Source organism: Microtus oregoni, unplaced genomic scaffold, assembly GCF_018167655.1.
Source record: "Microtus oregoni isolate MIOR12 unplaced genomic scaffold, Mior012 000045F_ref0000178, whole genome shotgun sequence".
In the NCBI taxonomy this organism is placed as follows: domain Eukaryota; kingdom Metazoa; phylum Chordata; class Mammalia; order Rodentia; family Cricetidae; genus Microtus; species Microtus oregoni.
Window position 1 is genome coordinate 10,848,016 of NW_024543219.1, and position 131,683 is coordinate 10,979,698.

At 42.3% G+C, this 131,683-nt stretch overlaps 4 protein-coding genes across 6 annotated transcripts; 2 read left to right on the top strand and 2 right to left on the bottom strand.

Moving 5' to 3' along the window:
• Positions 1–544: 544 nt before the first annotated feature.
• Positions 545–25,623, top strand: Psmc6 (proteasome 26S subunit, ATPase 6). The gene is made up of 14 exons (XM_041634239.1): positions 545–674; positions 1,473–1,552; positions 1,635–1,674; positions 2,412–2,464; positions 6,200–6,267; positions 6,911–7,025; positions 10,290–10,377; positions 13,238–13,299; positions 13,382–13,505; positions 13,842–13,903; positions 16,854–16,974; positions 17,083–17,163; positions 22,798–22,869; positions 25,136–25,623. Exons 1-14 carry the CDS (start codon positions 548–550, stop codon positions 25,252–25,254), a joined length of 1,212 nt encoding a protein of 403 aa, XP_041490173.1. The 5' UTR covers positions 545–547; the 3' UTR covers positions 25,255–25,623.
• A 1,805-nt stretch (positions 25,624–27,428) lies between these two features.
• On the top strand, positions 27,429–62,221 carry Styx (serine/threonine/tyrosine interacting protein). Its single transcript, XM_041633975.1, has 11 exons — positions 27,429–27,795; positions 38,053–38,085; positions 39,491–39,544; positions 43,201–43,298; positions 48,231–48,291; positions 48,959–48,995; positions 49,738–49,777; positions 49,851–49,901; positions 53,474–53,546; positions 56,393–56,486; positions 58,979–62,221. Exons 1-11 carry the CDS (start codon positions 27,739–27,741, stop codon positions 59,050–59,052), a joined length of 672 nt encoding a protein of 223 aa, XP_041489909.1. The 5' UTR covers positions 27,429–27,738; the 3' UTR covers positions 59,053–62,221.
• Positions 62,222–62,895: 674 nt separating this feature from the next.
• Gnpnat1 (glucosamine-phosphate N-acetyltransferase 1) lies at positions 62,896–76,744 on the bottom strand. Of its 3 annotated transcripts, none has more exons than XM_041633976.1 (6): positions 76,657–76,744; positions 71,093–71,260; positions 69,365–69,427; positions 67,668–67,795; positions 66,931–66,992; positions 62,896–63,924 (listed from the first exon to the last, which is right to left on the bottom strand). In XM_041633976.1, the coding sequence occupies exons 2-6, from the start codon at positions 71,244–71,246 to the stop codon at positions 63,777–63,779; spliced, it is 555 nt and encodes a 184-aa protein (XP_041489910.1). In that variant the 5' UTR covers positions 71,247–71,260; positions 76,657–76,744; the 3' UTR covers positions 62,896–63,776. The 3 variants fall into 3 exon arrangements, with proteins under 3 accessions (XP_041489910.1, XP_041489911.1, XP_041489912.1); XM_041633977.1 differs by having other exon boundaries at positions 76,662–76,735; XM_041633978.1 differs by lacking the exon at positions 69,365–69,427.
• Positions 76,745–129,479: 52,735 nt separating this feature from the next.
• Positions 129,480–130,294, bottom strand: LOC121435100 (high mobility group protein B2-like). The gene has a single exon (XM_041634178.1). The coding sequence runs from the start codon at positions 130,292–130,294 to the stop codon at positions 129,662–129,664; it is 633 nt and encodes a 210-aa protein (XP_041490112.1). The 3' UTR covers positions 129,480–129,661.
• Positions 130,295–131,683: the final 1,389 nt, after the last annotated feature.

Sequence of the window (131,683 nt, forward strand, 5' to 3'; positions counted from 1 at the left end):
ACCGCCCCGTGTACTCCTTGCTCTTTGCAGAATCTGGGTTGGAGTCCTAGTAGCCACAAAGCAGCTCACAACCCTCTGTATCTCCAGTTTCAGGGGATCATGTGGCTTCTTCTGACCTCTTTTGGCATCAGGCACATATGTGGTGCACATACCTACATGCAAGTAAAACATTCATATGCATAAAATAAAATAAATAAGAATTAAAAAAAAATCACAGCTGCTTGAATCACAGTGCCAGAAGATCCGATGCCATCTACTGGCCTCTGTGGGCACTTGCAGTCGTGTGCATAAGCTCACAGAGCCTTTGGCGGTTCCAGGAAAGCAGTGACTTAATACCGAGGTCAGTCGATAGCGGCGCCCGGCTTTTCCCACTCTGGCCTGCAGGGGACGGTGCGGCCGGAGGCCTCCTTCTGCGCTTTCTAGGCTAAAAGGCGACGCGGCCACCGGGAGCGTGAGGAGAGCCAAGCGGAAGGGGCCGTGCCACAGAGATCCCGCCCTCGGACCGCCTCTGCCCCCTCGCCCCGCCCCCTCCCCCGCCCGGGCTGCCATGGCCATTCCCGGCATCCCCTATGAGCGACGGCTTCTCATCATGGCGGACCCTAGAGATAAGGCGCTTCAGGACTACCGCAAGAAGCTGCTAGAGCACAAGGAGATAGACGGCCGTCTTAAGGAGCGTGAGTGAACCTTTCCACACTCTCTCATGCCTGGACCCGCTTCCGTCTCTGATAGAGCGGAGGCTTCGGCCGAGCCCGAAAACAGAGCGCCCGGCTTGGGAAGGCCTGAGTCCAGGGCAAGGCGCTTTGTCATCCCGCCCTGAGCTGGGGTGCAGCAGCACAGCCTCAACCGAGGAAATGGCCCGCTCCCGGTCCAGGTGGCATAGGGAATAGCCACAGTTCTGAGGTGGAAGGGGAGGGGAGGACTAGAGGAATGAGGATCAAGTGGGCTGGGGACTTTATCCCAGGTGCAAGGAAAGTAGAATTGGAGTCTCGGGACCCGGGGACGGGAAGACGCTTGGGTTAAAGAAGCTCCAGCAGGACGTGGGACTCAGTGAGCAGAAAGCCAGTCTTGAAGCCTTAAAGAAAAAGGGTCCAGTGGCCGTAATAACCTTTCTCGTCTCTCCTCAGTTTTTATACGAGCTGCCTAGTTCGCCCATCCTGAGCACTTGGGTTTTGAAAAGCCTGCATAGTTGAGTTATATGAAAAAAGGCCGCAGCTTCTATGATTCGGTGAAGAATTGCGTTGGTTGACTTTAGTATGGGCAAACATAGAGTAAGCCGGGTGGTCCCCGGTAGCAGTGAAAGATCTGATTCCACAGATTATCATTTAGTTTTGTAGCAATCCGGGGGTGGCAGGATGTCATATTTTGTAGTTTGGTACAGTGAGTATGAAACCTACATAAAGTGAACGATACATGAGTAAACATTTTAACGCAGTTCTTGTTTAATTTAAAATGTTGACATTTTATTATTTCAGTAAGGGAACAGTTAAAAGAACTTACCAAGCAGTATGAGAAGTCTGAAAACGATCTGAAGGCACTACAAAGTGTTGGGCAGGTAGGTTATAAAGTTTGAAAGTGAATGAGTAATTCGCCTTTTTTTTTAAAGCTGAAGGTAATGTGACTTTTTTCTTTCGTAGATTGTGGGTGAAGTGCTTAAACAGTTAACAGAAGAAAAATGTAAGTGGGTTAATTTACTAATTAGTTAAAAAGCAAAAACAAAAAGACTCAGTCCCTCCCCAACTTTTTTTTTTTTTTTTTAGTTTTTCGAGACAGGGTTTCTCTGTAGCTTTGGAGCCTGTCCTGGCACTAGCTCTTGTAGACCAGGCTGGTCTCGAACTCACAGAGATCCGCCTGCCTCTGCCTCCCGAGTGCTGGGATTAAAGGCGTGCGCCATCACCGCCCGGCTCCCAACTTTTGAAATGCCTATTTTGTCTTGATTTTTGAGATCAGGTCCTACGTAGCTCTGGATGCAGCTGACTCTGTAGAACAGGCTGGCCTTGAACTCATAAGAGATCTGCCTGCCTTTGCTTTCCCAGTGCCGGGATTAAAATTGTGTATGTCATTGGAAGCTATTTTAATTTTTGTTACATTTCTCCGTTTGTGAAAATGTGTGAGTGTGTGTGTTCATGTACTGCTGCACACATGCGGAGATCAGAGGACAACCTGTGGGAGTTGGTTTTCCTCTCTCACCAATGAGACCCAGGGATTGGACTCAGTCGGGTCAGTGGGCTTTATTTGATGAGCCATCAGGGTAGCCCTGCAGTGTCTCTTCTAGTGACAGCAGTGCAAAGTTGGTGGTTCCTAAGCTCGATTTGGTGTTTCCTGTTCTTGGAGGTCAGAGGTAAAACTGTACCCACCATAGATGTAGATATATTTGTTTTCTAACTTTGTTTTTCAATTTGTTCTTTTTCTAGTCATTGTTAAAGCCACAAATGGACCAAGATACGTTGTAGGTTGTCGTCGTCAGGTAATACTTTGCGTTTGTATAAGGCTCTGTAACAGAAAGGGTACTTACACATAAGTTACTTAATTCTTGAGATGGCAGGTCAGGCATTGTGCCCATAACTCCCAATGGTGGTTTGTTCAGACGCAGCAGATGATTAGCAAAGCCTGGATTCAAGTCAGATTTTGCTCCTGGAATTTCTCCTTCCCTGCTGTTTCACATTCTTAGTCAGTTATGAGTACTTAGAAATCAAAGCATTTTATAATTAGAAAAATGCTTTAATATAATGTCCTTCTTGGAGAGGGTTAAACATGTTAGGCTACCTGTGTTTTACATTTAAATATTCAAAAATGGTACTTATAGACTCTACAGTAGTTAATTTTATAGGCAGGCATTTAAACCAGAATAGGCAAATTGGGTTTGTTTTTTGTTTTTGAGACTGGGTTTCTCTGTAGCTTTGGAGCCTGTCCTGGAACTAACTCTTGTAGACCAGGCTGGCCTCAACTCACAGAGCTCCGCCTGCCTCTGCGCCCCAGGTGCTGGGATTAAAGGCGTGCATCACCACCGCCCGGTCTAGAATAGGCAAATTGAAATACCTTTGAATTTCATTTTGCAGACATTAGACAAGTGACTGAGAGTGATCCAGTATACCTGTAATCTGCACACCATTCTGTTCTTTAGGAAATATTTTAAGCATTGACTTGAAGACTCTGAACATTTCTCATGTTAAATTTATGCTTACATTGTTGGTTTTGTTTTATGGAACTGTATCTTGCTGTGTGGCTCATGTTGATTTTAAACTAACAGTACTGGTGCCTTGGTCTCCTGAGTGCTAGGGTAACATATGCCATTTTTCCAAGTTCAGATTTTCAAACATTGATACAGCATGATTCTGGAACAGTATTTAACGTTGAGACTGAATCTAATGTTAGGATTTCAGTGTATAACTGAATAGTATTCTAATCAAATCCTACAAGTCTGGGGGCTGGAGAAATGGCTCAGCAGTTCAGAGCTGCTCTTCCAAAGATCCCAGGTTTGGTTCCCAACACCCACAAATGGGCTCACAACCATCTGAACTCCATTCCCAAGGGATATGACATCCTTTTCTGGTCTTTGCAGGCACCAGGCATGCACGTGTTAACATAGCGTACTTGCAGACAAAGCATCCATATACATTAAATAAACATTTAAAAATATTACAGGCAGGGGGCTGGAGAGATGGCTCAGCGGTTAAGAGCATTGCCTGCTCTTCCAAAGGTCCTGAGTTCAATTCCCAGCAACCACATGGTGGCTCACAACCATCTGAAATGAGGTCTGGTGCCCTCTTCTGAAGTTCAGGAAGAATATTGTATACATAATAAATAAATAAATATTAAGAAAAAAAAATATTACAGGCATAGAGTCAGGGTTGTAGCTCAGTAGCAGAATGCATGACAAGCATGTGAGAGCCCTGAGGTTCAGCCACTAGTAATGAGAATGTATTTTTTGTTATGTCCTAATCAGGAGGGCTTTTGTAGTCCTTTCAAGGCTCTCGAGATGCCAATATTTGGCATTATTCAGCTATTTCTTGACTGTATTGAAGTAGCTTCCTACTGATTACCTCTCTTCAGGTACTCCTTACAAAGACTTTTTTAAAGCTGGACAGTAGTGGCACAAGCCTTGTAATCCCAGCACTTGGAAGGCAGAGGCAGGCAGATCTCATGAGTTCGAGGCCAGCCTAGTCTAAAAAATGAGTTCCAGGATAGCCAGTACTGTTACACAGAGAAACCCTGTCTCAAAACAACAACAAACAAACAAACAAAAAAAAACTACTCAATCCATTAAATTTAGTGTTTTGCTTATTTTTACTTAGTGTGTGTGTGTGTGTGTGTGTGTGTGTGTGTGTTAAGCGTGTGGTGCATGCATGTGATTGTGATGCACTTATAGAAAGGCCAGGACATCATTCTCTGTGTTACTGCTTTGAAACAGAGTTTTATATAGACCTGGAAGTCTTGGCTAGTCTGGCTGGCCAGTGATCTTGGGATCTGCCTCTCTCTACCTACCAACTCTGGGCCAAATCAGTAGCCGTGCCTGGCTTTTTACAAAAGAGAGGTAGACAGTACTCTTGCAAGCTGAACCATTTCCTTACCCCTTATTTAATTTTGAAATGACTAAGGTCACACCACTCCTGGTGTTATTTTGTCCCTGCCTGGTCATTTCTCAGCCTTCCACCCCTAACAGCTACCTTGACAATGCTTCTGGGATTGTCCACAACCTTGACCATGGTCCAAATATGATTATGTAGTGCCTGGAAGATACTGATGGACCTTACAAAGAAGCAGATGTTACTAGGCAACTCTGAATCCCACACTAATTCCCCTCCCCCCCTCCAGCACTGATGTCATTAAGGTTTTGTCTCTAAAAATGTTATATGCTTGAGCTTGAGCACCAAGAAACTTTCCAGATATGAGAGTCAGTTCTTGGCCTGGCCATTAATAAAGGACTCAATACTTTTAATTGATTTAGTCAGTGACATTATCAGTAACTATTTTGGTTGGGTTATTTTAGTTTTAATGAGCACATTCTCCTAATTTGTAGCTCATTGTAAAGTCTTAGACAGAGTAGGTTATGATTTTGAAAATGTAATGGCAAACAATTTTGAAACTATTGGAAAGTAAATTTTTTATTTCTGACAAGTGATATTTTAAGTATAATATGCATTAGTTGAATATAATGTCAGTAAGTTACCATGCAGAGGTGTGCTGATAAATTATTCGACCTGGTATACTTAGTGTAAGGTCTGTTGTGTACAAAGATAAGGTAGTTGACTTTTTGTTTTGTTTCTGCATTCCTTAGGTTTTAGTTTTGGTTGGGTTTGGGTTGGTTTTGGTTTTCAACACAGGGTTTCTCTGTGTAGTCGCAGCTGTACTGGAACTCCTTTTGGTAGACCAGGCTGGCCTTGAACTCAGAGATCCTCCTGCCTCTGCCCTCCAGGCCTGGAATTAAATGCCAGTGCCACCACCACAGGCTTGCCTTCCTTAGTATGTTGATGGAAATCTCTTGAGAGGAAACAATGGCTTTCCTTATCTTTTATGATTATGCATGTACATGTTTCCTTCTAGAAGATTTTAAAAATATATTTAATGGATATACTATTATCCATTAAATACAAGCTATTTTCCCTTCCTCTCACCCAAATGTTCACTAAGGGTTTTTTTTTCCCCTGTAAATATTCTGGTACCCGTTCCCAAAGTAACTTTTTTTCATAGATTTTGAATCAAAATAATGAACAAAATTATATTAAGTAATGAGCCTTGAGAATAAAATCTGAAAATCTGTCCTTTCTTCAAAATCATGGCTACTTCAATGGATAAAGACACTTGCCACCAAGCCTGGCCACATGAATTCAATATCAAGAACCCATGGTAATGGTAGAAGGAAAGAACCAATTCCTGCAAATTGTCCTCTTTCTATATATGCACACTATTGTTTATACATATGCACATACATATAAATGTAAAAAACTAAAAAGGCAATTGTTACCCCAGGTTTTATGTATTAGTGATCTCTGACTTCACACGCTGAGTTTGCACAAAGGACGTCCTTATAAGGGTCACATAGAAAGAACTTCAGAATTACTGCTTTATTAGCCCTTTTATTGACAGGGCATTTATAATATGATATTTGGGGCTTTTGTGATATATTATATACGACTTCTGAATATTGAGTAGTGTTTTCCTTTTTAAATGTTTGTGTGACCTTTTTGTTTTATAAAACTAGCTTGATAAAAGTAAGCTGAAGCCAGGAACGAGAGTTGCTTTGGATATGACTACACTAACCATAATGAGGTGGGTTTCTTATTCTATATTGTTTACTTTGAGTTTCATTTTCACAGGGAAGATTTTCTTTTTTTAAGATTTATTTATTTATTATGTATACAACACTCTGCCTCGATGTATCCCTGCAGGCCAGAGGAGGGCACCAGATCTCAGTACAGATGGTTGTGAGCCATCCTGTGGTTGCTGGGAATTGAACTCAGGACCTCTGGAAGAGCAGTCGGTGTTCTTAACCACTGAGCCATCTCTTTAGCCCCCAGGGAAGATTTTCTAAAAATACGTGATTTGTGGAGTCATCAAACATTTTACTACTTCTTACTCTTTACTTACTTCTTACTAAGTTGAATGTTTTTTGTTTTTGTTTTGTTTTGTTTTGTTCTGGTTTTTCAAGACAGGTAGCTTTGAAGCCTGTCCTGGAACTAGCTCTTATAGTCCAGGCTAGCCTCAAATTCACAAAGATCTGCCTGCCTCTGTCTCCCATGTGCTGGGATTAAAGGTGTGCGCTACCACAACAACCTGGCAAGTTAGTTGTTTTTAGAAGGTACTTACTTATAGGTGCTTGTATAAATAAATTATTTATATTTACCATGTAAGCAGAGAGAAAATAAGTCTTTTGAAAGAAAAGTACCTGATTTTTTTTTTTTTTTCATTTTAGATATTTGCCAAGAGAGGTGGATCCTTTGGTTTATAACATGTCTCATGAGGACCCTGGAAATGTTTCTTATTCTGAGATTGGAGGTCTGTCAGAGCAGATTCGGGAGTTAAGAGAGGTGGGTGTTGTGTTTCTTTATCTAAGACTACTGCAGTACTGCTTTTAGGGTACCTGAAGGGAGAAACTGGATGTAATATTACACACAGGAAACTCCAGCTGGCAGCAGCACTGACTGTCTGGCTAGAGGTGTAGGGTTAAGCCAGCCCCTTTTAGGGGGCAGGTTTGCCTCGGGCGAATGCATACGAATAAATCGGGCCTGCGGGAGACCGCTTGTCCTTTTCTTTCCTACCTCCTGTGCTACGCGGGAACCTCTGTTCTGTAAGTTTTATTTAATCATTAAATTTGTATATATTCTTTAATATTTGCCTGCGTTTATTCACGCCGATACAATAGGCATAGCTGGTCCATATTATTTTGGAGATGTTTGGTGTTAGGAAAATCTCTTTTATGACAAAAGAGAGAAGAATGTAGGGGAAAGCGGAGAATAACTGGTGCAGTCTAATGCCCTTGCCATTTATAGTTCTCAGTGTCTTAGTGTACTTGGGTCAGAGCTCGTAGGGCAAAGCTCTGTGTGATTTTTCTATAAAGCCAGTAATGTTAACATCTCAGTCCAATAGGATTATTGTTACCTTTGCCGTAGCATTTATGTTTTTTATTTTATTCAAACTTTTTTTGCTCTTTAGGAAAATACTGGGTATAGAGTGACTTAAGTTTTTATATATATTTATTTTTATTTTTTTTTTTAAGTTTTTTGGTTTCTCTGTGTAGCCCTAACTGTCCTGGAAATCCCTTTGTAGACCAGGCTAGCTTTGAACTCACAGAAATCTACCTGCCTCTGCCTCTGCCTCTGCCTCTGCCTCTTGAGTGCTGGAATTAAAGGCAAGAACCACCACCATCAGACTGAATTTTTAAGCTTTTAAGTGATGAATCCTATTGGGATCTCCTTGTCTCCTGACCCAGGAAGTTACATTGTTTTCCTGATGCAAGCCTAAGTAGGAATGACTGAGAAGGGTTGGGAGTAGTTCTTGGGTAGGTAGTTCATAGTCATTCATAATTCTTAGACCTCGGCTCATTACACTTTCTGAAACAGTTATTAAAGTATAGGCTTCTTGAGCTGTTAAGATAGCATCTCCAGTAAAGATGCTTGTCCTACAAGCTTGGTAACCTGAGTCTGATCTCTGGGGTACAGCTAAAAGAGAAGGTATAACTGACTTCATAAAGTCCTCTAGTGTGCTGTGGCATGTGCACCTTTGTGAAATCAAGTTTTTCATTGCAATATTTGAGGAAACACTAGCCTGATTAGAAAATCAAAGCATACTCTGATGTTTGAGCTAGAGGAAGGAAGCTGAAGGAAGAGGAAATGTTTTTATGAAACTTGCCTCCCACCAGTGCCTTGCTGCATTTCCTCTGCACATGCTTTTTATCCTTAGATATTTTAGGATGTTGGTTTTTTTTTTTCCCCACACTTCTGTATAGCACAAATAATAAAAACCCAGAGACAGATACTGGGGTTCAATTTGAACATCAGAAAAGCAAAGCAGCCAGCCACTGATTCTTCTTACATCTACTTCGGACTGAAATGAGCAAGACTGCCTCCACGAATCCTCAGACTGAGACTTAGTCTGAGACCTGTTTTATATTCCTCTCTAGTGCTGGGATTAAAGGCATGTATCACCACCACCTGGCCTCTATGGCTAACTACTGTGGCTGCTGGGATTAAGGTGTATGCCACCCCTGTCTGGCCTGTGTGGCTGACTAGTGTGGCTGCTTTGCTCTCTGATCTCAGGCAAACTTTATTTATTAAAACACAATAATATCCCACTATACTTTTGGCTATCCTAACCTGATGGAGGAGGATCATCTGTCTATGTACTCGCATAGTTCACATAGACTTTCTCTCCTGTGGTTGGTACTGTGAATGAATTGGATAGTCAGTCCTCTACCCCCTCCTCTTCCTCTTCTTCTTCCTTTTCCTCCTTCCTTTCCTCCTCTTCTTTCTCCCCTTCCTCCTCTTCTTCCTTTCCTCTTCCTCTTCTTCCTCCTTCCTTTTCCTTCTTTTCTTCCTCCTCCTTTCCCTCCTGGTTCTCCTATTTTTCCTTTCTCCTCTCCTTCCTGGAGACAGTATCTCATATATCTCATGCTAGCCTTTGGTTCACTGTATCTGAAAGTTACTCTGAACCCCTGGTCTCCCTGCTTTCACCTCCCTAGTGTTGCAGATGAGGTTGTAGGCACTCACTGGCACACTTTGGAGATAAACCCAGGACCTTGGCATAATAAATAAGCACTCTTCCAACTGAGTATATGTCCAGCTCTTCATTTTTCTTTCTGTGAATTAAAGAGTAGGAAATAGAACTGTTTTTTGTTTTACGCTGTGACACAGTGCCAACAAAGGAAATTTTATATATTTTCTTTCAGTGACCATTTATGACATCAAATCTCAAATCATTTTTTATTTTGTGATTATTTGCATTGTATTCTATAAATTATTAAAGTTTTTTTCTTTGCTGATTATTATTATTATTACTGTTTTTTAAAATATTTATTTATTTATTATGGATACAATATTCTGTTTGCATATATGCCTGCTAGAATAGATGGTTGTGAGCCACCATGTGGTTGCTGGGATTCAAACTTGGGTCCTTTGGAAGAGCATGCAATGCTCTTAACCGCTGAGCCATCTCTCCAGCCCCTACTGTTTTGTTTTTTGAGACAGGATTTCTCTGTAAATCTCTGGCTGTCCTGGAACTTGCTTTGTAAACCAGGCTGGCTTCAAACTCAGAGATCTGCTTATCTTTGCCTCCCAAGTGCTGGAATTAAAGGTGTGGGCCACTAATGCCTGGCTATTATTTTTTTTAATACCAGCTATTCACCTTAGTACCGCCCATATGGCAGGCACGCGGTCCACCACTGAGCTGCACGCTAGTTGCTAGTTTTTTCTCACCTTGTCGTCTGAGACAGGGTCTTGGTATAGTACCCACTCTGGACTTGACCTTGAGGTCCTCCTACGTTGTCCTTCTTCAGGCGTGTGCCACCAGGCCCGGCTTCTCTGATTTCTTTACAGTGCAGTTTTTACTGAGGTGAAATGTGAACCTGATAAATGCACAGGTTTTAAGTATGCATTTCTAATAAATTTTTACAAAGTATATACCTGTGTATAATCAAAACTGTTTTTTAAGTTTTTAGTTTTAAGACATCTCTATCTTAAATAAACCCAAAACTATTTAAATCATCTTGTAGGTTAATAAGCATGGTATTAGACTTTAAATATTTTAAAATATATTAAAATTTTTACTGTTTAAGAAATATGCAACTTCTTTTTCAGGTAATAGAATTACCTCTTACAAACCCAGAATTATTCCAGCGTGTAGGAATAATACCTCCAAAAGGCTGTTTGCTATATGGACCACCAGGTTGGTATCATTATCTTCGCCTCTTCAATAAAGGAGTGGGTGAAGGAATGAAAAGGTAGTAAGATAGGAATTTAATGTAGGCAATCCTAGTCAGTCATGTGGAGTCCCTCTGAGCCTTGTCACAGGCCATGTAATTTTATAGACGATAGTCCTTAAACTGCAGTTCATGGGTATGAATTTTCCCAAGACGAGCAGCTTACAGAGACTCTCTGATAGAGCCTTCAGAATCAGAACTACTGTCATCAAACTAATACATTATTTGGCTGTTTCCTGGTGTTACATCTCCTGATGGTCCAAAGGCCTTGTAGGTAAAGTTGCTCAGCCCTGACATGCAGCAGTTGTGGTCGTCCTTGTGCTTGAGTACCACACACTTGCGGTGTCAGCAGAGATGGTGCTCTCACTCCACAGGGTGCTGCTAGAGGGCAGGAGTTATTCTGTTACATTTTCAGGTGGGAAAACAAAGTATGTCTGGAAGTTGCATGCCGAGAAGTACAGTGTGTTTAGAAAAAGCATTCCTTTAATTATTTGAATGCCATCTAAGTGAGAGGCTTTACTTTACCTGAAAGGACAGTTTGCAGGCTGTGGTGACTCAGACTGCTTGGTCCTTAATGGTGATTAGATATTGATTATTTAGCCTACAGTTTTCTGGAATATTGAAATGAGTGGTACAAACTGTTGAGTCATAAAATTTGAGATCTCAAGTCAAATTAGAATTTTTTTTTTTTTTTGATTTTCGAGACAGGGTTTCTCTGTAGCTTTCGGTTCTTGTCCTAGAACTAGCTCTTAAAATATTTTATTTTTATGAATCTGTGTGTCTTAGGTAGGGTTTCTGTTCTGTGATAAACACCATGACCATAAACAACTCAGAGAAGAAAGGGTTTATTTCAACTTATAGCTCTCAGGTCGCACTGGGAAGTCTGTAGGGTTAAGCCAGCCCCTTTAGGGCAGGTTTGCCTCGGGCGATTTTTGACTGATAACTCGAGCATGCAGAGGCTGCCCCTTTTGTTTTCCTGCCTCCTGGGAAAACGGCTCCACGCTGGAACCTCAGTTCTGTAAGTTTGTTTAAATATTAAAACTATATATATATATATATATATTCTTTAATATCTGCCTTTGCATTTATTTACTGCCGATACAGAAGTCAGGGCAGGACTCAGACCTGAAGGAGGGTGCTGCTTACTGGCTCACTCTTAATAGGGCTAATGTAGCCTTCTTTCTTTTCTTCCTTCTGTTTTGGCTTTCTTTTTTTTTTTTTTTGAGATAGGTTTCTCTGTGTAGCCCTGTCTGTCCTAGAACTCACTCTGTAGACCAGCCTGGCTTCAGACTTAGAGATCTGTCTGCCTCTGCCTCTGTGCCACCACCACCCAACATAAATAATTAAAAACAAAAATTGTTAGCCAGGCTGTGGTAGCCCATGCCTTTAATCCCAGCACTTGGAGGCAGAGGCAGAGGCAGGCAGATGTCTTTGAGTTTGAGGCTAGCCTGGTCTGCAAGAGTTAGTTCCAGGACAGGCTCCAAAGCTACAGAAAAACCCTGTCTCAAAAAACCAAAAAAAAAAAAAAAATGTTTAGTATGCCTAGCCCATGTTGTAAGAATATTTTTTTATTTACATTATGCCTAAAATTAGAAAATGAGATGCTGTCACAACTATTAGAATGGCTGTTTTCAAGGAAGGAGTGAATGTGTGAATGAATGCAATGAATAGCAGGTGTTGGCGAAGATATGAAGAAAGAGAAATTCTATATCACTGATAGGAATGAAAATTGATGCAGCTATTTTAGGAAACAGTATGGGGTTTTTCAGAAAATTAAAAATAAAACTGCTCTGTGACCTCGCAGCCAGTGTGCAAGGCGACTGGAGTCAGGACCTTGAGGGGACATTTGCACCCATGTTATGTTATAGTGATATTCACAATAGCCAGAGCAAACCTCAGTGTCCTCAATCAGCTTGTGAAAGGAGAAGACAGTGTGCATGTGTACACAGTAAAGTATGGTTTCGTCTTCAGAAAGAAGTAAATTTTGTCGTTTGTGTCACCACAGATGAATCTTGAAATGATGCTAAGTGGAGTGAGCAGCCCAGAAAGACAAATACCAATGATCTCGCTTGTTGGGAGATTGTTGAGAGTTGGAATTGTAGAGAATGGTTTTATTTTAGAAGGGCTGCGGAAGGCAGTGATTGAGTTTACTGACGATCACAGAAACACGACGATTGTTGTATTGGGTATTTCTAGGCTATAATTGTTCCCATCACAAAGTAAACTTATGAGTTAATAGATAATGTTAATCAGCTTGATTTAATCATTCAACAATGTATACTAGTAGGGTTTTGGGGGTTTGTTTTTGTTTTTTGTTTTGTTTTGCCTGCAGATATATCTATGAAGTTGTCAGACCCCCTGAAACTGGAGTTACAGGCAGTTGTGAATTACCATGTGGGTGCTGGGAATTGAACCTGGGTCACCTGGGAAGAGCTCAGTGCTCTTAGCCACTGAGCCCCTAGTGTTATATTCTTAATGTTTGCAGTCATTTTCAAATTAAAATCAGGAGTGACACCTCAAGTTAAAATTAAAGTTTAAAAGGAAATTCTATTTAGGATTTAGCTTAAGTTTTAGAAATTTACTATCAATAGGATTATGTTGTATGTGTCTGTGTGTCTCTGTGTATGTGAATGCTCTATGTGCGCCCAGGGAAGCCAGTTCTCCTAGAAGTGGAGTTGCAGGTAATTATAAGCTGTCTAACAAGGTACTGGGAACTGGACCGTGGGCTCTTTACCACGGAGACATCTTTCCAGCTCCAAGATGATGATGTTGAAAGACTTTTAAAAATGCTTCTGCTTTTAACCTAACGACATTTGATATTTCTAGGCACTGGAAAAACACTCTTGGCACGAGCTGTTGCTAGCCAGCTGGACTGCAACTTCCTAAAGGTAAGGGGAAATTCTTTTATACTTATTGAAATGAAATTTATTTGAAATGTCTAATTTATATTACTCTTTTTCTTTTAATCAGGTTGTATCTAGTTCTATTGTAGACAAGTACATTGGTGAAAGTGCTCGTTTGATTAGAGAAATGTTTAATTATGCCAGGGACCACCAGCCATGCATCATTTTTATGGATGAAATAGATGCTATTGGTAAGAATGACACCTTTTAAATTTTTTCTTAACTTTTTTTGTAAGTATTAGAAGAAGTTGTTTAAACCTGAAAGAACCTCCTGCCTGAGCAGTAGTTATGACTTGTATGAAGTTGGTGAGTGGGTATTCCCAGAGTACCACCTGCCTGAATAGGACTTCTCAGAGGCTAAAGAGTGTGACCATTTTTAGTAAATTAACCAGAACTATACCAAAGTAATTCCTCACTCAATTTCTACATAGTATTTTTAACTTGAGTACTATTACATTCTGTTTTATTAAATGATGGGCACAAAGCAAAAGAATAATGTGTATATATTTCCAAATATATTACTTTAGGTGGCCGTCGGTTTTCTGAGGGTACATCAGCTGACAGAGAGATTCAGCGAACTTTAATGGAGGTAATATTTGGTATAGAGGGATATATATGTATATATGTATGTGTGTATATAGAAAGTTACTTTTTATGTTTTGTTCTGTTTAAGACAGGCTGGCCTCGAACTCACAGAGATCCACCTGTCTCTGCCTCCTGAGTGCTGGGATTAAAGGAGTGTGCCACCACTGCCCAGCTAAGAAAGTTACTTATTAATGAAAAAGTGAAGGTTGCATATTTGAAGTTGAAGTGTATATAGCAGTTTAGATGAAGAGTTAAACATGAAATTTGTAATGTTGCTAGTAATGAACACTTTCATATGTCATAATCCCTAATAATAATAATTACTGCTCTGTTGTTTGGGGCAGTGGCTCAGTAGGCAAGAGTGAATGCTTTGTGAGTATGGACCTGCATTAAAATCCCCAGCACTCATGTAAAAAAATTTGCTTGGCAATTGTGCACATTTAACGCCAGCATGAGGGGTAGAGACAGGAGAATTGCTAGGATTTGCTTTGTCAGTGTAACTTCAGGTTCAGTGAAAGATTCTGTTTCTAGGGCATAAGGCAGACATCCTTCCACGGATGGCCTCCAGAATGACCCCACCACACACACATATTACATCTACACACATACACATACACCAAAGGAGGAAGTGACTGCTGCTGGAGAACAGGGAAAGAGAGGAAAGGTTGATAGTGGACACCAAGTAGACAAGAGCAAGCATTTTTTTTTTTTCTCTTGTGTACTGGGGTATCTCTAAAAATTAAGTAATGTCTATTTCAGAACAGTAAGAAAAATTAGTGTCTTCACCATGAAGAAATGATGAGTGAGGAAACACATATTTCACCTGATTTCAGTAGTATACATGTATGCATATATTAAGACATGGCGCCATATAGATGTGCAGTTTTATTGTTTAAGAGGGAAAATGAGGGCTGGAGAGATGGCTCACTGGTAGTTCTCCCAGAGGTATCGGGTTCAATTCCCAGCACCCATATGGCAGCTCACAACTGTCTTACTACGGGGGATCTGACACCTTCACACTAGTGCACATGAAATAAATTCAAATTTTTTTTAAAAAAAGGAAAAATGAAGAGAAAAATTGATACTGAAAAGTAATGTTATTGGGCTGGGTGTGGTGGCGCACACCTTTAATCCCAGCACTCAGGAGGCAGAGGCAGGAGAATCTCTAAGTTTGAGATCAGCCTGGTCTACAGAGCAAGTTTGAGGACAGTCAGGGCTCTTACTTAGAGAAGCCCTGTCTTGAAAAATCCAACAAATAAATAAATAAAGTTATCTGAAAATTGTGCTTGGTAAAATTGCACCATTCTATAAATTTTTAATATATCAACTATTCAAATGTACAAATTATATCATTTCTTAAGCATATGACTTTGTGTTAGTTTGGTGATGGTATGAGTAACAGGTATTAAGATTATCAACAGTAAGTATGTTACATTTATGTGTGGCTGCTCTAAACACCACTCTTTGCTCTTTATTGCTAAGACTGGCAACTAAAATAGATTTTTAAAAACTATTTTTCATTCTTTGGTACATACATAAGGTATATCTTTATGTCTACCCTTTCTTCTTCATCCCCACTCCTTCCAGCGCTCCCTCACCATTCCACCTTCATATTCTCTTTCTTCTTAATCCTGCGTAAGTATTGACAACGTACTAGTTAGGGGTGACAGTCTTGAAGAAAAGTAACTCCCATTTCCCAGCTGTCATCAGTTACCAGTAACGCCTCATGAGCCCACCAGTCGTGTAGGAATTGTTGACTGGCTTAATCTTGGGCAGGTAATCGCAATTCTATTTCATATCCAGAAGATCCCATTCTCAGGCTCTTCTGCCCATCTCTCACGATGGTGTCTGAGCCTGGTGGGAAAAGCTGGTTTTAGTAATGGAGAAGATAGGTGATGAAGAAAGAAGCAAGATCCCATTGCTGCCAGTGAAAACTAGGTAGCACAGGTCATTCATTTGATTTTAATTCTTTTTACTGTCGTCTTTGAAAAATCACTTTTTACAAATTATAATCATTTATTCAGATGAGCAGTTTTGCTGTTGCATTTTTAGACAGGCTGTCTTCTATGTAACTTGAGTAGCTTGGAGCTTTTTTGTTGTTGTTTTTCGAGACAGGGTTAGGTTACCCAGTAGCTTTGGAACCAGTCCTGGAACTTGCTCTGTAGACCACGCTGGCCTCGAACTCTCAGAGATCCGCCTGTCTCTGCCTGGGTGCTGGGATTAAAGGAGTGCGCACTACCACCCGGCTAGCATAGAGCTTCTAAGGACCAAGCTGACCGTGTATTTATGACTGTTTATATACAGTATTTTAAATTTAAACTACAGGCTTAGAAGCTTTAAATTGGGTCCTGGGAGTCCAGTGCAGTTGGTAAAGTTCTTGGCTAGTGGGCATGAAACATGCATGTGTGTTTGGTCCCTAACTCCAAATAAACCACTTTAAGTAGCCCATGGCTGTAATCCAGCTCTCCTGAGGTAGATTTAGGAAAACCAGATTTCAAGGTCATCCCTAGCAACATAGTAAATTTAAAGCTAGCCTAGGGTACGTAACACTGTTTCAAAACAAAAACCAAAACCATAAGAAATATTTTAGAACAACACAATTATTAGTGTTATTCATGTAACTGATAATGTTATCAACTAGCAGGCATTGCCTGTTATCTAGTTATTTTTTGTTGTTGTTTGTTTTTGTTTTTTGGAGACAGGGTTTCTCTGTCGCTTTAGAGCCTATCCTAGAGCTCACTCTGCAGACCAGGCTGGCCTTGAACTCACAGAGATCCTCCTGCCTCTGCCACCCGGGTGCTGGGGTTAAAGGCCTACACCATAAGACCTGCATCTTCACGACCCAGCCTAGCTAATTATCTTTAAATTTATTTTACTGTTTCATTAATTTTTGTGTGTAGATCCACATACATGCATGTGTTTGGTAAAGTCTGTCTCTTTGATTTTTTATTTAGTTACTAAATCAAATGGATGGATTCGATACTCTGCATAGAGTTAAAATGATCATGGCTACAAATAGACCAGATACACTGGATCCTGCTTTGCTCCGTCCAGGAAGATTAGACAGAAAAATACGTGAGTCATTGTTTTCTTGGTCTATGTCAATTTTTTCTTCTCACCCACCTTCCTCTCACTTTCTTAAACCAACAACTGGAGTACAAAGTCATTTCTTGTCATTTTCAGATATCGATTTACCAAATGAACAAGCAAGATTAGATATATTGAAAATTCACGCAGGCCCTATTACAAAGCACGGTGAAATAGGTAAGAAAGTTGAGTGTTTTATTGTTTTATTCGTGTATACATCTAGTGAATGAAGCACAGCACTATGGGTTGTTACTTTTGGTTTATTGAACCTAGGTTTATTTGTTTATGGGTGTTTTTTTTTTTTTTTTTTTGGTTTTTCAAGACAGGGTTTCTCTGTAGCTTTGGAACCTTTCCTGGAACTCGCTGTGTAGACCAGGCTGGCCTCAAAGTCACAGAGATCCGCCTGCCTCTGCCTCCCGAGTGCTGGGATTAAAGGGATGTGCCACCACTGCCTAGCTTTATTTATGGTTTTTTGAAGACAGAATTTCTCTGTGTAGCCCTGGCGGTCCTGAAACTCATTCTGTAGACCAGACTGACCTTGGACTCTGAAGTCTGCCTGTCTCTGCCTCCTGAGTGCTAGAATTAAAAGCACATGTCACCACACCCAGCTTGAGCCTAGTTTTACACCAAATAAACATGGTAGTTTTAATTGAGTAAATTTTTGCTGAGCTTATAGTGAATGCTAGGAGGTGGAAGTGCTAAGAATGTCATGGCACTGAATGAAATTCTGGCCTTTAGAAAACCTTGATTATTTCACAAAACAGATGCAGATTAGATGGCGATAGATGGTGTGGAGAAAAGTAAAGCAAGGAGAAGGAGATGGGAAGTGTCGGGAGATTTTGAAGTGGGGAAAGGTTAGTAGGCTGAAGGCTTTACCAAGAAGGCCATTTATTCATTCACTTGGTTCATTGATTTATTTAAGTGTTTGCATGTATGTCTGTGGGTAGACATGTACACCTGAGTACAGGAGCCCACAGAAGACCATAGGTGTCTGGTGTTGGATTCCTTGGAGCTGGAATTACAGGTAGTTGTGAGATCCTGATGTGGGTTATTAGAACCAAACTTGGGTCTTCTGCAAGGGCAGTGTGTGTGCTCTTAACTGTTGAGCCCTCTTTCTGGTCACCACGGAGGTCATGTTTAAGCTATGACTTGAAAAGATGAGTTAACTAGATGTGGATACTCGGGGATGGTCCCTGAGCAGATGGGGACCTGGCACATCCAAGGACCAAGCAAGAAGCTAGGGAGGGGCTCTAGAAGAGTAGGGAGCTGTGAGGAGTAGTAGAAGCCTGTAGACCAGGCTGCAGGGCCTGTGGCAGTCATAAGGTAGGAAGGAACTTTGACTGTTCATGATGCCGACCTCAAATTTAGTTTGTTCTTAAAGGTTGTATAGCTGTAATAGTACTGTGTTAAAAAATGGCTACTCAGTTTCTCTTTCTATGCCATTACTAACAGGTACATGTTTAAGTTAATTTGAAAGCTGGATTTTGTTTTTTGCTTTCAGTATTATTCGTGGTCAGTCTTGTTTCATCCATAATTTCTGCTGCCTGTTGCATGTTTAACAAACAAATGAATTTTAGGCATACCATTTCATGTATGAATACTTCAGTTCACATAAAATTGCTTTGATAGCCTGCTGGGGGCAAATTGGAGAACAACAAACAAAGAAATAAGACATTATTTCAGTAAGTCAGATCAAAAATGGTGGTGATGTGGTAAAGGTTTCCCTCCCAGATTTGCTGAGATATAATTACAGTCTTTGAAATAGTGAGACTTGAAAGTCATACATGATGACACAGGCCTGTGATACCCACACTTGGAAAGTGGAGGCAAGCAGGCAGGTCAAAAATTCAAGATCATTCTCAACTACAGGGTGAGTTTGGTCCAACCACAGCTCCATGAGTCCTTGAATCAGCCAGGCATTTCATCAGTAAACAAAAGAAACTCTGGATTTAGTTTATGGGGATAAGACGTCAGGACGATACAATGTCAGATGCAGACTACAGAAAGAAGCAGGAAAGACTTAGGTTTGGAGGGCTGGTGAGGTGGCTCAGTGGTAAAGGTGCTTGCCGCCAAACCCACAACCTGTTATTGATCAGCACTGTATGGTGGAAGGAGAGAACCAACTCTTGCAAGTTCTCCTTTGACCTCCACATGGAATCCTTGGCATGGACATGTATATTATCAGACACACAATAGATGAATAAGTAACCAGGTGATGGTGGCGCACGCCTTTAATCTCAGTACTCAGGAGGCAGAGGCAGGCGAATCTCTGAGTTCCAAGACAGCCTGTACTATGCAGAGAAATCCTGCTTCAGAAGAAAAAAAACAAATAAGTAAATAAATTCTTTCTGTTTGTCCTTTTGCACAAAATTCTTGTTGACTTCTGAACTAGGGAATCTAATATAATTGGTTGACAGCTTTTAAAACCCTCTAGAATGGGCTGGGGGCAACACAGCAGCAGATTGCTTATCTACAGTGCTCTAGGTTCTAGGTTCAATCACCATTACCACCAAAACAAGAGAACTTCTTAGAGCCAGGCATAGTGTCACAGCTTTAATCCCAGCACTCTGGAAGCAGAAACAGGAGGATCTCTTGAGAATTTCAGGTGTGGTGAGTCTATATAGAAAGTTTCATACTAGCCAGGGCTACAAAGTAAGATCCGAGACCCTGTCTCAAAACAACAAAGGAAAACCCTTATAACTTAATGGTTACAAATAGCTACAAATAATTGAAGGTTACTACTCACTGCTCATTTCATTGTTCCTTTGAGGTTTTTTTGTTTTGTTTTGTTTTTCTGATTTTCGAAACAGGGTTTCTCTATGTAGTTTTGGAGTCTGTCCTGGAACTTGCTCTGTAGTCCAGCCTGGACTTGAACTCAGAGATCCACCTGCCTCTGCATCCCAAGTACTGGGATTAAACGTGTGTGCTACCACTGCCTGGCTCCTTTGAGAATTTTAGTTGGAAAGAGTGATGTAAACAAAGGATGCCAGTTTCTAAGTAGCTTCTACAAATACTTATCTCTCTCGGTGTTAGATACTATGTTTTTTTTTGGGAATCCTCTCAGGAAGCTTATGGTGACATTAATATGATTAAGTGCTAACTAACTAATCACCCAGAGATTGCACATAGAGATGATCTGCTGTGCACTGCCTGGCTGGCAAAGGTGTCCCATCGTTCATTCATACCAAGTAGCCTGTGCGCTGTAGTTTTCCTCACTGATCTATGTCAGGCTCATAACTAGCACAAAGCTGTAGCTCTTCATGTCTATGTTGTGAGGAAGTAGAGACTTCACTGTAACTGTTATTTCAGGTGATACAACTTGGAGTTAGCAAAGAAAATCAGAAAGCTAATAAATGCTTTCTTTAGCATTTAAAGTTCTTATTTTGATAAAATAATGTCTGCCGTTAGTACATTTTACATTTAATCTCCATAACTAAAGTATATTTCATTTATTGTTACTGTTTTATCTACTTATTTTATGTGTATATGTCTGTGCACATGTGTGTATGTGTGTAAAAGACAATTGTTAGTTGCCTTGTGGGTACTGAGAAATAAACATGGGTCCTCTGAAGGGTCAGCAAGTGCTCTTAACTGCTGAGCCTTCTCACCAGCTACCAAAGTATTATGTTTTTATTGCTTGATTTTTTTTTTAATTTTATTTATTTTTTTGGTGGACAGTGACTGAGCTCAGGACTTTATGCTTAGGCATGCAGCCAGGCTGTGGTGGCGCACGCCTTTACTCCCAGTACTTGGGAGGCAGAGGCAGGCAGACTCTATGAGTTTGAGGCCAGCATGGTCTATAGAGCGAGTTCCAGGACAGGCTCCAAAGCTACACAGAGAAAGCCTGTCTTGGGGGAGGGAGGAAATTCTCTGTTAGCCAAGTGGTGATGGTGCATGCTTTTAATCCTGAGAGATGAGGCAGGCAGATCTACGAGAGTTTAAGGCCACTTGGTCTACAAACTGAGTTCCAGGCCAGGCTCCAAAGCTACACAGAGAAATCCCGTCTTGAAAAACCTAAAAGAGGGGCTGGAGAGATGGCTCAGCAGTTAAGAGCATTGCTTCCAAAGGTCCTGACTTCAATTCCCAGCAACCACATGGTGGCTCACAACCATCTGTAATGGTGTCTGGTGCCCTCTTCTGGCCTGCAGGCATACACACAGACAGAACATTGTATACATAATAAATAAATAAATATAAAAAAAAAAAAGAAAGAAAGAAAAACCTAAAAGAAAGAAAGAAATGCTGGGCATGTACTCTACCATTGAGCCATACCGTACCCCTCAGGATTTTGTTAGAGTTACCATTTTCGTGTGTGTGTGTGTGTGTGTGTGTGTGTGCGCGCGCTTTGTGTTTTGATCATATTCAACCTATTTCTCCTCTTGTACTTTTCCCACCTCAACTGATTCCACCTCTCGATTTTATTTATTTATTTATTTATTTATTTTTATTTTTTGGATTTTTCAAGACAGGGTTTCTCCGTAGCTTTTGGTTCCTGTCCTGGAACTAGCTCTTGTAGACCAGGCGGGCCTCAAACTCACAGAGATTTGCCTGCCTCTGCCTCCCAAGTGCTGGGATTTTAAAGGCGTGCGCCACCACCGCCCGGCTTGATTTTATTTATTTATTTGTTTGTTTATTTTTTTGAGGCAAGGTTTTTCTATATAGCCCTGGCTGTCCTGGAACTCATTCCACATATCAGGCTGCTGGGAATAAAGGCATGTGTTATCATGCCCAGATGTTTTTATTATTTTATATGTGTGGTTATTTTATTTGCATGGGTGTTTTGCCTGCATATATGTCTGTGTACCATGTGCATCACAGAAACTAGAAGGAGGAGTTGGAGCCCTTGGAACTAGAATTACAGTTGTTAGTCACTATGTGGGTACTCAGAATCAAATCAGGTCCTCTAGAACCATCTCTCCAGTCCCTGACCCAGTGTTTAATTATGACTGCCTACAAGAGTATGGATGCTTTTCCAGTGGTTAGCCACTGAATAAAATGTCTCTCCCTCCTCCTTAACCATTAACTACTTATATATTCTCAGCAAGGGGTATTCTTGTGTGTGTCTCGGTTTGTTTGAGCTCAGGTCTGTTGTTGCCCACCTGACTTAGAATTTGTCTTCCTGCTACATTTCCTAAGTCTTGGGGTTGATTACAGGTGTGCAACAGGTTTAATGAGTCATGGCTTTGTATTTACTTCAATTTTTACTACTTAAAGCAGGTACCTTCAAATCTCTCTCTCTTTTTTTTTTTTTTTTTTTTTGGTGGTTGTTTGTAGGTTTTTTTTTTTTTCTTTGAGACAGGGTTTCTCTGTAGCTTTGGTGCCTGTCCTGGAACTAGCTCTTGTAGACCAGGCTGGCCTCCCAGAGATCTGCCTGCCTCTGCCTCTGCCTCCCGAGTGCTGGGATTAAAGGCGTGCGCCACCACTGCCTGGCTGTTTGTAGTTTTTTGTTTTTTTTGTTTTTGAAGCAGGGTTTCTGTGCGTAAGAGACCTCATTGTCCTGGAACTCTCTCTGGAGATCACGCTTGCCTCTGCCCTCCCAAGTGCTGAAATTAAAGGGATGTGCCACCAGTGTTCGATTTTACTTCAAATCTTGACTTTTTTTTACTAAAAATTCAGATGTATGTCTCCTTGATTCTGGTTTATTTTGCAGCATTTTTGTTTAGCTTTAGTTGCTAATGTTGTAAAATAGTAGCAAGGGTAATGCTAATCAAATTCAAATCAACTAGTCCATTTAAAGTTTCTCTGTGGGCAAAAATAAAGACTGAGTCTTCATTATTATCTTGTTAATTTCTTTTTTTTTTTCCTAAACAGATTATGAAGCAATTGTAAAGCTTTCCGATGGCTTTAATGGAGCAGACCTGAGAAATGTCTGTACTGAAGCAGGTGAGAGGACATGGCAGAGTTTTACCATCTGTCAAGAGCAGAGCTGCACCTTTTCAGGATTTCAGTGTTTCCTATTTTGTTTTGCTTTTGAGACTTGATTTCAAGAAGCAGAACAGAACAGCCCAAAGGAGAGAGTACCACTGGAGTAGTTGATCTTGATTTCTTGTAGGGGCCTTCGGGAAACCCACAGGATTCCTCTGAGGATTGTGTGGCTAAACATGGAGCCTGGAACATTTATTTGCTAGCATTCCTCTCCCATTGGACGGAATCTGCCCTCAGGGTTATTATCTCCGAGCACTCTGATTCCCACAAGCAGACTGGGGAAGACTGAGTTGCAGGACTGTTTGGCAGTTCTACGTGTGGTTGAAAGAATTATTTTAAAGTCTGTGGTCCTGCAATTTGTTTAAAATGAAGTTTTAAGATACAATTTCGAATTTTTTTTTTATTCTAGTTTTATTTTTGGTAACAAGATACTTTGAAGCCCTACCTAGCTAGCTAGAATCATTTGGTTTTTACTTTCCATGCAGAATTTCCACACCCAAGACCTGTGTGCCATCATTTTTGTAGTTACTGTCTCAGTGATAATAAGTCAGCTAACATATGACCTGAACTATCTAGGGTAATTTATCACATTCCAGAATCTGTGTCTGATTGCATTATTACCAAGGATGGCTTTTAGTGAACCTGAAGTCAAAAGCAGCACTGTGATTTTTTAAAGGCTGATGCTATGAAAGTTTGATAGGTGCTTTTTCTCCTCTCACATTGAAAAATGTTTTTGTGTTTTCTATTTTTTACTGATTGATGGAAATTGCACATTAATAGGAATCATATTTTTATACACGTATATATTGCATAACACTTATATCAGATTAAACGTACATGTCTCCTCAAACATGTAACCTTTCCTTCATGGTGAAAACACCTCGAATCCTTTGTTCTAACTTTTTGAAATACATAGTAAACCGTGATTATCCTGCCTCTCCCTCTCAAGTGCTGGAATTATAGACTTAGAGCATACAGTGCTGATGGTTGAACCAGCCTTTTTACAGTCTAGGTAGTACTTCACTGACTCCTATATCCCCAACCTCAAGCCTTGCTGAGTGTCAGATAGTCATTACCAAATTTATTGGGAGTTGGTTTAGTTTTTGCATTGCTGGAGATCAAACCCAAGGCTTTGGGTATGTTAAGCAAACACCTGACCTGTTCCACATCCCTAGCCCAGGGGTTTTGTTCTTCTGGAGAATCGTTGCATATGTTATTAAGAGACTTCAGCCTAGATAGTGTTGTGTGTTTGGAGAGGGGCTGGAGAGATGACTCAGAGATTAAGAGCACTGAATGTTCTTCTGCAGGTCTCGAGTTCAAATTCCTAGCAACCACATGGTACCTCACCACCATTTGTAATGAGATCTGGTGCCCTCTTCTGACATGCAGGCATAGATGCAGACAGAACACTGCATATATAATAACCCTTACGGAAAAAAAAAAAAAAACAGAATTACCTTGGAGACTGAAGAGGTGACTCAGAGGTTAAGAACACTGGCTGCTCTTTGGGGAAAAAAAAAGAAATTACCATTGGACATGTGCAATCTAGATTTTTGTTTTCTTTTGCTTTGTTTTTGTTTTTATGAGACTGGGCTTTGCTGTATTTTTGGAGACCGTCCTGGAACTAGCCCCCCCCCCTTTTTTTTTTGGTTTTCCAGACAGGGTTTTTCTGTGGCTTTGGAGCCTGTCCTGGAACTAGCTCTGTAGACCAGGCTGGTCTTGAACTCACAGAGATCCGCCTGCCTCCAAGTGCCGGGATTAAAGGCATGCGCCACCATCGCCCAGCTTGGAACTAGCTCTTGTAGACCAGGCTGGCCTTGAATTCACAGAGGTCCAAGTTCTGAGATTAAAGGTGTGCACTACCACTGCCCAGCTGCAATCCACATTTAAATATTCAGATAATTGCATTATCTGCTTCATTTAAAAATTATGCTACGCTGCTTGCAAAAATGATTTGAATGGAGATAGCGTATTTTAGTAAGGTAGCACTGCTGGTCAGAGGTAGTAGATCTATACAGCTTCACATTTACTCCACAGAGTTTTCTTCCTCCTTTCTTTTGAGAGCAGGTCTTGATAGTTGTCTGGGCTGGTTTCAAACTTGGAATCCTCCTGTTTCAGTCCCCTAGTTGCTGAGATTATAGGCATGTACCACTGTGGCAGCTTGATTTTCTTATGGATCTGTAATTCACATATGGTAAGCAGCAAATTTGTTTTGTTTCCATAGGTATGTTTGCCATTCGTGCTGATCATGATTTTGTAGTTCAGGAAGACTTCATGAAAGCAGTCAGGAAAGTGGCTGACTCTAAGAAGCTGGAGTCCAAACTAGACTACAAACCTGTGTGATTTGCTGTCCGGTTTTTGATGGCTGCATGACAGACATTGGCTTAATGTAAAAATAAAGTTAAGGAAAATAATGTATGTATTGGCAGTGGCCTCATTAAAAGTGAATAAACATGTATGAGCAACATAATAGTATGTAATTTAGTAATTCTTTTAAAATTGATACAGAAGAAAGTTGTATGTTAATGTTGCAGTTACTGCAGCACAATTTACAAACACATGTTGAAGATTTTCATAATTGCTTTGTGAGCATTTTGTACAACATTTAAATGATTTGAGATAGTACAGGAGAGCATTTCTTATGACTTATTTTATATTTTGTTTTCCCCATCCTGAAAAAATGGAATAAAATCTGTTTTAAGTTGTCCTTTATATATTCTTGTCTTTTCTAAGAGCACATTTATTCTAGTCTTTCTGGTTCAGTAAGTGAATGATTTGAGAGCCTGGATGAAATTGAAAATTGAAATGGGTCTTTGCATTTTTTTAAAACAGTACTCATGAAGTTGACAAAATTGTCTTATACACCTTATGTGTGCGTGTGGGAACATACATGCATTTACATCTTCCAGGAAATACTTACTCTTTACCTACTGCCATTAGCCTACTTGATAGTTAACTTTAACTTTTTTTATGATTAGAAGTACTGCTTATAGTTCATTTGGTAATGTGAAAAAATAGTTTCCTTTTGAGGCTGTTATGGTCTGGATCCAGGAAAAATCTGTATTACAGAGATACATAATTTTGCATATACATGGTTTCCAGAGATGCATTATTTCCTAGGCTCACCATGGATTATGTACATATCTGTGGGGGGACCAGGCTGAGCGTGTCTAGAAATGTTTAGAAGTTCTGTTACTTGCACACAAGTCTTTCTAATTTCATGTGGCAATCAAAGTTATATAAGGAAATCTTCATTGCCTAAAGATTGAGATTATTTATAGTTAAGGATTGTTTAGACAAAGTTATCAAACTTCAGTTTCGTATACCAAAGGACCAATCATAAATCACCTGTCTAGCTACATAATTCTTTATGTTTCCCCTTTCTTTTTGAGACAGGGTCTTACTAGGTAACCCTAGGTAGCTCACCTGGAAACACTACATGAAATAGGCTGGCCTCAACTCAGACATTCCCCAGCCTCTGTCTCCCGAGTGTTGTGATTAAAGACATTCATCACCATACCTGCCATCTGATTACTTTTTAATTAAAAATTACTCGCACAGTATTCTTGCCTTTTACAGTTTTTCAGGCTGGATAATAGTTATGTAGTACTAGAGAACACGGAACCCTCTGGCCAATAAAGTAGGCTGGCCATCTACTTTATTGAACAATTCTACTTCTGGATCCATTCCATACACAAGATGAAGAAAATGAGAGGACGTCTAAGTTAAATACCCGTATGGCCCTTCCACTTTTTCTAAAGGATGAGTTTTAATAATAGTAAGTTCCAAGGTCTTTAGAAAGTACTCTTAAAAATATAATATAAAACAGCAAGACTGTTACACACCTTGCAGGCAGTGAGACCAAGGGTTCTCCAGAAGTTATAGCTGGGCCTGATGGTGTCCTTTAATTCCAGGACTAAAGAGGAGACTAGATTGATTTATTGTGGGTTTAAAGACGAGCTTGGCTGACAGAGTGAGATCCTAAGAAAGTATATTCCTAACCTTTAAAACCTTAACTCTAACGTACGCTCCGCTCATGGCACACACACACACACACACACACACACCCAAGCATGTTATATGTAGAAATTTAACTCAAAAGGAGCTATTATTTCTGGTGACTTATTATTTATCATTTCCAGGATTCTCTTGAGTTGTTACACTCGGGAGTTTCCTAAGAGGCCACTTTAAATTGTTTTAAGGAGATGGGTATCTCGTTTTCTGCATAGTCTAACATGGATTTAAACTGAACTCTTCCGGTCTGGGTTATAACTTCCCTCACAAATTGGGTGGGCAGCCTTCTTTCCAAGTGCCCATCTGGGAAGGTCGGCCTAGCCGGCCTGACAGCGGACGGCCTTCTCCTGGGACCTCCCCTCCCTTCCTCCGGCCACGGCCCCGCCCCGCAGGAGGCCCCGCCCCCCGCGTCTGCGCGCTCGCGGACGGGCGGGGCGGAGGCACGCTGACACCTGGCGGCGGCGGGGGCGGGCCGTCGGCGAGCGTGGGCTGGGATTGGCTGTGGCGCGTGGGTGGGGGCGGGAGGAGACAGTTATGGGCTCGTGCGTGGGCCGGATCCCGGCTGTCTGAGGGGCGCGAAGACCTGCGGGGGGAGACGGCCGCAGCATGGCGGCCGGCAGAGCGTCACCTTGCCCTCTGCCTTCCTGTTGCAGCCGCCTGGACACCGTGGTCCGCGAGTGCTCGCTGTGAGCCCGCCGCGCGTCTGCCCGCCGTCCGCCCGCCCTCCTTCCCGCGTCGCCTCCGCCAGCCCGGGGGACGGCCGGGCGCACCGCTGTCCCTCGCGCCGCGCCCACCCGCCGGGTCCCTGGGACCATGGAGGACGTGAAGCTGGAGTTCCCCTCGCTCCCACAGTGCAAAGACGACACCGAGGTGAGCGCCCGCCCCGCCGCAGGCCGACCCGGGACTCCGGCCGAGCCGCGACTCTAGCCCAACCGTCGTAGACGCTTCCCTTTCCCTTTGGGGGGCACCCGTGAGGTCCTAGTAGAGTACCCAACGTGAAGAATACCCCTGGCTTCTCGCCTCGGCGTTGGGAATTTACTTGAAGATAGACTCATTTTTGATTGCCAAAGCAACACGCTGTGGAGTTGTTTTTAATCTGAGCTTGATGTTAAATTCACACGCGGGACACATAGCCCCACGTGTGGAATAGACCGGAGGCGTCAACTCTGGAATTGCACCCTCGTAATAGTTCCCCAAGTTTTTTTTTTTTTTAAAGTCACAGACCTAGCTTTGAATTTTAAAACTTTTAATCATAAGTCTTGCCCTAGGAGGCAATTTACTGTTGAGAGCAAATTACCTTTACCTTCTCCCGATTCCTTAATTCATTGTTCTTTTTCACTCCACCTTGATTTTTCTCTACCTACCACTTGCAGAGATTTCCCCCCTTTGTTGTAAGTATTTTATGGTATCAGAAACAATTAACTTGGAGTTCAGTAGAGGCTGTTAGTAACAAGACAAGGATCTCTTAGCTGTGACACTGAATAGGATCAAGAAAGGATTCTAGAGTTTTGTTTGTGTGTTTTGAGACAGGGTCTGTCAACATAGCCCCGACTGTCCTGAAACTCAATATGTAGACTAGGCTGTCCTCAGACTCAACAAAGATCCACCTGCCTCCCAGTCCCAAGGAATGGGATTTTAACCGCGTGCACCCTTTCATCCCTCCAAGTGCTTAAAAAGTATTTGGAGGGCGGTATAGCTGCCACATTCGTGTATTTCCACAACTTGGGAGGTGGAAGCAGAAAGATCAGGAGTTCAGGGCAGGCTTGGTTTGTATAGCAGGTTTGAGGCCAGTTTGAGTTACATGAGACCCTGTCTCAAAAAAGTAATTGCTTTATTTTGGATTGAGTTTATGCCACATACTCAATTCTATTGAATATCTTCATTTGATGTTTACTTTTTTGGTGTTTGTTTTGTTGTGGTGGGTTTTTTGAGACATAGTTTCTATGTAGCCCTGGCTGTCCTGGAACACTCTGTGCAGCAGTCTGTCTTTTTTTTTTTTTTTTCCTGAGACTGGGTTTCTCTGTAGCTTTGAAGCCTGTCCTGGAACTAGCTCTTGTAGACCAGATTGGCCTCAAACTCACAGAGGTCCACCTTTCTCAGTCTCCTGAGTCCTGGTATTAAAAGTGTGTGCCACCAAACCTAACTACTTCTTTTAAATGATTTTTAATTTTAAGACAAGATCTTACATAACCAGGCTGGCCTGAAAATTGCTGTAGCCAAGGATGACCTTTAACTTCTGATCCCCCAAGTAGATAACAGGCATTTGGAGAATTCTCTCTCTTATTTGTAGTAGTGATGGTTGATACGTGAATATATTTAAGTTGAGTCATAAAAAAGAAATTTGTACTTTTTTCTTTAACATACAGTGATGTGAGTGAGGTATACTTTTTGTCTTCAAAGAAAAGTAATTTCAGTTCAGCAATCAGTTTCCCTTGTGATGGAACATGATGGAAGAACATGTAGCCTTATGACCTCCACTCAGGCATTGTTTGGAACCACACACACAGATTGAGGTTTACTTAGAATAAGGGTTATATCCAGGCATACCACAGTACACAATGACTTTGCAGTCTTGACTCCTGGTTCTTTTTTTTTTTTTTTTAAAGATTTATTTATTTATTATGTATACAACATTCTGCCTCCATGTATGCCTGCAGGCCAGAAGAGGGCACCAGATGTCATTACAGATGGCTGTGAACCACCATATGGTTGCTGGGAATTGAACTCAGGACCTCTGGAAGAGCAGCCAGTGCTCTTAACTTCTGAGCTGTCTCTCCAGCCTGACTCAGCCTGGTTTTTTAGGCTTTTTAAATACACCTTAATTCTTCCCTCCCCTATTAGAAATTCTCGTTTAAATTTTTTTTCATATTTTATTCTGTTTATAGTATATTTATTCCCTGGAAAAACTGTAACTTCTTACTGGGAATAATAACTTTTATCTGATATCAATTTACTATTTCTCAGTGATGTATGTAAGGCATCAGGAACAGTCAGCATTTTCTTCCACATAGAAAACCAAAATTTCAAACCAAATCCTGCTTTGGTAAAAGTGAAATTCAAGAAGAGAGATTTGAAGTTGAACGTGGTAGTGTGCACTTTTAATCCCAGTATACTCTGCTCTTGAAGCAGAGGGCAGGCAGATTTCTGCCAGGTTGAGACTACCCTTGTCTACATAACAAGTTCCGGGACAGCCAGGGCTACACAGAGAAATGGTGGGGATGGGGATGTTTAACTTGGGTTAAGTTTAGGCAATAGTTAAGGTTTTTTTTTTTTTTTGTTTTGTTTTGTTTGATTTTTTGAGACAGGGTTTCTCTGTAGCTTTTTGGTTCCTGTCCTGGAACTAGCTCTTGTAGTCCAGGCTGGCCTCTAACTCACAGAGATCTGCCTGCCTCTGCCTCCCGAGTGCTGGGATTAAAGGCTTGCGCCACCACCGCCTGGCTGTTTTGGTTTTTTTGAGACAAGATTTCTTTGTATAGTCCTAGAAGACCTGTAAACCAGGCTAGCCTAGAGATCCGGCTGCCTCTTGTCTCCTAGGTTCTGGGCTTAAAAGCATAGTCCACTACCACCTGACTTAGGCAGTACTTCTTCAGAGAAACTTTCCCTGTCTTTTACCAGCTCCTCTCACTGTTCTCTTTACCCCAGACCCGTTTAATATTCCATACTACTGTAACCCTTGTTTTTATTTTATATACCTACGTCATAAAAATTATTGCACTTATTACATTTTTGTTGTCTTTTCATGATAGGCTGAACCTTCCATAAGAGGATATGGTTGCATGGTGTCTAGAGTTTGAGTCCCCAGAGCTCACTAAAATCTAGGGAGATGTGCTGTGATTTCAGAACATTGGAGCTGGAGAGATGGGATCCAGGAGCAAACTGGCTAGCAAGAGGAGTCAGAGTTCCAAGTTCAGCAAGAGACCCTACCTTAATAAGTAATGCAAAATAGCAGATGGACACACACTTTTTTTAAAAAATATTTATATATTTATTTATTTATTCATTATGTATATAATAATCTGTCTGCATGTATGTCTGCAGGCCAGAAGAGGGCACCAGACCTCATTACAGATGGTTGTGAGCCACCATGTGGTTGCCGGGAATTGAACTCAGGACCTTTGGAAGAGCAGGCAATGCTCTTAACCACTGAGCCATCTCTCCAGCCCGGACACACACTTTTAATCCTAACACCCAGGAGTCTGAGGCAGGCTGATCTCTGAGTTCCGGCCCAGCCTGATCTACATAATAAGTCCCAGATTAGCCAGGGGTACTCAGTGAGACCCTGTCTCAAAAATAAAACGAGCAAATAGATAAATAATTAGAAAATAAAGAGCAACTGAGGAACACAGTAGGTCTCAACTTCCCACTCTGTACATGTACACTACACACAAGCTCACTTCCCACTCTATACATGTACACTACACACAAGCACACTTCCCACTCTATACATGTACACTACACACAAGCTCACTTCCCACTCTATACATGTACACTACACACAAGCACACTTCCCACTCTATACATGTACACTACACACAAGCACACTTCCCACTCTATACATGTACACTACACACAAGCTCACTTCCCACTCTATACATGTACACTACACACGAGCACACTTCCCACTCTATACATGTCACCTACACACAAGCACACTTCCCACTCTATACATGCACACTACACACAAGCACACTTGCACACACGTGCACCTACATATACCACAATCTCCCCCCCCCCCAAAAAAAAGCGACAAACAGTTAATAATGGAAAGTCAGGCATGATTGTTCATACCTCTAATCCCAGCATTTGGGCAGTGTCAAAAGGATTGCCACAAGTACCAAACAGGGCTTGTCTGGGCTACATAGTAAGTCCTTACCTTAGCCATAATGCAGGATACCACCACCACCCACAAAGAGAGAGAGAAGAGAAAAAGAAATGGGCTAGAGAGATCTAGCTCAATGCAGGTTTTTTGTTTTCTTAAAGGCTTATTTGGGCCTCTTGTCGTTAAGTACAAGATCAAGGGCCATCATCAATTGATGGCCTTGTTGGTAGAGTCCCCAGGTAATATATGGTATCATATTACAAGAGACAAAGAATGGTGTGTGTGTGTGTCTATTCATATGTCTCTGTCTTTTATGTCAGTCATCTGATTTTCCTCCTCAGCAGGATATAGTCATTAGGATTACGCTAATAACATTATTTAAACCTAATCACTTTTCAGAGGCCCATCCAGCACACTATAGTTGTATTGATTTTTCCACCTTTTAATTCTCATAATAGAAAGATATTTCAACACCTTTTCCTTATTTTCCTTAGGAAATACACTCAAACCATATTTGAAATATATAACTGTAGGTTTAGGATAAGACAGCTCTTGAAAATTAGGATCTGATCATGGCAACGGGAATAGTTTGAAATGAAATTTTCCCTAAACATTTCTAGGTTTCAAAGATCCATACTTATTACTTGTTGTTTAATAGGCTTGAAGTTCTCCAAAAAAGGTTATGTATATATGTGACCTGTGAATAGAAATAGCTTTCTATTCTCTTTCTGCTATATAATTTGCTTTTCACCTTAAGATTTATTCTTATCCTTCTTCTTCTTCTTCTTCTTCTTCTTCTTATTATTATTATTATTATTAATAGCAGCATTGTCTTCCTTTGTATCCCTGGCTGTCCTGGAACTCATTATGAACTCACCAAGCTGGCCACAAACTCAGAGATCCACTTGCCTCTGCCTCCTAGATGCTGGGATTAAAGATAAATGCCACCATACCCTCCATAATAACATTTTAAAATATAAATATGGAGACAGTATCTCATGGTCTATTGTCTACAAACTTACAGAGTTTGAAACAACTTTGAAATTTTGATTTTGTTTAAAAACTGACATGCCTTTAATCCCAGCACTCAGGAAGCAGAGGCAGTCAGATCTCTGAGTTCGAGGCTAGCCTGGTCTACAAGAGCTAGTTCCAGGACAGGCTCCAAAGCTACAGAGAAACCCTGTCTTGAAAAAACAACAGCAAAAAAAAATGAGGTAAGGAGTTGAGTGGTGTAACCCAGACCCAGAAAGTCAAATATAATATGTACTCACTCATAAGTGGCTTTTAGACATAAAGCAGAGAAAAGTCAGCCTACAGTCCATAGTCCCAGAGAACTTAAACAACAAAGAAGACCCTAAGAGAGACAAGACATACATGGATCAGTCTCCATGGAAAGTAGAAAAAGACCAGATCTCCAGAGTAAATTGGGAACGTGCAGATCATGAGAGGGCAGAAGGGGAATGGAGAAAAATATATAGCTCAATTAAAACAATAAAAAATAATAAATTTTTAAAAAAAGAGCTGAGCAGTGGTTTTATCCTTTGCGTTTGAGGATCTCTCTGAGTTACAGGATAGCCAAAACTACTCAGAAAAACCTTGTCTTGAAAAACCAAAGAGAGAGAGAGAGCTTAAAATTCCATTTTATTTATGCTCTATTTTTTTAAAAAAAAAAAAAACCAATAGCTTAATAGTATTGAAAGTTATCCCCCTACACCCAATGAAATCTTTTGGGGAGGGGAAGTACTTTAAAGACGCACTTGACCTTTGAGTTCTTTCTTCTACTTCTTGCTAAATTGAAGGAATTCAGAAAAGTTCACCCCAAAATAATAGTGTTTGACATACTGATAACTTCGATATATAAAAACAGCAGATGTAGAAGAGGCTTTCTGATGCCCCTTAGTTGCCTATAGATAACAAAAGGAATTTAGTTCCTTCTCAGGAGGTTTCGTAAACGACAGAAAATAACTTACATAAGAAGTGGATACCATACTGAGACTTACCACAAGCCATCACCTGATCTTCTAAGAGTCCATGCATATCTGTTTGTGTCTTTTTCTTAAGGATACACACACATACACGGTCTCAGAACTCTTCCTATCCTACTGCAGATGCACAAGTGCTATGCCTGCAGACATGTGCCACCGTAGGCTCCTAAATATCACCTGTGTGTGTAGTAAATTTATCCCTTTTCTCTTATTAGTCTATTTACTATCAGTTTATTGCATATTCTCAGTTTTTATCATAGCCTAGAGCAGTGGTTCTCAATCCTTTGGGGGGGTCACATAGCAGATATTTGCAATTCGTAAGAGCAGCAAAATTACATTTATAAAGTAACAACGAAATAATTTTATGTTAGGTGTCACTGCAACACAAGGAACTGTATTAAAGGGTTGCAGCATTAAGGCTGAGGACCAGTGTTCTAGAAGATAGTCTTTCCTCTTCATACAAGTACCCCTTAGAAGATCTGGACACTTCTCCTATATGTGCTTCTGTTTTGTTTCTTATTTATTTTTCCCTTTTTGGTGTCTCGAGACAGCATTTTTCTGTGTAGCCCTGACTGTCCTGGAACTAACTCTGTAGATCAAGCTGGCCTTGAACTCAGTACCACCTGTTTCTGCTTCCCAAGTGCTGGGCTTAAAGGTGGGTACCACCACCTGGCTTTGAAGAGAACTCTCAAGCATTGTGACAAGGATGCTGAAGTTAGCTCTCCACAGTGGACAGCTTCTGGCATGAGAGTGACTAGGGAAAGACTCAGTTTTCTTTTTTCTTTTTTTGGTTGAGACAGGGTTTCTCTGTGTAGCTTTGGAGCCTGTCCTGGAACTTGCTCTCGTAGACCAGGCTGGCCTCGAACTCACAGAGATCCACCTGCCTCTGCCTCCCAAGTGCTGGGGTTAAAGGTGTGCGCGCCCAAAGGGCTAACTACTGGGAGTTTGAGCATGTTCCAGTGAGTATATATATATAGACAACACAAATTTGACTTGTGTTTTGTTTTCTTCTTTTGTGGGATTGGTCATAAGGTAGGGAGTGGACCTTGGAGGACTGGGAAGTGAGTGTGATCAGGGTATATAATGAGAAATTTACTAATAAAATCAATAAAAAATAATACATGGGGGAGTTGAGTTTTGTTTTGTTTTGTTTTGTTTGAGACAAAATCTCACAGCCGGGCGGTGGTGGCCCAAGCCTTTAATCCCAGCACTCGGGAGGCAGAGGCAGGCGGATCTCTGTGAGTTTGAGGCCAGCCTGGTCTACAAGAGTTAGTTCCGGGACAGGCACCAAAGCTACAGAGAAACCCTGTCTTGAAAAACCAAAAAAAAAAAAAAAAAAAAATTCTCACTATGCAGTCCTGGTTGGCCTGAACACTGTATAGACCAGGCTTGCTTTGAACTCATTGAGATTCACCTGCCTCTGTCTCCTGAGTGCTGGGATTTGCCATGCCCAGCTTGGAAAAAATCTTTTAAGTGTGTAAAATCCTATGTGTGTGCTGTTGTAGGAAGAGCGGGGCCCCTTTTTTGTCCCGGCCGCCCGAAGTAATTACACAGAAATTGTATTAATTAAATTACTGCCTGGGCTATTATTTCTAGCCTCTTATTGGCTAACTCTCCCATGTTAGTTTAACCCATTTCTAATAATCTGTCTATCACCACGAGGTCGTGGCTTACCGGGAAAGATTCTAACCAGCGTCTGTCTCAGGCAGGAGGATCATGGCATCTGCCTGTCTCTGCTTTTCTTCCTCCCAGATTTCTGTTCTGTCTTCCCCGTCTACCTGAGTTCCGCCATATCAACTAGGCCAAGGCAGTTTTCTTTAATAACCAATGAAAGCAACACAAATATAGAAGGGCCTCCAACACCAGTGTGTATAAGTGGATACGCTTGTGTATTCACACACAGTCCTTTATCACTCTGCCTGTTCTGAGCAGGGTCACTGCCGTGAGTCTGGTGCTCATTTTTTTCTTGGCAAAGCTGAAAGCCAGGAGACCCAAACAATCCTCCTGTGTCTGCCTACCTCAGAGCTGGAGTTACATGAATTGGTGGGTTTCCTGGCCTGTGACATGAGTACTGGGATCAGAGCTCTGGTCCTGATGGCTGAGCCACCTTTCCAAGGATACTTTTATGTGGCATTGCCTTCTGTTTATTCTTGTTCCTGAAAAATTGGTTTTCTCAGCTTTTACACTGGTGGTTAAAGTACTGTGTTGCTAATTTTTTTAGCCACATGGCATAAGCTATGTCATCTGAGTAAGCACCCTGAGCAATTATGAGGAACAAGCCAGTAATTAACAGTCCTCCATAGCCTCTGCATCAGCTTCTGCCTCCAGGTTCCCATCTAGTTTGAGTTACTACCTCAGCATTCCTCAGTGGACTATGACTCGGGATATGTAAGCCAAATAAATTGCTTCCTTCCCCCAAGTTGCTTTTGGTCTGGTGTTTGATCATAGCAATGAAAACCCTAATACAGGCTTACTTTTAAATTTTTCCTATCATGGCTTAGCCTAATTCTTTTTGTTATATAGTATGTCATTTTGGCTAAGTGCTCTGTTGTTGTTGAGTTGGTTTTCTTGAGAGGTTTCTGTGTGTAGCTCGACTGGCTGCTCTGGATTCATCCTGTAGTCCAGGCAGGCCTCAAGAGATTCCCCTGCCTCTGCCTCTCATGTGATGGGATTAAAGGCGTGCGCCGCATGTGCCACCGTGCTCAGTTTAGGTGCTCTGTTTAGAGTGCAGTGTACAGGTATTAAATGTGTAACTCAAGGAGTTTTGGTAGATACGCTGTACTCATTACGACTGACTACTCTTGTTTCAAGATTGAAGAATATATAAGTATAGAAAGGTATCATTGAGACTGGAGAAATGGCTCAGTGGTTGCTGCTTTTCTAGCACACTTGGGTTTGATTGCCAGCACCAACATGGCAACTCACAAACATCTGTAACACTTTTCAGAGAGTCTAACACCCGCTTTGGCCTCTGAGGGAACCAGGCACACAGTGGTACACAGAGCGCAGGCAAGCACTAAGACAATGTAATAAGCAAAAGAAAATAAAACTAAAAGAAGAAAAGTGTCCTATATCTGTTCAGACATAATACCAGGCAAATTGTACCCTGATTTCTGTCACCAAAGATATCTGCTGTAGGGGTAGGGTGTGTGTGTGTGTGTGTGTGTGTGTACACAAAGCAGCCCTGGTTTGTTCATTGTGTAGACCAGACTGTCTTAGACTTTCCTGGCAGTCCTTTTACTTCTGCCCCCTAAATTCTGGGATTGTAGACATATGCCACCATACCAGGCTATTTTGTTTATTTGCAGTTTTAGAGTTCAAACTTGTGTCCTCATGCATGTCAGCCAAGATTTCTACCACTGAACTCTTATCCAGTGTTGTAAAATGTTTTCAAGTTTAATGTAGTTTGTTTTTAGGGGGTGCAACTCCGTGGTAGACAACTTGCCAAGCATGCATAAAGCCATGGGTTTGCTTTCCCAGTACCACACACACAACAGTATAATGTTTTTAAAATCTGTATTAAAAAATTACTCATGCTTAATGTGGAATTGGTTCTCTGATTTCATCTGTCTATGGGTGCTACTGTGGAATTCAGGTTGTCAAGTGTTGTCGGGGTTTCTGTCCTGCCCGGTTCTCAGAATTGTTAAGTCCCAAAGACATCACACAGAGGTCTGTATTAGTTATAAACTGATTAGCCCATTAGCTCAGGCTTCTTATTAACTCTTACAGCTTATATTAGCCCATTATTATCTGTGCTAGCCACGTGGCTCGGTACCTTATTCGGCGGGGCAGTCACATCTTGCTTCTTCTGTGGCTGGAATAGGACTGCAGACCAAGTTTTTCTCTTCCCAGAATTCTCCTGTTCTCCTTGTCCCGCTTCTACGTCCTGCCTGGTTGTTCTGCCTATACTTCCTGCCTGGCTACTGACCAATCAGCATTTATTTAAAATATAATTGACAGAATATAGACCATTGTCCCAAACCAGTCAGACTTGAGTGTGGCAAGCATCCTTTACAGGCTAGCCATCTTGCTGGTCATGAATCTAATTTTTTGGTCACATCTGTGTGGCACTTAAAAAATAATAACGTTTTGTTGTTGTTTATATTGTGTGTGTGTGTGTGTGTGTGTGTGTACACATGTATGTGCTTGAGTTGTGTTCTCACATGCTCATTTGGAGGTCAGAGGATAATTTTCAGGATTCCGGTCTTTTATCACCTGGGTTCCAAGGATCAAACTTAGATTATCAGACTTGAGTTATCTTATTTATTAGCCTGTGATATTTTTCATGCTATTTATTTTTATTTTTTTGTTTGCCTTTTCAAGGAGTGGACTTATCCTATGAGACGAGAGATGCAGGTATGACACCTTTTACTTTATTCAAGACAGCCCCCCACTGTTAAATAACTCTTACTTTACAAAGGAGACCTGCTGCCACATAATCTGTAGGTTTGTCATATTTACCTAGTTATGAATATTATATAATGTATATATGCATTACATGCCATTTGTGTCAATAAATTTTTTTTTTTTTTTTTTTTTTTTGGTTTTTCGAGACAGGGTTTCTCTGTAGCTTTGGAGCCTGTCCTGGAATTAGCTCTGTAGACCAGGCTGGTCTCTAAGTCACAGAGATCCGCCTTCCTCTGCCTCCCGAGTGCTGGGATTAAAGGCGTGCGCCACCACCGCCCGGCATGTCAATAAAATTTTAGTATGTGAAATGAATTCCTTATCTCTCTTGGATTAGATTCAGGGTCAGAACAATATATGGATGTGCCTAAGGAGCCACTGCTTCTCTCATTTCAAAAATGAAATGTTTAGGGCTGGAGAGATGGCTCTGTGTGCTTAAGAGCACTTGCTGCTCAAGTGTCAGCTTTCCTACTGAATCTCCCTCTCAAAACCCTTATACATGGAGGGAGAAAAAAGCTCCCTTTTAAACTTTTAACCATATGTGAGTGTATATAAGAGCTAACTTGATGCTATGAGGAATGTAAACATAAGTAAAATGTGATTTATACTTGTAAAATGCTGTTGGGGCCATTCTTATAATCTCTGCACTCAAGATATGTGAGCAGGAGGACTGCCTGAATTTCAGGGTGAGCCTTAGAAGTCAGTGGGCTCAGTGCTGTCCACAGTGATTAATTATGGTTGGTTTTACTTTTGTTTACTGGGATGACATTTGGTTCCTGTTTCATCTTGTGCTACTTGTTTTTGAGGGGAGGACTGGGTCTGAGTGTGAGTTCCTGCTGGCCTGGAACTTAATTTGTAACCCGCCCTGCTCAAACTCAAGATCCTCCTGTCTCAGCCTCCTATGTGCTGGGATTATAGGTATGTTCCACTGTACTTGGCTCTTGTATTGCTTTTGTTTTGACCAAATAAAAGTTAGTGTACGTGTAATTCTAAAGGGAGGATTTTCTTTGTCTTTTTTTTTTTAAGACTATTGCAGAGGGTAAAGCTAGAGAGGTCTTATTAATGCGAACATCAACAATAAAATGTGCTGATTCTATCCAACCTTCTTATAAAAAGTACTATAGGATCTCAAATCTCTGGCTTTTTAGAATGAAATTTAAATTTGGAGCATCTCACTTGGATTTATAAAGGCACACCTGTGTTTCTCATACCAGTTTGCTAAATCTGCCTGGGAAATGCTCCCTGAATAAAGTTTTAACCAGAATATTGCAAAGCCCCTGCATACACAGACAAATCCAGGATATATGTTATGCATTTACTATAGGTTTAAGTTTGACATAAGTATTTTTTCTTCTAGGAAGTTTTGCCTGGATTGTTCTTAGGCCCATACTCTTCTGCTATGAAAAGCAAGGTATGAACTTTAGCTTAGGTTCTCCAAGAGGCTTTAGTAAACCAACTTTTTATCAGGTAAGTTTTTAACAGTAAGAGTTTTAGTCTAGGGAACATTTATATACAACTGTGTTCATACTACTTGTACCCACTTCCAAATTTACTGGACCATTAATAGTTTTGAAGTGAGCCAGATGGTAGTGGCACATACTTTTCATCCCAGCACTTGGGAGGCAGAAACAGACAGATCTCTGAGTTAGAGGCCAGCTGGGCCTACAGAGCAAGTTCAGTACAATCAAGACTACACAAAGAAACTGTCTCAAAAAAAAAAAAAAAAATTGGAGTGTTTCCCCACAAATTACAAGTGAGTTTTTATAATTTATTTTTCTCATGGAATCTTTTTTGTTTGGGGTTTTTTTTTTTTGTTTGTTTGTTTGGTTTTTGTTGTTGGGTTTTTTTTGTTTTGTTTTGTTTTTTTGAGACAATTTCACTGTCCGGAAACTTGCTTTATAGACCAGACCAGGCTGGCCTTGAATTCACAGAGATCTTCCTGCCTCTGCCTCCTGAGTGCTGGGATGACAGGCATGCACCGCCACTAGATTTGCCAATCCTACAATCTTTAGTAATTTATTTCCTATCTTAAAAATGTCACATTTTGGGGAGGTTGCTAGGGCAGAGGGCGGATGTGAGGGGACAGGGAGATGAGTGGAATCAGAATACATGATGTGAAAGACACAAAGAATCAGTGAAAGTTAAGTAAATAAATAAATGTTATATCTGTTCTTGCCAGACATCTTGCAAAAATATCAGATACATGCAAAGTATCAAGTAGGAAACAGAGCATTTTTTAACTTTTATCAAAATAAGAGTGCATGTTTTATAAGTTAGTCTTCTTTCAGAAGACTGGAGTTCTAAGGATCATTTAGTTAGGAAAGCATTGTCCTGTAGACCCTATAGATTAGAAATTGACCTTTTCAGTTGCTCAGTTTAAATCAAGAAAGGTGTCTTTATTTTAGTATATAATGTTGTTCCTGCCACTCCCTAAGGGATTCATTATATGGATTATGGGGATGATAGTAATTCTTTTTGAGTGTTGCACAGTGTGGAACATTGTGTAGCAAATATTTTCCCAAGGATTTGTTGATTCCAAAGTCAGTACAGTTCAGTCTGATACTTCCATGAAATAGTTTCCAGAGTCATCTTGAAATGGGGAGATTCTTGACAATTGAGGTGGCTAACAAGGAAGCTTGGCAAGGGAAGGTTGTATAAAAGTGAGTCAGCAATAGAAATTTGACTTTCTAGAAGACAGTGTCAGCAAAGCTTTTGCCCCAGTAATATAATGTTGATCAAGTGCTGGTTGTACCCTTATTAAAATGTATAATTATGCCTAATAATCGGTTTCACTGACATTTGTGTTACATGTATATAAACTATTTTGATCATATTCAAACACCTATCTGTTATCCTCTCCTTTCCCCCACAGACTTTTGTGTATGTTTATATATCTCAGAGTTACCTCATACCACCTCCAAAAAAGTACCTTTTAACAATAAAAAGTAACAGCAAGGATAAAGAAACCTAGAGGGATAAATTCCTTTTTCAAGAAGGCATTTCTCTTACTACATTCAAACATCATTTAAATAAAAGAGATAAATTCAAGTGCTTGGTAACCAGTGATCTATTTCTTTTTATGATTTTTGTCTATTTGTATATAAAAGATAAGGTTATAATTTTTGTAATATTAATGCATCTGTTAAAAGGTATAAATACTCTTTTTGCTCTTACATTAAAATTTCATTCTGATAAGATTTGCTTTATTTTCTCTAATGTGCCTTCAAAGTTTTAAAAGGAGATTTCTTGCTTTGCTTTGCTTTTTGTTTGTTGTTTGAGACAATGTCTCATTATGTAACTCTAGCTGACCTGGAACTTGCCATGTACATCAGGCTGACCTCGCTCAGCTCCACCGCTGTGTCATAGTTAGGGTTTCTTTTGCTGAGACAAAATACCAAAACCAAAAGGCAAGTTGGAGAGGAAAGGGTTTACACATCATCGTTGGCGTTCATCACTGAAGGAAGTCAGAACGGGAACTCAAACAGGACAGGATCCCAGAGGCAGGAGCTGATGCAGAGGCTATGGAGGGGTGCTGCTTACTGACTTGCTTCCCATGACTTGCTCAGCCCACCTTATAGAATCCAGGACCAGCAACCCAGGGATGCATCACCTGCAGTGTGAGCTGGGCCCTCCCCCATTGATCACTAAATGAGAAAATGCCTTACAGCTGGATCTCAAGGAGGTATTTCCTCAGCTGGGGCTCCTTCCTTGTGTCAAATTGACATACACAACCTCCCAGTACAGCCTGCTTTTGCCTCCTAGGTGCTGAGATTAAAGGCTTCTGCCCCCATGTCCAGTTACAGCAGATTTCTTTATGTCCTCTTGCAGTTTTTCATATTAGTAAAATTAGATACAGAAACCCCATCTTGATCATTAAGTATAAATTAAGAAATGAATGTTGAGTTAAATTTGGAGGTTGCATACATGTGAATATAGAAGGTTGGATTATTATTAATCCTATCAAACACTTCTAAGTAATCCATTAAACACTCCTGCTTATATCCCAGGATATACTTAGAAAATACAAAGATAACTGAACTCTGATCTATACTGACAAAGTTTGCTGTCAAAATTAACATTTAAGACTTTGAAAACTGCCGGGCAGTGGTGGTGCACACCTTTAATCCCAGTTCTCGGGAGGCAGAGGCAAGCAGATCTCTGAGTTCGAGGCCATCCTGATCTGCAAAACAAGTTCCAGGACAGCCAGGACTGTTACACAAAGAAACCCTGTCTCACAAAAAAAAAAAAAAAAAAAGACTTTAAAAACCCTATTGTCTTAGTCAGTTTGGACACCTGTGATAAAATAGCAAGGCATGAATGACTTGCTGCCTACATTAGTGCCCGCATCACACAATATGCTCCTGGGAGCCTGTTTCGGGCCTTTGAACAGTATTTCCTTGCTTTGTAGCACAGAGTGAGCAGGTTCTTTTCTTTGTCATATAAAGGCCATATTCTGACATGGGATTTCCATCTCATGGTTCTGTTTAAACTAAGTCTTTATAGTACACTTTTTTCTTTCTGTGTATAGCTGTAGCTACTCAGGTAAAGGTAGTGTTTTTCCCCATTCTCACATAACAGAACTGAGCCACAGGTCATGTGGCAGAGCTGGGATTTCTAGCTTAGGTTCTCACAATTCTTTTTTATTTATTACAGATGGTTGTGAGCCACCATGTGGTTGCTGGGAATTGAACTCAGGACCTTTGGAAGAGCAGGCAATGCTCTTAACCACTGAGCCATCTCTCCAGCCCAAGTTCTCACGATTCTAAACTCAATGGTTTTAGCCATGATTGTTAATAGTACTGGCTTCTTGACAAGTTATCTTTAAGTTCTCCTCAAGCTCTAGAGTTAAACATAAATAATGCCCATGTTAAATTCTAGAGAACAGTTTAATGTGTTAATCTTAAATCATTGAATTGCTTATGGATCTTGTCAGGTCAATTACCATAAAATTAGTTTTCATCTTCTGTAGTTAAGGAGTAGATATGAGTCTTGTCTGTTGTCAAACTTCTGTGTTAGGGTGAGGTGATGCTTTGTGTTTTAAACTATTATTTCTTCCCTTTTTCATAGCTTCCTATATTACAGAGACATGGGATAACTCATATAATTTGCATACGGCAAAATATTGAAGCAAACTTTATTAAACCAAACTTTCAACAATTATTTAGGTAAGAATTATTGCTGTGATTTATAGGAAAATGTTACGGTCAAAACATGTACTGTTTTATTATTGTTACTGATGTTTGAAGTATTAAAGATTGAACGCAGAGCTTCAAGCATGCTAGGCAAGTATTCTGTAATGACCTTGTTTCAAGTTTGTTACATAATATAACTTTCCTTTATACCCACCTATTTTGTAAATATCAGCTATATGGAATATATTTTAATAGAATTTAAAATATTTAAATCATGTTCCTAAGTCTAGAGGTTTAAAAGGATGTATAATAAAACGTATGTTTCTGTACTCTTATCTCCTTGATAGTTTGTCCCCTTCCCCAAAGGCATCTACTGTTATTTCTTCATTGTGTGTCCATTCAGAAGCATACAAGCTAATTCCTATAGATAAGGTCGTTTTACTAGTTTTTTGAGTCTGCTTCTCACCCCACTTCCCACTCCTATTCACACATGGCAGCAGTCAAAGAACAACTAAGTTGAGAAGTGGTCTTTTGTTCACAGAAGCGTGTGCCAGGTTAGTTGGCCCTCAGGCTTTGGGGCATTCTCTGTCATAGGAGAACTGGGCTTACAGATGTGAGTGTTCAAGCCTAGCTTTACTTTTCAAGATACTGGATATTTTTGGTTTGGTTTTTGATTTTTCGAGACAGGGTTTCTCTTTGTAACAGCCTTAGCTGTCCCGAACTCACTCTCTAGACCAGGCTGGTCTCCAACTCAGAGGGATACATCTGCATCTTCTTCCCAAGTGCTGGGATTAAAGGTGTGTGCCACCAATGATCTGGCTCAAGACACTGTTTTTAATTCTGTGTGTTTTTCTGTGGATATGTACACTGAGTGCAGATACCCCTGGAACTGGACTTACAAGTGTTGGTCACCTGCCAGATTTGGATGTTGGAAGCAAATTGAAGTAATCTTTGAGAGCAGTCTATTCTCTTAGCCCCGAACCATCACTCTAGCTCTCATACCTAGCTTTTTAAAAAAACTTTATTTGCACTTCAGGGCAGGCCTCATGCCCAGGAATAGTTAGTTGGCCAGTACAAAATAAACACCCTGTTTTAGGTGTGCTTTTTGTTTTACTTTGTTTTACCATGTTTTGTCTTGTTGGGTTTTGTTTATTTGTTTTGATTCTCATTTTTCGCATATGTGTGTACGCATGTGTGCGTGCATGTGTCTGTTTTTAAAGAAAAACCTTTTATGTGTATGGTGTTTTGCCTACGTGTATGTCTGTGTATCAGTTGTGTGCTTGGTGCCCATGGAGGTTTGAAGAGGATATCAGATTCCCTGGAACTGAAATTACAGTTGTGAGCTGCTATATAGATGCTGGGAATCAAACCTCAGTCCTGAAAGAGAAACCAGTTCACTTAATAATAATTAATAGTAATTAATACTTAATTATTAACACTTAATAGTAATTAAGTAAACTGTTTCTCTAGCCCCCACACCCAGATTTTTATATGGTGGTGGGTCTTGGAATTTTAACTCAGGCCCTCACAGTTGCATGGCTAGTGCACTACCCACAGAGCTATCTCCCCAGTCTCCCCCAAACCCACTCTTTATTTATCCTTTTAAATTTTTTTGAGAACAGGGTCTTATGTAGCCAAGGCTAATCTTAAATGAATGATCCTCTTGCCTCAGCTTCCTAAGGCTGGGATTTTATGAACACTATGCCCAGCTTTAATCAATGTCTTGTTGTGCATTTCTGTGTTTGCGGATTTTTTGTATATTCATATGTCTATGACATGTAATAATTTTCATTTAATTTAAATGTAAATATACTGATAGGGTAAATTTGTAGAATTGTATCTAAGAATATGAGCACATTATATTTTAATAGGTTGCAGATTACCCTCCAGTGTAATGTATCAGTTAATATTTCACTATCAAGAATGAGTGACTGCTCTCTTAATACTTCTCCGAGACAGTTATAAAATAGGAAAATTTGTTTCCAGTCTGCTGGAGTTAAATACTTTTTCATACAATTTTAGCTTTCTCATTTTTATTTATTTATTTTAATTTTTCGGGACAGTGTTTATATAACAGCCCTGCTGTCCTAGAATTTGTGCTGTAGACTAGGCTAACCTTGAACAGAGATCCACCTTTCTCAGCCTCCTGAGTATTGTGATTAAAGGTATGTGCTACCACCACCCAGCTTCTCTCGTTTATCGTACTGGTAAGTGCAGAATAATATTTGTTATTTTAGATTCATTTTAAAAATAAAGTTGGGCTTAGTGATTCATGCCTAAGGAGACTTAGGCAGGAGGATTATAATTTAGTGCCAGCCTGGACTCCATACTGAAACTGATTTATAAGACAAATGCTATAACAGTAATAAAGACTATATTACACATGCTAAAGATAAAAGCTAAAGATAAAATGAGCCCCCTGATAATTGGGAGATAAGTGACCAATGTTTTCTTTAATATTTTTTATAGAAATACCCTGTGTCTATATAAAAGTATTTGTTGAAAGTATCATCTTTAACTTGGGATATGTAAGCCAAATGTTAAAAATATCTTAATGCTTGTTTTACTGGTTGTAAATATGAGTATAACTTATATACATAGGGCACTCAAATGTATGTGCAGGTACCTGATGTAAGTGCTGGGAATTGAATTCAGCTTCTCTAAAAGAGCAGCACATGTTCTTCACTGCTAAGTCATCTCTCCATCCCCTTGTTTTGTTTTTTGAAACTAGTAGCTCAGGCTGGCCTGGATCTCGACAGTCTCGTTGCCTTGCCCCTCCCCCCCACCAAATGTTGGAGCTGCAGACTGAGCCACCATACCATTTTGTTGTTGTTTAGCTCCCTCTCCCTCAGTCAAACATTAAGCTGCCTTTGAAATGTCCTCAAAGCCTCAGAGGCAAGGAACACTTTCAGAACTGTAGAGAACCCTCTTCTGCTCTGAGGAGTGAATGTACTTTTTGTACTAATTTTCTAGATCCTCTCAGAAGCTCTCTTTACTGCTTATGGTTTTTGCTTTAACTAGATAAACATTTTATACTGAAATCTTAGATATTGTGTTGTATCCTCGGACAACATAAATCTATGGCACGGTCCTTTGATATATCATACTTTGAAAATTATTTTACACTTTTTTATCAGGAGCTAGAGAGAGGCTCAGTGGTCAAGACCACTGACTGCTCTTGCAGAGGACCTGGGTTTGGTTCCCAGAACCCACATGGTGGCTTACAACCATAGTAACTTGAATTCAAAGGGAATAGGCTTTCTTGAGTACCAGGCATACATGTGCGAACATACATACACATACAGGCAAAACACTCATACACATAATAAAGTCTTTTTAAAAAGTAATTATCAAACCAGGCAAAAGGCATAAAGTTTAGGAGGAAGATGTGGAGTCTCTATTTAGGAGGAATGTGGAGATGAATAATCTCTAAATACACTGTATGCATGTATGAAATTCTCAAAGAACTAATAAGAATATGAAAAATAATTATAAATCTTCACACATTAAAAATATTAGCCAAACCGGGCGACGGTGGCGCACGCCTTTAATCCCAGCACTCGGGAGGCAGAGGCAGGTGGATCTCTGTGAGTTCGAGACCAGCCTGGTCTACAGAGCTAGTTCCAGGACAGGCTCCAAAGCCACAGAGAAACCCTGTTTCGAAAAACCAAAAAAAATAAATAAATAAAAATACTAGCCAGACAGTGATGGTGCACACCTTTAATCCCAGCACTTGGGAGGCAGAGGCAAGCAGATCTCTGAGTTTGAGGCCAGCCTAGTCTACAAAAGCTAGTTCCAGGACAGGCTCCAAAGCTACAGAGAAACCCTGTCTCAACAAACAAACAAAACCATATATAGATGTGGAGCTCACAGATTAAGTATAGCTTTAAAAGTCATATTGGGGGCTGGAGAGATGACTCAGCAGTTAAGAGCATTGACTGCTCTTCCAGAGGACCCAGGTTCAATTCCTAGCACCCACATGGCAGCTCACAACTGTTTTGCTTTCCTGTCGCTTTAAGGGACAGGCCACACCCACTCCCATTACCTCTGACCTGCCTGCTGCCTTCTTGGGCCCTTCCTTTTCTGCTTCCTTGATGTGCGCTTTTTATTATAAGGAAGACCTGGGAATGTTATGGTTTTGGTCCCTTTAAGAGACAAGCCACACCCACACCCACTTCCCTCCCCATCCGCTGAGGCAAGCTGATCTTGAGCTTCCGCCCTGAGCTCGTTCTCTTTTCCATCTTCCTCTCGGAGAGGCAGCTTTGCTTCTGCCTCTCTCCCCACTTCTCTGCTTCCCCCCTTCTCTGTCTCTCCTCCTCCCCCCCTTCTCTCTCTTCCTTTTTCTCTGTCCCCCCCCCTTCACCCTTCCTCCTCCATAACCCCCTGAATAAACATTCAACCTCACCCTGCATGTCGTGTCTATCCATGTTTCTGTCTTCTGCCCGCCCACCATGTGTCTCCCTGCCTGGAACCAGCCATTGCTCAGGGACCAGCAGCCATCTCTGCCTGGGGCCCACTACCTGCTGCCACATGGCCCGCCACCACTGCTCTGGGACCGGCAGCCATTTCTGCCTGGGACTGGCTGCTCCCAGGGCCTGCTGCCTGCCACCACATGGCCCGCTGCCACCATTTGGGACCTACAGCATTTCTGCTGCCTACCACCGCGGGGATCTTGCAGCATTTTTTAAAAAAGAATAACAACTGTCTGTAACTCTAGTTGCAGGGACCTAACATCTATGGCAAAACACTAATGCACATAAAAAACTTTGTTTTTAAAGTCAAGCTGTTAATATGCAGACATTACATACATGAGTTGCTTGCATTGAAGATTAATAGAAATGTTATTGAGGATTATAATTTATATTTTTTAATAAAGAGGATGTTATTTATTTGGGATTTAAAGCATCAAGTTTTTGTATGGAGATTTATCTGAGAGTATACTTATCATAAATATTTTTTTTCCAGATATTTAGTTTTGGATATTGCAGATAATCCAGTTGAAAACATAATACGTTTTTTCCCTATGGTAGGTATAAGTATTTTAATATCACTTAAGGTTTATGATTTAGACCTATTAATTTAGATTCTGAAACTACTTTTACTTCATTACTGCTGAAAAAAATGTAGGTTTCTTTTAAAAAGAAAGTGAATTACTTAAATCTTAAAAGCATCACTGAGGATTTTTTATTTTTATATTTATTATTGTGTGTTGCCTGAATATATGTGTGTGTACCACATGCATGCAAAAGCCCTCAGATGTATTGAATCTCATAGAACTGGAGTTATGGATGGCTATGAGCCAGTTTGGGGCTGGGAATCAGCCCCTGGTCTTCTGCATGGGCAGTGAGTGGCAAGTGTTCTTAACTGCTTAACCATTTCCCAGCTCCCTCACTGAAGTGTTTTGTTGTTATTTTAATTGTATTACATTTTATGTATGTATGCTTATGCATGAACACAATTGTGTATGCCATGTGTGCGTATGAAGATCATAGGACAGCTTTTGGAAGTCTGTTTTCCCCGCCATGTTTCCTAAGATGGAACTCTGGTCAGGCTTGGTGGTAGGTGGCTTTAGCTGCTGAGTCATCTTACTGGCCTACCGAGTGCTGGTATTTAAGGTGTGCGCCACCACTGCCCGGCTATATGTTTATCTTATTCTATATGTTTTACTGTAACCTGTTGTCTCTTGCCCACAGACTAAAGAATTTATTGACGGAAGCTTACAAAATGGAGGTAAATATACTTTCTGTTATTAAAAGATTTATTTAGGTTAGGATATTTTGTCTACATGTATGTATTTGCACTACATGCATGCCTGGTGCCTGCAGAGGCCAGAAGAAATCACTTGATCCACTGGAACTGGAGTACAGGCAGTTGGAAGCTGCCATGTGGGTGCTAAGAATCGAACCTGGTCTTCTACAAGAGCCACAATGCTCCTAACTACAGAGCCATCTCTCTAGACTATAGTGTTTGTTTTATTTTTAGGAGATTATTTTGTTGCAGTTATCTTTTGGTTGATAATTTTTTGAAATGTAGGATAGGGGAATTCTATTTTTATATGGTAGACAGTTTTCTATATTTTCCCGCTACTTCATCTTGTTAAACCTTTTAAAAATTTTCCACCCAGCCGGGCGGTGGTGGCGCACGCCTTTAATCCCAGCACTCGGGAGGCAGAGGCAGGCGGATCTCTGTGAGTTCGAGACCAGCCTGGTCTACAAGAGCTAGTTCCAGGACAGGCTCCAAAACCACAGAGAAACCCTGTCTCGAAAAACCAAAAAAAAAAAAAAAAAAAAAAATTTCCACCCAACTACTTTCAGTTTCTCTCAATCTTTTGTGTTCTGTGCATAATTAAAATAAAGACTTGAAAACTAATAGTTAGGTGGCATGTACAAGATATAAAATATTTAAGGAAGACTCACTGCAGCCTGATGTAGCTTTGGTATATGTCTGAACTCTGCTTTTTAAACTTTTTCAGGAAAAGTTCTTGTCCATGGGAATGCAGGAATCTCCAGAAGGTATGAAGGTAGATAATCTTGGGTCTCTTGTGTTTAGTTATGAGTTGTTTTCTAATTGTTTCTCTGTCTTCAGTGCTGCCTTCGTTATTGCATACATCATGGAGACATTCGGGATGAAGTACAGGTAAGTGAGCATACTCAAACCTAGTAGTACTTCACCTCACCTAAATGGACTTAATAGAAATAGTTGGGAATATACAGCTAAATATTCCTTTTTGAAAAAATATACAGTCATAATTGATTAGACAAAACTGGAAAACTTGTTGAGAATTGGTTTGTCTCAGTTTAAAAACTCTTGGTACAAATTTTGGTGTTTATTTCAATTGATGTAATACTAGGTGGGATAGAATATGCTAGTAATCAAAATACTCAGCAGACTAAAGTAAAAGGATTACTGCAGATTCAAGCCAAAGCCTGGACTGCACAACCAAGGCTACAGATCAAGACTGTGTCTAAGGCCCAGCGGTGGTGGCGCACGCCTTTAATCCCAGCACTCGGGAGGCAGAGGCAGGCGGATCTCTGTGAGTTCGAGACCACCCTGGTCTACAAGAGCTAGTTCCAGGACAGGCTCCAAAACCACAGAGAAACCCTGTCTCGAAAAACCAAAAAAAAAAAAAAAAAAAAAAAAAAAAGACTGTGTCTAAGAAAAGAAACTTAAGTCACACTCTTTTATTAAGCAATGAATGAAAAATTAATTAGAAATTGTCTGTACCACCCCTTTATAAACCAAGCTGGTTTGGAGTATTACCTTTCTTATGAAAAAAAAGCTGGAAATCTTGTCCTGTCCTTGTTACTAAGTCTATATCACTTCCAAACGGAAAAGTATTTCCTTATTTAGACCAGAGAAATGGCTAAAGACCTGGTTCAGTACCCAGGTGGCATTTAGCTGTCTGTTAACAATTTCAGGGGATTGAACAATTTTTTCTGCCTCCTGCAGGCTCCACACACATATAGATGATGCAAACAAAGCTCTCATACACATTTTTTTTTAAGTAGTTGCCTCTGATAGATTTAAGGAGCATGGAAAACGGTGCTTTTAGTTATATACCCATCGATGACCCTACCAGGCTCTGATATATAGTTCCAACTCAGAATCACACACTAAATTGGTCTGTTGTATGACAAGACTTTTCCTGTGCAGATGCAATATACACATCTACTTACCTCAGGTATGGAGCCCATGACAAGTCAAAGTATGGATATTACCACAACCCAGCTTGGTGAACCACTGAATTTTATTGGGGTTACTTAACAGAAAAATGGGTGAGGAGATATTTAAAGAAGAAAAATAAATCAGATAGCTGCGTCGCCAAGCCTACCCTTCTGTGAACTAATGTTCTTGTACACTGTAAAGATTTGTCACTCATATTGATTTAATAAAACACTGATTGGCCAGTAGACAGGTAGAAGTATAGGTGAGACTTACAGACTAGGAGAATTCTAGGAAGAGGAAAGGCAGAGACGCAGTTGTCAGCCAAAGACAGAGGAAACAAGATGAGAATGCCTTACTGAGAAAAGGTACCAAGCCATGTGGCTTGGTATGGATATGGCAACTAGAAATAATGGAATAGGACCGTGGTTCTATACACAGGACTCTTTTGAGGCCCTGTAATTAGAATGAGTTCACGTTAAGTCCTTTAACAAGGATTTATTGGAAGGCAAATCTGCTGCCAGCAACCGCAGTAATTCCAGCACCAGTAGCGTATATTAAAAGTTGCTGCAGTTAAAAAGCTCATACTTGGATCTTGGGAGCTAGTGGCAGTCCGCGGCATCCCTTTGATGCTCTTAGCTCTTAGCTGAGTGTCCCTTGGTTCCCAAAGTGTTTACCTTGAAAAAATTAAGAGTGTTCAGAGATTAAGGGGCATTTCAGCCAATAGCCTTTTGAATACTAACCCATTAGGGTGTGATCTGAGGTACTATAAGCACAGACAGGAAGCAATATTGCTCTCTTGGGTGATCGTTGGAGATCTGATTGTAGCTCCTAGCACAAACACAGCAGAGGACTGCAATGGCTCTCTACCTTGTTGTTAGTGTTACTCACTCTTTTAGCTGGCGGCCTTTTATGGACTTGCTTACACATGACAATATACCCCAGCCTGGGTGACAGCTCACAAAAGCTGGAAAACTGGAGCACACTGTACAGGTTGGAGAATATACTTTACATGTGACTTAGTTCTTGTGTGTAAACCTTTCAGGCAATTTAGTGGTTTTCAGCTTCTTCAAGGCAGCTTAGCTTGTCTGAGAGTATCTCTGAGTGTTCTTTACTCTTTGGAGCTAGGGGCTTGTCAATCTGGTCAGTTTCAGGGACTTCCTGAAGCTATTGAATTGTTTGCTTTAGCAGTTTCCTTGGAGGAAACTGTTACACAACAGGGTCACAACACCAAAAGTGATTAATCCCTGAAAGGATTAGGGACTGAAGAGGCAGGGTCCAAAGCCCCAGAGGGGAATGGGGGTGGGTTGATAGGGATGGGCAGGTGATAAGAGGGTTGGGGGGCTTGTATACACGTGTGTCAAAAGTAATTGATTGATACAGTTTTTAAATATTTGAATACAAGTGTAGATGGGAGGCTGTTGATTTATTCTTGGTTGCTCAGACCCAAAATAATCACACAGAAACTGTATTATTTGCAATTCTGTTTGACCAATAGCTTAAGCGTATTTCTAGCTAGCTCTTATATTGTAAACTAACCCATCTTCATTAATCTGTGCATCACCACAAGGCGGTGGCCTACTGGCAAAGTTTCAGCTGGCTCCAGGGAAGCTTCTCCCTGACTCTGTCTTCTTTCTCCCAGCATTCAGTTTAGTTTTCCTGCCTACATCTATTCTGCCCTATCACAGGTTAAAGCTGCTTCTTTATTCATTAACCAATAAAAGCAACACATATAGGACTTCCCACATCATACAAGTACTTGAAAAAATATTTAACATACATCAATAGACTACATTTGATATTCTTTTTATTTGGAATCTTGTCAGTAATATTCATCATCTTTTTTTTATATATTTTATTTATTTATTATGTATACAATATTCTGTCTGTGCGTATCCCTGCAGGCCAGAAGAGGGCACCAGACCCCATTACAGATGGCTGTGAGCCACCATGTGGTTGCCGGGAATTGAACTCAGGACCTTTGGAAGAGCAGGCAATGCTCTTAACCACTGAGCCATCTCTCCAGCCCCTATTCATCATCTCTTGATTCCATTGTGCTACTACTAGATGTCACATGAAGTTTTATTACAAGACAGTTAATGACTCATTTAATATTTGAACATGTGACAGGTATGCTACATGCACAAAGTGCTCTACACTTCTCTCACCTTCATTGTAGTCCCCCAAAATTAGCATTATATTATCTATTTTACCAGCGAGAAAAGTGGTGCAAGTTCCCTGTGATAGGTGGTAAGCCTGGGAACCGTGAATTTAGTTGACCCATCTTCTATCCACTACAACTTACTATTTCTCTATATTATTAAACTGTATGAATATGATTTCCTACTTTGGCAAAAATTTTAGGTGGTTTTTAATGTTGTAGTTTTTTTCTGCTGTACTGGGGACTGAACCCCAGGGCCTTGCATAGCTAAGATCCTACAAGGCTCTATCCTCAGCCTTAGGAGAAATTTCAAATAAATTCTTAATGATTAAAATTTTTCTTTCATGAAATACTTCCCTTATATTAATTTTATTTCTGTTTTCAGAGATGCATTTGCTTATGTCCAAGAAAGGAGATTTTGTATTAATCCTAATGCTGGATTTGTCCACCAACTCCAGGTAATAACTCTCTTTAAGGATTAAAATGACCTGTATCTTGGGTATGGAATTCATTTTGTAAATGCTTGATATTACTATAATTTGACTAAATTGATGATTCCAGTTTGCATCTTTATTGAAATGTTCTTTTGGTTTGGGTTTTCTGAAATATTTTCTATTACGTAGCCCTGGCTGACCTGGAACCCTCTATGTAAGGTAGACTAGCCTCAAACTTACAGAGATCTGCTTGCCTCTGCCTTCTGAGTATTAGGATTAAAAACATATACCTCTTCAACCAGCCCTTTTTTTCTTAAACTGGTCTTGGTGACTCGTATCTGTAATCAAGACACTTGATGCAAGAAGATTGTCATGAATTCAGGCAGACTTGGACTGCAGTTGTAGTTACCAAGAAAATGGGTTAAAAGTACATGGTTAAATACAAGGTAGAGGCCAGGTGGTGGTGGCCCACACCTTTAACCCCAGCTCTCGGGAGGCAGAGGCAGGCAGATCTCTGTGAGTTTGAACCCAGCCTGGTCTACAGGGCAAATTCCAGAATAGCCAGGACTACACAGAGAAGGACTGGGAAGATGACTTACTAGGTTGAGGTACTTTATAGCAAAGAACCAAATTGTCCTGACCTTCACACACATCAAATGTGTTTCTTTCCCCAGTAAGTCAATTTAAATGAATGACTGAATGCAAATAAAAAATATATACAAGGTAGAAAATGTGGTGATTTCCCCTCCCCCCAGTTTTACAGCCCTGAAAACTTCAAAATTAAAGGAAGTCACTACATACTAAGTATATGAGCTCATTTTTCTGTTTTTTTTTTTTTCTGGCGCCTTGTACAAAAACATTCATTTTACAGTATACTTTTATACTTGAAAAAGTAGGGTATAATATGATAAATAAAATGAAAATTTAGCATTGTGTAAGAATCGGATGTAAAGTTAAGTCCTTTTTATAATATATCTTAAGGGGGGCTGGAGAGATGGCTCAGAGGTTAAGAGCATTGTCTGCTCTTCCAAAGGTCCTGAGTTCAATTCCCAGCAACCACATGGTGGCTCACAACCATCTATAATGGTGTCTGGTGCCCTCTTCTGGCCTGCAGGCATACACCCAGACAGAATATTGTACATGATAAATAAATAAATATTTTAAAAAAATACATCTTGATGAAACCAAGTGTAGTATCATATGCTATAATCTCATTTAGGAAGTAGAGACAGGTATATAGAAATTAAATATATTTGAATAAATATGTTTAAAATAATAACATCGAGCTTATTTCTGTAATGCAGTCATTGGTCACAGAATGTTTCCATGCATAATGGGCCACATATACAATGGTGGTCTCATACGACTACAGTAGAGCTGAAGGTATCTTATTACTTAATGGCCTTGGAGTCATGATACCATTTCAGTGCAGTGTTTTACTTTTTTTTTGTGTGTGTGTGTATGGATATTTTGTCTGCATGGGTGTCTGTAGCTGGTATGTGCCTGTTGTCCTTGGATGCCTTGGGACTGAGTTAGAGATGGTTGTGAGCCACCATATTGGTGTTAAGAACTGAACCCCCAGTCCTCAGAAGGAACAGGCAGAACTCCTAATCACTAAGCATCTCTCCAACCCCCACAGCTTGCTATTATTGGGTTTGTTGTGATGCTGGTAGAAACCTTCCTGCCATAGTTGACACTCTAGTGGAGGAATGCTCTCTTATGAGAAGGTCATTCTGGCTAATATCCCCAGTGAAGACTCTGGAGAAAATTGAAAGCAACTGCCAAAAGGAAGTAGACCAGTTTAAAGGATGTATTAAAAGAAGTCAAGAGAGAATAATACTGGGAGCTAGTGAGATGGTTTAGTGAGTAAAGGCACTTGCCACCTGACAGTAAAGCCAAAGACCTAATTCTGATCCCGGGAATTCCTGTAAAGGGAACCAGCTCCACACATTTTACTCTATCCTCCACGTGTGTACTGTAGCAAGCATGTCCCCACATGCACATACATACAAACAAGAATAATAATAAAGATTGTGTAACATGAATGGGGCCTGCTTGTTGGGGTTTCTGTCCCGCCCACAGCCGGCAAGCCCCAAAGAAAATCACACAGAGATCTCTATAAGTTATAAAGCTGATTGGCCCATTAGCTCAGGCTACTTATTAGTTCTTGTAGCTTATAGTAACCCATTATTCTGATCTATTTTTGCCATATGGCTTGGTACCTTTTTCAGCTAGCAGGTCACATCCTGCTTCCTCGGTGGTCTGCGCAGAACTGGGAGGAATCAACATCCTCCTTCCCAGAATTCTCCTGTTCTCATTGCATCATTTCTACTTCCTTTCTGGTTTTCCCCGCCTATACTTTCTGCCAATCAGGAAACATGATTGACAGAATACAGACAATTCTCCCACACCAAGATTGGCTTAAACAAAAGTGGTAGTGGAGGAAAATAGATCAAGGTTTATTTGAAAGTGTTGATAGCTTGGTAGGACCTGTTACTTGATGGATATAGGTTCTGAGAGGGGTGGGGGGATAAAGATGAATCTCTGTTACCTGATGGATCTAAGTTCGGGGGTGTTGTTTTGAGGCCCCTCTACCATTTGTACTAAGTTTAACATAGAATTAGATCATTATAGCTAATGCTCCAGTGACAGAAGATGTATCGTCTGGCAATGAGCTATTGGTACTACTTAATTTCTAGTTACCAGTAACTGACAGTTACCAGATAGGGATTGTGAACCTTCGTTCTTTTGTGAGAATATGGTACCAGTCTTTTGGCTGTAACCTAAGAATACAAATATCCACCTAATCATTGTTTGGGGTATTTAAGAATATAAATGTATATCTGAACTAATTAAAATCTTATTATTAGGAGTATGAAGCCATCTACCTAGCAAAATTAACAATACAGATGATGTCACCACTCCAGATAGAAAGATCCTTATCTGTTCATTCTGGTACCACAGGTAAGGGTGTTTTCTTTTTTGGAAAATTGAAGGGTAATGGTGGGGGAAGTAGTACTACTGGGCAATCTAAGTTGTTTAGAAACTTTTAATAAGATTTCAGAAGGATCAGCTTTCTAGTAATAAACAGTGTGTACCTCTGTTCATAAACTATAATTCATAGCCAATTACAGTAACCATTTGAAGATCACTTGGTTTAACTTTCTGTTAAGTTGTATATAAAACTATATTTCAAATTCAGTAGTGTAGCTAATGAGAGCTACCTCAATTTCCCACTACTACTATTTTGAGTTTTTGTTGTTTTTAAGCTTTATTTTATGTGTATGAGTGTTTTGCATGTACATCACCATGTACATGCCTGGTTTCTGAAGAGATAAGAAGGTGGCAGCAGATCTCTGAAACTTGAGTATAGGTGAATGTAAGCCACCCAAGTAAATACTAGGAACCAAACCTAGGTCGTCTGCAAGAGTAGCCAGTGTTCTTAACTGCTGAGCCACATCCCTTCCCCGCAATGGTTGTTTTGAGACTGGGTCTATGTAGCACTGACTGTCCCAGAACTGGCTATGTAGACAGGCTGACCTGAAACTTAGCTGGTGAAATGGCCCAGTAGGTTAAAGTGCTTGCTTCTGGGGGCAGGAGAGATGGCTCAGAGGTTTAGAGCACTGGATGCTCTTCCAGAGGTCCTGAGTTTGATTTCCAGCAACTGCATGATGACTCACAACCATCTATAGTTGTGATTAGAAGAGGAATCTAATACCCTCTTCTGGAATAAAGGCATACAAGGTGTGCATGCAGGTAGAGCATTCATATACATAAAATAAATAAAATCTTTAAAGAAAAAAAAAAGCTTGCTACTGAAGTTGACAACCTGTCTGGTCTCCTGAACCTATATGCTATAGGTGAGAACTGCCCTTACCTTCCAAGTGATTGAATTAAAGTTGAAAGCCACTGTACCCAACTACTACTTTGATCTCTCCTCTAGTTTTAGAATAATTCAAATCCACTTATTTCTTACTTAACAGTCTAAGCAAACTCTCAAATTTTAATCTTTTCCAAGTTCTAGCTACTCATTTGTAACTAACTGTTCTTGTTGAGCTGGCATTTAAGCACAAGTCCAGAACACACCTTTCAGGCCAGATGTTCTTTCTTGGGCTCAGCTTCCTTGACTCTTTAATCTTGACCCTGTCTCTAATCACTGTTTAAACACTAATATTTTTCAGAATCTTTAAAGCACACTTCCTTCTAAATAGTACTTTAAAGGCTAATTAGGGCAACACAAGCCTTTTGCTAGATTATCCTGGTATACCCTGGTATATTTATTTTCTTATTTGTAATGATGTTTTTGTTTTGGCAAAGACTTCATTGACTATTCTTATAGAAGTGTAGATGGGGAAATCCAAAATGAGCATGCCAGTTTAAGAGAACCCTAATGGTTCTCATGCAGAGCCACAGACAGCCAAGGTAGTAAATGTGTAGTAAAAACCCTTCTGACTTCTCAGTTTGTCTCATTGCTCCTCTTTGTGTCTACACTCCAAAAAACTAAATGGATGTTCTTCTGCGGTGTTTTTCTTACTACAATGCATAAGATTCCTCTTCCCTGGTCTCACACATAGCTTAGACACCATCTCCTCAGATGAGGCAGGGTAAGTGCACTCTTCTCCAACCCCCAGGCGTAGAGTTCTGGAGAAATGCATTACTTTGCCTATTTTAGCCTTAGGCGTTGCTTTCCACTTTGACTGTGTTGATACTATATTCGCATCTTTATTGATCTTCTAGAGAAGAATAACTTGTTTAGAACTTGCATTCTAAATTATGATTTAGCACAATTCTAAATCTAAAGCCATGCTGTTGTTAGTCACAGAACACAGCTAGCTGCTGGCTTAACTGTTCCTTCAGGTTCCCCTTCATAAGACTCTTTTCTGAATGTAACTATAGGCATGTAGAGAATTCTGATTCTTTTTGGGATGTTTTTGTAAAATTGACTCTGGTGTAGGGAATAAATCAGAACTTTCAATCTGCCATATACTGTCCTTGCTCTTAACCCATAGGTCTGGATGATAAAAAGCCACAGCTTTAACAGAAAGTATTTTCAACTGTTCTCCTTCACACAGCAGCTCTATGAACAGAAAAACTATATCTAAAAATCATAGAAACACAAACTCACCTACTAGATATGGTATCCTATGACATGTTAATGTTGCCTAAAAAGCATAAAGTTGGTGGTAACCAGATTTAATGTACCACTGACTCTTGAAATGTTTTACTTTTCATGCTATTTTAAAACTAATGTTTATTATGTGCAATACCTAAGATACTGTTACTAAAGTAACTTTACTTCATGATACAACAAAAAGAATTTACTAAAGTTTGCTATAAATTCAAGCATGAGATTTTTGTAATACTTATGTATAATATCACTTAGTGGAAGAATATATTTTGGCTCCCTGTAGTATCTGAACATGAGTTTATATAAGTTTTCACTTTATATCACTCAGGTAGTCTGAAGAGAACACATGAAGAGGAGGAGGATTTTGGAAACATGCAAGTGGCAGCTGCACAGAACGGCTGACTCTGAGCACTGTCACACAAATGTGAATGTGTCACACGGGTGTGAATTTCTGTTTAGAAAGGAGAAGATCCTAGTGATGATAATGTAAAGTGGTAAAAACACAAATAGTTTCTTTTCAATTATATGTTGCTTCCAGACATGTTTCTCTGCAACTTGTTGAGCAACACTTTAAGATGTTGAACTTCTTCAGTAGATGGCGCTGGTGGGTGATGGGTTTGCTTTAAAATAACAAAACAAAAAACACTTTATGGTTTTATTGTAAACCAAGAATTTTGGACTTGCAAAAAGGTATTATTGCAATAATGCACTTTTCATACTTGAAGTTTATTTGTATGATATAAAGTTATTACTTTAAACAAAATGCAAGTTAGGGGGATTTGTTTATAATTTTTGGATAATTTATAACAAACAAATTTCCTAATGTTTCCTAAAAGCTCATTTTGTGTTATATATATTACATTTAAAGTAATTTTACAGTTAAATTTTCTGATGGAGCCTCTTACAGAAACAGTAACAAAATGTAGAACTCTTTCACATTTTTTAATATAATTCAGCAACTGAATTACCATTTTTTTAACTTCTTTGTCCCTTATTTTTAAATCATGATTTTAGCCAACTATCCTACTTTACTAATTTAATTAATACTTCCTTTCCAATTGCCTTCCTTATTGTAAACAAGAAAAAAAAAGTTGTAATGATGAAAGAGGTCTTATTTATTCAAAAATAAGGATAGTGTTATATTTCCACCTGCTGTTTTTATTGTTTGTTTAAGCCAAATGTTGACTTGGTCTTTACAGAGTTGCTTAGCCCTTTTAACTTTTGTCCAAGATGGTTCAAAGTAGACTTTTAAGAAACCAAACCAATGTAGCACTGCTTCTTCAATATGAAACCCCCAAAAGAAAAGTGCCTTGCATTAACCAATTAAATCCTCATGACCTCTAAATTAGATAGTAGTATAAAGCTATTAACATTTTTTGTAATTTTTTTTGTTTTTAAACCATAAATTAAACTAAATCTGTGAAGCTTGAAGAAAGTAAATTATTTGGAATAATATGAGACATTTACTTCCTTTCATGTTGTCTTGCTTCTGTGAGGTTCTTGACTGCTTTGAAAATTCATTGGATAAAGCAGTTTGTGGGTGGCTTCAGGGTTTTGTAAATTACTGTTTTAATTTGTTCTTAAATTAATTCAAATTTACCCCATAATTTGCAAAGTCACTTTATGGCTCTTTAGTTTTCCATGATTTTATCTATTTGTATAAAAGTTGTTCTACAAAAACCATTTTGCTATTTTAAGTGTGATGTGCAGAAGAGAGAAGTGTTTTAGCCTTTTGTGTTTGGTGACTTTAGGGTAGCACAGACACAGCTCCTTGTAGCTCTGTCCTCTCTCAAGGTGCTTTACTGCTGGGAATGATGTCTACATTTCCAGGGTACTGTGAGGCACGGTGTGAGATAGCGTGTTATTTTCTTTCTTTGCTCTCCATTCTTATGGTGTTACAGTACAGAGAAGGCTCCGTCCTACAACAGTGGGAGCCGAATGTAAACCAGAAGTACTATTAACTAGACTTAATTTCTCTTTGGATTTCGCATTCCACCCTAAAACCAGCATTGTGATCACTGTTCTCTTGTGTCACTGGTATGGCAGGCTAGGAGTCAAGATTATATTGGGTGTTCAAAATTCCTGTGTACACATCATCACTGGAAAGGTCAACAGAGATCTCTCACAGTCCTATGATTCATTGAACAGAAATTGTACTTAAAGTAATCTCCATAAAAATGATTTTTCAAAATGAGACATTTGAAATTATTTTTTTAAGTTTCATAAAAATACATATTCTATCTCTTTAAGAGTTTGGCCAGAATTACAGAATAGGTTGTTGATAGTCATTTATACCTGGTAATTTGTCATTTTCCTAACCAGTCATTTTTATGTTTTCACATAAAGTGCCTATCCAGCACAATATACTGGAGACAGCCTCAGATATTAGAGACTGCTATCACCTTGAGCACAGTTGATGTGAACAAATGAGGTTTGTTCTTTCATAAGAAGCCTGTATTTACTAAGTAGCTGTCTTAGGTTCCATTTCCAGTGATGTTTTGTACCAGTCAGCTATGATAAACTTAACCAATCATGTCTTATTCTCTAGACAAACTGAATGATACATGAATGTTCACCCAGTTTCAACATTAATATGTAATCTGGGTTCAGAATTAAGATTTTTATCAAAATATAGGGAAACCTCATTTCCCTTTTTGAAAGTTTTGAGACAGATACTGAACTTTTGGAGTGGGGTATCTTCTCTTATTTTAACTGGTTCATGTTAATTTCTTGTCTATTATTGTACCAACTCTGTAGTAGGAATGTTCAAGTGTGATAGCTTTGCTACCAACTTTGAATCACTTGTAGAGCAGAATATTCATTTGCAAGGGTATGGGGTTGTGCTTAATCTCAGTCTAGAAGTAATGTCAGAAATGCTAAGCATGTCCTTTGTAAGAAAACTAAGGTTCCTAATTGTTTAATTACTATAATTCAAATTAATTAGAAGTATTTAAGTGCAATCTTGAATTATGAAGTTGAGATGTATATATTAGGATCTCAACTTGATGTAAAGTAAATGAGCAGTTACCTGACGGATTTTTTTTTTATTAAATAACTGGTTTAACCCATAATCCTAAAGCATAGCTTCACTTCAGTATTTACATTATTTTTGTCCATTCAACAACACTCCAATAAGGAAATGATAGGAAATAGCTGAGACTTACTCAAGGATTTTATTTATTTTTTTTAATTAGGAAGATAAGTTTCTAGAGTCTTGAGTGCTGGATATTCTTTGTCTTTCCCATTCATGGCAGCTAAAACAAAACAAAAAAAATCACTCAAAATATTCAGGTTTACATGTTAAGCTCTCTCACAGGGAGCAGCCATACCTCACAGTTTAAAGTGTTTTCTCAATCAGTCACATGATACTGACATGTAATTGCAATTTACTATGCAGCAAAAAATGATTCAAGAATAACATACAGTGTCTAGTTACCTCTGTACAGGCAATTGCTTACGTCACTCTGCTTTTAACGTTTGTACTCAGATAAAATGCTTCTGTATGTATAGGAATGTCACAGATGCAAGATGCTGCTAGCCTGGGCACAAAGTATTAAAATTATTTTGTGAAGACTGGTGGTTGTATTAAAACTGCTGTGCTATTGTACATCAACAAATGATTGAGAAGCTCCCTCATACTCCTTTAGGCCTCAAAACGTCTTAGCCTTCTGGGTAAAAGTTGCCCAGCTTTACTCCCACAAATTAAGTGTGATGAATATTTAATATTGAAACTGTTTTCAGTTGGTGACACAATGCAACTGTTTCTGTAAAGGAGGATTTAAGAGAAGACCTCAAAACCCCATGGTATTATTGAAACACTAACATAAATGGTTTTACCTCAGAGTCTAATGGTAAGATACAGAATACGATATTCAGTTTTCCCTTGGGGGCAGGCTTATTTAACATGGGTAAAACTTCATGAAAACTATTTTCACTAGTGATAGGTCACTTAGTTCACTGAACCAACTGTCAGAGGTAAAATCTGTCCCTCTACAGTAAAAGTATTTCTATTCTGGAAAGTCAACTAATGACTAGAGGGAAATCCAAATCCAATGGAAATAACCCCAAAATACATAAAACTGCGCTGTTATGCGCCATTTCTTAACCTCAAAGACTCCAGCCTATTGTGGTGATGCATGCCTGTAATACAAGCTCTTGGTTCTTGTACTACATAGTAAGTTCCTGCTAGCCTGGGTTACAGGTTGCCCTGTCTCAAGAAACAAGAAAAACACAAGATTCTAATGAGACTATTCATATAAACAAGTTTAATGTAAATAACATGGAATACAAAAATGATTAGAACCATTGTTAAAAAGTGTCTAATTCTACCTTTAAAAATCATTAAAATAAATAAAGCAGGACAATGATCAGAATAATACCATTATAATCATATAAATAGAAAAGCTACTTTTTTTAAGGATGGAACAAAGACGGTACCACACTTTTTTTTTTTTTTTTTTGGCAGCTCAAAAGCTTCAGATGCCCATGATATGGAAACCAGGGTGCTCACCCACTGATGAAAGAACCGTGGGTCTCTAGACCTGCCCTTGGGAATTCTGACATCACTTGACAGATGAGACAGGTGGTGTGGTGTCTGCACAGAACTGTACCAACACTTAGTAAAATAGTTATTTCAGCTGTTGTACCTTGTCCAAGTATGTGGAGTATTAGGATCAGCAATGTTTAGATGATCTAGTTATAACAATAGATGTGTCCAACTCCCTATAATGTGAGAAATGATGCACCCTTAAGTCTATTTAGGTAAATGAGGCAAAGATAATTTCATGTGATAAAAGCCTTATTCAGTATATATACATACATTTAAAAATGAGCAGCACAGAGCAGATACAACTCTTTACCACCCTTACTCTTGACTACTTCAGAAATGAAGACAAACTTTAGAAAAATACAATGCAAGAAAAGATTCAAGTTGAAAATATATTCCTTTGGTTAAAAATCACCCCTTTATGATCATGTGTATTCTTGTGACGCAGAGCAGTCGCAGCAGCACAGGCATGCTCTTGTGTCACTGCTACGGTTGCTTCCAGTCTAGAAGGAATGGAGCTCACTTGGCTGCAGCAACAGATGAACAGGAAAGCCCCGGAGCATTATCTTGACTGTGTTCTTTACTTTAGGTACCTCCGACACATGTAATTTTCTTCAGACACTGTATAGCCAAACTTTTGGTAGAAGCCAACGTTTTGTGGTAGACATTCAAGGGTGATCTTGTAACAGTTCAGCTTCTTGCTTAGCAAAGTCAGAGTTGATAATAACCTGAAATTTTGAAAAGGGAAGTGTGGGAGACAGTATAACCAAAATGGGCCTTGATGGTGACACAGATTAGTGTTATACAAATAAAAGTAGCATTTATTAGTATTCCCTTACATATACAAATTAAGTTGATAAGCATTTAAATTCCAGAAGCATTTTTATTTTGTTTCAAACAGCGGTTCCCAGCCTATTAATAACTAACTCAGCCTATACCTCTTTTTTATTATGGGAGGAGGGGTACAAGTCCAGCATGAATGGAGGTCAGAAAAGGACAATTTAGTGTAGTTTTCTCCTGTAGATGGGCTCTGCAAATCCAACTCAGGCTTATCCTGCAAGTGCAGTCACCCTCCCCCCCATCTTGCCAGCCTCTAAACCTTTTTATTATTAATAAATTGTAACAATTTATGATGTGCTGAAGAGATGATTTTCTAGAGGACTAGTGTTCAGTTCCCAGTACCCATATAGCTGCTAACTGGATCTCCACTTGCAGGTGATCTGTTACCCTCTTGTTATCCTCTTCTGGCTTCCTGACCTCTACAGGCATCAGACATGCAAGTGATTCACAGATATATCCAGGCAAAATAACCTATATGCATAAAATTTTTACAAAAATTCACACAAAGGCTACAAAGCTGGCTTAGCATTAAGTTAAGAACATTGGCTGCTCTTGGACCTGACTCCTGATTTGATTCCCAGCACCCACATGGTAGCTCACAATCATTTGTTACTCTTGTCTCAGGGCATCTGAGGGCACCAGGAACACATGTGGTGTAGAGATATATATGCAGGTCAAATACCCACTCAAGTAAAATAATTTTTTAAAAAAGAATTTACGTATGAGCCTAGGTATAGTGAGTGGCACACACTTGTAATCTCATTGAGAGTCAGGGCCTGCATTATTTTTATGAAAGGCCTCAAGCTGGCTGTGGTGGCACACCCAAAGGTGAAATAAAGCAGGAAGGTGCGAGATTGAAGGTCATCGTTTTCTACAGCAACATGAGACCATAAATCAAAAGACAAACCCCAAAATACCTTGTTTCAGGGGCTGGGGATGTAGCTCAGTGATGACGGTTGCTTAGCATGCAGAACGCCCTGAGTTCCCATCTAACACTGTAAGAGGTTGCACATTAAGGTACCTTTGTTCTAAGTCTACTTCAACTATACACTTGCTATGTTCACATAAAATGAGTAATAGCTATAGTTTTGAGTTATATAGCCTTGGCTGGACATGGGCATGCCACCATGCCAAGCTTCTTTTTAATGACAATGTAAATCAGATAAACTCAAGATTAGTCTGAATAATATTGTAGACATACTATTCAGAAACCGTCTTTCAAAGCCCAAGGAATCAAAATCCTGCATTAAATATATGATCTAAGCTGGGCTGTGGGGCGCACACCTTTAATCTTAGCACACAGTAGGCAGAGGCAGGTGGATCACTGAGTTCAGGCCAGCCTGGTCTACAACCAGGGCTACACAGAGAAACCCTGGTCCCAAAAACTGAAAAGAAAGCAAGTGATCTAGCTGCTCTAAGAGATTAAAAACTCCAAAGGTGCTAACTAAAGGGTTTTCTCCTGTATATTTAGACAGATCCTGTCATACAGCCCACGCTAGCCTTGAACTTGATGTGATCTTCCTGACTCAGTTTCCTGTGTGCCAATTTTATAGCTAGATACCACCAGCACATCTGCCTTTTATGTTTTAATAAACAATTATCATTTTTGAAAAACAAAACTTTCTAAGATTTTAGTTAAATGGATTGGAGGAATAGTAAATGCTGATATGTAGCACAAATTCTAATTGATCTTAGTAAAACTTAGATATTAGGGGGTGAAAACTGAGAGATCAGAAAAGCAGAGTAGACAGCCACTCTACCAATGCTCATACTGAAGAGGCAATCCTGTCTCTATGAATCCTCAGACTGAATCCTCAAGATTGCATCTGAGCTCCTGTCTCGTCCCACATTGTATTCCTCTCAGTCCAGCCACATCCTTTCCCGTCTCCACCTCCTTAGTGCTGGGACTGAAGGCATGTGACTCCCATACTTGGATTAAAGGTGTGAGCCAATATTGCCTGGCTGTTGCTCTTTGATACTGGGTCAGTCACTATAGCCCAGGGAGGCCTTGAACTCATAGAGATCCTTCTGCCTCTGCCTCCCAAGTGCTGGGATTAAAGGTGTGTGCCACCACTGCCTGGCTTCTATGGCTTGGCTCTGCACTGCGATCTTTAGCCAAGCTTTATTTATTAGATTACAAACAAAATATCACTATACTGATAGTTCATACAGTCAAGTGTTACAAATACCTAGAATACTATCTGATACATACTTGAGAAGACTCCGATTATATTTAAAGGGAGATTCTGCTTATAACTTGGCTATAAACCTATACAAATATTAAACATTCCCTTTGATTTTAATCTGACATAGGCACTGGGTACTCACTGTAACTTGTAACTGCTCAAGTCTGAAAATGCTAGTATTAAAAGTTAAAGAGGTTACTTTTTATAAGCACTGTTTTCCACTACTCCAGAGGCTGAGACGGGAGGGTCACAAGTTCATAGCGTCAACTTAATGAGACACTTGTCTCAAAAAGAAAAAGCTAGGCAAGGTACACACCTTTAATATCAGCACTAAGGAGGCAGAGGCAGGCAGATCTCTGAGTTAGAGACTAACCTGGTCTACAGAGCGAATTCCAGGACAACAAAGGCTATACAGAGAAACCCTATCTTGAAAAAACAAAACAGTGTAGAGGGGGTGCTACTAGAAACAATGCAATTCAGTTACTTGTTACTCTTGATAAACAGAATATGTTTTCAGTTCTCAAATTCTGGGGTGAAACTAGTAACACTTTTTAATTTTTCATTAAACTCAGTCTAAGATACAGAGTGAGAATGAGTTCAGAATAAATGAAGATCAGAAATAATCAGGAAAATCTTATGAAATAAGTTTCTTGGCAAGAGACCAAACTGGGACAGGCCATCCAGTCTGCCGGGGTTATGTATACTTACAGTTTGCCGAGCTGCTTCCCTCTGCATGCATCACTAACAACGACGTCTTCTACTCTCCCTCTCTGCAAGCAAGCACAGTTGGACAAGATGAACCTTCAGCCTGTTTTCCACTAAGCTAGCAAGTAAGAGTTACAATTCCAGTCTTTATTATAGCTCCAATCCCAATCACCATAATGTAATCTTGTCATAAAGATGGTATATCCAGCTTGTTGCTTAATAACAATTTACCAATTTCAAGTGCAGAAACCAAAACCAATAATCCTACAGAGTGCTTTATTTAGTTTTTGTTTTGGGGGACAGGGTTTCTCTGCAGCTCTGGCTGTCCTGGAACTCACCAGGCTGGCCTGCCTTTGTCTCCTAGTGCTGGGACTACAGGTGAGCACCCTCACATTTCTGTATGAGTAAGTGTGCGAGAGTGTGTGTGTGTGTGTGTGTGTGTGTGTGTGTGTGTAGGTCAGACTACAACTTAGAACTGTTGCCTCCTTCCACTGTGTGGGTCTCAGGGATGGAACCTTGGGTGATTAGGATCAGTGGCAAGTACCTTCACCCCTTGAGCCATCTCACTGGCTCATCTGATTGCATTATAACTCACAGAAACATCAGAAAAGTGTCTTCTACTAAAGAATTCCAGCAATGAAAAATTATGGAAAAACTGATTTTGCTAATGAAGCTTCCAAGTTGGTTTCATTAGAAATCATCTGTGCATTTTGCTCATAGACATTAATGTGAGCACATACCTTAGCACACGAATGGATAAATTTATGTTCTATTATCAGAGTTGCCGTAGCAACAATTTGTCCTAGGGTCACATCTTCCACAACTGTAACATAGTAATCCCCAGACTTCTTCATATGCTCAAAAGATTCTGTGGAAATGTCAAAAAAAAAATGTGTTAGATAGTGGACATTCTATTTTATTAAATTCAAGAAAAATACCAGGCTTGCCTGACTTCATCTTTAAATATTAAGGCTGTTTTCCCACAGGGCTTTAGTTTCCACTTTTTTTTTTTAAAGACAAAGCAAGTGAAGTAGACTGAACATGAGATATTTATTTATTTGTTTGTATGTTTATGGAGACAGGGTGTCACCATGTTGCTCTGGCAATTCTAAAACTCACTGTGTAGACCAGACTGGTTTCAAAGAAGAGACCCATCTGCCTGCTTCTGCCTCCAAGCTCTGGAAATAAAAGGGAACACCACTACACCTGGCTAGTTTAAACTTATAAAAGTACTTTATTTATTTAAAATGCCAAGGAGCAGAAATATCAGCAATCAGCACTGAGTGGTCCATACATTTAAAGTCAGCTGTTATTAGAGCATGGAGAGAGAGCTTGCCCTCTGTGCCGGAAACACATATAATCTGCTAGCAAAGTTAAAACTCGGGAATATTTTAGATGAACAACACTGTATGACAGATAAATTGTACATGTTGCTGTCTCTGTGACTAATTAAAATGTCAATATCTGCCAATTTAATTTATATTTATTTAAAACTAACACTCGCCAGGCGGTGGTGGCGCACGCCTTTAATCCCAGCACTCGGGAGGCAGAGGCAGGCGGATCTGTGGGAGTTCGAGGCCAGCCTGGTCTACAAGAACTAGTTCCGGGATAGGCACCAAAGCTACAGAGAAACCCTGTCTCGAAAAAAACAAAAAAAAATAAAATAAAATAAAAAAAAATAAAACTAACACTCAAAAATATTCAAGGAACAAAACTGCAGGGTTTTACAAGAGCCTTTTATATCCACAATCCATACATAGTCTTGGCTTCAAAATATTTTTGACTAAACAGTTTTCCATTTGTTTTTCCAGTGTTTCATGATTACATATTTGTTCTTTTAGAAACAGGATCTTTGTTTGCTTTGAAAGCATCTTACAAAGATGACACAGATACGTCCCCACTTAAGCAGTTTTTCCCAAGTTGTACAACAAGTAGAAGCAAAGCTACATTCACAAATAATGTTTAACACTTTAAACTGCTGGAAAACGACAGTTCTCATCTAACCTGATATGTATGCAAACCCAAAGTTTGTTTATTTTTTGGATTTGGTTATGTTTTTCAAGACAGGGTTTCTCTGTAGCTTTGGAAGCTGTCCTGGAACTAGCTCTTGTAGACCAGGCTGGCCTTGAACTCACAGAGATCTGCCTGCCTCTGCTTCTTGAGTGCTGAGATTAAAGGCGTGTGCCACCACTGCCCAGCTAAACCCAGAAGTTTAAAAGTTTAATTTGATAATGAAATTACTGTGCTTAACATAATCACATGGAAGGAGATAACTACAGTAAAAGGAAAATGAAGTGGTTCCCTAGTAATCACCAAGTCATTGCAAACATTTGCATTCTATGAATGTGGATGGCTAGTTCATAACCCTCAGCTCTTTGAATGACTGGGCACTGGACAGCATGCTAACCATTCAGACAAGGTACTCTGTGGTACTTACTCATGAACTGCTCGGGGCTGACGACGCCAGTCTCTGTCAACTGACCCAGTACCTTAAAAAAACCTAGTTTTAAAACATTTCAAGTCAAGAGAAAAGTAAAAGAAAGATTAAAATATGAAAAGAAGCAAAATGTTCACTGGGTTAAAGGAAATTACTTTTTCAAAATGCCATAATCATGTTTCCATTATAATCTTTTTTTTTTTTTTGGGGGGGGGGGTTTCGAGACAGGGTTTCTCTGTGGCTTTGGAGCCTGTCCTGGAACTAGCTCTTGTAGACCAGGCTGGTCTTGAACTCACAGAGATCCGCCTGCCTCTGCCTCCCGAGTGCTGGGATTAAAGGCGTGTGCCACCACCGCCCGGCTTCCATTATAATCTTAATCAAATTTCCCGCAGACCCTGTTGCGTCACGTACATAGATAACACTGTAAGACATGTTTGTACTTGCACCTATTTTTTTACAATCAGAATAGCAAATAACAGCTTTCAACAATATCTGCCCGCATAAAACTAGAATTGTGCAGACCTTAATATCAGTAATTACAGAACCTGCATATACACTTGTTCATTGCTATTTAAGTTTTTTTAAAAAGGGATACTGCATTTTCCTCAATACTTAAAGTGCAAGATTCTCACCTCCACCACATATCATTTGTAAGCTAACGTGCAACTCACAGAACACTGTTGAGACAACTTTATAAATTTCTAATTGTACTAATGCTAATGTAGCTGGGGCATGGTGGTGCACACCTTTAATCCCAGCACTCAGGAGGCAGAGGCAGGCGAATCTCTGTGAGTTCAAGGCCGGCCTGGTCTACAAAGTGAGTTCTAGAACAGCCAGGACTAACAAAACAAAACAAAACAGAAACACTAATGATAATGCTAAAAGTACATTTAAAACTTTGAGTCTTCATTTTTCTACATGCAGTAATTCTGACCGAAGTTACTTTCTTCAAATACCCATGAAGAAGAAAATAGTGAGGTAAAATGTTGATTATTTTTTTATTACCAAAGTTCCAGAAAATTATTTTGGTTAATTTAGATATTAAAGAATTAGGGACTGGAGAGATAGCTCAGGAGTTGAGAGCACTGGCTGTTCTTCCAAAGGACCTATGTTCAATTCCCAGTGCCTACGTAGCAGCTCAAAACTGTAACTCCAGTCCCAGGGGACCTTGACATTCTCACAGACATAAATGCAGGCAAAATACTAATGCACATGTAAATAAATAAATCTTTAAAAAATTATATTGTCCTTCAATTTGTCCAAGGAATGTTATTTCTGACTGTCTAGCTTCTTGAAGAAAAACTCTTACATGTGTTTATACATTATAACTTCATTTTTGTTTTTGAGACATCTTTTTGTATTTAGTTATTTTAAATACATTATAATATCTGGCCTCCATGATACATACCCATTACAAGTGAGTGCTCCAGTCATTTTAAGTACAAAATCAAGTACTGTTCTTTTATTTTTTTTTAAGATTTTATTTATTAAGTATACAGTGTTCTGCCTGCATGTATGCCTGCTGGCCAGAAGAGTGCACCAGATCCCATTATAGATGGTTGAGAACCACCAAGTGGATGCTGAGAATTGATCTCCAAACCTCTGGAAGTGCTCTTAACCTCTGAGCCATCTCTCCAGCCCCTCAAGTACTGTACTAAGTTAGCATCATGCTTATGAAAAATGCATCAGTTTCTAGTCAGATTTTGCAAACTAAAGTTGGAGCAATACCTTTATTCAAGTCTGCAGTACAAAGAGGCCTCAAAACCAAGCCTTCTCCAGGATTCTTTGGAGAGATGGCTGGAGAAAATGTGGCTGTATTCTGACTCCAGTCCACTTCTTCAAGCAGACTTGGGTCAAACATAGGCGTTTCATCGGGTTTCATCTTTCCAGTAAAATCTAAAATAAAATTTCAAATGTTAAGAGGCTTTATTAGTCTAAAAAAAAGTATGCTTGATAAGAAAGTTAATTTCATCACATTAAATGAATTTTATAACACTATATGAGTTATTTTACTTTAGCTACCTAGAATCTACAATAATTTTACTGTCAGATGCAAAATGGATTGCCATTAGGGGTGAAAATAATGGATGAAATCAAAAACAAAACTTTAAAACTCCATTTCCCAGAAGGTCCCTGAAGACATTTTATCCTTGTGGGCTGGTGCTACTAGTGTAGTGGTTCTCAACCTGTGGGGTAGGGGTGGGGGCTGTCAAATGACTGATTATTGGGACCACATACCAGATATCCTGCATACCAAAGATTTCCATTATGGTAACAGCGAAATTACAGCTATGAAGTAGCAACAAAGATAATTCTATAGGTGAGTGTCCCCACAACACAAGGAACTGAATTAAATATCCCTGCATCAGGGAGTGTGAGAACCACTGCTCTCTAGTAGAACACCGACGTCTTGTGGACCCTCGTGTTTGTACAACTGCAATCTTGCATCTTAGTGCTAGGCTCCCCATTATTCGGCATCCCCATCAATAATGACTCACTTGAGCATGTGACCTGTTTGTTTTATATGAACGACGAAAACCGTAACTGGGGAATTATTCAAATTACTTCATTATTCTCTGCATTCTTAGCCATGACAGATACTGAGTGTCTGCATTTTGTTTTCATGACGGCTTATGACGGCTTTCTTTTGAAAAGCCTGTGTTAGCTGCTTCTAAACAGTTTAAGACTAACCTGTGGGTTTTTGTTTGTTTTTTTCATCCTTTGCAACAGACATAGTGGTGTATGCTTGTAATACCAGAACTTCAGGCACTGAAAGAAGGGTTTTAGACTAGTCTGGGTACACTGTGGGTACTGCCTCAAAACACACATGACTAATGTGATATTGAAACTCTGTCTCAGGAAAAAAAAATTATGAAGTCATAATAAATTTAACCAGTTACTAGTTTCAGTTTCCTGTACATTTAACTAGATGGTCCTAATCTGTGAATAATCACAGATATGTAATATTAATTTGGAAGTACTTTATAATTCTTAAATAAGCAATAAAAGATGTATCCTTATTTATCCCCAGGATAAATAAACAAACCAGGAAGTAGACAGGAACTTACTCCTGGGCGAACAGAAATAATAAGGCAGAGACGGCGGCACAGGCCACCAGTGAGCCCTGCAGCATCTACACCACTAATTCTGCTCCACAGTAGGACGTCTGTCACCTTGTCAACTACTAGACCAGCAGAGCTGAATCCCCGCTCTGTTGTCAACTACTAGACCAGCAGAGCTGAATCCCCACTCTGTTGTCAACTACTAGACCAGCAGAGCTGAATCCCCGCTCTGTTGTCAACTAGACCGGCTGAGCTGAATCCCCGCTCTTTGTCAACTACTAGACCAGCAGAGCTGAATCCCCGCACTCTGTTGTACCAGAGTCAGAACATCACTTGCAATCTCTAGTTTGGAAATGAGAATTTCAGACTAATCAAATGTATAAAAGCATTCTTGATAGAAATAACCCATTGTCCAGGCACCAAGAAATGACTATCGTGTTCTTTCAATATGCTGTTTACAGGGGCTAGAGAGATGGCTCAGAGGTTGGGAGCACTGGCTGCTCTTCCAGAGGTCCTGAGTTCAATTCCCAGCAACCACATGGGGGCTCACAACCATCTGTACTGAGATCTGGCGCCCTCCTCTGGCCTGCGGGCATACATTGAGGCAGAATGTTGTATACATAATAAATAAATAAATAAATAAATCTTTAAAAAAAAAAACAAAAAAAATATGCTGTTTACAAAACAAGCAGCGACATTTGGGTTCACTTGAACTCTCTTCAACTAGTAAAATCCTGTGGTAGCCAGAGAAGGGGAAGATGTTGGGAAGGGAAAGCAAGATGTGATTGACACCAGATTCCCTGAAGAATTTTAAAGAACTAAATGGGTTATTAATAATTGATTCCCAGAAGGGCAGTGGTGGCGCACTCTTTTAATACCAGTACTTAGGGACGAGGTCAGCCTGATCTACAGAGTGAGTTCCAGGGCAGCTGGAGATACACAGAGAAACCCTGACTTGAAAAATCAAATATAAATAAATAAATGATTGATTTCTAAAAGAAATGCCTTAAAGGCTCCCAGATAAAAGCTATATGCGCACTGAACTGCACAGCTGAAGTTCAGTCTCATCACAAAGTAAAACCTGCAGCTCCCAGGTACCTGAACACATGGCGACTCTTAGGCTAGGGAAGACATGCAAGCTGTACCCCCTCACCCCTGTGGGGGGGGTGGCCTCACTCTGTAGTTCTGCTCCTTCCTCCCTTATTCCTTGCTAAACTGGTTGTCACGCATGCTGAAAAAGCCAAAGGTCAGAGCTCAAGGTAACTTGTGATTGGCACAGTAATTTCTAGCCACATTCTGCTGATCAGCCACCCGTGTCCAAAGGCACATTATCTACACGGAAGCCACATAAATGATGAAGGAGGAGAACTAAACAGCACAACACCATCAGCACTTTCTAGGAAGAGGGATTCACGGTGTAGCTTAGGTTGCCCTCCCACTCTTTGTTGTATGTGTTGTATGTGGGTGGGGTACATGTGCACATGTATGCCTTTGAGTGTGGAGGCCCCATGTTGACATCAGGTGTCCTCAATCACTTCCACTGTATATACTGAAACCAGTTCTCTCCCAAACCCTGAACCCACTTTTTAGGTTGGTGTGAACAGCCAGTTTACTCCCAGGATCTGTCTCCTATGCAGCAAGCACAAGCCCTCCCTACTTCCTTACATGGGTTCTAGCAATCAGTCAGAACTCTGGTCCTCAATCTTGCATTGCAAATGATTTACGCTCCCAGCCACCTCCCTAGTCGACCTCCCACTCTTGATTCTGCTTCCACGATCCCCATGCTGAGATCACAGCAGTGTCCCACCATGCCGGACTCCTTACCAACTTTAAATCCATTTCTATCACCCATTACTAAACAGATGAGGACAGTCATTGGTCCAGTTAAACAGAAAAGATCTAAGTAATAGTCAAACTCCTTTTAAAACATGATTTAAAAAACCTCAAACAGGAAAAAGCCTATCTTCCTAGTCATAAAGATATGATTCATGCCTCATTACAAGCTAACAAAAATTCAGATGAGGTGGCAAACACCTGTGATCAGGTGCTAGGAAGGCTGGGTCATGAACAATGGAATTCAAGGCCAGCAGGGCTATCACAGTGACACCTGTCTCAAAAAAAAAAACAAAAAAAAAAACAAAAAAAACCATATAAAAACTAATTAAAGGATTGGAGTAAACATGAAAAATTATTTTTAAAGTTGGTTTTTAAAAAGCCATACACCGGGCTGGAGAGGTGGCTCAGATGTTTAAGAGCACTGACTGCTCTTCCGGAGGTCCTGAGTTCAATTCCCAGCAACCACATGGTGGCTTACAACCATCTGTAATGAGGTCTGGTGCCCTCTTATGGCCTGCAGGCATACATGGAGGCTGAACACTGTGTACATAATAAATAAATATATCTTTAAAAAAAATAATAATAGCTCTTTTCCATCTTCCTCTCCGAGAGGCAGTTTCGCTTCTGCCTCTCTCCCCACTTCTCTGTCTCCCCCCCTCCTTCTCTGTCTCTTTCTCCTCTTCTCTCTCTCTCTCCCTCTCTCTCTGTCCCCCCTTCACCCTTCCTCCTCCATAACCCCCTGAATAAACATTCAACCTCAAAAAAAAAAAAAAAAAAAAAAAAAAAAAAAATAATAATAATAAAAAATAAAAAGCCATACACGGCCGGGTGGTGGTGGCGCACACCTTTAATCCCAGCACTCAGGGAGGCAGAGGCAGGCGGATCTCTGTGAGTTCAAGGCCAGCCTGGTCTACAAGAGCTAGTTCCAGGACAGGCTCCAAAGCCACAGAGAAACACTGTCTCGAAAAAACCAACCCCCCCCCCCAAAAAAAAACACGAAAAATCAAAAAAAAAAAAGCCATACACCAAACTTCATTTATAATAGTACTGAGGTTTTTTGTTTTGTTTTCTCCCCAATTGAGTATGTTTTTTTAGAGACAATTTCAAGTTTAGCTTCCCAGCCTCTGAATGAGATTGGATACATACATACATATATACACATCCATACACACACACACACCCGTGCACTGGGTAGGGCAAACTTAAGGTTAGCCCCGGCTACATAAAACCTTCATTCTTTAAAGGTCCATCGCCAGCTAACTAAAGTTTGGTTCTATGAATAGAAATATGCAAACTGTAAATAACTCACGGCACTGGCCCACCAACCTGCTGGTTTACCTGCTAAGTTAGCACTCGAGGACAAGGCGTGAGCGTGAGTATTGCCTTGGCCCTTGTGAAGCAAACCTCTAGGCAACTAAGAACGAAGACACTTCAGAAAGTCACAAAGAAAAAAGACTGCCACACTGTCCCAAGTGACATCACAAAAGCCATACACCAAGTTTCATTTATAATAGTACCGAGGTTTTTGTTTTGTTCTTTTTCACCCAACTGAACTTGACAATTTCAAGTTTGGCTTCCCAGCCTCTGAATGAGATTGGATACAAATGGGGAGCAGTTGCTCTTAGGAAAACAAAAAGGAGCAACAAGTAGTGAACACTGAAGACCGAGATCTACAGATTTCTAAATATGATCTACAGCCATATCAAAATTCCTTGATAGGTGACAGGCAGGTAGAGCTCTTCAATCCAGTTGGATAGTTGGAGCATGGCTTTCCCAAGACTAGCCTAAAGGTGCCTGTGATGAGGGACTTCCCGTTGTCCCTTTGAGCTCTACCACAGAAAACGGACGACAATCTTTGCATCACGGTATCTGCTTCTACGTGGTCGACCTTATCTACGAATTCTGCCTTAAAATTCTTGGATTAATTAAGGGGTGATTATCCCAACAAAACGAATCCCCATTTATTTTTACATTAACAAATTTTGTGTTTGCCTTTCACAAACATTAGTTCCTACACATAACAGAAATCACACGGCGTTTGTAGGGGTACAAACCCCCGATCCCCCACCCCAGGCTTCAGACAGTCTGAGCAGGTGGGGTTCTTCAGAGCCGGAGCGTGTCTTCAGCAGCTCTGACCGCTGGAAGAGTAAAACGGACCCCAATGTTAAGCTCCCTTTCAGAGCAAAGGCGGCAGACAGGGCGAGGACTGGCCCCAAGTCCCATGCCACGAACAGTCCGGTTCCTAGGCCATCCAGGACCCTGCCCGGCCGGAGCGCGGGCCACCATGCTTAGGCGCCGGGCTCCTGGGCAGGGGCGTCCCGGCCTCCGCGGTCTGCAGCCTCAAAGCGGTCCCCAGCCCTCCCTTCCTCCCGTCTGAGCCCCGGGTCGCCTCACCACACCGAAGCGATCCACGCTCCCCTCCAGGCGCGTCAGTCTCCCGGCCGGTCACAGCGCCGCATCCGGATCCGGCTGCAGCGCCAGCCCCACCCCCTCCCGTGCCCCCCCCGCGCCGCAGCCGTAACGGCCGGGCCAAACGTGGCAGGACCGGCGCCTCCGCCCTGCCCCGCCCCGCCCTCACGCACGAGCTGCGCGCGCGGAGGCCGAGCCACGCACACCATTCCCAGGCTCCGGGGGCGCGGGGAGAGGCGGGGCTGCGGGAGGGGCGGGGCTCCGGGGGCGCGGGGAGAGGCGGGGCTGCGGGAGGGGCGGGGCTCCGGGGGCGCGGGGAGAGGCGGGGCTGCGGGACAGCCGGGGCTGCGGGAGAGGCGGGGCTACGGGGGCGGGGCTACGGGGCTCCTTGACCACTCTGAGGTGCGTCACCAGTTTACTTACCTTTCAGGCGCGCCCCTGGCTAGGTGCAAGCTTGTGCCGCTCACGCCTTACCTGGAATAAATTCAAAGGAGTTTAAGCAGCGTCTTGCGATGCCCCCTGTGGGTTCCTTTGATTCTCAGAGCCCTAAGGCTCCTGCCTCATTAGTCCCCTCTGTCCTCTGTCCTCTCCCTTCACGTGCAGTCCGTTAATCAGGACTTCAGTTGCTTACTGGGGATCACGGCCTCTGATTCCCAAATGTCTGACACAGGGCTCTTCTAGAAACTTGAGTTGGGGTCACTCATCCATCCCCGTCTGGACTGTTCTTTTATTTCTGCATATCTTTATTTATTTATTTATTTTTATTGAGTCCCTCCACATTTCGATGACTGTCCAGAGGAGGCTGGGTCTCCTCTGCCTCCCAAATGCTGAGATTAAACGTGTGTGCCACCATGCCTGGTGAGCATGGTGGGCCCTCGCAAGTGCGGCACTTCATGATCTCAGGAGCATTTCAGCTCGCTCTGGGGAAGAAGTGGCGCTGGGTACTCCAGACAGTAATGGGCAGATGCGGAGGCCAGGCCTCTGAAGAAAGCATTTTACAGTGCGCCATACCCAGAGCTCTTGGCCTGTAATGTCAGTAGTGGGGAAACTGAGAAATACGGCTTATGAGAGGAAAGACTGCCCTTCTGTGGGCTCCCACCTCTGAAGTGTTTTTCCTAAGTAAAACAGAGATTGGAGCCCCTGCTTTTTTAGAAAGTCACACAAGTGATAACTCTTGTTAAAATTAGAAGGTATTTATTCTCAAGGCATAGGTTCAAAAGGCACAACGTCTTATTTCTTTTCTTTTTTTTTTTTTTGATTTTTCGAGACAGGGTTTCTCTGTAGCTTTTGGTTCCTGTCCTGGAACTAGCTCTTGTAGACCAGGCTGGCCTCGAACTCACAGAGATCCGCCTGCCTCTGCACCCGAGTGCTGGGATTAAAGGCGTGCGCCACCACCACCCAGCCACAACGTCTTATCAACAAGAGTTGTATTTTGCCGGGCGGTGGTGGCGCACGCCTTTAATCCCAGCACTCGGGTGCAGAGGCAGGCGGATCTCTGTGAGTTCGAGGCCAGCCTGGTCTACAAGAGCTAGTTCCAGGACAGGAACCAAAAAAAAAGCTACGGAGAAACCCTGTCTCAAAAATCAAAAAAAAAAAAAAAAAGAGTTGTATTTTCTCTCATTTTGAGATTTAAATTTAAAGGTTTTGTTGTGGTTGTTGTTGTTGCCAAGATTAGTCTTGGCTACTTGTGCCCTGTCTAAAGGCAAACAAGTACCTGGTATCGTGGCTCAGACTTTTAATTCCAGCACTAGAAAAGCAGAGGCAGACAGATCTCTGTGAGTTCGAGGCTAACCTGGTCTACACACAATGAGTGGACAGCGTAGTAACCATTGCGTTTTGACATTGCAGGCCACACTTCTCCAACACATTTTAACTTTCATTTTTAATGGTTCTCACTATTAATGCCTTTCCCTTTGGAAAATGTTGTGGGGACTTTAATAAAGGATGAAAATGTGTAAAATGGTAGCCTCTCCTAAACAAAATAATTCTTTGGGGAAAAATCCCCACCACCTTGGAACCAGAAACACGACGGCGTCCTCCTAATTACACCAAGAGCAGGAAAGTTGGAGATTTATCAGGCACGCCTAATGGATGAAATGCCTACAGTTCAGAGCCTGAGGCCATTAAGTGAAGGAGCAAAACAAATGCCATTTTGAAAAAGAACCCGGTTTAGACAGGACCTAACCAGAGGGGGTGAATGCAGTCCAGCAAAGTCATAAACATTCCCAAGAAACTGTGCTGTCCTGGTCAAAGTGACCCCCACAGGGTACCCAAACAACATCTGTTTACATCTGCTTGTTTCAAACATCCTTGTAGGCACCTGATTAACCACTGTTTTGCCCCTGCGTTTGGCACAGGGTCAGCAGATGTCTGGAGAATGTAACCAGGGAGGCTGTTGCTATCCCCTAGATACCAATAGCCTAACCTAAGCTAACGGCCTTCAGCTGTGACCTTGCCTTTAGCCAATTGTGGTACAGGCTAAATAATTTTGTGACTGTAACCTTGTGACTGCTTTGTGTAGACCAGGTCCTTCTCCCTCCATCTGCTGTGTCAGACTGTGAGGCAGAGGACCCTTGCTAGCCCGTACTTAATAAACGAAACCTTGCTTTTGCATTCAGAAGTGTGGCTCTGTGGTGGTCTTCTTGGGGGTCCTTAGACTCAGGCACAACATAAGGACAAGACTTTCATTCAGAAATACAGAAAAATCAAGATGGTAAGGTAAAATGGGGAGAGAGGAAGAATCAATGTTTTTTCTTAAATGCCAAACCTCTCCACTGACACAAATAATCCCAATCAGACCAAATTAAAAGGTGCCCAGGTTTAATAGAAGAGAATTCTCCCCGGGTGGATCCGGGAAAACATGGAGAGGGGAAGAGAGAGAAAGGGAGACCATGTGAAACCGGGACACCACGGGTAACCCAGAGACCATGTGTTCATTCTCTGGGGGCAGTTTAAATAGTCTGTAGGAGTGCTCTTGACCTTCCCTGGGGAGGGGACACCATGTGGCCAGCTTTCTCATAGGTGGAGTTTGGACTGAGGCAACTCCCAGAGGAGGGAGCTTATGTCAGGAGTTGGGGTGAAGCCCCCAACCAAATACTCCAGACCTTTTATATAAAGGGGTACCAGGGAGCTGAGGTGATGCTTCCAACCAAACATTCCAGACTTTTTGTATAAAGGGGTGCCAGCAAGCTGAGGTGAAGCCCCTCAACCAAACATGTCAGGCTACTTCTTGTGGACATGAGGTGACATGGGAGTGGGGAGAGCTGGGAGTTGGTGGGCTCATGCTCAGTTTACTGTCATCCTGGAGACCTCAGGCAGCTGTTTCTTGAGGGAGATGAAAAGGCAGGTGGCAATGGTGAAGTCCCTGCAGCTGGTGCAGGTATTGGCATTGTTGGGAGAGTACTTTTTAAGTTGGTCTTGGCTCAGACAGCAGAAGTGACTTGTAAAATATGCTTAAAATGGGTGGGATTAAAACAGGCTCTGGAGGCTGTTAGTTTTTACCAGGCCTGATTTTTTTAATAAATCAGCAGAACTTTTTTGGGAACTTCAGGTATCTGTAAGAGAACTGGAACAGGAACATTTTAGAAGACAGTTAAAGGGAATTGGAAAGTCTAAACCTCTGAAAATACACCTAAAACCTGTTAGTCCTGGACTATGAAGCCTGTTAAAGAGGCACACCTGTCTGTATTTTAGCAGGAAACTTAACAAATGAAGTAATGAGCTACCAGTACCTTAAGTCATCAAATGCCATTAGATAGAGCTAAGGGAGATAAATGAGCAGAAATAAGACAGCTTTTTTTAGTACCGCAGGCAATCCCAAGTCTCTCTGTAGTCTTTGAAGAACACCAGCCTTAGAAGCAGTGCTTGCTGTTAGCTGCTGAGTCCAAGGGGCCCAAAGATTTTCCTGTGGGGGGAAGATTTAGTCTGTCTTTGGTATGATGAGAAGATTGATTCCCCAGGTGTAGTATCCAGGAAGCTGAAGAGGTAGAAGGCCGCTTTTTGCTGTGTAGGTGGCTTTGCCAAAACCAAAGACAAGCTTCCAGGAAGAAGGTCTTTTGCAACCATATATCTTCTCAGAGGAGCTATAGGTTGCTGCAGGAGCTGGCACGTCTCTATGTTAGAAGCTCTTTTGTTAAATGCCATACTCAGCCGGGCGATGGTGGCGCATGCCTTTAATCCCAACACTCGGGAGGCAGAGGCAGGCGGATCTCTGAGAGTTCGAGACCAGCCTGGTCTACAGAGCTAGTTCCAGGACAGGCTCCAAAGCCACAGGGAAACCCTGTCTCGAAAAACCAAAATAAATAAATAAATAAATAAATAAATAATAAATAAATGTCATACTCTCCGATATGTAAAGGCACGTGAGAATTGGGTACTTGTTATATTTAAACTAGACATAGAAGTTAAATTTAGACATCTATTTTACCCAATTAGTTACAGCTTACCAATGCTAGTAAATGTAAGAAGATTAAAAGGAATATTTCAATAAGTCAAAGAATACTAGCACATGTGGGTACTCTTACCCAAGATGGTGGTACAGTCAAAATAGAGGTTGCCCACGTGTTTGTATTTTTCCAGAGCTGTTGTAATCAGGAGCTACAGATTAAGCCTTACAGATCTTAAAACATGCACACGTACACATGGAGAAATGAGACGAGCATACTGTGAAATCAAACACACACACTCACAGAGACATAAAACAAGCGTACTGTGGAAACACACCCCCATACTCACACAGACATAAAACAAGCACACTGTGGCCACATTATTTTAACAGACGGACAAATAAAACTCTTTTAGGAGCCTGTGTCAGCTGACCAACCTAAAAATCCAGGTGTAGGCAGGTGGCAGAAGCCAGGGAAGCACAGAGGTGGTCCCGTTAAGATCTGTATTAGCAGACGCTGCAAGAGGGAACAAAAACAAAGAATGGAAGAACTATACGGTTTTAGAGAGGAAGGACAGGGGAAACAGATCCGATCCAATGTAGAGAAAAAACAGCGAGAGACAAACAGCCGGAGAAGCGGGGAGGGGAGTGGGGAATAGGAGTGGGGGTGGGAGCATGCATCCAGAAAACGTGGGCTTTTGGAGCCTTGCTTTTTTTACATTAGGTGTTAGACCCAATTTAAAAGGATTTTTGTAAAAGGCAGCCCAACTGCATTAGAGGATCCAGCTTTGAATCGCAAGAGCCCATTTAAAAGCCGGGCGATGGTGGCGCACGCCTTTAATCCCAGCACTCGGGAGGCAGAGGCAGGCGGATCTCTGTGAGTTCGAGACCAGCCTGGTCTACAGAGCGAGTTCCAGGACAGGCTCCAAAGCCACAGAGAAACCCTGTCTCAAAAAAAAAAAAAAAAAAACCAAAAGTCTATGTCAAATCTTGGTACTCAAGTCTGTCACAGTGCGCTACCTGGATAGGACTCTTGAGTCAAAAACAGGAGGGGTGGTGAGAAATGAGTGGCAGATGTTTCTATCCACTCAGTCCCACCTCAACCAGACCTGGCTTGCCGCTTGCTTCGGGCACCTGGCACAGGCCATGACTCACAGGAAAGCCTGAAAATCAGCAAATCTAAACAAATGTGAACCGGCCCGAGCCCTAGCAGCATGTATTCAAAAAGAAGAGCTCACCGATACAAAGCCAGTCTTAGCCTGGCAGAGAGCAGAGAAGGTTCCAACACGTGGCCCTGGGCCCATGGGGAAATACAGCCTCCCCCACAGCACCTCCAAATGTTAAGTATTTCCTGAAACGCCAAATCTCTCTTAGTGTTTGTTCTCTACAATGGATCCAGATCTGTTTTCCCCTGTCCTTCCTCTCTAAAACCATATAGTTCTTCCTTTTGTTTTTCTTTCCCCTTGCAACGTCTGCTAATCCAGTTCTTTTTTTTTTTTTTTTTTTTTGGTTTTTCGAGACAGGGTTTCTCTGTAGCTTTGGTGCCTGTCCTGGAACTAGCTCTTGTAGACCAGGCTGGCCTCGAACTCCCAGAGATCCGCCTGCCTCTGCCTCCCGAGTGCTGGGATTAAAGGCGTGCGCCACCACCGCCCGGCCTAATCCAGTTCTTAAACCACCTCTGTGCTTTCCTGGCTTCTGCTGCCTGCCTATACCAGGATTTTTTTTTTTTTTTTTGGTTGCACTGCTGCCTGCTGCACTTTATTTTTTTTTTTGTTTTTTTTAACTCTACATTTTTCTCTGCTCCCCTCCCTGCCTCTCCCCTCCTGTTCAACCCTTTCCCAAGGTCCCCATGCTCCCAATTTACTCAGAAGATCTTTTCCTACTTCCCATGTAGATTAGATCTATGTATGTCTCTCTTGGGATCATCATTGTTGTCTAGGTTCTCTGGGATTGTATTTGTGGGCTGGCTGTCTTTGCTTTATGTTTTAAAACCACTTATGAGTGAGTACATGTGATAATTGTCTTTCTGGGTTTGGTTTGCCTCACTCAATATGATGTTTTCTAGCTCCATCCATTTTCCTGCAAAATCCAAGATATCATTTTTTTCTGCTGTGTAGTATTCCATTGTGTAAATTACCACATTTTCCTTATCCATTCTTCGGTCAAGGGGCATTTAGATTGTTTCCAGGTTCTGGCTATGACAAACAAAGCTGCTATGAATATGGTTGAGCACATGTCCTTGCGGCACAATTGATCATCCTATGGATATATACTCAAAAGCAGTATTACTGGGTCTTGAGGAAGGTCGTTTCCTAATTTTCTGAAAAATCGCCACAATGACATCCAAAGGGGCTGTACCAGCTTGCATTCCCACCAGCAATGCAGAAGTGTTCCCTTTACCTCCACATCCTCTCCAGCATAAGCTGTCATCAGTGTTTTTGATCTTGGCCATTCTTACAGGTGTAAAATGAAATCTCAGAGTTGTTTTGATTTGCATTTCTCTGATGACTAAGGATGTTGAACATTTCCTTAAGTGCCTTTCAGCCTTTTTAGATTCCTCTGTTGAGAGTTTTCTGTTTAGGTCTGTACTCCATTTTTTAAATTGGATTATTTGTTCTTTTGTTGACCAATTTCTTGAGTTCTTTGTATATTTTGGAGATCAGACCTCTGTCTGATGTGGAGTCAGTGAGGATCTTTTCCCATTCTGTAGGCTGTCATTTTGTCTTGTTGACCATGTCCTGTAGAGAGCCACACCTGATGGCAATGTAGAGAGCTGCGTGGAGCTACCTGATGGTACTGGCTCCCGCCCTCCGCGATCCCGAAAGCGAGGGCTCTCTGTGATAACGCAATGATTGTCAGCTGCTTGCATATGCGTGGACCTATGGGCAGTGCCCACCTGGCAATCCGGGGTTGGTATGCCTTTTTAAGGGCTGGGAGAGGTTTTGCCGGGGGTGGGGTGGGGGGGGAGAGAGAGAGAGAGAGAGAGAGAGAGAGAAAGATTGCTGTGAATAAAGTCCTGAATAAACTGCTGTAAGAAGAGCTCCGGGTGTTGCGTCTTCCTTGCTGGTCGAGGGTGAACGCGACAATGTCCTTTGCTTTACAGAAGCTTTTCAGTTTTAGGAGGTCCCATTTATTAATTGTTTCTCCCAGCTACAGCAGGATTTTTAAGTTGGTCAGCTGACACAGGTTCCTAGAAGAGTTTTATGTGTCTGTCTGTTAAAATAATGTGATCACAGTGTGCTTGTTTTATGTCTGTGTGAATTCCCTTTAACTGTCTTCTAAAAATGTTCCTGTTCCAGTTCTCTTACAGATACCTGAAGTTCCCAAAAAAGTTCTGCTGATTTATAAAAAAATCAGGCCTGGTAAAAACAGTCTCCAAAGCCTGTTTTAACCCCACCCATTTTAAGCATATTTTACAAGTCACTCCTGCTGTCTGGGCCAAGACCAATTTACAAAGTACTCTCCCAACAATGCCAACACCTGCACCAGCTTAGCTGCAGGGACTTCACCATTGCCACCTGCCTTCTCATCTCCCTCAAGAAACAGCTGCCTGAGGTCTTCAGGATGACAGTAAACTGGATGCCTCTCCAGCCACTCCTCTCGCTGAGCTTGAGCTCACCAACTCCCAGCTCTCTCCTCTCCCATGTCACCCCATGTCCATAGGAAGTAGCCTGACTTGAGCCAGCGCCCCTTTATTCAAGGAGTCTAACATGTTTGGTTGAGGGGCTTCACCTCAGCTTGCTGGCACCCCTTTATACAAAAAGTCAGGAGTATTTGGTTGGGGGTTTCACCCCAGCTCCTGGCATAAGCTCCCTCCCCTGGGAGTTGCCTCAGTCCAAACTCCACCTATGAGAAAGCTGGCCACATGGTGTCCCCTCCCCAGGGAGAGTCAAGACGGCCCACAAACAGTAACCCCTCCCCAGGGAAGGTCAAGGGCACTCCTACAGCCCATTTAAACTGCCCCCAGAGAATGAACACGTGGTCTCTGGATTACCCATGGTGTCCCCTTCTCTCTTTTTCCCTCTCCATGTTTTTCTGGGGTCACCCGGGAGTATTCTCATCTATTAAGCCTGGGCATCTTTTAATTGGGTCTGATTTCATCTGATGGGATTATTTGCATCGGCCGAGAGGTTTGGTTTTAAGAAAATACTTAACAATCAGGACCTTCTCTTTCAGGAGACTGTGAGGGGAATGGCCCAGACAGTAACACTAAGACAGAAAGGGACACACTTCTGGAATAGTTCAATGCTTATCCCCCCTACTTGAGGAATGAAAATTGCTCTTAAATTGTAGTGTATTGTCTGATCCCCAGGTCAGGCCTTTGGATAAGGACCTCTACCCGTTCAGGGGCTTGAGGAAAGTTCCCGCTTGCTAAAGCACTCATGCTCCTCATATCTGACATAAAGCACTTGTGGCCCTTCTGTTAGCACTTGGCTGGTACCTGTTAACTCGTCAAGGTCAATGCTTCCTCAAACCCTATCTCTAGGAACACTCCAGCCCCCCCATTCAATTCTATTTGCAACTATAGAGTATAAAAGGTGCATTCTTTTTAAATAAATGCTGCTGGCAGCCCAATTGACCCTCAGTTTGTGTCCATACACCCCCACCCCAGCGAACTACACACATCCTCCTCGGGACCTGCACTCCCCTTCAGCTCAGGGCAACCAGGGCTGCGTAGAGAGACTCTGGCTCAAAACAAACACACAAGAAGAAAATGTATAGTTCTATTTATTTATTCATTCTTACTATGTATTCCAGGTTGGCCTTGAGCTTTGGCCTCTCCCCAAACCTCATTTGCAGTTTAAAGTGGAATGGTTGTTGAAGGCTTCTCTGGGGTGTGATTTGAGTATAAGTCTGAAAGGAAGTAAGCCTTGTAAATATCGTCAGAGAAGGAACATTCCAAGGAAATAAAATTATTAGAGTTTGCACTTTGATTTTGGAGTGGAGCTTTTGCTTGCCTAACGTGTGCAAGACCTGGGTTCAATGTCAGAACCAAACAATAAAATATAAATTAAAAATAAAACAACAACAACAACAAAATAACTACAGCTGCTTAAAGCTACATTTTGCTTGTTTTATCTAAAAATTCTCATGGAAAATTTAAGTTCAAAAAATAACTAAAAAAAATTATTTTTTATTTATTTTATTTTATTTTTTTTTTTTTTTTTGGTTTTTCGAGACAGGGTTTCTCTGTGGTTTTGGAGCCTGTCCTGGAACTAGCTCTTGTAGACCAGGCTGGTCTCGAACTCACAGAGATCCGCCTGCCTCTGCCTCCCGAGTGCTGGGATTAAAGGCGTGCGCCACCACCGCCCGGCTAAAAGAAAATTTTTTTTTTTTGTTTTTTTTCCAGACAGAGTTTCTCTTTGTATCTCTGGTTGTCCTGGAACTCACTCTGTAGACCAGACTGGCCTCAAACTCATAGAGACCCGCCTGCATCTGCCTCCTGAGTGCAGGATTAAAGGTGTGTGCCACCACTGCCTGAATCTGCAAATTTTTTTTAATTTTTTTTTTTTTTTGATTTTTCGAGACAGGGTTTCTCCGTAGCTTTTGGTTCCTGTCCTGGAACTAGCTCTTGTAGACCAGGCTGGCCTCGAACTCACAGAGATCCGCCTGCCTCTGCCTCCCGAGTGCTGGGATTAAAGGCGTGCGCCACCACCGCCCGGCTTTTTTTAATTTTTTAATTTATTTATTTATTAAAGATTTCTGTCTCTTCCCTGCCACTGCCTCCCATTTCCCTCCCCTTCCCCCAGTCAAGTCCCCCTCCCTCGTCAGCCCAAAGAGCAATCAGGGTTCCCTGCCCTGTGGGAAGTCCAAGGACCACCCACCTCTATCCAGGTCTAGTAAGGTGAGCATCCAAACTGCCTAGGCTCTCACAAAGCCAGTACGTGCAGTAGGATCAGAGACCCATTGCCATTGTTCTTGACTTCTCAGTAGTCCTCATTGTCTGCTATGTTCAGCGAGTCCGGTTTTGTCCCAGGCTTTTTCAGATCCAAGCCAGCTGGCCTTGGTGAGTTCCCGATAGAACATCCCTATTTTCTCAGTGTGTGGGTGCACCCCTCATGGTCCTGAGTTCCTTGCTCATGCTCTCTCTCCTTCTGCTCCTGATTTGGACCTTGAGATTTCTGTCCGGTGCTCCAATGTGGGTCTCTGTCTTTGTCTCCTTTCATCGCCTGATGAAGGTTAATATTCAGGAGGATGCCTATATGTTTTTCTTTGGGTTCTCCTTATTTAGCTTCTCTAGGATCACTAATTATAGGCTCAATGTCCTTTGTTTATGGCTAGAAACCAAATATGAGTACATCCCATGTTCCTCTTTTTGGGTCTGGCTTATCTCACTCAGGATAGTGTTTTCCATTTCCATCCATTTGCATGCAAAATTCAAGAAGTCCTTGTTTTTTACTGCTGAGTAGTACTCTATTATGTATATATTTCATACTTTCTTCATCCATTCTTCCATTGAAGGGCATCTAGGTTGTTTACAGGTTCTGGCTATTACAAACAATGCTACTATGAACATAGTAGAGCATATACTTTTGTTGTATGATAAGGCCTCTCTTGGGTATATTCCCAAGAATGGTATTGCTGGGTCCAGGGGTAGATTGATCCCAAATTTCCTGAGAAACCGTCACACTGCTTTCCAAAGTGGTTGCACAAGTTTGCATTCCCACCAGCAATGGATGAGTGTACCCCTTTCTCCACAACCTCTCCAGCAAAGGCTTATCATTGGTGTTTTTGATTTTAGCCATTCTGACAGGTGTAAGATGGTATCTTAAAGTTGTCTTGATTTGCATTTCCCTGATCACTAAGGAAGTTGAGCATGACCTTAAGTGTCTTTTGGCCATTTGAACTTCTTCTGTTGAGAGTTCTCTGTTCAGCTCAGTGCCCCATTTTATAATTGGGTTGATTAGCCTTTTACGGTCTAGTTTCTTGAGTTCTTTATATATTTTGGAGATCAGACCTTTGTCAGTTGCAGGGTTGGTGAAGATCTTCTGCCAGTCAGTAGGTTGCCTATGTGTCTCAGTGACAGTGTCCTTTGCTTTATAGAAGCTTCTCAGTCTCAGGAGATCCCATTTATTCAAGGAGACCCTTAATGTCTGTGCTGCTGGGGTTATACGTAGGAAGTGGTCTCCTGTGCCCATGTGTTGTAAAGTACTTCCCACTTTCTCTTCTATCAGGTTCAGTGTGTTCGGACTGATATTGAGGTCTTTAATCCATTTGGACTTGAGTTTTGTGCATGGTGATAGATACGGATCTATTTTCATTCTTCTACAGGTTGACATCCAGTTTTGACAGCACAATTTGTTGAAGATTGCAAAATTTTAATAAAGCTTTTGTGTGCATTTTAGGAAATGGCCAGAAAGTTTATAAAAATTAATAATACTTTACCTCCCTCCATTTTTTTGTTTTGCTTCAAGGCAGGGTTTCACTATGTAGGCCTGGCTGTCCTGAAACTCAGTCTGTGGACCGGGCTGGCCTTGAACTTGCAGAGATCCTCCTACCTCTAAGTAAGTGCTGGAATTAAAGCCACTGCCCATCTCAAAGACTTTTCTTAGTCATATGTTTATGACTCTTCTACTTTTAAAATGTTCTTACATGATTTGATTTCTGTTGTCATAGAAATCAGCTACACCACATAAACATTTGGTAACTTCCATCATATTTGGCTAACACGACTTAGAGGCTCAGAGCTAGAAGGGGATGACTGCGGCAGAAGATGGGATCCGCCCGGGCTGAGCCCCAAGTGTTGGCTCAGCTCACTGGACTGACTATCCTGTGGAATAACTCCCAGATGTACAGGGAGTGTCCTGGAAAGACCACTCCTGAACTACTCAGTGCTTACGGGAAATGGTGGCAGGATGGTCACAAAGAAAGAATTCTTGTCACAGACATGTTTTCACCATTAGTAAGACAACTAAGGAAGGCATGGTGTCTGAAGAAAACACCACTTGTTGAGGCATTGTATTGAAACAGCTGTGGCAGGCAGGGTGCATGTAGCTTAGTACAAAAATGTTTGTTAGCGCTGTGAGGGCCTGGTCTCCATCCCCAGTATGAAGGGAGGGGAGGACGTGGGAGAGAATCAGGCAGGGTGAGTTCATGACACCAGCAACACTAAAATCCATTTGGTTTGCATTATGCAGTTTACCCTAATTAGAATCCGTTTTGTATGAGGCAAAATCTCTATTTGGAGGATGTTGTCACCTTCAGAAGGAACAGTTATTACAGTAAGCTGCCATCTGGTTGTGGGCAGTTTTAGGGTTTAGGATGAATGGTTTTCATTGGCAGGACAGACTTTGATGTCAAACAGAGAAAACACATGGCTTCATGGTGACTCAAAGTCATTCAAACTCCCTTGAGAAGAGAAGCAGTAGTCTTAGTCTCTGAACCTTAATACTATTTTCCCATTTGAAAAAAGAGAGAGAGATAGTCTTTATTATTCAGGTTCTCTAGATTCACAGAATTTATGGCATGAGCATATATATGATTTATATTTATATTATCTTTATTGGTAATATATTACTAATATTATAAATTATTTGTATTTTATATATTATATTTATTAACACACACACATATATTTTTGTAATGGCTTACAAACTTTTCCAGCTAATCCAACAATGGCTGGCTGTGAAAGAAAGAGTCTAGTATTTGCTCAGTCCCACAGGTTGGATGTCTCAGCTGATCTTCAGTATGTGCTAGAATCCCAAAGAAGTAGGTTCTAATGCCAGTGAAGGAATGGAGGTACTGTAAGGTGAGGGCAAGCAGGGAAAGAGCAAAAGCTTCCTTCTTCTATGCCCTTATACAGACTTCCACTTCCGGAATAAGGTTTGGTCCAGATTGAAGGTATGTCTTCCCACCTCAAGATTTGAATTAAAGGCTTGTGTCTTCCAGCCTTAAGATCCGGATCAAAGGCATATGCTTTCCTGCCCCAACATATGGGTCAAAGGTGAGTGTCTTTCTTACTCAAAGGTCTGAGCTAGAAGTGGATTCATCCACTCCAAACCAAGCAGAAAATTTCCCACAGGTGTGCCCTCCATTGCTGGATGTAGTTCATTCCAGATATAGTCAAGTCGACGACCGAGAGTAGCCATCACAGTTTTTCTTCCTTCTATTTTACTGCCAAATTCACAACAAGAACACAAGCCTCGTCTTTCTAAAGGGAAACACAAGCAAAAGGAGAAATAAAGGCAAAGGGTCAAGTGGTGGTGGCGCACACCTTTAATCCCAGCACCCAGGAGGGAGAGGGAGGCGGATCTCTGTGAGTTCAAGGGCCAGCCTGGTCTACAAGAGCTAGTTCCAGGACAGGCTCCAAAGCTACAGAGAAACCCTGTCTCAAAAAACCAAAATCAATCAATCAATCAATCAATCAATCAATCCAAGGCTCTGCAAACTGTGTTGCTGAAAACTGCTGTGTATATTATTTAGTCTTTGTCCTCAACCCACTGGAAACTCCTACCCGCCTCCTAATTTTCTGAGAGACAGACAATGGGAGCACACTTTGTTACAATTTGGTTCTTGTACAAACTTTCTAAAATCTTGACTCTTCAGGGGGATGTCATCCACCAGCTCCCTTGAGCTCACACTGAATGTATTCTAGTGAGATGACAAATGACATGACATGAGACTGGTATGAGACAAGACATGAGACATGGAGCAGGTTTCCTGGATGCCCCAGGACTTACAGGATGACGGGTTTGGAGGTTTCAGCTCATTCAACCACAGGAAGTGGGGGTAGGACCTGGACCTCACGCTCTGTTACACCTTTTAGATAGGAGATCGCTGAGCTTCCGGGCTTGAAGGGCTATGCAGCCCAAGCCCAGCAGGACAAGAGTCTGACTGCTCAGAAAGCTTCCACACATTGCTCCATGTCACTGCTCGACTATAAGCCAGCCTCCACAGCCTGGGTGTGAGCTGCAAAGGGCAGGCCCATCTGAATGTGTCTGAAAAGACTCAGGACATGGTTTGAAGGCTGAGGCTTATCCATGGCTATTTCTCTGTGCTTCTTGTCTGCCGGGATGGGGGAGCAGCCCTAACACACACTCCTGCTGCTATTGCATTCTCAGGCTTGGAGGTGTCTTTGCTGAGTCATCCCAAGGGTTCAGGGAAACACTTTACCGCTTCTCTTTGGCCTCCAAATTGCCAGCATAGGGGCTGGAGAGATGGCTCAGCGGTTAAGAGCACTGGCTGTTCTTCCAGAGGTGCTGAGTTCAATTCCCAGCAACCACATACATGGTGGTTTACAACCATCTATAATGAGACCTGGTGCCCTCTTCTGGTGGGCAGCCATACATGCAGGCAGAACCCTGCATACATAATAAATAAATAAATAAATCTTAAAAAAAAATAAAGAAAACCAAATTGCCAGCATGACAACCGCTGGTGTCATTGTTACGTAAAATAAAATCTACTTGAACACAACCACCGTGACTCCATGGCTGTGGGGCTGACCAGGAAGAAGGGTCTCGCTGATTCACTTCCAGGGCAGACTTGGGTGGCATTGGCTTCGGAGACTATATCACGCACGTAATATACTAATAGTATATTACAGTATCAATCAGGGTATAATTTAAAACTTATAGAGTGTTCGTTTATGTTTAGAATTTTCTATTTAATATTTTTTGACCATGACTAACTAGAAATAGCAGAAACCTCAGGAAGACATCAGCATTCATCAAGAAAATGAGAAAACTCTTGGAGGGGGAGGAGTACACTTGTGATTCCATCATGCTGAGCACAGAGGCAGAAGATTGCAAGTCTGGCACAAGCCAGAGGTACCTTGTAAAACACCATCTCAATAAACATTTAACTAACTAAACAATAAACACACAAAAACAAAGCAAACAAGCTGAATTATATGGCACATACCTGTAATCTTATTGTTTTAGGGGTGGGAATGGGAGGATTAGGAGCTCAAGGTTACCCTTGACTACAGTAGAGAGTTTCAGGTCAGCCAGGACTAAATGACACCAACACCATGTCAAACCAAAGAAGCCAGGCATCATGGTATCGGTATATCTCTCATCCTACCCATGAGAGCCAGAAGCAGGGTTGCTGCCATTTTGAGGCCAGCCTGATCTACATAGAAAGTTCTAGAGCTGAGTCCTGAGATCTTGTCTCAATATCTATACCCTGTGTGTAAAATTTGAAAGAAAGAAAATGAAAAGACAACAAGCTGCCCAGAAGAACATAACGGCTGAGGTGACAAAGCCCTCCAGCAGAGGGTAGATGCTGTGTAGACAGGGGATAGGCCCAAAGCACACGGGCAGAGGGCAGATGCTGTGTAGACAGGAGATGGACAGGAGATAGATAGACCCAAAGCACATGGCAGAGGGTAGATGTTGTGTAGACAGGGGATAGGTCCAAAGCACATGGCAGAGGGTAGATGCTGTGTAGACAGGAGATAGGCCCAAAGCACATGGCAGAGGGTAGATGCTGTGTAGACAGGAGATAGGCCCAAAGCACATGGCAGAGGGTAGATGCTGTGTAGACAGGAGATAGGTCCAAAGCACATGGCAGAGGGTAGATGTTGTGTAGACAGGGGATAGGTCCAAAGCACATGGCAGAGGGTAGATGCTGTGTAGACAGGAGATAGGCCCAAAGCACACGGGCAGAGGGTAGATGCTGTGTGGACAGGAGATAGGCCCAAAGCACACGGGCAGAGGGTAGATGCTGTATAGACAGGGGATAGGCCCAAAGCACATGGCAGAGGGTAGATGCTGTGTGGACTGGAGATAGGCTCAAAGCACACAGGCAGAGGGTAGATGCTGTGTAGACAGGAGATAGGCCCAAAGCACATGGCAGAGGGTAGATGCTGTGTGGACTGGAGATAGGCTCAAAGCACACGGGCAGAGGGTAGATGCTGTGTGGACAGGGGATAGGTCCAAAGCACATGGCAGAGGGTAGATGCTGTGTAGACAGGAGATAGGCCCAAAGCACATGGCAGAGGGTAGATGCTGTGTAGACAGGAGATAGGCCCAAAGCACATGGCAGAGGGTAGATGCTGTGTAGACAGGAGATAGGCCCAAAGCACACAGGCAGAGGGTAGATGCTGTATAGACAGGGGATAGGCCCAAAGCACATGGCAGAGGGCCTGGGCAGCAGCTGCAGAGAGTTTTCAGTGAGATCAGGCAGCTGCCAGTAAAAGTCTTCTGTCCTCTAGTAAGGGGATCTCTGGCAAGGATCAGGGCTAAGAAAGGAGAGTCAGACCTAAGATGGCAGAACCACATGAAGTGGGGTGATAGCACTCATGTCAGCAATTATTTGGTCTGTCGGGATAGAATAGGAACCTTTGAACTTTTGTACCTGAACACTCCAAACTCACCTCCTGGAGAATGTTTAAAGGTGATTAGTTTTCGCTCGTAGGTATTATCGTTAGCTGGTCTGTATCAGGCTCCCTTTATCAACAGCTAGCTGATCATTGGCAGTCATGGGTAGCAGAGTTCACAGTGATCCGTAGACCAACAGCTACCATCCAGTGAGCACAGGGCAGTTTTAGACGGCGCTTGGGCCACAAAAGTCGCCTTGTTATATCGATGACTTTAATGCTCGCCAAATTAAGAAACTTGGCGAAGACCACAAAAGTAATAATAACTGACTGGGTTTCAAAATCAGGTCTGGAAAAAAAAAAAAAAACCCAAAACACAAAAGCCAACCTCCAAAACCAAGGCTCTTTGGCAATGATGCCTCTTAGAAGAAAGGATTAAGATTCTTAAATCTCTTCTCAGCCATTTATTTATTTTTTTAAGTAGGTCATATACACACTTGGCACATAATTCAACAAATACAAACGGGTAGAAGCTGAGTGTGGTGGCGCCCAGCTGCCATCCGAGCACGGGTGGGGGGGTGGGGGAGGAGGCTGATGGACTGCACAGGGAGACCCTGTCTCAACCAAAACCACGCAGGAAGTGTTGTGCCCAGATTGCGACCCCCCAGGGAGACCACCCAAAACAATTAATAAGGTTTTATTGCCAGCGTAATATACGAAGTAGTTCAGAACTCCAACACCCAGTTGCAGTGAGGTCGAGAGGAGTTAAAAGGTTCCTTTGAGGGGGTTGAGGGTTGGGGGGGGGGGTTAGTTTTTAAAGGCGAAACTACAAGCAAGCCCGTCAGAGCTGCTTTGGCACGGGTGCAAGGTCTTCTGCTCTTTCCCTTCCTGCTGCCTTAGCTTTGTTTTTAGAGCAAGGCCACTCTGCCACCTTTATCACCAGGAATTTCCCGGGTGGGAGGAGGCAAGGAAAGCACTATCTTTCTGGGAACGTGAAGCTAGTCTGTGTTTCTAATTTTAAAACATTCTGCTAGGAAATTCCTTCTTATCCCTTTGAGAATAGGGGTGAGGGTCCCTCAGAAAGTAGATGCGAAGGAGATGGCTCAGGCAGCAAGAGCCCTTGCGGGTGCGAAGAGCCTGAGGACCTGCTTTAAGCTCTCCAGAACTCACGTAAAGGCTGTGGTCCTGAAGCCCCAGGGCTGGGGGCAGGCTGATGGTAGGGCAAGGCAGACACTGGAGGCTGGCTGAGGCTGGCTGATCTCTGGCTCCAGCTTCAGTGAGACTCTGTCTCCAGAGAGTAAGCAGGCAAGTGATAGAGCGGGATACGCCACACGCCAGATAGCAAGAGACAAACAGCAGCGATTTAAACAGGCACAAACCTTACATACATGCCCTCCCTCCCACAGAACCCCTCAACACAAATGAACATTCACTCAAAACTGCTTTCCCTCTCCCTCTTTCCCTCTCCCCATCCCAGTGCTTCCCCGTGTCCTCAGCTCCGCTTCTCCTGTCCCTTCTCTGTCACTAAAACTTAAACCCAGGCCCTGATGCACGCTGCGTGAGTGCACTACATTCTCAGAGCGAAATCCTTATTACGTGCCCACAGTCACCAAATTCCTCTTTTCGGGGTGTACTAATAATACCCAGCTGTATCTACCTAAAAATGTTTCTTTTAGATGTAAATATTGTTGCCTTCTTAACAGAAATGTATGTATACACTAGATCCCCTTGGTTCCGTTCCCTCCACCAACCTAGTTTGGAATTCACAGCTACAGCCTCGCATCCAGGGTAGCCAGTGTTTGAGTCCTTCATTACTACCCATCCTGCCGAATGCTTAGCGTTCAGATGCGTTTACTGTTTCCCGGGCCATGCTCCTTTGCTTCTGACAGAAAAAATGAGAAAGAAAACGGCGGAGAATAAAGTGGCAGGAGGTGACAGAGCTCTTCATCAAAGACCTCCCTTTGTGTTCTTGCCTTGCCTCTCTCTCAGCCACAGTTTCCTGGTGTGTGTCACACAGCCATCGCCTCTGCTTTCTCCTTCCGGGTTCTTCGTAAATGCTTGCACTAGCAATGTGAGCGCTTACCCGGTCCTGGCCCTTTTAGCAGTGTGGATCTTCTGGCTCCTAGCTCCAGGCTGAGAGACGCTCCTATAAACATGACTGGCCCGGCTAGACCCTAAGCTCCAAACCTCACCATTCCAAGGTCTCTGTCCCATTATACAGTCCTTGATTGCATTCAGTCTAATGGATTTCACTGACTGCTACTGTTGTTCCTTTTTAAAAATGCTGCAAGATCCCCGCGGCAGTAGGCAGCAGAAATGTTGTAGGTCTCAAATGGTGGTGGCAGGCCATGTGGCGGCAGACAGCGGGCCCTGGGAGCAGCCAGTCCCAAGCAGAGGCGGCTGCTGGTCTCAGAGCAGTAGGCAGAAATGGCTGCCAGTCCCAGAGCAGCGGCCCAAGTGGTGGTGGTGGCGGGCCATGTGGCAGCTGACAGGGGGGGCCCTGGGAGCAGCCAGTCCCAGGCAGAGACGGCTGCTGGTCTCAGAGCAGTGGTGGCGGGCCATGTGGCAGCAGGCAGTGGGCCTCAGGCAGAGTAGGCTGCTGGTCCCAGGCAGGGAGACACATGGCGGGCGGGCAGAAGACAGAAACATGGATAGACACGACATGCAGGGTGAGGTTGAATGTTTATTCAGGGGGTTATGGAGGAGGAAGGGTGAAGGGGGGGACAGAGAGAGAGGGAGAGAGAGAGAGAGAAGAGGAGAAAGAGACAGAGAAGGGGGAAGAGAGAAGTGGGGAGAGAGGCAGAAGCAAAGCTGCCTCTCCAAGAGGAAGATGGAAAAGAGAACGAGCTCAGGCCAGAAGCTGAAGATCAGCCTGCCTCAGCGGATGGGGAGGGGAATGGGTGTGGCTTGTCTCTTAAAGGGACCAAAACCATAACAGCTACTTTCATGCCATAAGTTGTAAACGGCCTTGGCGGGTCACTCAGTCTAGGGTTGTGACCCGCCTGGCAGGTCAGTAATTCCAGGGTCCCGGAGAGGCGCTATCTGAAACACATGGGCTGGAGAGAGGAAGGAGGCCATGCTAGGTTTGTCAGAACCTCCGTTTATTAGAGTCATGGTTACAGCTTATAAAGAATGAGGAATTTTGGGGGCAGGGGCATGGGAAGGAAGGAATCTTACAGCGGTGGTTCCAGCCGGTCACGAGGTCCTTGATCGGTGAGGTCATGATTCCTCGGTCAGGAAGTCGCAAGTTGACACTCCTAGTTCTCTAGATAATTGGAGTGTGGGGCGGGTTCCGCTAACAGATAGCTCTCTATTAACAGATAATTGGGTGTGGGATAGGCTCTGCCAATTTTGGGGGGAAATGGCTCCCGACAATAAGTTACAGTATAAAATCTTGAGGGCTGGGCTGCAGAGATGGCTCAGCTGTTAAGAGCACTGGCTGCTCTTATAGAGGAAAAAGGTTCAATTCCCAGAACCCACATCGTGGCTCAAACCATGCATAACTCTAGTTCCAGAGGATCTGTCGCCCTCTTCTGACCTCTGTAGGTCAGAAGCATGGATTTGGTGCAAAGACATACATGTGAACACAATATCCATACACATTAAATAAAAATAAATGTTTCTTAAAAAAATCTTGAGGGCAGAGGCCCCATTTCCCCTCACTATGCTGAAGCCAGGCAGGTATGTATTAACAGATGCCAAAGAACAGAGGAAAAATTTATGAGCCTAATGCTTCCTTGTGCCTTGACAGAGGCTGCTTCTATTCTAAAGTCCAACACACTCCTACATCCACGTCTCGGTTAAAGCAAGGGAGATGCCCACCTTGCAGGGTCCTTTATTCCTCCACCCTCATTCTCCTGGTTCAAAATCAGAGCCAGAAGAAGGGAGAGGCTGCATGGCGAGTGGGGCAGCAAATATCCATTCTGGATGGTTTGCTACATTTTTATCAGTTTATTGTGTGCACGTGCAAGCATATGCCAGGTCACACATGTGGAGGGCAGAGGGCAGTCCGTGGCTCCCTGACTTGAACTCCTAAGTTCAGGTTGACCACCTGCTGAGTCATCTCACTTGCTCCAGATGCAGGTTATTGAACTCTTTTTCCTTTTAAAGAGAAAGATTGGTCCTGGTGGCCCAAATTTTCATCCCAGCATTCAGGAAGCAGAGGTAGGCAGGTTTCTACGAATTCAAGGCTAGCCTGACCTAGCCTGGCCTAGCCTGGCCTACATAACAAGTTCCAGGCCAGCCAAGGCTACATAATGAGGCCCTATCTAAACAAACAAACAAACAAAAAACCCAATAAATGAAGAAATTAAATTAAATGAAAAATGAAAGAAGACAACTCTTCCATTGCTCTTTCTATATCTTTTAATCTTTCTTGCTGTGATAGTAACACATAGAAGGGACATAGAAGGGTGACCCTACTGCTAGGCTGCAGGGATTGACCTTGTGCTCCTAGATGCTAAGCAAGGCCTCACCACTGAGCTACATCCTCAGCCCCCTTTTACTTTGAAAGAGTTATTTGTGTGTGTCTGAGAGAGAGAGAGAGAGAGAGAGAGAGAGAGAGAGAGAGAGAGAGAGAGAATGACAGGTGATTTATACACCCCACATGTGTCTGTGAGCCCACGGAAATAAGGTGAGGGGGTCAGACCCCCTGGAACTGGAGACTATTGTGAATGTAGAGGATCCTACTCAAGAGCCTTCTCTGTAGACCCCAAACCCTCTTTATGCCTTTTAGTTTAGGATAGAGTCTCACTCTGTAGCCCACCAAGGCCTTGCATTCCTCAGTCTCCTATTTCAGCTTTCTGAGTAGCTGGGATCACAGGCCTACTCCAGCTACCACGTTTGCAAGGGCAAAGTCTAAGAGAGAGAGAGAGAGAGTGGACATGAGCCTCGGTGACTCAGAGGCGGAGTCTGCTTTTGCCTGTCCCAAAGGTTTTATTTGGCTGAAATTATCCCCCCCCACTTTTTTTGTTTTTTATTTTTTGAGACAGGGTCTCATGAATTCTAGGCTTGCTTCAAACTCATTCTATAGGCAAGAGTAACCTTGAACTTCTGATCTCTTTGCTCCATTTCCAGAGTGCTGGGATTACAGATATGCCACCATGCCTCTGTGATGCTGAGGTCTGAGCCCATGCCTTGTCCATCCTATCAAGTGCTCTGCTACCAAACTGAACTACATCTCCAATCCACTGCCTCGGCCCTCCTCCTCCTCTGCCTCTTCCTCTTCTTTTTTGATCTTCCTGCAAAATTTTCTGAGAAAGATTCTAGTCTTATTATGTTAATATCACCTAATAAACACACCAATGTTTCCTAATATTTTTGGTTGGTTTTTGTTTTGTTGTTGTTTCAAGACAGGGGTTCTCTGTGTAACAGCCCTCCCTATCTTGGAACTCACTCTGTAGACCAGGCTGGCCTCAAACTCCTGAGTGCTGGGATTAAAGGCGTGCACCACCACAGCCCTTCCTCATTTAGATTTCCTGAAAGTATTTTTATTTACATGCTTGCCTATGTGTCTGTGTAGGTGCTTGCCATGTATGTGTGGAGGCCTGCAGACACCAGAAGAGGACAAGTCCCTTGGTGCTGGAGTTATAGGCAGCTGTGAGCGGCCAGATGTTGGGGTGCTAGGAACTGAACTGGAGTCTTCTGGAAGGGCAGCTCTGAGTCACCTTACAGCTCATCATCTAAAACCTAAAACAAGGAAGATCACAATACATCCCGATGTCCCTCTCCCAATCCAGGCATAAAATATACTTTGAGTTCATCTACTTTTCTACAACATTAATGCCTCATACAGTCTTGAACAAGGATTATTTCTTATTTGATGGCATTAGTACTAAAGGTGAGCCTAAGTGAAAAAGGAATATAATTATGTAGTTGAGCACTTTTATCTTACATACTATTAAATATAAAGAATAAATGACTTTGAGCCAGGCATGGCAGCTCATGGTTATAATCCTAATGTTTGAAAGGCAGAGAGAGGAGACTTAGGAATTTAAGGTCATCCTCCGACACAGAGCAAGTTTGAGGACAGCCTGTGCTACATGAGACCCTATCTCAGATAAGGAGAAAGTGTATGCATATGTATAATACACACATAAATGTGTGTGTATATATACACGTTTGCATGTATGTAATTTTAAGGTCCTTTTATGGTTCTAGTGCTGGATATCAGACTTTATAAGTGTTATGCTGTTGTTGAATATTTTTATTTTGTTTTCCCAGAGAGTTTTGAAAGGCTTTTTTTTTTTGACATACAGATTAATAGTTAGGTTAGTTGCGGGCCATCTAGATCATGTTGAAGATTGTTTTTTTTTCTTTTTGTTACTGATTTTTAATTGAGCAGGATCTTTCTGTGTAGCCCAGCTGCCCTTCAACTTGTGATTTCCTCACTTGAGCCTCTGAGTGTTGTGGTTACAGGCATGTGCTACGATGTTTTGGCCACAGAGTTGATGTTTAAGCTTTGTTGCCAACAGCTGGAATTTTATTTGCTGCTCCAGAGCTAGATCAACGTTGATAAAGTGTCTGGGGTGAGCGAGAATCTGGAAGCCTCATGGCCTTCCAACATGTCTGCTATTCTGCGCTCAACCTCATAGGATTTTACTTTAGGACAGCAAAGATTGTTAGTTAGCGAGACTCCTGTATAGATCTGGGAGCTCTTTCTCTGCATAGCTTCATCCTCTCCAGTTCTCCGTTTCAGCAGAAGGGAAGACAAAAAGCTCTAGGTGTAGCTGTGTGACAGCCGCATTTAACCGTTGAACCGTCCGTGGTAGTTCATTGCAAGAGCAACTGTGCTCTTAACCGTTTCTCCAGCGCTCTTCCTTAGTTTTTGGAGTCTGTCCCCTGTGTCCCAGGTTGGCTTCAAACTGGCCTTTCTTCAAACCTAGGTTGCTTTGGATCCACCTACTTTTAACACCTGGAACCATAGGCACACGGTGCTCAGACCCTAGCGCTGTAATTCTTGGGGTGTGTAAGGCTAGCTCAACAAGCTCCTGGCACAGGGTGCCAAGCCTCAAACACTACATTCTTTGCCTGTTTATGATTTCTACCAGATTAGAGAAAGAGAACCGTAGTCACCTGCTTGTGACACCTCCACTTGGTAAGTTTGGCCTTTTTCTTACCTCAGTTCTTTTTTTCTTTTTCTTTTTCTTTCTTTTTTTCTTTTCTTTTTTTTTTTTTAGCTTTTTTGTTGTTGTTGTTGTTGTTTTTGTTTTTCAAGACAGAGTTTCTTTGTAGCTTTAGAACCTGTCCTGGAACTAGCTCTTATAGATCAGGCTGGCCTCGAACTCACAGAGATCCGCCTGCCTCTGCCTCCTGAGTGCTGGGATTAAAGGCATGTGCCACCCCCAGCTCTTTTTTTTTTAATATTTATTTATTTATTATGTATACAATATTCTGTCTGTGTGTATACCTGCAGGCCAGAAGAGGGCACCAGATCTCATTACAGATGGTTGTGAGCCACAATGTGGTTGATGTGGTTGCTGGGAATTGAACTCAGGACCTTTGGAAGAGCAGGCAATGTTCTTAACCACTGAGCCATCTCTCCAGCCCAACACCGCCCAGCTCTTACCTCAGTTCTTGATTACAGAGATGTCCCCATAGTACCATAGCTGAAGGTAGAATAGGGGAACAGTAGTGTGGCAAAGTATATAAGGTGAGCACATAAAGTGCCTGCTTTTCTCTTTCTTCCTCTCTGTCTCCTTCACTTCCTCCTTTCCCCCCTCTCTTAAAGCATATTTATGTCTTCAAGTACTGCGGGGTTCAGATTCTGAATCTTTTTTTTTTTTAAAAAAAAAACCCTTTGACAAAATCTTTTTTTAAAAAAAATTATTTATTATGTATACAATATTCTGTCTGTGTGTATGCCTGCAGGCCAGAAGAGGGCACCAGATCTCATTACAGATGGTTGTGAGCCACCATGTGTTTGCTGGGAATTGAACCCAGGACCTTTGGAAGAGCAGGCAATGCTCTTAACCTCTGAGACATCTCTCCAGCCCCAGATTCTGAGTCTTTATCTGATTGGCAGCACTATCTTAGATCATAACTTGTGTGGATCAGAAAGTACTTGTTGTGAGGCACGGTGAGCTCTGTTGGTGACCCCTTATCTCCCCAGAGATGAATGGCTGTCTGAAGAGATAAAACATTCAGTAAACACATGTCAAATGCTGCTACACAGTAGCATTGCAACTGCAGTCAAGCTAGACAAAGGGCCCATGGTGGCGCCATTTATAGTCTAGTCTAGAAGTGTTGGGAACATTTTGAATACAGGTGCATTAGTCAGTCTTCAAGAGTTTCATAAAACACACTAGGCAGGGTACTGATGAAGAAAAAGTTTATTTAACTCACAGCTTGGGATGCTCAAAGTTTAGACAGCAGAGGTATCCTGTTTGCTGTGTCACCTACTGATGACAATGGCACATGGCAGCGGTGGGGACACGTAGACAGAAGAAATAACGTGGTTAAATACAAGCCAGAGAAAGCTGGGTGAGCTTGGCTCTCATTCCTTTCCTAATTCTCAGGAAAGACTAGCAAAGGGTCCCCTGAGAACTCTAGGCTCCTCCATTCTATAGACACAGGGACCTTGGGCTAGGAGGTCTTCCCTCACTCCTCATCATTTTCTTCTGAAGCTTGAGGACAATTTTGTTAGTGTTTAAAAGAAACAAAACAGAATAAAACTAAGCAAAAACCAAAAAAAAAAAATAGGGCAGGCAAACTCTAAGTCTCCACAGCTGCTAGGGAAAGAAGAATGGAGAAGGAAGAAAAGCCACGTCAAGGAGGGGACACATGGCCGATGAGCAGTCATATACTGGGGAGTTTTAGAGAGTGAATCTCAAAATGTCTGAGCCCAGAGTCTAGTTAGGAAAAGCACTCCAGAGCACAGATAGAGATGTGAGGTGGGCACTCTTAGGCCAGCTGCACTTGGTGAAGCTAAACTGGAGATGGGAACTCAAGGAAGTACAGTATCTTATTAAAGGAATAATTATTCTACTCATCTCTTTAGCATGACTTCAGGTGAGCCTGCCTTCCTGAGAGTGGTCCTTTGCCCAGGTGGTTGACCTGCTCAAATGAGAATCTTAGGTCTCTACCCAGGCCAGGAACTATATTATCTTGACTAGGAGTTTTCTTCTTTCTTTCTTGATTTTTGAGACAGGGTTTCTTTGCATAGCCTTGACTGTCCCAGAACTAGCTCGTAGACCAGGCTGGCCTCAAACTCGAGATCCACCTGCCTCCACCTCAGGAGTACTGGAATTAAAGGCATATGCCACCACTGCCAGCTTTTTAAAAAATGATTTATTATTCTTATTTTCTGTATACTGGTATGTATGTCTGCGTGAGGGTGTCAAATCCTCTGGAACTGGAGTTACAGACAGTTGTGAGCTGCCATGTGGGTGCTGTGAATTGAACTTGAGTCCTCTAGAGGAGCAGCCAGTGCTCTTAACTACTGACCCATCTCTCTGGCCCCCAAGAATTTTCCTTTTTTTCTTAAAGGGCCTTTATTGCTGCTCTACCATTTATAAAGTAGTCTAATTGTTCTAAAATCATTTAGGAACCAGATCAGAGATCATACCCCTTCAACAGTACTGAAATCTCTCTGGCTTGTGGAGAGGATGAGGCTGCCAAGTGGCCCAAGGACATTTCAGGTGTTAATCCCACTGGGCTCGGACCAAAGCCACAAGTTTGACTCAAATTTGAAGCAAGCTTTAATTAAATACTGGCCAAGACTTCCCGGGGTTCCTAGGAAATGGCCATGAGTTATGTTTTTGAAGGGACTCAAAAGGGTAATGCCACAGGGCTACCATATTTCCATACAGGTCTAGTTAGGGGCAAGCTGGATCCTTCCTGCCCATTTAACTCACACCCACATCCAATCAGGGGCAAGCATACATCCTGATGCTTTTCCTGCCCACATACCTCCCATCCACATGTGAACCAGGATATCTGTGCCAGGTGGGTCAGACAAATATGGGGCAAACAGGAACTTATTCCTAACTGTCTCGATTGCAATCCCTCGACCTGCATGATGTATTTTTCCTGTTTCTCTCTCACATTACTTTTTAGTCATGAAGAAAACTGATTGCTTCTCTTTGGGGTCTTCCACCCTAAACTGCCTAACCAATTTCTACTTCCTGTTTTCATCATTCCACTCTCTGAGGAGGCCCAGCTTCTTCGAGCTTGTTTCCACCTTCCAACACTATCAAAGCCTTCTGCATATGGACCTGTGGAAGGACATGCTTGACCATCTGAGCCATGGGAACATGTTAATCTGAAAACAAGCTTTGTTATTTGGGTCAAAACCCAGCAAAAGTGAAATATTTTATTGTTTGGTTTTGTTTTAGTGGACTAAACCCAGGGCCTTACATTTGCTGGGTAACTTCTGTGTTATGTTCCTAGACCAAGTTAATGTTTTAGTTAGTGATTGCATCATTGTCCAGAGGCAAAGCACCTGGTAATGGAGAGATCCTGAGAGGCCCCCACCAAAGCCTCATCCAACCAGCAACCTTTCTGGTCTCCCTCACCCAAGAGAACTGATCTCTTTTCCTTTTTTGGTTCTTCAAGACAGGGTTTCTCTGTGTATCCCTGGCTGTCCTGGAACTCACTCTGTAGACCAGGCTGGCGTTGAACTCAGAGATCTGCCTGCCTCCTGAGTGCTGGGTTTAAGGTGTGCACTGCCATGCCCAGCTGGCCTCTTTACTTCCTGAGTGTATGATTAAATAAAGAAAAGGAGAAAGGGTCCGTGCTGTCAAGTTTGGGGTTTGTTTGCTTGTTTGTCACAGGCAGGTAACACCAAGCTTTGTATCTGTTATCATTTGCTTGTTTTTAAAAATGCTGGCTATTTTGTACAATCGGTAAGACACAAAAGGACTGATGATTGCTCTTGGAGGGGGGGAGGGAGAGGTGAACTACCTTAGGGGAAGGTGCTGGAAGGAGCTTCTTTGAACTAAAAAATAGCACAATGCCTTATAAAAAACTGTGAATTTGGTGAATGCCTTCACTATTCACCTTTAATACGACTGTAGGATGAATGCCTTCACTGCTCACCCACTGTAGGGTGAATGCCTTCACTGCTCACCTTTAATACGACTGTAGGGTGAATGCCTTCGCTGCTCACCCACTGTAGGGTGAATGCCTTCACTGCTCACCCACTGTAGGGTGAATGCCTTCACTGCTCACCCACTGTAGGGTGAATGCCTTCACTGCTCACCTTTAATACTGTCTGTGGTGGTTGGAATGAAAATGGCCCCCACAGGCTCTTGTTTGAATCCTCAGTCTCCAGTTGGTGGATTGGTTTGAAAAGGAATAGAGGGGGTAGCCTTGTTAGAGGAGATGTGTTACCTCAAGTGAGCTTGAGGTTTCCAAAGCCTATGCCATTCCCAGTTAGCGCTCACACACATACTCTCTCTCTCCCTCTCACTGTCTCCCTCTTCTCTCTCTCTCTCTTTCTCTATCTCCCCTTCTCTCTGCCTTACTGTTGTCTCAGAATGTCAACTCTGAGCTACTGACCCAGGGCCACGCTTGCCTGCCTGCTGCCCAGCTGCCCACCGTGATGGTCATGGGCTCACTTCCTGGAATCAAGAGCCTCCAAATTAAATGCTTTCTTTTATAAATTGCCTTGGCCATGGTGTTTTGTCAGTAGAAAAGTAACTAAGGCACTGGCAGATGACTGCAAAATGGGGTGAATATTTAAGCATTTTAGCTAAGAGTTGGACGGCAGCCCTTTGAACTTCTGTGCAAGACTGCAGCAATCAGTGTTGAGCATGGAAACTCTGAGATTCTCCTCTAATGTGCCATGGAGATCATATTTGATGATTTAAAAATCATTTTCCTCAACCGTCTGGATGTCTCTTCTAAAATACAAATGTCTTTCTTTCTTTCTTTCTTAATTTCTTTTTCTTTTTTGAATTTTTGAGACAGTGTTTTTCCATAGTTTTTGGTTCCTGTCCTGGAACTAGCTCTTTTATTTATTTATTTATTTATTTATTTATTTATTATGTATACAATATTCTGTCTGTATGCCTGAAGGCCAGAAGAGGGCACCAGACCTCTTTACAGATGGTTGTGAGCCACCATGTGGTTGCTGGGAATTGAACTCAGGACCTTTGGAAGAGCAGGCAATGCTCTTAACCACTGAGCCATCTCTCCAGCCCCTGGAACTAGCTCTTGTAGCCCAGGCTGGCCTCGAACTCACAGAGATCCACCTGCCTCTGCCTTCCGAGTACTGGGATTAAAGGCGTGCGCCACCACCGCCCGGCACAAATGTGTTTCTTAAAATCCACAGAAAACTGACAAAAAAATTATCAGAAACACTTCAGGTCAGTAAATGACATGAAGGCTCCACTCGCACTGGAGAGTGCTCACCAACCTGTACATGAAACTTTGGAGCAGCTGTGGCCTTGTGTCACCCCACTGTGACATCTTGTCAGGAACGGTAAGGTTCAGATATGACTGCTGTTTATATCTATATATCTTTATGTGACTCCAGGTTCTTAAAATTCCATGACCCAAGAAAAGACAAGAGAAATTGTCTGGATATTAAACCCAGTGTTTGGTTTGGGGCTAGTTTGGTGTCCAAATTTAATACAACTTATAGCCAAACAAGACAGCTAGGAAACTCTTTCCCCCTCGACGTTAAGAGCCATGTAAAATGTTAGAACGAAATGTTGGACTGGAGTGAGAACTAGGGCAGTAAAGTTCTTGCCTTGCACACATGAGGACCTGACTTCCCATCTGTAACAACCTCATAAAGCTGGTTGTATCAGGGTAAGCCTGCAATCCCAGTACTGGGGAGGCACGAAGGTGAGTCCCAGGGCTTGTTAGCTGTCCAATGTATCTCTAAAACCAACGGGAGACTCTTTCTCAAAAACACAACAAATAAATAAGAAGGAGTGATGGAGGAAGATACCTGACCCGATGTCAGTCCACGGTCGGGGCACGCTCACTGCACACACATGAGCACACACGGGCATACATGTCAGTCCACGGTCGGGGCACGCTCACTGCACACACGTGAGCACACATGGGCATACATGTCAGTCCATGGTCGGGGCACACTGACTGCACACACATGAGCACACACGGGCATACATGTCAGTCCACGGTCGGGGCACACTTGCTGCACACACACAGGCATACATACATGCACTCACATACACACGTGTACAATGACCACAGTGGGGTGAACAACAGTTCACAGTTTAGGTCTGATCAACATAAACTGTATCTGTTATCCTGCACCCTTAGCTTTGGGAAGCTAATGCAAGGCTTTTCAAATCTACCCCCTCGATTGTCTGGAGAGGTCGGTGAGGCTGTCTTGGCACACTGTCACAAGAACTCGGGGGACATCCCACCATACTTCCATACAGCTTCTCCCCCAGACCGGGAAAGCATGCGATCTCATTGGTCCCACAGTTCTTAGTCCCTAGAACTAGTCAAGGTTTTGTGACTGCAATGGCAGATCATTAAGAGACAGCGAAGAGATCAACACTTCACCAGCATTTTACAAGACCCATCTCTAACCTTCTTGTGGCAAACAGGCTAGCCATGCATCTTGGGACACCGAAAGTGCCCAGTACCTGAAACTTCAATGCCAGCATAATCATCTGTAGCGTAGAAATATAAATATCGAATAGATCATGATTTTTAAAATATCTCTAATGCACACCCTTGGGACATTTGCGTTTGAGCTGGAAATTGGGGCCATTGTTTGTTTTCTCAGGTGTAACAATGGGGCTTTGAAGGAGAATGCACTTGTTCTTAAGTGAGGATGCAGGAAGTATTTAGAGGCAAGTCATTATGACAATCTACAAGTTATTTTCAGTGGTTCAGAAATACGGTTAGATGTCAGGCATGGTGGCACATGTCTTTAATCCCAACACTCAGGAGGCAGAGGCGGGCAGGTCTCTGTGAGCTTGAAACCAGTCTGGTCTACAGAGTGAGTTCCAGGACAGCCAGGGCTCTGTAAAGAGACCCTGTCTCAAATGAACCAACAAATAAAAAAGAAACATGGTTAGATGAAGAAGAGTGTTAATAATAGCTAATAAGAGTTCTAATAGTAATAGTTAAATGCGGGTGACTGGTACTATTCATTGTGGTATGTTAACAGTGGATGATAATGGCCGTAAAGAACAGCAGGAGTTAAATGCACAGGTTTACAGGACTTGGGACTGAATCTGGGATCTCAGGCATGCTTGGCAAACCTGTGCCTGGACCTACACCCCAGCTTGCTCTCCTCCTTTTAAGCTTTTCTGGCTGCCTAACTGTTTTCAGAAGAAAAACTTTGGGAAAGATTTTCATTAATTTTGTTTTTCTCTGTCAAAAACAAGATTATGTAATTCCCCCAAAGGGAATCCCTTCCCAAAATATGAATTAGAAATTGGAGACCATACAAATTTGAAGAATTTTCAAGCAGATTTTGTATATGTGTGTGTGTGTGTGTGTGTTTTAAAAATCATTGCTCAAGGGTAAACACAGATCTGAAGCAACAGTTTCCTGACCTTTGTCGCAATGATCATCAAATACTACTTACCCAGACTCCACTGGACTTTGTACAATAGAGTTTACCAGAGATAGTGGGTCTCCGCGGTCATAAACAAACTTCATCCTACAGTTCACACATATGTTTATTATAATATGACACTCCTGGGGGGGTCTGTGAGAGCATACACAAGATGCTCGTTTCCTTGAAGAGTTCCCAGTTCCAATAGAAAGCAAATCATGGTGAAATTGAGAGACACAGAAAAGCTTAGACGTATAAACTAAAACAAGGGCCGGCCGGTGGTGGCACATGCCTTTAATCCCAGCACTCAGGAGGCAGAGGCAGGCAGAACTCTGGGAGTTCGAGGCCAGCCTGGTCGACAAGAGCTAGTTCCGGGACAGGCACCAAAGCTACAGAGAAACCCTGTCTCAAAGAAATAAAAAAATAAAAAAATAAAAAAATAAAACAAAGCAGTTCCAAAAGGGATCATGGGGAAAAAAACATCACCCACACATGTGAGACAAAGCCCTCCTAATAAGCTGTGTGTTCATGGCAATTAGACATCCACAGATCTCATGTGTGTACACGATTCCTTTTCTTTTCTTTTTTTCAGGTCTAAGTAGATTCAGAGCATCACAACTACAATTTTCTTTTTCTTTTTTTTCTTTTTTCTTTTTTATTTTTTTGATTTTCGAGATAGGGTTTTTTTGTAGCTTTTTGGTTCCTGTCCTGGAACTAGTTCTTGTAGACCAGGCTGGCCTTGAACTCACAGAGATCCACCTGCCTCTGCCTCTGCCTCCCAAGTGCTGGGATTAAAGGCGTGGGCCACCACCGCCCAGCACAAATGCAATTTTCGGTTGCTCTTCTCCACATTCCTAATTCAAGCATTCTTTCTCTGCCGTGAAGGTTGGAACAACGTTGGATATTTGTGGCTGATGAGACTGGAGAGAGGTTCAGGGTTAAAAGCGCTGCTTGTTTTGACAGAGGACTTGAGCTTCCTTCTTAGCTCCCAAGTCTGGCTGCTCACAGCTGCCTGTAGCTCCAGAACCAGGGATCTGATGCCCTCTTCTGTCCTCCGTGGGTACCTGTACGGATGGGATGTGAGTGTGTGTGAACACACACACACAAATTCCGTCGGTACCTGTATGTATGTGATGTCAGTGTGCGTGAACACAGACACACAAATTTCATCATCCCACCCACAGACCTCTGGATAAAGAATGTGTCCCCGGACTGGGTAAGGGTGACACCTATGGCACTTGGCGCCTTAGTTCCTGGTGCTCTTAAAGGAGGCTGAAGAAAATAGCATTTATTCTAGAGTTTAATAAGGAAAAAGAAAACCCACTGAGAGTCACATGCGAGTCAAGAGTTCTTGTAGCTGCTATGATCGATTCATTTTAAAAACTTTGTCCATAGCCAGGAGGTGACGGAGCACACCTTTCATCCCAGCACTCAGAAGGCAGAGGCAGGTGAGCATCTCTGAGTTAGAGGCCAGTGGTCTACAGAGGGAACTCCAGTTCAGCCAGAGCTACATAGTGAGACCCTGTCTCAAGGGGTGGGGGCCGGGAGTTTTATCCTTGGCTCTCACTGTGTGTAGTATCAGTACTTGAGGAAAAGAGACAACACGAATTCCAGCCTAGCTTGTTTTCCTAACAAGTTTCAGGCTAGCCACAGCTACATAGTAAGACTTTGTATCAAAAACAAAACAAAAGATACAGTCCTCAAAGCTGGGGACACAGCCTGGTGGTAGAGCGCTTGCCCGGCATGCAGAAAGCCCTAAATTCAATCCCAGTACCACACATATTGGCACCAAGTTTATCTCACATGACAGCTGTATGAAAACCCTGACATTTTTACCCAGGTAGTTTTTTTGTGAATCTTAAGTATATTGACTTGACAATTTGGTTTTAAAACTAAAAACATTATTTTTTATATTTATTTATTGTGTGTGTGTCACCCAGTTATAAGTGGTTGTGAGACACCTGATCAAGAACTGAGCTTGGGTTGTCTGGAAGAGCAGTATATGCTCTTAACCCCCAAGCCATCTCTTCACCCCTGAAATATCTTCTATTATTAATGTTTTTTTTGACAGAGCCTCATGTATCCCAGGCTATCATCACATTTGTATGTAACTGAAGATAGTTTTGACGTTCTGATTCTTCAGTCTCTGCCTCTCAGGTGCTGGGAGTACAGGTGTGTGCCAGGATGCTTGGTTCACGTGATGCTGGGCCTTGAACCCAGGGTTTCATGCATACTAGGCAAGCACTCTAACAACTGAGCTACATGATTAGTTATAAAAATTTTAATAAGTAAAAAATATAGAGAAGTGTTTTTGTTACCTCTAGATGGCGCTATGTTTCTTTTTGTTTGTATGTGGTTTTTTTTTTTTTCAAAAGCAGAAGCCACCACAGCTTTTGACAAATTTTGAAGTAAAAACTTGGGGTTAGGAGCCGGGCATGACAGGGTATGCCTGTCATAGCACTGCTCAGCAGGCAAAGGCAGTAAGTAGGAGAGAGAACTGAATCTATATTTATTTAGTCTCTGTCTCAAAAAGCCAACAGAGGAAAAATTATGGCTTAGAGACAAAATATTAATATCAACATATTATTTATTTGACAAAATTTAGTCATTCTATATTTATTTAAACAGCAATTTTATCATTTTTAGTTATGTGTGTGTGTACATGTGTGTGCGTGTGTGCACGCGCGTGCACCTAAGAGCAGGTTCTTTCACATAGTATTGAAATTCTCTAGCTGCTGGAGTCGCAGGTGTGAACTGCCAGATGAAATCCTCTAGCAGCTGGAGTCACAGGTGTGAACTGCCTGATGATGAAATTCTCTAGCTGCTGGAGTCGCAGGTGTGAACTGCCTGGTGAAATCCTCTAGTTGCTGGAGTCACAGGTGTGAACTGTCTGGTGGAATCCTCTAGCTGCTGGAGTCGCAGGTGTGAACTGCCAGATGAAATCCTCTAGCTGCTGGAGTCACAGGTGTGAACTGCCAGATGAAATCCTCTAGCTGCTGGAATCACAGGTGTGAACTGCCTGATGATGAAATTCTCTAGCTGCTGGAGTCGCAGGTGTGAACTGCCTGATGATGAAATCCTCTAGCTGCTGGAGTCGCAGGTGCGAACTGCCTGGTGAAATCCTCTAGCTGCTGGAGTCGCAGGTGTGAACTGCCTGATGTGGGTGCTGGGAAACGAGCTCAGGTTCCTATAGGAACAGGGCCTGAGCGTAACTGTAACCACTGAACCGTCTCTCAGCCCCATGCAGCATTGTTCTATTGTGATAGGTTTAAGAATTCAGTTTATTGATTTATAAAATTTTCCTCAGAAAACTCTAAAGGAAAACATTTCTTTTGACTGAAGACATTATCTCCTGGATACCTAAATTACTTTATTAGAAACTCCGAATGCATGAAGAACACAAAGATGATTTACTAAAGGGGAAATACAATGTAGATAATTGTATGAAAATACATGCAAGCTCACTAGCAATCAAACCAACACTAAAGTGAGGGGTGTCCGTTTTAGGAATAGGTCTTGTAAAGCAGTCCCCTCCAGGGAAGCTAAAGCAGGGGGAGAACTTGACTCTGTAGTAAGATCCTATCTCAAGACAGAAAGAGAGATCTTAAAATGGCCAGACTTTAACCTAACACTGCAACTTCTAATATCCTCTCTGAAGGAAATAATCAGAAGTATGGACATACCTATACAGAAAGAAATGAATTATAGTGTTAGATATGATTATTACATAAATTAGTGTATGGTTTTGCTATTTGACAGCCAAAGGGAAAATTCACCAAGAGGATATTGCATTTCTAAACATTTCTGCACCAAACAATTTGTAAAAAAAACACCACTATACAGAAATCACACATTGACCCTCATACAGTGATAGTGGGAGATTCAGTGCCTCGCTCTCACCAACAGACTGGTCAGTGAGACAACAGAGGAATGCTGGGGCTGGCTGACATCATAAACCAGATAGACCTAACAGACATCTACAGAACATTCCATCCAAACACAAAAGAGTACACCTTCTTCTCAGCACTTCATGGAATTTTCTTCAAAATTGACCACATACTTGGACGCAAAGCAAATCTCAACAGATAAAAGAAAGTTGAAATAATGCCCTGCATCCTTTCTGATCATCATGGATTAAAGCTGGATATCAACAACAGAAACAGCAGGAACTTTACAAATTTGTGGAAACTGGACTACTAATCACTGAATGAAGCTGGGTCAAGACAGAAATTAAGAAGGAAGTTCAAGACAGTAGGTGGTGGTGCACACCTTTAATCCCAGCACTCAGGAGGCAGAGACAGGTGGATCTCTGTGAGTTTGAGGCCAGTCTAGTCTACAGATCAAGTTCCAGGACAACCAGAGTTAAACAGCTAAACCTGTCACAAAAAAAGAAGGAAGTTTAAAACTTCTTAGACTGAAAATGAAAGCACAACACCCAAACTTCTGGAACACAATGATGATGGCAAATCATAACAGCAAGTGCCTACACCAAAATCCTGGAGAGAGCTCATGCCTAGTCTTAGGGATGGTCAGAAGGACAGTTAGGAATTAACAGCCCTCAGAGGCTAGTCTCGAACTCACAAAGTTCCGCCTGTCTCTGCCTCCCAAGTGATGGGATTAAAGGTATCCACCACCATGTCTTGAACTCACAGAGATCTACCTCCCTCTGCCAACATGGACAACTGCACCCACAGTTTAAGAGGCTCTGCCACAAAACACTTAAATGGTGTTTATAAATAGCCTACAGCATGCTTCTTGGTGGCTGCACAGACCTTGAAACGCCATAGAATTTTGGCAATCAATATATCTCTGGCCAGTACCTCTACCATGAAACTAGATTCTCAGAAAGCTAAGGAATGGGATGGATCTAGCCATCAAAGACACAGCTTTAATCCTAGTCATATTGTTTAGCAAATTAAAGACTCATGTGGTCAGAAAAAGAGAGATATACAGTAAAGATAGATTCAGATGAAGGAAACCTCTAAATGGTTTACAGTGTGTTTAAAAATATATGCAGGCTTGGGAGAGAAAAGGAAAAAGGATAAAGTCCTTCTAAAAAAGAAAGAAAGAGAGTAGTTGGGTGTGGTGGCACACCCTTTAATCCTAACACTTGGAAGACAGAGGCAGTTCAAGTACAGCCTAGTCTACAGAGTGAGTTCCAGGACAGCCAAAGATACACAGAGAAACCCTGTGTCAAAAAGCCAAAAATTAAAAATAAAAGAACTAGAGTTTAAAATAAAGCCATATAAAGATGGAAAATACAGAGAGAATCTGGATACTGCATGTTATTGTGTTGTTTTTGAATTATTTGATGGCTGAGGAAAGCGCAACAGCTGCTAAAAGACGTTTGATTACAAATGCTGCTGGATTAATACAACATATGTATTTTGAGCCAGGTGGCGGCAATCCCAGCACTTGGGAGGCAGAGGCAGGCGAATCTCTGTGAGTTTGAGGCCAGCCTAGTCTACAAGAGCTAGTTCCAGGACAGGCTCCAAAGCTACAGAGAAACCCTGTCTCAAAAAAAATTAAAAAAAAAAACAAAAACAATATTTTGAAAATGCCTTGACTTCAATATTGAAGTCAAAAGATATGTTACTTTGGAGAAGAGGTTTTGCTTTCCCACAGGTAGTGAGAAACTGTGGATTCATTCTGGGTTAAGAAAAATCAGGTTTGAGCAAGGAAGACCCCCTGAGAAATCTCTGATAGGAGTGGATAACCCAGATGTCTGAGTTCTACATCCAGAACAGATTCAAGACTGTTGCCTGAGATGATCAAGCCTCACAGGATATTCCATTCAGGACTTGACAATAATTCAAATTTTTCTTTAGGTCCCTGTAAGATTATCAGTGCCCCCAGTCAGCAGGAAGTAGACTAAAAAACTACGCCCGCATTCTCAAAAGTGGATTATAGATGTTGTTCTTTGTTTAGAGTGTTGGTTACAAGTTGTGTGGATAATAGTCAGGAGGAAAGTTAAACAAGGGAGATTCGACTCAGAGTTCTTGTTTTGAAAAAAAGGGGGGGAGTGCTGTGGGACAATGGTTTTGCCCTCTAAATATTTGTTTATTGTACTTGTTTAATAAAATGCTGATTGGCCAGTAGCCAGGCAGGAAATATAGGCAGGGTGACCATGCAGGAAGAAGAGGTGGGGCAATGAGTCTGGGAAGAGGAGTCAGTCTGCAGCTGTTACCCAAACCCAGAGGAAGCAAGAAGTGACTGCCTCGCCAGAAAAGGTACCAAGCCACATGGCTAACTCAGACAAGAATTACGGGCTAATGTAAGTTATGAGTTAATAAGAAGCCTGAGCTACTAGGCCAACCAGTTTATAATTAATGTAGACCTTTGTGTGTTTCTTGGGACTGATGGGCTGTGGGACTAGGCGGGACAGAAACCTCTGTCAACAGTGTCCCTTCCAAACTACGCTGAAATCCTATGCTGTAAGGTGATGGGTGTTAAGAAGGAGATTTGTGTGTGGGAGGAGGGGTGAGAGGCAGAACTGTGGCTCGCATGTAAAATGAAACTAAAAAAAATTAAAATAAAAAGAATTTAAACTACTTAAAAAGAAAAAGAAGAAGAAGTAGACCTGTGGATGATGAGTAAGAAAGGAGATCAAAGCTCTGACAAATAGGGCCTGGAGAACTATCTGCCTCTTCCACCATGTCAGGGTGAAGCTAGAAGGTGCTGCTGTTGACGGAGAAAGGGGGTCTCCAACAGAGCCAGCTCTTTGGTCTGGAGTTCCAAGCTCCTTAACTGTGAGATCTAAATATTTATTTATAAACTACCAGTTGGTGAGTTTATTTGTTTTGTTTTGAGAGACAGTGTGTTAGACAGGTAGAGAAACAGAACTGGTAGGATTAGGATTAATCTATACATTTATAGAGGGGGTTTATTAGAGTAGTTTACAGGGTATGGTCCAGTTAATCCAGTCATGGCTGTCTCCTGATGGAAAGTCCAAGAATCCAGGAGTTGTTCAGTCCATGAGGCTGGATGTCTCAGTTGGTCCTCAGCATGCACCAGGATCCCAAAGAAGAGGGCCCTAGTGCCAGTGAGTGAACGAACATGCCGCCAGAACGAGGTCAAGCAGCAAGAGCAAGTGCCTCCTGCTTGCCTGTCCTTTCCATAGGCTGCCAGTCAGCAGGATTTAAGGCAGATCTTCCACCTCAAAAGATCCAGAATTAGGCTGGGTCTTCCTATGACAAATGATTCACTCAAGAGAAATTCCTCACAGGTGTATGGCATCGGCTCTTAGTTAATTCCATATGTAGTCAAGTTGACAATCAAGAATGGTCATCACTGGGGCTGGAGAGATGGCTCAGAGGTTAAGAGCACTGACTGCTCTTCCAGAGGTCCTGAGTTCAATTCTGAGCAACCACATGGTGGCTTACAGCCATCTATAATGAGACCTGGCGCCCCCTTCTGGCTTGCAAGTACACGTGGAAGGAATGCTATACACATAATATAATAAATAAATAAATAAATAAATAAATAAATAAGAATGGTCATCACTGAGAGTCTCACACTGTTGTCCAGAGTGGTCTTAAGTCCTGGTAGCCACTCTGTTTCAGCCTCCCACGTGCCAGTATTACAACTGTGAACATCATGTGTCTGGCCTCGAAGTACAGAATACTTTCCGGATGTGTATGAAAAGACCCCAAAACACTCACCTCCTGCTAATCCAACATTATTGTGTTTAATCTGGGTTCCTGAAAATGTCACAAATTCTTTATAAAGACATTTTTCAGAACACTGAGAGAAATCAAACCTAAAAGAACAAAAGTGCTCATAGAGCAGTCAAGTTCAAATGAAAACTGTGGTGAGACTTTAAAAGATAGACTTCCGGGGTGGCTGGAGAGATGGCTCAGAAGCTAAGAGTACTGTTACTTTTGCTAGGACCTGGGTTTGGGTCCTAGCACCCATATGGTAGCTCACAACCACCTGTAACCTGAGTTCCAGGGAATCCAATGCCTTCTTCTGGCCTCTGTGGGTACTGCATACATGTGGTGCACTTACATGCATTCAGGCAGAACAATTAGACACATAAGAAAAGAAAGATGCTGGGCGGTGGTGGTGCACACCTTTAATCCCAGCACTCGGAGGCCGAGGCAGGCGAATTTCTGTTAGTTCGAGGCCAGCCTGGTCTACAAGAGCTAGTTCCAGGACAGGCGCAATAGCCACAGCAAAACCCTGTCTTGAAAAACAAAAACAAAAACAAAAAAAGAAAAGAAAGAAGGAGATTTCCAGGGCCAGCATGATAGATCAACAAGTAAAGGCCACCAAGCCCGATGAACTCAATCCTAAACCCACATAGCAGGAGAGAATTGCCTCTTGCAAGATGGTCTCTGAATTCCACATACCTCTATGACACATGTGCATCCCTCATAAATAAATAATAAAAAGTCACAATATTTGCAGCTGAGTGTAATAGCGCAAGTCTATAATTCCAGCACTCAGAGGCTGAGGGAGAAAGATTATGAATTGGAGGCCAGTATAGACTATATAGTAAAAGCCTGTCTCAAAAGACAACAATAACAACACAAAGCACAAACATTAAAAAACACTAAAATGAGCCGGGTGGTTGTGGCGCAAGCCTTAATCCCAGCACTCAGGAGGCAGAGACAGGTGGATCTATGTGAGTTGGAGGCCAGCCTGGCCTACAGAGCAAGTTCCAGGGCAACACAGAGAAACCCTGTCTTGAAACACTGAAATAAATAAGTAAATAAAAATAAATTTAAAAAGACACTAAGATGTTCACATTTAACTTCTCGGCATGCTCTGTTTCTAGTGGGCCATGCTTGAATGTCCGCCACAGTTACCACTCAGCCACAGTAGGTCAAGATTTACTTTGTATTTGTTTTAAAAATGATTCCCTTCCATTTTTGGTCATCAAGAAAAATTTTTATGTCTAGGGGATTAATTTTAGTAGTTGCATTTGCAGGCATTAATAGTGAGATAACCCTATATTTGGTAGTTGTACTTTTTACTCTTTTGGGAAGTCACCACCCAGCTCCCAAATAAGTACACATGGAGACTTATTCTTACTTATAAATGCCCTTAGCTTGGCTTATTTCTTGCCAGTTTTTCTTAAATTATCCTAACTAACTTTCGCCTCTGGGATTTTACCTTTTTTTCCCCCAAGATAGGGTTTCTCTGTAGCTTTGGAATCTGTCCTATAACTAGCTCTATAGACCTGTCCTCAAACTCACAGAGATCCGCCTGCCTCTGCCTCCTGAGTGCTGGGATTAAAGGTGTGCGCCACCACCGCCACCATCTCCCCACTACCTTTTCTTACTTCTGTATATCTTACTTTCACTCTTATTTGGTGGCTGTGTGTTGGTTGGCTGGGTGTCTGGGTGTCTGGCTGGTTGGGTGGTTGCGTGTCTGGGTGGCTGGGGTGTTGGGTGTCTGGGGGACTGTCTCAGTGGTTGGGTGTCTGGCTGGTTGGGTGTCTGGGTGTCTGGGTGGTTGGGTGTCTGGCTGGTTGGGTGGTTGCATGTCTGGGTGGCTGGGGTGTTGGGTGTCTGGGGGGTTGTCTCAGTGGTTGGGTGTCTGGCTGGTTGGGTGTCTGGGTGTCTGGGTGTCTGGTGTCTGGGTGGTTGGGTGGCTGTGTGGTTGGGTGTCTGGGTGGTTGGGTGGATGGGTGGCTGGTCCCTGATGTCCTCCTCTCCTTGTTCTTGCTTGCTCCTTCTTCTTTTTCCTCCATATTTCTCCTTCTATTCTTTGCCTGCCCCCCCCCCACCTATCCTTTCTCCTACCTTGCTATTGGTCCTTTAGCTCTTTATTAGACCAATCAGGTGTTTTAGATAGGCAAAGAATCACAGCTTCACAGAGTTAAACAAATGTAACATAAATGAATGCAACATATTGTTGTATCACTAAAACAAATGTTCCACAGCATAAACAAATATAACACATCGTAAAATAATATTCTATAACATAGCCCAACTTTTTTTACATAATATTTTTATCAATTATTTGAGAGTTTTACATCATGAACCCTGGCCACACTCATTTCCTAGGTCCACACACCCCACCCTTGTAAGACCTCCTCTGACAGGGGTGGGAAGAAGAAAAAGAAAAAAAAAACAAGTCCAATTTGGGTTTCCCATATTCTCACTAGAGCATAGTCAAACTCCCAATGGTCAAACTCTTAAAAAAAAGCTGAGCCCTTCCCCACCCACACCCCCTGCCAGAAGCTATCAACTATAGAGAGCTACACCTCGGCCTCCTTTATACACACTTTTTAAGAGTTCTTTTCGATGGCTTTCTGTCTAGGCTGTAACTATGGGGAGTAGGGTAGGGTTAGGGGTGTCACAGAAGCTCTCTGTGTCCTTCTTTCTCAACTGTGAGTCTGCAGTCATCTATCCAAACCACTGCAAAAGTAGCCTCCTTGCCCTTTACAGTCAGTGGGAACTTGGGTCACGGACTTCCACATGGCTTCTAGTGTTGACACTTGCCACATACCTCATGGTCTCCGGTTACAGTACAGACCATGACCTCAACATGGCCTTTGTGGCAGCATGGGTCACCAACACCATCATAGCCCTAGGCAGCAGCACAGGCCTGAGGACATCAGCCCATGTCTACACAGCCCAGCCCACCCCCATGGCAGCCCAGACTACCGCAGACAGCTGCATGGCCTACAGTAGTAACACGGGCCACTGACATCAACATGGATAGCCCAACCTTTTAATATGTGGGAGATTTTCTTTGCCTTGGCCTTATAAACTGTAACAACAAACAGACTTCTCTAAGTTCTAAGAGTCACTCGTGTTCATTCATAACCCTAACATAAATTTATCATTAAACTTAGCTTACTTAAATTAGTGATGGAAACAGAGTAGACTGAGAAAACAGAACATGAACATCCTATATAGATATTGTATATTATATATAATGTAACATTTGCCTGGGGCTTGTATAGGGATAATTACAGTTTATTTATTGTTAGCCAAGACTGAGGTCTGACCAACACATTGTTCTAATTTATTTGATCTGTTTCATTGATTTTTCTGATTTTGCCTGTTTTGTTTTCCCTTCCTTCCTTCCTTCTTTCTTTCTCTCTCTCTTTCTTTCTTTCTTTCTTTCTTTCTTTTTTCTTTTTTTGAGACAAGGTCCCAGGTAGCCAGGCTGGCATCTTTAACTCTAATGTTTTCAAGACTGGTCTTGAACTCCTGAATCTCCTACTTCCACTGCTCAAGTGCTGGGATTACCGGCATGCACCACCCCACCTGGCTCTTCCTATTATTCTTCAGAAGTGTTCCTGACGCTTTAGGTGTCCACTGCTTTATTTTTTTTTTTAAGATTTATTTATTTATTACGTATACAGTATCCTCAGTGCTTTGCCTGCAGGCCAGAAGAGGGCACCAGATCTCATTACAGATGGCCGTGAGCCACCATGTGGTTGCTGGGGATTGAACTCAGGACCTTTGAAAGAGCAGGTGGTGCTCTTAACCACTGAGCCATCTCTCCAGCCCCTCCACTGCTTTATTAAAGTATCTGTTGGCTACCACTGTGCTTTGGAGGTTGTGACTGAACTTGAGCCATGCAGTTGAATAGGCAAAGTCTCAGCGGGAGACTGTAACTCTACATCAGGGGATTTCACGTTTTCTTCTGACTTCTGAGGGCACGAGGCATGCACATAGTGCACAGATATAAACACTCATATAAATGCAACTTAAAACATAGTCCTTCAGGAAGCCAGAGCAGAGCGTGCGGTACAAAGATGTTTCCATAGCTTCCTCAGGGAAGGTGAGGAATTCCGAGAGGTTGGGTGATGTTGGTGTGTCAGGAGAGTCGATGGGGGAAGAATATAAATTTGCACAAATACAGTAGCTAGTGCTTAGATGCCACCACTGTAAACAGTTAACAGACGGTCATTTAACACAATGAGGTATTACTATTTCCATCTCCATTTGTGGGGATTTGAAAGGAAACAGCCCCCACCAGAGTGGCACTATTAGGAGGTGTGGTCTTGTTGGAAGAAGTGCGTCACTGTGGAGGCGGGCTTTGAGGTCTCATGTGCTCACCCACACCTAGTGTCTCAGTCTACTTCCTGCTGCCTGCAACTGCCATGCTCCCCAATGTGATGATAATAGACTGAACCTCTGAAACTGTAAGCCACCACCTCCATGAAATGTTTTCCTTATAAGAGTTTCAGTGGTCACGGTGTCTCTTCACAGTAGTAGAAACCCTAAGACACCATTCTACATAGGAAGCTACTGTGGTGCCATTCAAATTTGCCCATAAAATGTCTGGTTCTTTTAAAGACATGAGCCCTAATCCCACCACCCTCTACCTAGTGAAATACGGCAGAAGTGTGGGAAGCCTCTTCGAACATCACAGTCGGCAGTGCAGATCCACGCGAGGCAAGAAGGAAGCCTGGTTCAACATGACTCAGCCGGTGTTGGTTCAGACTTCTAGAGTCTGACTCTCGCCATTTATTTTAGGCATATTTAAGCACAGCACCATATTGGAAAAAAGTTTCCTGATGATAATGAACTCGAGCCCAAGCTTAAGACGTGTTTACCTTGAAACTCTTCTCAAAGCACCTGTGACTTCTTCCCTAAAGATGGATTCTATTGACTGAGAAACAATGCTCAAGATATGAGTCTAGGACGGATGACTGAAATAAACAGGAGTCTGGGGTAGGGGACAGATGTGGCCTGGCTGTACATAGAGCGCAAATCACCAGGCTGTGAACCACCTCCTCTCCCGTTTGGAAAGTACACGCGACATCTCCCATCTCTTACTGCCTGAGACGTAGTGCTTGAGAAAAAAGGTCTAGGGAGGAAGAGTCTGGGATTAACATCAGAGTTTGGGAGAGCCAGGTGTGTCCTGGCTCTACGGATAACACTGGTGAGTCTATTAACCACACACATTCCCAGCCTTCTGGGTGGAAACCAGGGACAAACAACCCCGCATGCTTTACATCCCTGATTTTCATAGTGCTTCTCTGTGAACGCAAGGACCTTGTGCCCTCTACACAGAGCGACAAATTGTGACGCCTGAGACTAGGTTGTAAAAGGCATTGGGGCCTTCTTGTCCCCTCTCAGATGGATTGTCCATGTCCACTGGGGGGAGGTTAGGGGGCGCTGCTGGAAACACTGAAGCAGCATTCTGGAGTGTTTGCCCCAGGAGGAGGAAAGCCCTTTCGCTAAGCCCGTTTGGAACTGCAGCTGTCATAGGAGCCACGACTTGGAGAGATGGCTCAGAGGTTAAGAGCATTGCCTGCTCTTCCAAACGTCCTGAGTTCAATTCCCAGCAACCACATGGTGGCTCACAACCATCTGTAATGGGGTCTGGTGCCCTCTTCTGGCCTTCGAGCATATACACAGACGGAATATTGTATACAGAACAAGTAAATATTTTTTTTAATTTATTTATTCATTATGTGTACAACATTCTGCTTCCATGTATGCCCACACACCAGAAGAGGGCACCAGGTCTCATTACAGATGGTTGTGAGCCATCATGTGGATGCTGGGAATTGAACTCAGGACCTCTGGAAGAGCAGTCAGTGCTCTTAACCTCTGAGCCATCTCTCCAGCCCCAAATAGATATTTTTTTTTTAAAAAAAAGGAAAAGTCTTCTAATCTCAGTGTTGCTTTCAAATGAAAGCAGCTCCAGCCTCGACTGTTCTCAAGAGAGACCCTGAGCAACCAACCCAGCTAGGACTCCCCAGATTCCTGACTCAACCATAAAGACAGTAGATGTTAACTGTTTTGTTTTGTTTTGTTTCCTTAATCTTAACTATTTTAAGCACCAAGTTGTGGGTAATTTATCATGCAGTGCTAGATAATCAGTTGCAACATTAGCACATTAAGCTGTGTTTTCAAGCACACATGACTCATATGTTAGATTTCTGAGCAGCGTAAAGAGACAGAAGGTAGAAAAAAACCAGAGTCTGACCTTGACAGACTGGACTGTGTTTATTAATGTACTCAGCTAGGGGCAGCTGCTCTCCCATGGAAACTTGAGTCTGCCAAGGAAGAAGCTGCCTGGGACCCTTTGTAAGAGTAGGTGAAGGGCTTGGGGATCAAGGGGTTGTTGCAGCTGCAGGGGCTAGGTGTCTCTCCCAATGTCCCAGCTAGCCAAGGAGTAAGCGTGGAAGCAAGACATACATTGGTAAGAAAAGGAAAACGCCCAGAGGAAAAGGTAATCGAGATAATTTAAGTTAAAAGTTGCCAAGAAACAAGCTAAGCTAAGGCTGGGCATTCCTATGTAAGAACAAGCCTCTATGTGTGATTTATTTGGGAGTTGGGTGGTACTCCCTTCCCCCCAAACAGTCAAAAGAGTGAAGGAGTAAAACATCACACAACAATTCTCAACGGAATGTTCCTGGAGAATCAGAAGAGGTCTCAGAAGCTGAACAAGTCCATGGAACCTGCCTGTTGTGGTTCCAGACCTCTCTTGTTGTGGTTCCAGACCTCTCTGGAAAGAGCCAGCAGAAACCCTTCCCTACTGGCGCCGCCGGCACCAGAGCCCTGTCTCAGCACTCCTACTTGTTCAACTGCAACACACACTTAACATTTCTCAGCTGGCTGGCAAGATGGCTCAGCAGGTAAGGGTGCTTGCCACCAAGCCTGACAACCCGAGTTCAATCCCTGGAACTCACATGGTGCAAGGAGAGAGCCACTCTTGAAAGTTGCCCGCTGACCTCTTCACCTTGTGCACCTGCCCCCCTCCACACGCAATAAATGTGAAGTTTAGCAATGACTAGGCACATAATAAACGATTGTTGAATGAGCAAATACTTTCAAGTGTGTCGTGAGGTTGCTCAGGCTGCAGCTTTGTTTATGCATTACATACACAAGTGACGAGACTGCTCGGTGAGTGAGTCCCCTCGACTCATGACATTGCCTCAGATTTGAAAGGAAATCCCATGTCTCCAATGGTGCAACAATTTTTGTCTCTCCTATGGAAGAGCTGTTAACTTCAAAGGCCTATGATTCTAGAATGTTTCCAATCATTCTAAGATTGAGTTTAAAAATGTTTAAGAATTTGTCGGGTGGTGGTGCATGCCTTTAATCTCGGTACTCGGGAGGCAGAGGCAGGTGGATCTCTGTGAGTTCGAGGCCAGCCTGGTCTACAAGAGCTAGTTCCAGGACAGGCACCAAAGCTACAGAGAAACCCTGTCTTGAAACAAAACAAAACAAAAAAAGTTTAAAAATTTCAGGTGCTTTGAGTTCTGGGCTTCAGCGGCCTCCTTCAGTGGCGCGTGCTTCTCCAGCTCCAGCTGTCCCAGAGGCAATTTCCTGTCCATCTGGGAGTCATTACTTTCAAAACTCGTATTTAGGTAAAATGGAATCATGTCAGCACTTACCTTTCTTGCTAATTAGCTGTGGTGATTAGAATCTCTTCTTAAATTATGCTCAAGTCGTCGATGAAGAAAGCCATGGCAAAACCATAAAATAATAGGTCATCAATAAAGTTACGAAGGTCTGAAAACTTACTCAGGGGAAAAAATTAACAAAATTGAATTAATGAATTAATGTAGCAATTCTCTTCAAGGCAAAAAGTTTCCCACATATTTAAATAATTAAAACAATTAGACAATTGTAAACCAGGCTTCCAATTCTGTGGTCTTTTACAGTAGGAAGGTTCTGTTGTAAACTGGATTTATTAGTCAAAGATGACCACTGAAAAGGACACAAAGCCAGGATTGCCTGATGAAGGGTCCTGTAGGCTCTTGTTTTATTTTATTTTTTTGAGAAAGAATTAATTGATTACATCTGGGGAAACCTTGCTCTCCTACTCTTCAGGGAAACCTTATCCTTAACTTCCGCCTCCTCCTTGTTTCCCAGGCCAGCTCTTTCCGGACTCTTCTCGCCTGCCGTTCCCCACTGTACTCGGTATCCAGCCCCTTGGCGAGGAGGTTTCCGTGCTGGCATTTTAGGTGGTTCTGCGGTGATTTCCTGGGTGCCTCACACAGGCTTTGTCTCAGGAGTTAGCTTTTCCTTAAGGCCAAATGGAAGGTTAGCTCCATTTCCCACAATGCTTCACTACCGTCCTGTTTCCAGGCCCCCAATGGTTAATTTTTTTCCATCCATTCAACTCTGCTAAGGTTGAACTGTTTGGTTCAACTGTTTGGTTAAACACTAGTCATGGTGTTGCTCTGAAGGTATTTTTAAGATGTAACATTTAATTCAGTAGAAGCTTTTATGACAGGTGGGCCCCATCAGTGAAAGCCACGACTGGAGAACTGAGCGTCTCCATGGTGGAAGGAATCCCACTTAAAACTGTAGCAGGGCATGGAGGAGAGAAAGAGGAGGGGGAGAGAGAGGAGGGGAGAGATTGAGAGGATGGGAGAGAGAGGAGGGGAGAGATTGAGAGGATGGAAGAGAGAGGAGAGAGAGTGGAAGGGGGAGAGAGAGAAGAGAGAAAAGAGAAAAGAGAGAGATTGTGTGTGTTTTGGCTGCTCTGGAGAACTGGCTAATAAAATTATAGAAAACCTACCCAAAGGAGAGCGCCAAGAGAGTATAGTATGCTGAGCTCTCTGGATGGGACCTTCGAGGAAGCTACCATGTAGTTAAATCTGTTGTGATCAGATTGAGGTGTGATGAGGCACACCTGTTATTCCCAGCGCTGCAGAAATGGAAGGCTGGCTGCTGCAGGCTAGCAGGCACCATTGTAATCTCCGGTCTCAAAAAGAAAAAAAAACAACTCAAACAACCTCCCTAGAAGCAGGCAGGTACACTCTGCCTCCTCCAAAAGCTAAGAACTTGGCAGCTACCACCACTTTCTCTAAACCAGAATAAATGTAGGTGTCGCTGATTTTAGCTTTGTATTTGGTTGTGACTTCAAGCTTATGTAAAAGCTGCAAGAATAAGAATATTGGGCATGTGTTGGACTCTAGCGTCCAAACACCGAGGAGGAGTCACCTCCAGAGACCACCTCACACACCACAGCCGATGCAAAAGCATGAGGATTTTATTAATTCTGTCATGACAGGGTCCCCCAGCATTCTGGAAGCTGAGAGACCTCGAATAGCTGGCACAGACTACTTTTAAAGGAGAAGGCCACAGAAGCAAGGGGGGTTGTGATTGGCTTATTCAAAGAGGCTATTATCAATAATTGGCTGGAGAGCTGTTGCCAGATCAGATGAGGTAAGAGGTCATTTTGACCCCGTTTCCCAGGGGACCAAATCAAAACGTACGTATATGGGTAATTGTTCAGGAACTGAGTACGTGCATGTGTAGCTGTTAGGTCCTTGGTTCCCAGGGGAGGAGGGGAAGCACTATGGCACGGAGGCTGAGAGGATTCAGAATTGTCAGAAATGGCTTCAGACCTGTCTTAAAGTCTTACACATGTAGGTACATATGCCCACAGACGTGCACATCTTGGAACTTCCACCCGGCTTCAGCTGGTCTCCTCATTTACTTTATTATCTTTTTCTTACTTGCCCGGCTTCAGCTGGTCTCCTCATTTACTTTATTATCTTTTTCTTACTTGCCCGGCTTCAGCTAGTCTCCTCATTTACTTTATTATCTTTTTCTTACTTGCCCGGCTTCAGCTGGTCTCCTCATTTACTTTATTATCTTTTTCTTACCTGCACACGCTCTCCTTCCCTCTTTCCCGTTTCTTATCTTTCCTTCTTTCTCCATTTGTTTTTCTGTGCTTTGGATTAACCTATGGCTTCACAAATGCTACTCAAGTGCTCCACAATGGAGACACTCCCCACACCTTTCTCTTCCCGTGGGGCTAGAGAGTTGGCCTACCATATACAAGCCCCCGGGTTTGATTCCTAGCACTGCAACACACACACACACACGCACACGCGCTTTCTGAACCATTTGAAAGTCAACAGCATACACTATAACCATGTCTCTTCAGATGCCACAGCCTGTATTTCTCGATGACGGAACTTAACATTGAACAAACTCATCTAGTCCAGGAACCAGTTCAACGGAATCTATCAGTGTGATCGTTCCTCTTAAAGTGTTTATTTGTCTTTAATAAAGGATTAAGTTGCCCTGCCTTCCTAACCTGGAAATGTCATCTACGGTATGTACTGTGAGTTATAATGAAAATTTAATTAAATATATTTAATATATATTAAATATATGGCTTCAAGCTTGTTTTCACAAACCTTAGGTTTGCAGATAAACCAGCCTAAGCTGTAGTTTTCCTCCTAGGCCCCCTTTGTCCACTCACAGTCCTGGGTGGAACACATGCTCTTGGGAGGCTTTGATTAGCCAGCTCTCTGGCCCATCCTTGTCCTCATACGCTCTTGACCTGAGCGGTCCTCTTTGCCCTGGGCTCAGTTGGGAGGCACCTCAGCCTCTTGTCTAAGATTCTGTGATGAACGGCTTATTTATAATTAGAGATGGTCTTGGAAATTAGAACCAGATCTGGTTCTCTCTCTCCCAATGAATTCATAACACAAACTCTAAGAGCAGGAGTTAACAAATAGTTAATGAGAAAGTACTGAAGTCACTGGGCATGGGCTTTCCCAACATATGCTCTCTTAAGATTTATTTAATATATTTTGTAGAAAAATAATGCAATTAGGGTAGATTTAGCCCATATCAAAGCTCTGGCTTTGTTTATCTAGAAAGGGGAGTGTTTGATTAAATTACTCTTCATCTGAACATAACACAGGATGGGGACATCCCATTAGGGGTATAAAGATGGACCACTGAGCCATTAACTGGGACCAAAGACTCACATGATGTCACAGGCCTAAGCAAGGAGAAAGTGTCTTCATTTGGAAATATTTTGCTATACCTGTCAGAGAGTCTGGTTAAAATGACTCGTTAGAGAATGCTTGTTTGGGGTCTAAAAATGGAAGTCACACAGTGAGCATGGTCCTTTTGGCTGACTCACGTGGCATGGGTTTCCCGCAGATGAGACTGGAGAAGGTTCACCACACTGCGGAAATTAAGGGGATTTGTTTTGTGTAGTGTATGTGAGTGTGTGTGAGTGTGTAGAGTGTGTGGGTGTGTGCCTATATGTGAGTGTATGGTCTGTGTATGTGCGTGAGTGTGAGGAGTGTGTATGTGTGCATATATGAGTGTGTCTGAGTGTGGTGTATGTGAGAGAGTGTGGTATACATGTGTTGGAGTGTGAGGGTATATGTGAGAGAAAGAGAGGGTGTGATTGTGGCTGATCTATCAAAGGTTTTTCTTAGTCTAGGCAAGGGCTCCCCCACTGAGTTACTGAGTACACCCCCAGTCCGAGTTACTTAAAAGCATTTTTTGGGAACAATGAAAAGAACTTAGCTCTTTAAAAAAGGAGTGAGTTTAAGTTAAAAATCTGATAGGGAAGGGCACACACGTTTAGTGTTTACTAATCAGAAATCTCCAGAAGCCAATTCCCCCTTTGTGGAAAAAAGACTTGTGTTTTAGAGGAGGTGTTAGGAAACTTGATCCATAAACGAATTGCCTCTTAGAAGCTGGATGTGGTGGTCCCTGTCCAATTCAGCACTCGGAAAGAAAGAGGCACCAGGATGAGCTCAAGGCTAGCCTCGTCTGTGGAAGACCCTGTCTCAGAAAACAAAACAAAATGAGGAAAAGACCACTTGAAAACTGAAGGCCAATCTTACCTTAGAAACCAGCTAATAGGGGTACAACCAAAGCTAGGAAGTTACTAATAAAGACATGGCAGGGTCACCCCGTCTAATCCATACCACCTCGTTCTGGAACCCCAGATGGCTTTGAGTCCATGGGAGGCCTGCGGACTAAGTGTGACCATCCCTGATGAACCCTAGGACTCCGTGCACTTGCCCTTAGCCACCGCACTGGAGGTGAGGTCAGGTCTAACTCCCACATCTAACGCCCACAACAGGCGGTTCATTTCCATTGGTGAGAGCCAGTGGCACTTCCTTTGGACACCCCCTTTCTCAGGGCCTGAAGGAAATAATGTTTCCTTTTGCATGAGGGTGTAGAAAGTAGTTGAGTGCCTAGAGAGAGGTCCTGGATTTTTCCTTCCTTCCTTCTGCAAGCGGTTTTCTACTTCTTAATTTCCCTGGAATCCAGAAAGACTGTTCCTCACTTCCTCCCACGGAGGCAGCCTCGGCAGTGAGCCATCCAGACACGTGTTCCAATTGCCGGGCGTTTTCTCTACTAAGAACAGCAGGGTTGCATATAGCACCCACATCGTATGTCATCGGCAACATGAGCAGCTTCCTCCAGTTTCCCAGAGCAGCCTAGACTACACCTGGTGCCAAGTCCCCACGAACCAAGGCACAGTGTCCTGCAGGTGGGAGGGATGAGGACGATTGCTGTGTTTATTTCACAAGAGCAGCAGGGTTGTGAGCATGTGCTGCTGTTTGAGACAGTATGGCCAAACCGGCAGGGTTGTGAGCATGTGCTGCTGTTCAAGACAGTATGGCCAAACCGGCATCACCAAGATTCTTTTTTGTTTGTTTGTTTGTTTTCCAAGACAGGGTTTCTCTGTGTGTTGCTTTGGACCCTGTCCTGGAACTAGCTCTTGTAGGCCAGGCTGGCCTCGAACTTACAGAGATCTGCCTGCCTCTGCCTCCCGAGTGCTGGGATTAAAGGCGTGCGCACCACCGCCTGGCTTCATCACTAAGCTTTGGATCTATGTTGCTTTCCTAAGAGTTTCAGAGTTAGCTCTGATATTGAAGTCTTAGATCCACTTTGAGTTCATATTTTACACATGGTATAAGGTCAGAGCCCAGTTTCATTCCACTGCGTGTAGATACCCAGTTTCCCAGCAGTGCTGGTAGAGAAGATTGTCTTTCTTGGTGTGGAATGGTCTTCGGTGGGCATTGTGTTATTTTACCTTGAGAAAAGGAAACTTGGTGAGTTAGAATTTACACCTCACCTTCTAGACTGCCATTTGCGTTTCAGTAATTTGTAAAATCTATTCATTTATAACATTTTTTCTCAAGGGACAATGAGAGTAGTAGGTTTATCTGGCATAAAGGTCCTCAAGGGGTCTGCCAGACTCAGGCATCCCTCCCACGCATGCCTGTGCTGGAGGTGAGTCCAGACTCGGGCGTGCCTCCCACGCGTGCCTGTGCTGGAGGTGAGTCCAGACTCGGGCGTGCTTCCCACGCATGCCTGTGCTGGCACAGGAGGTGAGTCCAGACACAGGCATGACTCCCACGCGTGCCTGTGCTGGAGGTGAGTCCAGACTCGGGTGTGCCTCTCACGCGTGCCCGTGCTGAAAATGTGTCCAGACTCGGGCGTGCCTCCCACGCGTGCCTGTGCTGGAAGTGTGTCCAGACTTGGGCATCCCTCCCACGCATGCCTGTGCTGGAGGTGAGTCCAGACTCGGGTGTGCCTCCCACGCATGCCTGTGCTGGAGGTGAGTCCAGACTCGGGCGTGCCTCTCACGCGTGCCTGTGCTGGAGGTGAGTCCAGACTCGGGTGTGCCTCCCACGCGTGCCTGTGCTGGAGGTTGAAGGACATTTAAGAGGTGGAGTCTGGAGAGGGGCTGCTATCTTTAGGGCCTGCCTGAGAAGGGATCAATCAACATAGTCTCCATGGAGAAGGGTTACTTTCTTCTTCTTTTTTTAAATATACATTATTTTATTACAATTTTTTTTAAAAAAAATAACAAGAGAAAATGCAACATCCTAAAAAAAATTTACTGGTAATACAAATTCCTATGTATGTTTGCTGTGCTACCATAAGAAATTAAAGAAACCATTAAATATTTAGGAACATTCAACATCAAAAGCTTTAAATCTAACTGTATGTTGTAGCCCCCCAAAAAGCTACAAATTCCTTTTTTAAAAAAGTATTTTCTCTACAAAGAATCTCATCAGCTATACAAAAATCTGTACAGTTTTTATACTGAAGCTAATGTTGAGCTGCACGTGAATTTCACATTCTTAGCAAAATAAGTTGCCTGAGCACATACACTCCACACATTTTAGGACAGCCATTTATTCTTCATCCTCATCTTCTTCCTCATCATCTTCATCTTCTTCTTCCTCCTCCTCCTCTTCCTCCTCTTCTGGTTCATTCTTCTTCTTTGAGCCTGTTGGCCTACCAGGACCCTTCTTTCCTACTTCGCTTTTGCCCTTGGCACGGTATGCAGCAATATCCTTTTCATATTTCTCCTTTAGTTTAGCCGCCTTCTGCTCATGGGGTTGTTCATCTTTGGCCGACTGTTCAGACCACATCTCACCCAATTTTTTTGCAGTATCTCCAATAGACAGGCCTGGGTGTTCACTTTTGATCTTTGGGCGATGTTCAGAGCAAAACAGGAAGAAAGCAGACGGTGGTCTTTTTGGAGCATTAGGATCCTTTTTCTTTCCTTTCTTATCACCTTTGGGAGGAACGTAATTCTTCATCTCCCTGTCATAGCGAGCTTTGTCGATCTTGGCCAAATCTTCGAACTTCGATTTTTCCTTTGCAGACATGGTCTTCCATCTCTCGGAGCACTTCTTGGAGAACTCGGCGAAGTTGACCGACGAGTTGGGGTGCTTCTTCTTGTGCTCCTCGCGGCACGTCTGCACAAAGAAGGCATACGAGGACATCTTGCCCAGCGGCTTTTTGGGGTCTCCCTTGCCCATCGCTACCTGGCGCGAGCGCGTCCCTCCGAGGCCAGACACGGACACTTCCTTCCCCAAACTCCGGTGAGAACTGGCTCCTCGAGAAGGGTTACTTTCAGAGAATTTGCCTAGCTCCTTGGCAGCCTCTTTGGCATCTCTCATACCCACATCATCTCTCTGCCACCTGGACTTCCATTATTGTGATACCACCCACCATGAGGACCTCACCGTAGCCAAGCTCAGCCTCCAGAAGTGGGAGCTCAACAAACCTCCTTTTAAATAACACTGCCCAGCCTCAGCTGTTCTCTTTTTCTTCTTAGTTCAGTATTCTACAGTTGGAGGTCTTCCCTCGTGAGGCACACACATTCCAGTGTAAATAGGAGGAATAAGAAGCATTAGTTCCACCGGTGGTGGTGGTGCAAGCTTTTAATCCCAGCACTTGGGAGGCAGAGGCAGAGGCAGGTGGATCTCTGTGAGTTCAAGGCCAGCCTGGTCTACAGAGTGAGTTCCAGGGACAACCAGGGCTACTATACAGAGAACCCTTGTCTTGGAAAACCAACCTAGCAAAGCAAAGCAAACAAAGCCTTATAGTACACACTTGCAGAAGCAGATGCATTCCTGGAACTCACTGGCCAGCCAGTCTGCATCTCTAGCTGGGTTCAAACTTGTTCCGTATGCAACAGTGGCCTTGAACTTCTGGGCCCCCTGCTCCCACCTTCCAGGCATGGAAGCCACCAGACTGGCTGCTCAGGTTGGAACCCAGGACCCCGTGTGCTAGGTAAGTGCCCTGGACTGCTTTGCACCCCACTTTCTTTTTATTTCTCAGAAAGGCTCTCACCATTGCTGCCCAGGCTGATTCATCTGGACTCTGTGCCTTGGCCTCTGCCTCTGTCCTGCCCCTTTTGTCTTTACCTTTATTGAGTTCTGGGGAGAAGTGAAAAGATGGGAAAAACTTCTGCTTTAGGGACAAGTCCATATTCCATGGAGGGCGGGCCAGGGTATGGGGCCACCCTGGCCATCCTGAGGCAGCAAGTCCCTCTGACAGACCCGGGAGAGAGGACCAAGGCCCAAGAAGGGGAAGCAGGGGAGTCTAAAGATAGACTGTACACAGCTGTACCAGGGAGAGGCCCTAGGATAAGTGGAATATCCCGAGAGGTGCTGGGGCCCGCCCTTTCGTGGCTATTTTTAAGCTGCTCAGGCATCAGTACGTGCTTGTCTATGCTATGAAACACTGGTGTATGTATCATCTAAACAGGAAACACGAAAGACCAAAGTGCCAAAAACCTCTAAGTTTTTTCCTCCTGTAACTCTCGCATCTACCTCTAACACATGTGTGCACATGATTTTATGATCTAATTGAATAATTAATCGCAGAGCAAAAAAAAAAAGGTGAGGAGTTGACACAGGCTT

Bases quoted from the DNA above. Each gene is read 5' to 3' on its own strand.
- Psmc6 (XM_041634239.1), top strand. From the start codon at position 548: ATGGCCATTCCCGGCATCCCCTATGAGCGACGGCTTCTCATCATGGCG. The intron at 675-1,472 runs GTGAGTGAACCT...TTATTATTTCAG, and splicing joins AGACGGCCGTCTTAAGGAGC to TAAGGGAACAGTTAAAAGAA. The intron at 1,675-2,411 runs GTAAGTGGGTTA...TTCTTTTTCTAG, and splicing joins ACAGTTAACAGAAGAAAAAT to TCATTGTTAAAGCCACAAAT.
- Styx (XM_041633975.1), top strand. From the start codon at position 27,739: ATGGAGGACGTGAAGCTGGAGTTCCCCTCGCTCCCACAGTGCAAAGAC. The intron at 49,778-49,850 runs GTATGAAGGTAG...CTCTGTCTTCAG, and splicing joins AATGCAGGAATCTCCAGAAG to TGCTGCCTTCGTTATTGCAT. The intron at 56,487-58,978 runs GTAAGGGTGTTT...TATATCACTCAG, and splicing joins TGTTCATTCTGGTACCACAG to GTAGTCTGAAGAGAACACAT.
- Gnpnat1 (XM_041633976.1), bottom strand. From the start codon at position 71,246: ATGAAACCCGATGAAACGCCTATGTTTGACCCAAGTCTGCTTGAAGAA. The intron at 69,428-71,092 runs GTATTGCTCCAA...TTTTAAAACTAG, and splicing joins TACTGCAGACTTGAATAAAG to GTTTTTTTAAGGTACTGGGT. The intron at 66,993-67,667 runs GTATGTGCTCAC...GCTTGCTTGCAG, and splicing joins TTATCCATTCGTGTGCTAAG to AGAGGGAGAGTAGAAGACGT.
- LOC121435100 (XM_041634178.1), bottom strand. From the start codon at position 130,294: ATGGGCAAGGGAGACCCCAAAAAGCCGCTGGGCAAGATGTCCTCGTAT.